The sequence below is a fragment of the Nelumbo lutea genome, chromosome 8, assembly GCF_056320005.1.
Source record: "Nelumbo lutea isolate HS-2025 chromosome 8, American lotus-T2T, whole genome shotgun sequence".
Taxonomy (NCBI): domain Eukaryota; kingdom Viridiplantae; phylum Streptophyta; class Magnoliopsida; order Proteales; family Nelumbonaceae; genus Nelumbo; species Nelumbo lutea.
In genome coordinates, this window is record NC_142691.1 from 24,301,325 (window position 1) to 24,445,503 (window position 144,179).

Here is a 144,179-nt window from a genome sequence, read left to right on the forward strand (position 1 = left end):
CCTAGATTTTTGAATTGGACCGGTCCAATTCAATGTCTAGACCGTCCTATCAGTTTAAATTCATTTTGGTTTAGATTGGTTTCAACCCAAACCTGATACATTAGCACATATATTCTTATTTTATATCAATGGGTCAGATATTGGTTTAATCCAACCCAATCCAATATAAATTTATTACGAACGGGTCAGGTCCAATTCAATCTAATGAATATTTTGGATCGGATTGGTCCAATCTAATACGTCTTGTTAGTCTATTCAATCCATCCAAATTGATTTTAGGCTATACAGGGTCCAATCCAAAACCGGTCCATTGATACCCTTACTTGCAATATTAACAAATTGACAATAGATCATTGAAGAATTCAAAGTGGCCCACAAGGGTTAAACAAACTGTCGGTATATTTTTGAAAATGAACTAGTCTCTCCGGTTTCATGTTTTAACTGAATCAATCGATTTACCAGTTGATTAGTTTGGTTTTTGGTTTTTTAGTTTTTTATATTTATAAAAAGTATTATAAAATAAAATATAAATATATACTATATTATGGTTATATTGATTAATTAATTGGTTCAATTTTTCGATTTTTATGAATACCTGCTGTGGCCAGTAATATTTTGGTTATGGGGAAGGACAATAGAATCTGGAAGTAGGTTCATAATTCTTTCAGCCAACATAAAAGATAAAAAGATTCTAAGCCAAGATACATAAATGCTGACAAATTTGTTGAATTGCATGGCATCAAGATAAATGCAGAGTGCTGACAAATATTTTTAAATCGAATTCACTGAATATGCTTTCTTATGACAAGAAGCTCATGACAAAAGGGTATTGAAGTCATTTACAAGAACTTTATGAGCAGATAAAGGAGTATTGACCCATTAAAACCCTACATAAGTTTTTGATAAATCAAAGCAGAGAAGATCAAGAGTCGTACAAGAACTTCCTATGTATTAGTCAAACCAAGATGGTTTAATTAATTACATGCATACCCATAATTCCATGCCTAATCTTTACTTTGCCAAACAAAGTGGTGGGTTTGGAGTTAGAATTTTGAAACTTTGAGATTTAATCTCACTTTTATTGCTCCATTTGAGCATGTTCCAGGTCTGAATTCCTTAAACCCAATATTAAAATAAGGCATAAGGTTGAGAATTTAGAGTTTTGGAGGTAGAAGGAAAGCCTAATATATAGTTTTCATTCTCAACCGGGATTTTTTATTCACATCAAATAAAAATAAAGAGATGTGTGACTGCAATTCACGGCGGATAAAAAAAAGTGAATAGAAAATCTGGGTTCTCTCATTCCAGGCACCCTCTCTTGCGCAAAATGTGGGATATGACACACAAATGTGTAGTAAGGATTTCTCAGTTCTTTCTTTCTCCAATCAAACAGCACATATATCTGGAAATGTACTTTGGCTTTCATTCCTGCTTGTGCAGTTGCTTACCACCCAACCCTCACATGGAGGTTGAGAGGATGCCTCAGAGCTATGATAGAGATGATGAGGTTGTCATCACTCATCACTTCCTTTTGCAAGTATTCCAACAACCAGCAAACAAGCATGGAAGATGAGCCTGCCAGCTTGGGCAGTTGGGGTGTCACCCAACAATCTTCCTTACTAAATTATTATTAATAGAGAGAGTTAACCTAACCTTAGAGCTTAGGCCCCAAACAACACTAGAGATCATGTCTAAAACATCACCATATATATATAGCCACCAAATACTAACCTTTCTATTTTAGCTCACATTAACAACAATTCTATATTAAACAAAGATATATTTTTCCGTGTCGATCGAGATACTCCAAGGCAATGTTTGGTACCGTGACCGTTTTTTAGACAATGTTACTTAAAATGATTCAACCAAATAAGAAAAAAGTTTGAGTAGAACAATCACACATACATGGCATTAATGCGATGTATTTATTTTGATAAAGGGAAAATCTATGTCACTGGAAAGAGGAAAGATATAGTATAAAAAAAAGCTTTGGCCAATCAAAACACTCCCCGCGAGTTTGATGAATACCATCTGATTAATCATCTGTTTTATGATGCCAGTTAATTGATTATAAGTTTTTTCAATATCATGTCTTTGAATATTATAGTCAAGACAATGGTATCAAATATACATATGGACCTGTAATTAATTACATCATCAATTTCACAATAAGATAAGAACTGCCTGTAATAAAAATGTCAAAACTTAGGATTGCATCTGCTCTATCCCTCTCAAGACCTTATATAATTGAGACCAACATTGAGTAATGGCATAAAAAAATGTTTCTATACCATAGAATTTACATTTATTACTTACTTAATAAGAAAGTTACCTACCCTAAATCACCGCGATCCTTCATAAACATCTACATCTAGTGAAATGTACTATCATTGAATCTTCCATGTGCTTAACATGATACTTCGTGCCGACACTTTGTCTTTGTTTTGTATTGTTTCTTATTGGCAAATACATCTGAAGGACCATATATTCGAACCTTTTATTGTACTCTTTTTGATAATGACTGAATTGCTGATCAGTTTGTCTTTCGATGAATGAGCAATTCACCAGGGTACACACGCTCTTACCCACTAAGAGACAGACAAGTAAGCCTTCCAATTCAGCCAATTCAGCATTTATCAAACAACCTTTCAGTTAATTGACCATTTTCTGCTGACGAGACCCTGATCTCATCAGATTGAACAATTTGGGCTGTGTTTGGTTGTAATGCAAATTTATTTGCACTAGTATAAATGAAAAAAAAATACAAATTATTGTTTAATTTTGTTTTGGATTTTACTTTATTCTTCTTCATGCCTTAATTTACTTCATTTGTACTGCAATCAAACAAAAGCTAAAATTGATCAGAATTTGTATTCAAATCATTTGCACTATTTGCATTGCAACCAAACACAACCTTAAGAACAAGTCCACATTACACCCAAAGAATATGAATGGATGGACAGAAGATTTTATTAGTGGATCGCAGTCATAACCTTGTTGTTGGGCTTGGGTCCACGGCACTAGTCCGGATCATGATTGTGTTAAATTCTGGTCCATATAGTATTTAAGAATCGATAAATGCCATCAAGCAGTTGATCCCGCCGACGGTGTCCAAAGAACATTCTGAGTCTGACTAGAGGAAGTGTGTTTTAAGCTACATTAAATTTACAACAAGGATTGTAAGAGTAGTCGGCTCCACCGGATGATTGAATCAGTAATCCGGTGTTTCACACTCACAGTTTGAACGGACTATATCTTTTCCCCAACACTATGAAAAGATGGCAGAATCAATTAAAGTACTATAATATAATAAAGCAACGTATATAGTCTCAAATAAGGGGCCAAAGGGGTGAAATCTCGGAATGATAAATCTGATAATGCAAGTTTGAGTTTGAGAGTGACTATTTCATAAAAGAAAAAAATGTTAAAAGTTAGGAAAGGGTTGATCATTCAGTTTATTCAGTTAAAAATTGAATCGAATAAATTGAATTTTTAATAACTGGATTTACAAAATATAAAATCAAAAAGTTGAAACCAAATTTTATTAATATTATACTAATACATATTATATACATTATATATACATATTATATAATATTATACTGATTTTTTTAAACCAAACTAACCGAACCAAACCAAAAACTAGAAAAAAGTACTGAATCAAATAAACTGAAACCGAAAATTTCAGTTCAGTTTTTTTATTTTAACCTAACAATGCTCACCCCTAGTTAGGATCATAACTAGTCTACCCCTCCCAAAACCCCAGATATCCAGAACAACATTGGGCAACGACCTATTAATGAAATGTGAGGTGGTTAATTGCAAAGGATAAAAATTGGTGGGTGGAGCTCCTTTTCTTGTAAATTTGAGAAAGATAGGAATTAATGCATGATGAAATTTAGCTTTGTTCAGGAAAATTGAGGGTATAAACAAGTAGAAGCCTTTTTGTGAAAAAAACATGATGAAAGCTACTGTTTGAAGCCTTATTGTTACAGTGAACAAATTGCTTTCTGATTGTAGTTATGGTTTGTCATAGCAACGTTATTGGGAAGATGGTTCATATATGAGACAGAAATTCAAGCTATAATCAGTGACAAATACAGGGAAGATAATCAAGCTGCAGATTTTATTGCATTCCAGCATAATTCCTGCAATTAACTAGTAGGGTCATATGGGAGGATGATTGGGGCCGAATTACTACCTATTTAGTCTAAATTATCTTCCTTATATTACCAAAAAGAAATTTAAACCTCTCTAAAACGAATATGGTTTAATTATTATCATCACCCAAAACTCATCCCAATTATATGGGCTTGGCTCTATAAATTAATCCTGTTTCATCATTCTGTTTTATTTAATGTTATATCCATTGTCAAATTATTATTAGCGTGCACTTAAATCATTTTTTACTACATCTTCCCATATCCTTCAAATTGAAATAGATCACTTCTTATTATACACTCAATGGCCTTCATTATGTGTTCAGTTCCAATAATTATTTATACTATACCTAAAATTATACATCTTCTTCTTCTTTTAAGTCTTGTCCTGTCCCAACTATATCATCTAAGCTGTGTTACCTTCACAAGTATATATGATCTCCAACTGCCTATTTCATACATAGCTAGATAGAGTCCAAACAAAACATGGAACACCAATGTATATTAATAAAATTTGGGTTAAGAGAACATGGACCCATGCTAAACCTACCCATGTAGACCCCTAATTGATATAACTTGATATTGGTATTAAATGTCAACCCTCAAAGCCTCTACAAGGACATGTGAGAACCATTATTTCATTAGTTCATTCCCAACTCATTTTGAGAATGGTGCAATTGTCAATGGGGCCAAATAATAGTGCAATTGTCAATGAGAGCTATCTCCCTTGTCGAGAGATAGTGAAAAGGTTATCATTGGTCCACCCTAGAATTCTCTCTTCTTTAGGTTGCAAAAGAATATAAAGACTCTAATTCAAGTATTCAACTAAGTAACCTCCATGTGAAGCTAATTGATTTCTATATGTTTTCCTATTTCTTTAACCCCAAACCACACCTTGAATTTGACTTTCAACTAATCCAACGGCTAAAAAGAATTTCTACATGCATGAGAAACAACCCAATAAAAAGTGACATACACCCACCAGTTTGAATGGTGACCGCTGTTGAAATCAAGTTTTTAGACCTACCATTAATAGGGATGTCATCTGGTCGGGTTTGGCATGGCTTTTGGCCAACCCGAACCTGACAACAATCCCACCAACCAGAAACTAAACCCGACGATATGGGCACCTGACCTATAAATAGTACCTCCGTGGCCTGTACTCAACTCAAACCCGACCCGAAATCAAATTCAGGCTCACCTGACACAACCCGATAGGATAGGGTCAAGGTGGGGTTTACCAATCAACCCGACCCACTTGCATCCCTACCCACCAATTTTACTTGTTCACTTATTCCAATCCAGTGGTCATAGGGTGAGGTTTCACATGAGGTCCACTTCAATCTTATTGATTTCTTCTGTACCTTTTTCCCCCTTCTCAACGGCAAGGCTGCAAGGCTGGCCTACTCCTTTCCATCTAGTAGATGCTAATGTGAGGGGTACTAAAGTAGGGGAAAAGTTGAACACGCTAGAAAAGAGTGAACCCTTTAGAAGAAAATAATAAACATCTGTACTTTAGTGTTTCTTTTCTCTTTTATCTCTTTATTTCTAGTTCAAGAAGTCGAATAATGCCAACCCATACTCCCTCTTCATCATGCCATTTGCTATAAATCTATGTATTTTAGGGTTATGGTTCAATGCACATGTAGGGTGTTATTGTTGAATCAAGAATATAATAATGTGTTAGGATAAGTCTAACAGACATCCTTGATGAAGGTTCAAAGGTGAATTGATGGCCAAGATCGTTTGATCCATCATCCTCTTTTAGCAGTTTTGGAAAAGTCGATTTGAATATATATTTAAATCTGTGGTCCTGTGGATTGATTATTTGGTACTTTGAGTACTAGGCCGGGTTAACTTTTGATCTTGGAGAGGGTCTTTTTCTATCATTATTTCGGATAAAGAAGACTGAGAGACGAGATGAGACTGTGAATCGTTTACTTGGAATAGTAATGGGTGAAATTCCAACAAATTGTGTCTCATTGCAAAAGCTAGCCCAAGCCCAATTTTGGAAACAAATTCTATAAAATCTTTACTCATCGTTTGATTGCCCCAAGAACCCCACGGCAACATGACTGTCAATGGGTCGGGTTAAGTTCGCATCAGGGCAGACCTGGATGTGCATAACTAGTTACGAACCAGACTTTGGGTGTGACCCAAAAATACCCGATTATAATTGATAGCTATAATTTTAACGTATACTTTGATCAAGGTTCAAACTATTTCTTTGTATAAATTTTTGAACCACTTATATGCTACTTTTTAAGTAGCCCTTTAATTAATATATTTAAAAAAGTTAAAATATTAATATTCAGGTTATTATTCATGTGTAAATGTAATAAACTAAAAAATTATAAAAAGAAAAAGTAGTATATGCTGGAAACTCCAAACATGCAATTTTAGTATATGTTTGTCATCAATGCTACAATGCTATTGATGTGTGGCTTAGAAGCACCGTTTTTTAAGAAAATAGTTTTTTTATGATTTTTTTTTTCTGTTTGGAAACATTACTGTCAGGTAGGACATTTTCTGGAGCAACAATAACACTTTTTATTTGGTACGAGTGCTCCATGTTTGTTTTCAGCACTGGTATCCATTATATGAAGTCCACGTCATTACTACATCACGTCCTCATTAATAGCAATGATCTATAATCTAGAAAACGCCAAATTCGGCATTGCTCCATATCATGCCTTCCCGATTTCTAAAGTGTGACTTAGAGTACCGTTTTTTATGAAAAAACAATTATAAACAAACAAACGTTTCTTGAAGCACTTTTTTCCATCATAACTAATGTGTCACCATTTTCTGAGGCAACAACATTGAAATTGATAGTAAATCTACTTATTTGTTAAATTCAAGAGTTCGGATTTCAGACTAAGATATTCGTGCCATGTACAGGCTGGTGTTAAAAAAGTTGCCCATGTTAGATTCAGTTTTTTATTTTTTTAATTGTTGTGGATGAGCTTAAATAACCCAATATTTAATTTTTTGTTATTTTTAAAATTTCAAAAAAAAAGTATAAAATATGTAAAAAAGTTGGGAAGTAATACGAGAAGTCTGATGCCGACAACTGCAATTTAATTAGAATATAGTATAGATTACAAGTATATCATGAAAAGAATGTATTAATAATATGTTAATACATAATATACATACATATATACTTTAGAAGATTCTAAATTCTTTTTCTTTCAGATGACCCATTTTACACTATAATTTCAACCACTCATCTTAATTAGAATCAAACACATAATTAATAGGGTTTTATAGCTGCTTTATCCAAACAAAGAACTTGCAGACTTGGGCTAGGTTGGCCAGCAATTTGGAAGATATTATTAAATGATCTTAAAGCAATATAAAGTTCACAATCACTTTTATATATACATGTGGATATACACCATCAATGTTGGTTAAAGTTGGTTGATTCTTCAACTATACATTTGTTTAGGGATTCAAGCCCAAGCCCAACTTGAGAGTTGAGATTGTATCATGCCAGGCTGCCAACTTCAAGCAAACTGCTGAATTCTCATCATTCATTTCTTTTTTTTTTTTTTTTTTCTCCTCCTATGCGCTCTCTTTTTATTGGTGAACAAGATAGACCTGAGCATGTGACTGCTTTATTGCTATGTGGGCCTCAAAGGAGTTACTGAACTTGGTTACATCACTTGGCCTTTTCTACATGTGCAACCACTTGGGTGCAACCATTGCACCAACTTATCAGGTACATTAATTAATTAGAGCAAATATAGCGAAACCATGCACGGATGCACCCTCCCTTTAGATTTTTATGAGACTACATCAACAACTACTACTGAGATCTCAGAGATATAACTGGGAGCCTTCTTGGATTTGGTTGTGAGGGTTATGAGCTCCCCTTGAAGCTTGTCAATTTCAAGCCTGAACCTAAATAATAAAAAAGTTGGGAACCATGCATGGGAGAGTCATGCATCCATTCACTCACCTAGACAAGTGGTAAATGGTGAAGCTGTTTCAACTGGTCCCAACAAGACTGGATCACTACAATCACCCCACCATGAATGCTATACTTTTCCTTCTTGGCAATAACATTATCACATTTGACTCCTCCCATTAGAGGTGTAAATTGGATTGGATTTGGTCCAATCAGATCCGCTTACAAATGGACTGGGCCCAATCTAATATAAATCAAATCCAATTCAATCCATTAAAATGTAAATGAATTATACTGGATCCAATCCAAACCGAATGAAATATCAAAAACTATATATAAAAAACAGAACATATAAAAATTACAAACAAATATATTAAAATGAAGAAATCTGAAAATTACAAGTATATATACCCTTTGGTAAAAGTGCTTTCATAAAAGTGCTTTTGTATAAAACTACTCTAATGAAAGTATTTTCACAAAAATGCTTCCGTAAAAGTACTTTTTGCTTCCATAAAAGTGCTTTTATAAAACTACTTTTGTATAAGTGCTTTTGTAAAAGTACTTAAGTACTTTCATAGAAGTTCTTTTGTAAAAATGCTTCCGTAAAAGTACTTTTGTATAAGTGTTTTTATAAAAATATTTTTGTTTAAGTGCTTTTATAAAAGTACTTTCATAAAAATTCTTTCGTAAAAGTGTTTTTATAAAAGTACTTCCATAAAAGTTCTTTTGTGAAAATGCTTTCGTGTAAGTATTTTTGTAAAAGTGCTTTTGTAAAAGTACTTTTCATAAAATTACTTTATAAAAGTTCTTTTGTAAAAGTACTTTCATAAAAGTAATTTTATGCCGTTTCAGTTTTGATTGATTTTAACTTGGACAAAGGTTTGGCCTCATGATCAGATTATTAGAAATTTGGTTTATGTCCAATTCAGACCGATAAAAATATGAACCAATTTATTTTGGATTGACCCAATCTAATAATTATACAAATCATCCAAATCCGATTTGATGAGGTTTGGAACGGATTGGATCCAACCCAAAACCGGCCGATTGACACCCCTACCCCTCATGGTAGATATTCTGTTGTTCTCCACAAAGAAAGCCTTTTTGGATGGTTCTCTTTGATTTAGGAAGAAAGCAATGGTGGCTATATATACAAGGCTATGAATTCCCCAAGGCTCAGTTTGGAAGGAATACAAATACTGTATTCCTTGTATTTTGTATTATTTTGTATGTCTTTATACTGTATATATTTTCATTTATACTCCTTCAAAACTGAGCCCTGAGAACAAAATGACAAAAATCTGATATGAGCTAATTAATGTATTTCAACTAATTGAGGGTTGTTTCTCTAATGTGAATTTTTTTTCTCTTGTTTCAAGTTCCAAATTAAAATCAAATAAAAAACCATACGGTTCCAAAACAAAAAGATAGAAAAATGTTCTTAGAGATTTCATTTGCAATTTATTATTCCAAAACTGAAACCAAATATATATGTTCTTTAGGCTCAACTTGGAAGGGGTACAAATATAAATATGTACAGTACAAATACATGTAAAATAATACAAAAATACAGGATTTTATGCTCTACATATTTGTATTTGTACTCCTTCCAAATGGAGGCTTAGGTTCAACTTGGAAGGAGTACGAATACAAATATATACAGTAAAAATACATAAAAAAAAATACAAAATACAAGGTTTTGCCCCCTACAAATGTGCATTTGTACTCCTAAACTGAGCCTAATAACTATACATATTTGTATGTGTACTATTTCCGAACTGAGCCTTCATTTCTGGTTTAAATAGTATGTTTCCATCTGGTTATTAATTTTATATTAATCTGTACTACAACATTTGTTTTGATATTTTTATTTCATATGTAAAATATGATTTGTTTCTTTAAATAAAACCAACTTATATTTTTACTTTTCAAAACAAAAAACATAGTTAAAGAACACATGCATTTTAGAATATTGAATCAATTCATGAAACTCAACTCCACGTACTTTGAAAGTCAAGTTCTTAGGTTTTAAAAGGTATGGTTATTCATGGTTGTTGGTTTTGGGGCTTTTGGCACGAGACGGGAAGCTTTAACCTGAAAGCAAAATGGAAAACATGAATATATATATATATATATATGAGACAGCTCCAAAGTACATTTATTATTGTGAACTGCGTAGTGTCTGTTCAGGGCTTGTTTGAGCGAGACAAAGCTAAATATGCCGTACTTTATTGATGAAAGTATGAAGAGATGAACTGTGGAATTTGAGGCTAGAAGTGTTTCTTTGAGTTCTGCTTTGATGGTTGGCAAATGACATGATTGAGACATCTAGCGTGCAATTCAACCAAGCAGCTCTAAAATGTCAATGCAGATGGGTGATTTCATCAGTTGCCATCACAAGTTATAGCTGGCTCTTTTAAGAGGTGTCTAAAAAGAGAAGGGACCGTTTGATAATGGTTGAAATGGTTAAAACTGAATCATTTATTTAGTGAATAAGGAAATTCATCATTATCATCATCTAAGCTTTTCTTTTATTTGTCTCAAGTATATAGAGTCCTCTATATGAATCATGTTTTACCATTCATTGTTAATTTATAAGCATTTAAATCATTTGCTATTATTTCCACGGGTCTGAGTCCTTTTCTTTTTTGGTCTCTCTTTAGTTCTACTGTCTCATTCAAGTTTTAACTTATGATAGATCATTTTTTTAACAGGTGTTATAGATGATATTCTATGCACGTGATCAAACCATCTTCATCTATTTTCTCTCATTTTATAGCAAATAAAGTAATTTAATAATAAAATATTCGAGAGCATGGCAATCAACCACAAATTTCAGTTTCAGCCTATAAAAAGCTCATCACTACTTGTTTAATGAGTTATTGACTAAAAGAAAAAATAACGAGTCATTCAATTCAGCCACTTCAGCTCTTAGGACAGTTTCATAAGGGTCAAAGTAGTGGCTGAACTTAAAAGTTTATTGATTTACTTTTAGCAAATAAGTTTATAAGATGGGTGTGCCTTTCTTTATTGGGTGAAGCTGAAGTTGGGTCGTTTTTAATTGCCAAAAAGAAATACCCTTGCATATGTTATTTTAATTATTTTATCTCCATTAAAAGAAAATGCAACTTCAACCATTATCAATCTGCCGCTAGACTTTCTATGAGTCATAATGTAAGTTCTGTTGTAATGCTAGACGAAAACTCCAAGCTAAGGTTATGGTGATTGTCATGGGATATGGGACGGAACTATTGAAATAGACGCAGCAGCATGGTTTCGATCGGTGGCATCTGTTCTCAATGGCAGACTGAATCTATCATATGTTAATGTCACACGGTGACCATCATCGTAGCAAAGTCCAATTCTAGTCTATGTTTGGATTGATTAAGGGGAAAATTCTCGATTAGTATCCTGTGTTTTGGGCCTAGTGCTGTTTTGGTCTCTAAACTTTAAAATGCGACAAATCAATATCCAAACTTTTAAAACGTGTCAATCAACCAATTCCTATTGTTAACCATCTGTTAATCAACCATTAAGTGGCATTTGAAAAAAACACACAAATGCCTTTTAAATGTTATCTAAATTTCTTTATCAATCACCCAAATGTTGACAAAAAATTAACAATCTTAAATCCTTTCTTCTTCTATTCAAGAAAGTTGGGGTCACGACTCAGTGGACATTCTGGACCCCAACTTTTTTGAATAAAAGAGGCAAGGATTTAGGACTATGGATTTTTTATCAACATTTGGATGTTTGATAAAGAAAATTAGATGACACTCGAAGGGCATTTGTACCTTTTTCAAATGACATTTAACACTTGGTTAACAACTGGTTAACGATAGATACTAGATTGACACATTTTAAAGTTCGGGTATTAAATTGTCGCATTTTAAAGTTTGGGGACCAAAGTGGCACTAGACCCAAAGTATAGGATACTAATCAGGAATTTTCCCTTGATAAAAAAATAAGAAAGATAAAATTGAAAAAAGTTAACAAATTTTGTGAAATGTCTTAATAACTTTCCCTCAATTTTTATTTTATTTTTCTCTATATTTTTATTCAAAACAAACACAGCCTAACTGATATGTCCGGCAGTTGTAATAATTGGGAGCCAATTGGGTCTTAATTTGCCACTTTGTATTTCCATGAAGGGGGGCAAAGTGATATTTTCCCATAGGCTGCTACTGCCTACCTTGGTCTGAAACACACCCATCGTCAATTCTAGAAACTGAATCGGGTCAAAAAAAGGTATAATTTGATGAGAGTTAGAAATGGTCTGAAAACGAACTCTAATAAGTCATCATCATCATCTCTTTGTCTTGTTGGGATTGATAGAAGATTAAGTTGTAAGTGACAGTTGATAACATTTTTCAGACATCTAACATCTTAAAAACTTGCTTTTTAGGGAGATTACTTTTATTTCTAATGTCTTATAAAGAGAAAAGGCGTATGAAATGGTATCGTGTCTTGTGACTTTTACCAGAAATCAGATGTATATGCTGAAATGATGTTAATGCTTTCATTATTAACACCTATTTGTTAATAAAAAATAATAATATTATTATATACTATATAATATTATTTAGTAATACTAAAAATATGATTTAATAATATTAGTAAATATTATTGTGAAATCTTTATTTAATAATAATAGTATTATTTTTATTATTATTAGTTAATAATATCAAATCATTATTGTTATTTAATTAAAAACTATTTTTGCATCTTTATTTAAATAAATAATATTATTAATTAAATAATAAATAATTCTGTATTTAAAAATCATAATATTTGTTTTTAATATAACTATGCCTTTATTTAATATTAATTTTATTGTTTGTAATATTATCAAACAATCTATTTCCAAGTGTAAAATAATAAACTTCACAATTTCAAATATTGGAGAATTGCTCCAATTCAAACAATCTTATTTTTTCAAAGCCTCTAAATAGTAGAAAAACATTTCGACTTCTTTTTAGATTTTAGACTTGAATAATAGCTTTTTAAACCTTCTAGACTTTTAGACTTCAGACTTCAAATTTATCAAACGCCACCATAGATTTAGTTTAAGAAATATAGACTCACATGATACTCTAGAATGTTGGTTACCTGTAAGGCCCCGTCATTTTTTGATAAGTCATTTACCTAGGTAAATTTATTTTCCAAGGTAAGCATTTCTTTGGATTATAAAATTTTAGAGAAATGTTGGAGTTCAATAATCTTTTATTAGTTTTTCATTTTTATTTGCCCACACCTCCACCTATGATTCACTATCCCTCGTGAACTTTGATTCATTCCCCCACCTATCATTGTTCCAATTGTACAAACTGTACTAAAGTTTATGGGGGTGGACTGAATTATAAAAAACACTAAATTTTATCCAAGTTAAATAATTAATCATTTTATCCATAAATTTTATTTTTAGAGGGGCAACTTTGTCCAATAATATTTAGGCAACTTCCCCCATGTGGTAAAATTACTTTCATACTTGGGAAATTAAATCCATGGGAAAATCGATTTATTGTGGGAAAATTACTTAAGTGGAATTGTTATTGGATGATGCCCTATAGAAATTCACCTTTGAGCATGTAAGTACAAACTGCCACATAAATACAATATGCAAACTTATACGCTCAAAGGTGCATTCCAGCGAAGGATCCTATTAATTAGGGGTGAGCATTATTTGATCAAAATTGAAAAATCGAGCCAAAAATTTTACTTTTGGTTTTTTGTTTCAGTTATTTTGGTTTTCGATCAAAATTGGCTTTATTATATTGGTTTTTAGATAATTTGGTTTTGGTTTTTGCTTTGTGTTTTGCTAATGCTAATTCGATTAATGGAAAAAATAATCTAATTTAATTATATATAATATATTTTATATTATATAACTCTTCTTTTTTGGTTTTAACAGAAATAACAAGAAAAACCGAACAAAAAGTTTTCGATCAGATATTTCAGTTTTTTGTTAAAAACTTTGATTTATTTGATTAGATTTCTAACAGAAGAAACCAAATACGCACCCCTAGTGCTAATAGGCAACCGGCAGATGATCCCAAGATTCCCAAAAGAAAAGAGGGCCATTCAACCAAATTAAAATAGTTGTTCCAAAAAACAGTGATACATCAGTGTCATATTAGAAAAATCGGTGTTTCAGAAAATGCTAATATGTTTGGAATTGTTTTTCTATAAAAACGGTGCCCCAAACCATGCCTTGGAAATCAAGAAGGCATGGCCTGAAAAAACGTTGAATTCGACGTTTTCTCAATTTGGGACTCGTTGCTGCCAACGGGGACATAATGTGGCAATGGCATGGCCTGGAAAAACGTTGAATTTGACGTTTTCTCAATTTGGGACTCGTTGCTGCCAACGGGGACATAATGTGGCAATGGCATGGACTGGAAAAACGTTGAATTTGACGTTTTCTCAATTTGGGACTCGTTGCTGCCAACGGGGACATAATGTGGCAATGGCATGGACTGGAAAAACGTTGAATTCGACGTTTTCTCAATTTGGGACTCGTTGCTGCCAACGGGGACATAATGTGGCAATGGCATGGACTTCCTACAATGAGTATCAGTGCTGAAAACATATATAAAGCACTAGTACCAAATAAAAGGTATTGTTATTGCCCTAGAAAACGTCCTACTTGCCAGTAATGTTTCCAAACAGAAAATATATATATATATATATAGATATATTTTAAAAACGGTGCTTCCAACCCACATATATATATACAGCACCGTTGCAGCATCGTGCCAAACACATACAAAATGTGTGATATAGCCACAAAACATACGCGACCATTAACAATGAAGGGACAACCCATCCACCAAATCCATAACTCCCAGCCCTAGTGAATGAAGGAAGGATTCAACCCAAGCCTCCACTACAACCAAATGGAGACCTTACGAATTGAACCAGTTGGGAGTGGGGACCTTCTACATGGCCATTAGTAGCTTTGGCCTACCCATAAGACCATAACCCCCAACCCTTACCAATTGAGCCAATTGGCACCATGCCACCATCCTACCTTACAACTGCATTTGGACGGACTTGTGGCCCATCCAAATCGCCATCAGATAGGAGGCCCACTGGATTGACATTTAAAATGTTGGGTCCTATTGTCCATGTCATCCTATTACCCTACCTCTGTAGTTTTTAACCACTAATATCAGCTATTCCGAATATTAATTCATAATATAAAAATTACCAATCAAAGTAGGCTCATGTGACAGACATGGCAAAGTATTTTGGCCCAACTTTTGTTTTTCATGAAAACAAGATTCCTTGGTTGCTGAGGAAATAATTTACTCACAACCTGACTAGCAGAACTACTCTATACAACATTAATGTTTAATAATAATAAACATATAGGAAATGATAGAAAATGACATTGTTTTAAATCAAGGTCATGGATCTTGGTTGAAATAGGTACCGACCAAAACTGGGTTCACGTTCCGATAAACAGTTGCTGCAACACACGTTCAGAGTATCTTTCAAAGTTATTGTTCCCCAGATGGGACTGATTTGATCCATGTTCAGGTATTTTGTATTTTTGCCTCTCCTCCAGATCTTGTTTCTGACTTCATTAGCGGAATCTCTGACTACTTTGATCACAAGTTCACAACAAGACATCAATTAGAAAAGCTGAAATTCAGAAGACCAATTCATGTAAACAGGACGGTCGATACTCAGATCCCAAAGAACAAGAAGGGAAGCAACGTTAATCTGATTTCAATACATTTGCAAGTGTGGAGTCTGAATTTGTTAATTTGTACTGAGATTCATTAGGAATGAAAAAAAAAAAAAAACAGTTCACAAAGCATTGTATTGTGACAATGTAATTAGCGGTGGAAGTGGGCCGGATTAAGTTGGGCTTAGGTCAATTCTAGCCCAACCTGAGATTTTGGACCTTCAACCCTAATCCTAACATGACTCGATTGGGAAGTCCACTTTATTCAAATTATTTCTTTTGTTTTAAAAGTATTCTCACTTCTTAAACCGTTTTGGTCTTAAAATAAGCCAATTAAGGTTGATCATATATCAAGCCAAAGTTGTAATGAATGTTAAAAGGAATACCAAATCTATGCCATACTAAAAATCAAATGTATTTTTAGTTGAAAGTTAAGGTTTTTAAAGTTAGGATTTATATATTTAGGGATTTACAATTAACGTTTAAGATTAGGGTTTAAGGTTTAAAATTTAGGATTTTCGTATAAAAATCTAGACAGACAAAAGCATTCGACCATGGTAGGAGTGAATATGCGGTCTATACATACATATTAGTATGTCTTTTATACATGCAAATATGAAGAAATGTGGGTTGGGTTAGGTCGCTGAAGGCCTCAACCATGATCCAACCTGATATTTTTAAGGTTTGATTTGGGCTGACCTGGCCCAAGAAATTATACCCCTAAATGTAACCCAAAAATCCGTGCTTAAAAAGGAAAAAAAAAATCACATACTTTTAGGTTGTATTTGGAATCAATATAAATACATTGGTGACATTTTACATTGAACCATGAAAGTGACCGTTGCGTTTTGAAAATAACAATGGGTGGAAGAGTGTAAAACTTTAGAACTGATATGATTTTACATTGATTATCGGCGTAAAACCCCACTCCATCCAAATGCATGCAAAACTGAATTGAAGTGGAGTTTTATGTCGATAATAATTACACCCTCTTTCCGAATTCCTACAAACCTAACCAATGTAAATTTTACATCAATTCTTGATTTACATCATATCCAAATGCAGCCTTAAGAACTTGAGCTGATTTTTTTCTCAATTAATCTTCAAGGAATGACCCAATAGATGACCGGTCCTGATCATCTATTATAGGATAGATGGCAAGTTATGGAGCACCTACCAATAATGGGTTCTGTCTCCAAAGCCAACCTTTTCATACAACTTGTATCTTGGATTGCAATTAATTTCTATTTTCATTGAGTAATAGGGTATGTAGTGGGTATTACTAATTCCTTCTATTGGAAGATTAAATTTTTTAATACACAATCTACCTTTTTGGGCACATTACTTGTAAAATCAAAAGATTTTAATCGTTATCAATATCTGAACATGATTCCAATACACTCACAAGGATTTTAATTACTTAGGGTACATTTGGTTTGGTTTTAGGGAATAGAGATTTAGAATTTAAATATTCTAATTGTTTAGTTGGGTGGAATTGGAATCCTATTGCCATTCTTAGTAGAATGGCATTCCCCATTTGAGAGAATGGCCATTCCTTCCTCTTGAGAATGAAAATTCATTTCAATTGTATCCGATTCTGATTCTATTGTATCCAATTCTGATTCTGATTCCTTTTATGAATCAAACAAATAAGGTAAAAGACCATTCATATTCCAACTCCAATAGATTTTGATATAGAACATTGAGAGCCTATTTAGGAGGGCTTAGCTTTTATAAGTAGCTTCCCTATGTCCAGATAGGGGTGTCAATGGACCGGTTTTGGGTTGGAGTCCATCCAAATCAAAATCCATTTGAACGGATTGGACAGACCAATAAGACATTGAATTTGGACGGACTGAACAGACCAATATGACATATTGGATTGGACCTGGCTCATCCATAATGAATTTATATTGGATTGAGCCAATATCTGGTCCATTGATAGAAGATTAGAACAAGGTGTCAATGGACCAGGTTTGAGTTGAAACCAATCTAAATTAACAGGAATTTGAACAGATTGAACAGTCTCTGGACCGGTCCAAAATAATCCAAAATATTCATTGGACTGGATTGGACCAGGTCCATTTGTAATGGACTCACATTGGACTGGACCGGATTGGATCAAATCCCGTCCAATTGACACCCCTAGGTCCAGATGCAAAGAAGCTACTGAAAGAGATTTATCAGAGAGCTGTCTAAAATTAAATGGCTGTACAACGACTGTAGGTTGCATTTGGACAAGTTCTATTATTTGTATTTTTAAAAATTACAAAGCCCTAATTTTAGACTTTATGTCTTAGGGATTAAAAGAATTTTGGCTTTAAATTGTTATGTTTCTGAAAACAATTCGTATCAAACATACAAAACACATTTTTACTCATTTTTACTTTAACACACCTCACCCCAAAGCTCAAAACAAATACGGTTTATTCAAACAGAGCCATATGACCGGTTTTCTTGGCTGGGACTTCAAGAGTGTAGCATTTCAGTTATAGTTTAATTTCCTTCTCCATTCAAAAGTCGTCAAGAAGGAAGTCGCAGCAGCAAAGTTTCAAATCAATTGGAGGCATGATGAGGTCATTGGAAGTTCTCCAAGAGGTCTACTTGAGCACTGTAGAAGCTAATTGTGCAAATAGCTGACTAGGTCGTGATATTCACCTCCACAAGTGATTCCAGCATCTAATATTGATTTTAGTTTGATCTTTTGGGGTGTCCTTGTTTGGGATTTTAAGAGGGGAAATTTGGTCAATGAGATTTTGATTTCCATTGATCAAAAATTTCATGTTCTTTTTTCAGATTTATGTGGGAAGCAGGAAAACTTTATTTTCCTATGTATCACTTATCATCCTAAGTGGGTAAATAACTTTTCCACTTATGGGGCATTCATTAAATTTTTTGGATTTTGAAAGGAGGGAAAATTGGTAAATAGGATTCTGGTTCCTACTGACCAAGAATCTCATGTTCTTTTTTCAGATTTATCTAGGGACTAGGGAAAGTTTATTTTCCTAGATGGATAAATAATTTTTCCACTTAGGGAGAAAGTTGCTAACACTTTAATGGGACAAAAATGACCCTTTTAATAATGGAATTTTATGGATAAAATGGTCATTGCCTTATTTACATGAGAAATAAAAGAACACAGGTAAATGCAGTTACCTAAATAAATTTTTCCTGGGAAACACTTACTCGCGTAAATGCATTTACCCGAATAAGTAATTTATTAGATCTTAGGGGAAAAGTCACTAGTACTTGAATGGGACAAAAATGCCCTTTTTGACAATGAATTTTTATAGCTAAAACGGTAATTGCCTTATTTAGTTAGGAAATAAAAGAACATGAATAAATGCACTTACCTGGGTAAATCTTTCCTAAGAAATACTTACCCAAGTAAGTACATTTACCCATGTTTACTGAAAAGCGAACAAAGCCTTTGATCTTCATATTTTACTCTAAAATAGGTATTGGGAGAAGCTTCTCATTACCTCATGCCCATTCTAAGGATTAGCATGACTTAGTGAGTAGAGGAATTCAATTCCCATAGTTAATTTGCTCATAAGGCTGTGTTTGGTTGCAATGCAAATAAATTTGTATTGATGTAAAACCATGACAGTGCAAATGATTTGAGTCTAAATTTTGACTTATTTTTGTTTTGGATTATAGTAAAAATGAAATAAATTAAGACATGAAGCAGCATAGTTTATTTTAAATTGTCTGGATGATCGCGGTATCATCTCGTGCATCATGTAATTCTATTCATGCATCATTTTTTTTTCAATAAAATCTTTTATTATTCACTTCTTTATCTCTTATTTCTTTTCCAAAACATGTCATGTAGCTTGCATTATTTAGGTTTGTAGGTTGGAAAATTAGCTATGGGATACAACGAGTAATCTCTTCCTACCCTTTTATCCTTACCCAAAGGATGGGTTGAAGAGAGCTAAGGAATCTCCCATTATTGCTATAATATATTAGGCGAAAAGATTTGCAATTTTATTCACTTTGAAAGTCCAAAAGGCAAACAAACAATAAAAAAAAAAAAAAGTGAACTAGATATTGGTATTGGAGTTAAGGATGTCAATGGATTCCTGTCCAGTCCAAAATCAATTTGGATGGATTGGATGGATCAACAAGATATATTGGATTAGATCAATTTGGTCCAAAATATTTATTACATTGGATTAGACCTGGTCCGTCTAATAAATTTATATTAGATTGGGTTGGATTAAGCCAATATATGGTTCACTGATATAAGATAAGAATATATGTGTTAATGGATCGGGTTTGGGTTGAAACCAATCTAAATCAAAATGAATTTGAACAGATTGGACGGTCCAGTCATTAAATTGGTCCAAAACATTCATTGGATTGGATTAGACCTGGTCCATTTATAATGGATTCACATTGGATTGGACCGTATTGGACCAAACCCAGCCCAATTGACACCCCTAATTGGAGTCATTTAAATGATTTTAGATCAACATTGCTTTATCTTAAACCAAAATATTATTCAAAATCATTCCCTCTATGTTTCTTCTCTTTCTCCTAATTTTTGTTATGAAAAAATAGGTAATGACTCTTATAGGATCTGATCCAATACGAGTCCATTATGGATGGACCAGGTCCAATTCAATCCGATGAATACTTTGGACCATTTTGGACAAGTCCAATTTAATGTCTGGACCATCCAATCTGGTCAAATTGGTTTTAAATCATATTAGTTCCAACCAAAACCTGATTCATTGACACCTGTATTCTTATCTTCTATCAATAGACTACATAGGTTCAATCTTACCCAATCCAAGATAAATCCACTACAGATGGACTAAGTCCAATCCAATCCAATAAATACTTTGGACCATTAAGTCTAGAATGGTCCAATTCAATATGTTTTAGTGGCCCGTCCAAATTGATTTTCATATGAAGGGGGTTCAACCCAAAACCAGTCCATTGACACCCGTAGTTGGCAGCACTCCCACCACCCGGCCCAGATCCCCATGCACAGAACAATGTGTACATGTTGAACATGCATCATAGTATACTATTCTACGAACTCTTGAGACACTTCCACATAACATTTCCTTCTAGTTCCTGGCTTATCTGATATAAATTAAATGAATGTTCATTAACGCATAAAATGGAAAAAATGTAATATAATCCCTTTTTATATGCATATAATGTTTGAATTCAAAACAGATATGAACTATATAATTTTGGTGTATGCATTCATATCCGTTCAACACTGTCTACTGATCCAACGGGAAACCTTCTCTCTTCCCCAAGTTTGCAAAATTAAAAGTTCAGTTCAACGACGAGCTGTTCTAAAACTTCAATAATTTATTTGGTTCAACATACAATTTTTATGTATGTCCAGTGATAGAAGAATATAACACAGGAATACAGAGAAATTCTTAAATCTAAGGTAACAACACATTTAATTTAGCTTGGTTTCTTTGCTACTGCCTTATTCTTCCTTGACCAATACTTGAATCACATACTAGCATTCAACCTTGAGTTGAGTGTTCAGTAATAATTCCAGGCTCCAGCATATTCCCAACTCCCAAGTTAATTCACTCTATATTTTCAGCATTTGTTCAGAGACATGCAGCTCCAGCTAGCCACTTTTTTTTTCCTTGCACCATCAGACATCACCATGAGTCTTGTATATTTTAATGGCTTCTTTTTTTCTCTGCAGAGCTAAAGCATACCCAGTGTTTCCATAATTAATCCTTTTCCAAGTCTTCTCGAGCTCCTCCTCCCAAGAGTTCGTAGTGGTGATAAATCAGATTGGATCCATATCTGTCAATCAGATTGATCACCACAACGAACTCTTTGCAGGAGGAGCTCGAGAAGACTTGGAAAAGGATTGATGATGACTACAATTAATGGGTACGATTTAGCTATGAGGAGCAAAAAAGATGCCAAACCAATTGATAATGCTCTAGCAATGATGACAGCAACGACACAGGACCATATACAGTCATGAATGAAAATTCTGTGAAGGAAAGACTGTGCAGTCTGTATATAGCAGCATGAGGTAAGGATTGAGCATCTTTTGCTTCATAGTCTTCACTTAAACTCGTTTCTATAAACTGTGTGGATGGGATTCCAGTTTGGATTCCATACAGAGAGAGGTCTTCCATAATTCCATTCCTGCAAATCTGAACAATAAGAAGACCTGTCAGCTGGAGAGAATAAAAGACAGACAACTAAAAAAAAACAAGTTCCTACTTTGAGATTGATCTGGTAAACTAGAAACTCAAAAAACTCTTCAAATAACAACTCAAGTAAAAAACAGATGAAAGAATGGAATTAACAATTTAAATACTAGCTCAGTATTGCATAAAGCACCATTTCAAAGATTCCACTAATTGAAGCTCCCAACTCGAGCAGTTTTTTTTTTTTTTGTCGATGGCGTTGAGTGGCATGGAAACCAGTTGCAGAATAGCGGTTGGTATAATTGGACTTGCAGAGAAGCCATCAATGTAAACCTTAGATGGGTTAATTTATAAAGGGTGTACGGGAAGAGATTGGGGAAATTCTGAAAAGATGAGAAGGGACTAGGGAGATCTTAATTGGTCATATTCCGAGTTCAGGGATCGCTTTTGATGTCTAATTAATATGTTGCACTGTAGAATTAAATGTTTCATACCTTCCTAGAGCTAAGAATCAAGGTTCAACGTATCGTATCGGGGGCTTAACGAGACGTCCCTATAGGGGTTGTATCAGGGTGTGACCTGGTTCATGGGGTAGACCAGCCTGACACCGGCCTCTTTCAATTAGTTTCAAGGAAAAAAACGGGTGGGTGAGTTTTGATACGACGTACCAATTTGTATAATGAACTGATCATTCTGTTGCTATCAGAGGAAATAATGCGAAATGCCTGAAGAACCTTGTTCAGCTGTATGCGAAAGAAACTGGGAGGAAATGGTCTCCTTAAAACTATGGACCTCAAATAATTCCTAGGCATTGGCATCCACTAATTTTAATTTGAGATGACACTTGCGGAAATTAAGTGGTGACACAACTATACTACACAGAAGGCCATTGGTCTTCGTATATTTTCCAATGTTGGTTCGAGTTATTCGGTGGTCATGGGAGGCTACAGACTTAACCTGATCACAAATGAATTCGCATAATGCCTCATATAACGCATCCCACAGCACCGGTCAGGGGTCTGGTTATCGGATTTAACGGTACAAATGCTATTGATTTTTGAAGGCTAACATGCTTAATTGGCATATAACTTTATTTGCTTGAGTGAACTGTTATATGTATGGTTTTTAAAATCGACCCAGAGATCGAATCGGTCAGGAATCCGGTTATCGGGTTGAATGGTCTGATCGTTTGATCCGAACGGTTGGCCCTTTCTAACAAAAAAATAAAAAAAAAATTTAAAAACTTAAAAGAATAAAAATTGGTCAAAACAGTTCAAACGGTTAACCGCCCGGATCAACAGTTTGCTGACCAAAATCAATGATTTTTATGGAAAATTCGGCTTTGGGGAAAATCGGAACCGGTCACCTAACCTAGTGCTGGTTTTGGGGGAAACCGAAACCGGTCACCTGACCGGTTCCCAGTTTTCCGATCTGATCCAGTTTTGAAAACCATGGTTATATGATTCATGATGACCCATTTTACCATCCATTAAATGATCGTTACAAAACATGCTTTTTCAATGCATAGTTTAAGAGCATTGGATGTTTTAACAGTGATAGAGAGACATGCATGGAACAAACAAGGATTTCTTTGACAATTAAGATCATGGATGGACACTTGTACCGCACTAGAACCGACACTTGCAATAAAATGTAAAAGATACATGTAGGGAAGTTGTTCCCCATGTGGGAATGAACTCTGCTATTAGAGTTTTTTCTCTCAAGAAATCTAGGTTAAGTGATGATATAGGATCTCCTGAAAAAGAACCTTACACACATTATTGAAAACATTTCCTTGAAAATTTAAGATATATGTACGGGAGATGTTCCCTATATGGGGCTGAATTCCATATTCTTAGAGATTTTGCTTTCAAGACTCAAGAGATCCAGGCTCATAAAAGTCATTTGGTTGGAAACTCATCAACCCTCGAGTGCAATTCGAGTACTCAATGTGAAGAATTTACTAAGCATTAATTGGGCCTGCTGGTTCATTCAAATTTTTGCAGATACTGAACCCGAGCCTGCCCGATTGCACCCATGCTCAACCTAAAGAATGACAAGCAGTTAAATATGACTGACAAAAGCCTAAATATCACGCTAACAAAATTTTATTGTTGCATTTGTACTATATGACAATCACATTAACAAACTTGTATTATCGATTTATTTCTTTTTCTACTTTTTTTTTGTCGTGGATAAATTAGAGTGCAAATGTAAAATATGCAAAATTTTGTTTAATTTTGTTTTGGATTTTATTTCATTGTTCTTTATATCTTAATTTATTTCATTTGTACTGCAACCAAACAAAATAAGCTAAAATTTCAAGCAAAAAATATGTTAGAATTTACACTCAAAACATTTGCACTGTCATGATTTTGCATCAGTACAAATTTATTTGCATTACAATCAAATACAGCCAAAGACTCAGTTTAGAAGGAATACAAATACAAATATATACTGTGCAAAATCTTACATTAATTTTACATTATTTTATATGTATTTGCATTTATACTTTTTTCCAAACCAAGCCAAAAGTTTCAAATTAAGAGACGTTTAATTTGGTTGGATCTCACCCACTAAAACATTAGGAATCTCTGGATGCTTTACAAACAGAAATTAAATCATAAGAGATGTCAAAACTACAAAAATAAATGGGAGAGTCAGGGTTAACTCTGGCTTGGCTGTTGGGGCCCAACAGTATAGGCTGTTGAGACAAATTTTGGGCTGAACACTGCCTAGGTAGGCAGTTCACCTATTCACGCTCATACTTTGGTATTTAGCCAAAATAAATTGAAATGTAATTACTAATTTACCCATTCTGATGGTAACATTGCATTTCCAGAAACTGTCTCAACCGCCTATGCTGTTGGCCCCCAAACAGCAAAAGATTTTCCAGAGAGTCACGTGCGAGGAGAGGTTGACAAACAGCCCAGTCAGCCGCTTTTGATTGGCATCTCGATGGAAAGACGTGACTGTAAGTGATGCTGCCATCGATTGCCCCGATCAACTTGCTACATTCTTCCATATAATGATTTTCCTGTTCAGAAACAAAATTATCAATATAGAATCGCCCTCGATGACTATAGGAGTGTTAGCAAAACTGAGCGCCACATTATGGGCTTCCCAGCTGCCCATGCTTCTGCAAGGTTGATGCCTTAATGGTTGGTTGCTGAACTCGACAAGGTTTTAAAAAATGTGGTTGAGCTTAGCGTACGTCTCAATGCAACATTCATTTTCAATCAAGTAATTGAGTTAGATTGGGCTTTTATACAGTCACAGAGCTCCATTGAACCATGTCTGTTATACAGTCACAGAGCTCCATTGAACCATGTCAAATGTAGTATTGGAGAGTTGTCGTCATGACAAACTCAAGCGTCTTGACTGGGAAAAATTTTGGCTTCATGCTACTCCCCATTCCTTGTAGTTTTATTTTTATTTTATAAAACTAGGAAAGAAAATCTTATCTTTAATATCCGGAGAATTACTTCTAATGTGGAGGAGCATCTTACTTCAGAAGATCGTTTGTTCAAACAAACAAACAACAAATTCAAGGAGAGAATGTTGGCTCCTCACAACCTATCCTATTCATGCATTAGAAACATCTTCACATGACATGTTCTTAATCCACGGACAACGGTTAGAAGTGCTGTGAGGTCAGTGTGAGACCCAATTTTGTCAGGATCAAATCCAGATTCCATGTCACAAATCCCATGTGGCAAATCCTAGTGCAAACATGAACTGAAACTTATTAAAATAAATAGATAAATATAGATCATGATACACCCTATCTCTTATTAAATCGTTTAATGCACCGAATGCTAGTTTGTTTGGTTTATCTATCAGATTCTCTTTAGCTTACATTGGATATCCATGGCAACATGAAACTACTGAATTATTAAATAGTTAAAGAGAGAGTGAGAAAGAGATCTACAAGCTTTTATAGATTCAAGTCAATCCGACCACACTGAGTGCACTGATCCAGGTGCAGTTGCTAGAACACACAAAGCTATTTGTTGTCCCTCAAGTGACCTGGCTTTGATTTGCTTGGAATCTTAATTTAGATATTTTGGAAGTTTTGTCTCTTTTCGCTCTTGTTTCTCACCTAGTTGATTCACTGACTGTATGACCATGAAAGGCAAAATTTTAAAAGATTAATTTGCAAGATTCAAAAGGAAAAACTGTAAGAACAAAATATGCCCTCCAACTTTCAAAAGGTTTTGTTTGAATTCATTCATGTCAAAGATTTGAAGGAGAGATTTAATAATATTATTCTATTATCTATTACTATATAAAATAGATATTTATCTTGATTTTGATGCATGCCATATATTTTTGTACATAATACATGCTCTTACACTAGGTAATATTAAGATAAATTGCTGAAACCTCCCCTAAAGTTTATGGTTGTTGTTACAACTTTTTCCGAAGTTTGATAATTCGAATTACCCCCCTAAATTTTCTGACTTAGCTGCAACTAGACTTAAAATACTCTAGAAAGAGACATGAAAATGTACAAAATACCCATACAATTACTTTTGACCAAAATATTTATTCTCCAAATTTATTGGATCTTGAATTAATATTAATTAAGTCATGCTTGTTCGGTTTTCGGTCACTGGATTTAATATGACTCGCAACAAATCAATTTATTGACATAGTGGAACTGAAATTTTTCTAAAATAGCTAGCTATGCTGAGTATAGGGATATTAGTTGTTGGCAACGTTCAAAGTATCCATGATCTTGGTATGTAAAAATTGCATTGCATATAACAAACAGTGTTACTTGATTTTTAATTGTTTTGCAATTCAGTATTTCAAAAATAAAGGTATCACAAGGGGTTTTAATATTGGGTTCGACTATGATATGAAAAACATATGATACCTTAAGAACATCTGACCAGTCAATTAGAATCATAAATATGATAGTCACACGTATTATTTATCAAAAATCATGGGTGGATTTTAATTGGTCAAAAACTCTTCCGTTACTATGTCTTTCCCACATCATAGATTTTCCCCTTAATATTTAAAATTATAGAATCCTCCTAAATCCTAGTATTTATTAAGGCTTAAAATAGAGGTGCAAATTGGGTTGGTCCGAGTTAACAGTTTTTACTTTTTTGGCTCGGGCTTCAGGTTATGTCTATAGAAATTTTGACAGAATTACAACCTTAACCCACAAAAGTTGCACCCTATTTTAAAGTATGAAAAATGTAAAATGTATTATAAAGGCAATTCTAAGAGATACATTAGAATACGTTTTAGATAAACATAAATATGAATGAAAAATTAAGATACCCATTAGCACACTATAAATTTAAATAAATTCCCAAAAAATATATTAAAAATAAAAATAAATATAAGCTACATTAATATATTTATGACCATGAAAACTGATATTCATCAATACTTTGAGCCATAATTGTGGGCTGCGTTGGACCAGATTCGAGAAATAGGTGGGTTGGCCCACCTATGGAAGTCTTTTCCCTAGAATTCATCCTGAGCCTTCAAGCTGTTTGGTCAATAAATGAATGCCTCTCAAAAATTTTCAGGACAACAGTTTCATTCATGAGACTGCCCATCTGGGAACCACCGATCTGTTTGGTTATTGTCATTGAATAAACATTAATCTGGCGACACTCGCCGACAAACTTGTTCACTCATTCCATTACAGTGATGTCAATACCCCTGACCCCTGAGGTGAGTCTCTTTCTCATTGATTTCCTTTGTTTTTTCTCCTAGCCAAAATTGCTAAGGCTGGCTCCTTCGTCCTTTCAGGCTTTTACCCCAAAGTAGAACCATAAGATACCAAAGCAACATTTTGGTTTAACACTGGGAAAAATGGTGAACCATTCAGAAGGTAAATATGAACAAAACTTTTCAGAAATAAAGAGGCGTGGTTTATCATTCACCCTCAATGTCCAATAATGCTAAACCATGATCTGTTATAATAAAGCTAGTTAGAATATGGGTGAAGTTCAGTGTATAATGGGGTTATATATCTCTGAGAAGTACTATAACTTAAGGGCAATCCATAGGGATGCTTTTCCTTGAATTATGACCCAATTAGTTTTGAAGATCATGGTTGAAGAATGAAGACTACTAAGGTTCAATGAGGGAAATATTAAAAATCAAGAATTGTCAGATGAGATGAAAGCATTCAACCATGATAGGAATTAAGTAAGGGCAATTATTGGAAGAGCACATCTACCCCCCCCCCCCCTTTGTGTGTAACTCTTCTTTTGCTATAAAAAAAAAAAAAAAAAGAATTTATTTCCATTACTAACCTGTCATAGGAGCTTGGTTCTGAAGAATGGGCCAGAAAACGAATAGAAATGCCTCTCTGAATAAACATTGTTTTGCCTTTCGGTGGATCAAATAATTAAATAATAAAATATTAAGGATATTGTAATCAATCCAACTTCAACTTAATCACTTCATCTGTACAATTATAATTGCTTCATTCTACTCTTTTTAGTGATTGATTTTGTTTTCAAAACAGAAAATAATTGCCACATCAGCAAGACATAAGTAATTGCTTTTTATTTATAAAACAAAATTATCATGAATTTCAAAACCGAACTGGAAAAACCAGGAATGGGTTATCTGACCGGTTCTGTTTTCTCCCAAAAACTGTTGATTTTGTCAGTGAACCGTTGAACCGGATAATTAACCGTTTAAACGGTTTAAAACATTTTTATTTTTTCTATTTTCTTTAATCTTTTTACCTTTTTGTTAGAATGAGCCGAGCATTCAGTTCGAACGATCGAATCATTTGACCCGGTAACCGGACCCTGACCGGTTCAATCACCGGGTCAGTTTTAAAAACCATGTAAATTATACACGTTGGCCAACACCCCTTTAGTGGCTAGACACCGGTGGATAATTGGTCAAATGTATTACAGAATAGAAGATTAGATGAGATGAGTTAATGAACCCTCTACTGACATCAAATGGGCAGAAATACAACTAATTAGATCGGAGATTATATAGACTATGACAATCCTGTGGCCTTGAAGGTTGTAGGCAATAGGAATCTTTCTACCAAGATAAAACTCGGGCTTTTGCAACTGAATGCAAGTCATACCCAATTGGAAAACTTAATATGTGGTCATATTTCGGACCAATTCAATTATTAAGTTAGCTTAGATTGTTTTAGATTTGGCTGGATTCTAAGTACAACCTCGGGTTGAGATGGTAAAACCGGGTTGGATTAGAAAGTGCAGAACAATGAGTTCCTGTTTTAAGTAAGGGACTTTAGATTGGGTTGAGATGGTGACATTGTGTATTATGTATTACCGGTAGGGCAGGCTATATTTTCCCCTCTTTTAATCTATTTCTCTTTTGATAATGGTTAATTAGTGATAGTTAAAAAAATCTATACAAGAACCCCACTTAACATTTTAAGTTTTTAGGTTGAATGGTTTGTTGAGATGATATTAGAGCCGGCTTAACCAAGTGATTAAATATTCAACCATTGTTGCTTTATTATAATTAATTAAGGCCCTATTGTTTCTAGGAAAATATACATGGGAAAGTTGGTCAATGAATAACTTTTTTTTATTGACCAACTTCCCCATGTTCTTTTTGCATTAAGCAATGGGTCTCATGGCTAAGCTACCCATACTTTCCTTACCCATGGTAAAGTTGTTTACCCACATGAGAGAAACTTTTACAAAACATGATGGACCATTTTATCCATTTTAATAATTACTTTTTGTAGATAAAAATGTCATTTTATTATTTACTTGCGAATCTAAAAATCAAAAACATGGGCAAGTATATTTACCTTAATAAATATTACAAGAAACATTTAGGTGTTACAAACAAATAAGGCCTAAATTTCAGCACAAAGTATGGATGGGCCTATGCTTATTCAGGCTTCAAGCTCAATGGACTTTCACAGGAAGGGGCATATTAGAGAATAAAAAATATTGAGGGACTCCTAGGTTGAAAGGTCCCTTGGAGTTAATTAATAAAATTTAAAGCGACTGCCCCTTCGTAGAAAAACCCATCGGGTTTGAGCTTGAATAAGCACAATACTTGTATAGAATTTAATTAATTATAATTGTACAATCATCCTCCTAAAATAAATTCAAAGATCTTAAAAAAGTGAAAATTATATTCTACGCCGCCTTATAAATATTATTTATTTTTCTATTTTATTTTACAACCCCATTTATCACCCACTATCTTCCTTGAATTGTAACCGATTCCCCCACATATCACTATTACAAACAGTGAAAATTTGGGAGGTGGGGGAATCAATAATTTTCTCTAAAAAGTGATATAAAACCAAATGATAGAGCTAGGAACATAGCTTAAGTCACACGTGATAACACAAATTGCTATGGGTTTGATTGGATCAACTAGTTTACCTCTAAAGATTGTTTTGGGTCTGCACGGATCGAACAGTTTACCTCTAAAATTAGAGAATGAGCCCCTATAGTAAGTATGGGGCTAGAGTAAGTATATATTTTTTATTTACATATTCTAATAAATTTTGTTTGACACTCATTTTCTATTGTAAACTTAGACTATTATTTTATTTGATATTTTATAATTTTATATATAGATTTATTAATTAATTTAAGAGATTAAATTAAGTTTTATTTCTCAGTGATATCCCACTTTATCGGTCCTATATCATTTGAAATGCATTTTTATTTTTTTTTCTTTTTAGTGAAGGTAACCATTTCTATCATTTCTTTTCTGAGAGTGGAATTAACTACCATGTATAAATACATGTCTAAAAAAGGAATCACCACTTTTGAGATACTTACATTGCTTATAACCAAATTGGAATCTCCCTCAAACATCTGGATCTACTCCACCCGCTATCAAACTCTAAAACTGTTGGTATGGAAATGGAGACCGGATCTCTTGCCCACATCTACCCATATATCAATGCAGTTATGAGAATATCTCATCTCCTATATAGTATCAGTCTCAATATTGGGATAATGTGTTGTGGGCAAGGTTCAAAGTATTGACAAATATCGATTAATATGTATTGTATTGGGAGCACCTCAATACATTTCTATTAAAAATGTATCGGAGTTTTAACGAATTCAAGAGTAGAGGAACCTTAAATCAGCCCCTGAACCAATTTAAAAAACAAAATAGAAAAAAAAAAAAAAAAAAAAACAATACCGATACTCTCCGACACACCTCTACCGATATTTAAAACCTTGCATATGGGTAGACGAGGGCAGACTAATCCGGAGTCATAGAAATGGCCAATGAGATTCACGCTGACTGCTTGTACGGAAGAGAACAGGTGGGCCAAGTGACGGGCCTTACATGTGCTTGAACAATGTCAACCCAATCATGATGGTAGTACATAACACGCATCCCCATATGCTGCACGTCCCACTGCTGTTCATTGACATTTTTAAGGAGCTAACCGTTTGTCTTACTTGTCACTAGTAGTCTCGTTAGATCAACGAGGGCGTGTTTGGATCGAGTGGGGAAGCAGAGAGAGAGAGAGAGAGGGGGGGGGGGGGTAACATGGGATGGAAAAGACATCCATCCGTGTTCATATGGATTAAATTAAGATTATGGGCCTTGTTTTGAGAAACTATAAAATTCAGTGGATGCCGACCAAAACTGAATACATGTTTCTGCTTTTGCTTCGGACGTATTTGATTAGAAAATTAAAAAGTTCTTAAGACCAATTTACAACGTTTGGTTCGTGGAAATAGGGTTCTGTAATCGGAATCATAATGGGTTAGTGTGATTCCAACTATTATGTTGGGTGAAATTGTAATTCATTTTTATTATTGCTGACATTCTCTCAATGAGGGAATGGTCCTTTTCTATATCTCTCTTGGAAATAAAATCTTATTCCTGCTTATTCTAATTTTCATTTCCATTCCTATCTGATTCAAACAGTTTATAGGAATAGATAATTCCAATTCCGACTGCAAATCAAACAGACCCTAACTATTTCTTTGATAGTTAATGGTTGTGAGTTCTGACTCTCTGAGGAGGGATCCAAGATGGAATTGAAGTTTACATGTGAAGAGTCTCAACATGTAAAGCATTGTTTCATCTAGAAACATACTAGTTAACTATTTATTTAGGCTGAGTTTGAAAGGAGTATAAATGCAAATATGTAGAGTGCGAAAACTTATATTTTGTATGTATTTACACTGTATATATTCACATTTGTACTTTTTCCAAACTAAGACTTAGGGTAATTCAATTTTTAAGAATGTATTGATGCGGTTGAGGCCCATTCTCAATGTAAGAATTGATGCAAGCCCAGACCATTTAAATTCTACAGAAGCCCATGGGATTTTCTTAGCAGTATTGTCTAAAAAAGAAGGAGAAGCAGAAAAAAAATAATTCAGCCGCCACAATTTTAGCCAAGAAAATGTGGTTGAGAATTATATTTTGGGCCCAATTAGGGTCGCAATCGCGCCAGGTCGAGTTGAGTATTATGTTACTTGAGTTTGACTCGATTCAAAAAACTTGGACCCTAAAACTCAACTCAAGCTTGCTTGAGTTTCAAGTTTCCTACATGATGATACTTGCAAATTCTTCACTTAAGCCAATTATAAATAAATTAACATTAAAATATTAAAAATAAAAATTTATTTGGAAGCTTGCTTATATATTAAAGAATATAAAAAATAATATTTAATTATATTATGAATAAATATATTAAAAAACATATTTTATTATAAAGCTCCATTAGGCTTGATCGAGCTGGAACTGAGTATTGTAAAACTTGAACCTAGTATTTCGAGAGCCGATTTCAAGTAACTCATGAATGGTTTGGCTCGCTTACACCCTTAGGTCCAAAAAGGATGACTTTTAAGCTAAAAAATTATTCTTTTTTAAGCTAAATTTCTTTTAATTCCAAGGCATAATGAATTTTGAGCCAGAAAACCGAATTGATCTGAATTAATTCCCTAATATGTGTAGATTGCATGTGCATTCTTCTTTCTGTGATGTAAATATTAATTTTATCCCTAAGAAGTACAATATCATAGTGCATATATATATATATATATATATATATATATATATATTATATATATATATATATCATATACATATACTAGACCTAGGTCTATCCCATAAATAATAGACATGGAGTTTATGGCCCAGGCCCAGCCTAATGGGTGAAAGTCCATGCCCAAGTAGTAAAAGAATTCTAGTCCAGTTTGGGCTTGAATTGGGGTTAGGGGTGTCAACTGACCGGGTTTGACTTGGATTCATCTAAATTAAAATCAATTTGAATGGATTAGACAGACCAATAAAATATATTGAATCGGAGCAGTCCAGATTTAATGGTCCAAAGTATTTATTGGATTGGATTGGACTCGATCCATTAATGAATTTATATTAGGCTGGGTCATATTGAACCGATATCTGATCCATTAACATAAAATAAGAATACAAGTTCAATGGACTAGGTTTGGATTGCACCAAACTAAATTGAAACCATTTTGGACAGTCCATTTATCAAATTGGATCAGTCAAGAATGGTCCAAAATATTTATTAAATTGGATTGGACCTGGTCCATCTATAATGGACACATACTGGACCAAATCATATTGGACCAATATCCAGTCCATTGGCAATTAGGGGGCATCCAATCCAAACTGCACCCTAGTTGTATACGAAAACGCCACTCAGAAACATCCTTAGGTTTCAAAATATACATTGACCATCCAGGGTGTTGATGTTCATTTCATTTCTTGTCAGTGTCCTCCCCTTAAACATAGCTTACAATTTGTAGTCCAAAGAAGAAAAATATGTAAAGATAGAGAAAATGGGATTAGGACTGTCAACAGTACCCAATTACCCTAGTCCAAGTTACAAGATACAATTTGTTAAAGCCAGATTTGGATGATTTTGCCCTTGTACCCGAATTGGGCAATGGACTGGTTACATGTATTAAGTATCAAAATTGGGCAAAATTGTTTTTTTTTTATTCAAATGGACAAAACAATCCTTTCATCCAAAAGGGTTACTTGTACCTAGTTCTAATTAATTGAGTTGGGCCGGTAATTTCGAATATGAATTTGGGCTATTAAGTACTTAAAAGAAAAGAACTGAGCTAGTCTCAATTCTAAGCATTATTAGATTGGGTTGGGCCAGTATTTAGACTTGGCAAACCGACCCAAAACCTAGCCTGTCTTTTTCTTTTTTTTTTTTTTTTTGACAAATATGGGTGGATCACGCAAAAAAAAAATTTAAAAAAAAAAGGGAAAAAATGAAGCTCTTCCATGAAAAAATAAATAAGAATATAAGACGACAAAGCTTCATAGTTGTTTTATACATCCAGGAATCATTTGATCAACCTTATAAAGACAAGTGCTGGGCCAATCCAGTCGGACTGGGAAATGGTCAGAAAGGTCCGAGAGAGCTCAGCTGTGGTCCTATCAATTATGGGTTTGGCAACACTTCTCAAAATGCTCAGTCATCGCAACCAACCGTGTAATGTGTATTGATTGACTAGCTGGTGATGATGTCCCTCAATCAACTAAAACGTTCAATAAACTGAAATTACAAAATTCGAACTAGGGATACACATGATGCAGAATTCTGAATTCCAGCAGCCCCCCAACCCACTTTTAGTCCTTCACCTGTCTTTTTTTTTTTTTTTGACAAATATGGGTGGATCACGCAAAAAAAAATAAAAAAAATAAGGGAAAAAATGAAGCTCTTCCATGAAAAAATAAATAAGAATATAAGACGACAAAGCTTCATAGTTGTTTTATACATCCAGGAATCATGGGTTGATCAAGTCTACCTTATATAGACAAGTGCTGGGCCAATCCAGTCGGACTGGGAAATGGTCAGAAAGGTCCGAGAGAGCTCATCTGTGGTCCTATCAATTATGGGTTTGGCAACACTTCTCAAAATGCTCAGTCATCGCAACCAACCGTGTAATGTGTATTGATTGACTAGCTGGTGATGATGTCCCTCAATCAACTAAAACGTTCAATAAACTGAAATTACAAAGATACACATGATACAGAATTCTGAATTCCAGCAGCCCCCCAACCCACTTTTAGTCCTTCACCTCCTAAAACCACATTTTGCCCGTGAATTTTGGCATTAACTCACACTCAGGATATAAAATTCTGACCTGGGTTGATTGGTCATTCTCCCTACAAAATTCTACCATCGTCTTGTGTAATTCCTCGTGTCATAAAAAAAAAAAAAAATCAGTAACATTTCTAAAACCTATGATGGTGGAGACTGGATCTGCTCCTCACACAGGGCGCCTTACATCAATTTTACAGGCATATCTCTCACCATGCATTAGGAAGATTTCCCTTATTTATATATTATTTTTTATAAGAAATATTCTCAATACATGGTGAGATGTACATGTAAGATTGGTGTGAGATACCCTGTGTGAGGAACAGATCCCGATTCAAGATGGTAAAACCAATCAGATGACTCAAAGCCAGGATCCAAGGTTTTGACTTGAGTATTCCTACTGACACAGTGGCGGAGTAGTCATAAGAGCCCGTTTAGGAAATAGGAATTAGGAGGGTTTCAGTGCATTGAATTAGGGGTGCAACTTGGGTTGGCCCGAGTAAGAAATTTATATTGTCTTGGGTTTTTAATTAACAAAAATCATATCGAATAAAATAAATTAATAATTAATATATAATTAATTAAATGAAATGACCTTATCAAATGTAAACACAAGGTTTCCAATGGACTTATAAATCAACAACTAACCATTAGCTTGTATGACTCATTCCCACTCCTTCTTAAAAGTCCTAGATTGGACGTGTTGCATTTTCACTTTCAATCATCACTCGTTTTATATGTAGCTTAATATCTCTAAGTAGATTTTTAACATAATCATAAATTTTATTAATTAAAATAAGTTCATTATTATAATACGTTCTACTTAGACCTTTGGGCTATGTTTGGTTTGAAGGAAAAGGTAGGGAAAGGAAGGAAAATATAGGGAAACCTATACAACGTAAGGCTCCATTTGGTTTGTGCGATGGGGATGAGAAAAATGGAATATTTTGAAAATATTCCTTTTTTTCTCATTTGTTTTGAGGGAAAGAGAGAGATATGATGAGAAAAATGTGGAATATCAGATCCCAAAATCGTGAATTTGGGGTTGCACCAAAACCGTGCGGCCCTGGTGGAAAGTTTTGGGAAAGCACTGTTACAATTGAAAGAACCACCATTATTGGTCTTCTTCTTCACCTGGCAAGGAACTAGTGCAAGGGGCAACGGCAATCTGTGGTGATCTCCCTCCATCTTCCTCTTCTCTCTTCTCCCTCACCTTCTTTTCGTCTTCACCAAATCTGCGGTGATCTACAAGGGGCACTCCTATTCTTCCCATCTTCACCAGATCTGCGGTGAACCAGGCAGCGGCAAAGAGAACCAGGCAATGGCAAAGAACCAGGCAGCGGCAAAGAACCAATACTCTTTTATGGCGGTGAACCAACAACGCTTCCCTATTCCCTGTTCTTCCTGTCTTCTTCCCTCACCTTCTTCTTCTTCTTCTTCTTCTTCTTCTTCTTCTTCCAGCAAATAACCAATAGTGTTTTTCCTTTATTTTCCATATATTAAACCAAACACTAGAAAATTAAATTTTTACACTTTCCCATCCATCCCATCTTTTCCCATCCCACCCAAATCTTCCCACAAGCCAAACGGAGCCTAAAGGTTTCCTTCCCTTTTCGTTCATTTCCCTACCTTTTCCTACAAACCAAACATAGCCTTGGTGAAACCTCCTTCCTTCTCTAGTCATTTCACTTTCAACCGCTACCTATTAGGATGACATATAAACTTGCCTCGAGGAAATCTTTTTTTTTCAAGTAAACTAAAAATTCATTAAAAATAAAAAGAAGGTACATAAGAAAGGAGATAAGACACCATCTAAGACAAGAAAGAAAACTCCTACTAAAATAATTGTTCGGGTAGTGTTTGAGCTATTTTAAGATGCCACGTGTCAATCTCTATAGTCGAACTCCTTGGACCATGTTAGCACCGTACAACATGGCCACATTGCAGATGGGTGGACCAAGGAAAAGAGTTTCACACGAACAAGGAAACATATTCTACCAATGAAATTAAAGGGGAGCCCTCTGAGCACATCGGTGAGTAACCTCATCCCGATAACCCCGCAGGCCTAATCTGACTACAAATGGGTGTTCGACTATATATAGGCATATCATTCTCAAGGTAAAGGACTTTTGACCCTCAACTCACTTTAGCATCCCTTGCATTCACCTCAATTTAAACAAACCTACTCTCTTCAGCTCGTCCCAATTTCCTATCTTTCTATTGACTTGAGAGTTAGAATGCCTATCTGGGGAACAACTCCTCAGGCTCTGACCCTCCTTGTACTTGTAGATAGCATCGATATACAACTTCATCCTTCTACCTCGACCTCGTCCAATTAGCAAGATTATCTACAGCATCCTCAATTTGGCACACCTTGGATTGGACAATATCAATAAAAATAGCCGAACTACATCCTTACTACAAGTATTTGAAAAGAAAAAAACGGCCTCAACTTGCAATGTCCTATCCTCCCTTACAATAAAAATAAAGTAATTACAAAACATATTAGTTTATGGCTCTAGCTGTTTTAAATGCTCATTCACTAAGAAACCAAAAACACCTAGATCTTCAATTGTAAACAAAACTAACTTCATTGTTTATGGACCAATTTCTAAGCGTATGCAAAAATTGGTATTATGATAGTTGTGAAATAATTAATTAAAGAAAATAAAAATAATAACACATCTAACATTCATAGTACATCTTTCAAACAAATAGTTAGTTGTAGACCCATCAAAGAAAGAAGTTATTCGGTTAAGTTACTTTTACAGGGTTGTTTGGCCATTCATATTGAAAAAATAAGTGATGAAAGCCGGTTTTCCAAACCACCACTTAAAATTAAAAATTGAGGCTCCTGTATTCCTTCTATGAAATTTAAATAAATTAATTGGTTTACACAATGAAACTTGCTTAATAACTGAAAAGATGGGAAATAGAGTCATCGATGTGTAGGGACTAATGCATGGAATAGTATATTTATTTCAAGAATTGTTCTGTCACTCATTAATAAAAAATGATTATTCATGTTAAAAAGATTGCAATTTTCTTTATGATTAGTTTTTATTATGAGCATTAATAAGAGCCAAGGTTAGATAATGTAGCATGTAGATGTTTATTTATCAAAACATATTTTTTTCATGGACAACTATATGTTGCTATATCCCTTGTGACTTTCTCTATTTGGACTGGAAATTTTAATACAAAATAAAGAAAATGAATCAAATGGTTCCACATAAAATGTTGTTTATAAGGAGGTATTTTAGGATATCTTATAAAAACATGCATTTTAATTATAATTGCTAACAAAGTCTATGGTCTTTTTAAGATATGCAATTTGTATATTTACTTTATTATTTCTTTTATTGATTATTAATTATGTCTTTTTTGAAAAATTGGAACGAGGTCTTCTACAATTTACCAATAAATTAAAGAAGTCATTGATTGGTGATTAAAAGGCTAAAGAGGGAATTTAATGAAAAAAATGTTGGTTTAAGGTAAGTTAGTTAAGTTTAGTTGCTTTAAAAAAAGGGAAAATTCCCGATTAATACCCTGTACTTTGGGCCTAATGCCATTTTGGTCTTTGAACTTTAAAATGCGATAATTTAGTACCTGAACTTTCAAAACATGACAATCCAATACCTACTGTTAACTATCTGTTAACCAACCGTTAAGTGACATTTGAAAAAGACTCAAATGCCCTTTTCCATTCAAGAAAGTTGGGGTCATGCTTGAGTTGGCATTTTGGTGACCCCAACTTTCTTGAATGGAAAAGGCAAGGATTTGGGACTGTTAATTTTTTGTCAATGTTTAGATGGTTGATAAAGAAATTTAGATGACACTTGAAGGGCATTTATGTCTTTTTCAAATGCTGCTTAATGACTGGTTAACAGCTAGTTAATAGCAACAGATACTGGATTGTCATGTTTTGAAAGTTCAGCTATTGGATTATCGCATTTTAAAGTTTGGGGACCAAAATGGCACTAGGCCCAAAGTACAAGGTATTAATCGGAAAATTTCCCTTAAAAAATTAGCTTACATCACGTTTAAGGAAATATAGTTTCTACATATCTCCATCCTATAATTGATGTCATTGCCAATACTCTACTCTTGAATCAGAATGGGAGAGCGTAATTATAAATAGGGCAAATTTCTTAAACTATCCCTACTACCTTACTATTTAACTATTGTCTTGCACCACCCCTATTGTTTATGACAATTGCCTAAACCATTCATATGTGACATTTTATGACTGTTATATTTTTCAAAATTCCCTAACTTACCCTTTTATGGTCGAAAATGCCCTTTTCGGTTTAGGCAAGATGATTTTGCCATAAGATGCCTTTTTATTGGTTGTTATCCAAAGAGAGGACCTACAAACTAGGAAAGCTGACAAAGTTGGAAGGGATCGTATCAAATTCATTATTACCCAAGTAAGCATACTCCAATTGAGACAATTCGCTAAATGTTGGTAGCTTCTCTTTAAAGTCGATCCTTAGAAGCCCCAAATTTAAAGAACATTTTAACTAGAAAGGCCCCTTCAACCCCAGCCTTGAACCTAAATCTACGAAACCTTGTATTATTGGATATTAAAATATTGTTATTTATTAGAGATTGACTATTAGTTTAGTTGAAATTAAGAGTGTTCACGGGTTGGTTTTGTTTAATTGTCGGGTTGGAAAGGTCACCCGCAATCAATCGACCATTAGTGAAACCAACTGACTCGGGTTATATCGGTTTGGTTGGTTGGTTCAAAAAATAAATTAAAAATTTTAAATTTACAAAATAAAATATTTTAGACTAAGAAATATAGGAATTTCTCACTTTTTTTATATTAAAAAATTTATATTTAATATATATATATATATAATGGCCAAAACGAAATTGACCTGACTTGGTCAAGTTAAGAAATTGTTAAATCAAAATCCACCAAAAATACTAAAAAATTAACCAACTTAGGTCAAGTTGAGTCAAGTTGGTTAGTTTGGTCGGTTTTATCGAACGGGTCCCTACTAGGGTTGTTCATTGGTTTAAAATTAATTATTGTTATTTTTGTAAAACAAATATTAAAAATAATATATAAAATATACATAATTATTAATTATTTAAAAATTTAAATTCTAAAACAATTAATTATTTTTAATAACTATTTAAAAATAATTATTAATTATCTAATTATTCCCTTAGTTTGCTATTTAAAATCTTAAATCTCGAGTTACCTCACCATCTTCATTTTGTTGTTTTGGTAAGACCCTCATTCTGTTCTACTTTGACCAACTTCTCGCTTCAATAGCGTCTTCACTTCTATACATCCTGCCAAGATCAGCCACTGGTCTTATTCCACTCTTGAACAGAAAGAAGCCATAAAAGGAGATTCTAGCTTTGGTTTGCCTCGGCGTCTCCGGAAATAAAGTAAAAAGGAAGATCCGAGGAGCAATCTCCCGTACATTCAACTTCTAGTCACCTTTGTGCCATTCGAAACATTCTCTTCGGATTCAAGCATACAATAGAGGTGATTCACCTCTCCCATTCCCAAAAGTTGATTTTTTATTGTTTTCTTTCCTTTTTTGTTGAGCACAAAAATCATTAACTATAATCTGAACCTTCTGGATTTTTAGGTATTCGATAGCTTGAACTTTTCTGGATATGTCTTTTCAAATTATATTAGGATGTCATATTCCGGAGGCTCTGGATTGGTAAGTGTGCCCACCCATGGTATTTGTACCCCTATCTGTTGTACTTTTGGCATTTTGATTCATCTTCTTTAGCTCTATATTACAATTGTTTTGGTATGTGTTTCTTCATATTTGACTTTTTGTGTTTTATATGCTGTTGACATTCTTTTTCCTGCTTCTTACTACTTTGCATGTCCTAGTTAAATCTTGATTACCTTCTCTTCTAGTCAGTCTTCTATTTGAGTAATTTTCAACAGCTTTAAGGTTTTTATTTTGATACATCTGGATCTGATTCTTTGAGGTTTTGGATCCCTGAACTTTAGGTTTTTCCCTTTATTATTCTGTTCAATCATATAAAATGGTTATCCCAGAAAGAAGGGAGGAGGTTAAGAGCTTTTGCCACCTCTGAGAATTTCCAATCTAACAGTTCATAATGGACTCCATGACATAATGGTTTACTTTTTTGGTGTCTTATTAATTTCTCCATTTATTCCTGACCTTTTCTTTTTCTTGAGTCTGCAACGTTTATCTATTTGTGTTTTAGAGCTCTTGCCATTCTATTCTTTTATATCTGTGGCTTTTCATCTTCATTTATGTGATCTTGAGCTGGAGAGTAGGAGATTCCTCTTCCTTCTCCCTTGCCTTTGATAATCACCATGATACAAAACTTCCTCCCGGTTATTATGTTGCACCAAAGCCAGTGAATCTGTATTTCTGCTCTTGCCGAGTCCTCTACTCCTATTGGCCCTGAAAACAGGGTTATCACTTCCCTTCATGGCTTCATCATCGCTGAACACTCCAATTCCTTATAGTTCAGGATTTCCTATGCCAATCACTCCTTTAAATGGCCTAAACTACTTGGAGTGGGTTAAGGTGTAAAACTTTATGTAATAGCAAGGGGAAGGTTACATAAATGAAGAGTGAAAGAACCCAAGAGTGGGATTGCTGAACATGATTGGTGGGACCAAGAAAACAGTATGGTGATGTCTTGGCTTGTTGTAGCCATGGAACCTGATGTGAAGATGAACTTTATGTGTGCTGACAATGCGAGTGAGATATGGGTACAGGCTAAAACCACCTATTCTGAGCCAATGCACTATGCCAAGATCTACCAGTTACAAGCTGAATCCTTAACTTGTAAACAGGGGAACCATAACTTGTTAGCCTACTATTCATCCCTTATCTCAGTATGGGAGGAATTGGACCACTATCATGCTATAGAATGGAAACATGATGATAATACCAGAGCCTATAAGAAGCTGGTTTTTCAGTAGTGGGTTTTTGCCTTTTTATTGGGATTAAACCTTGTATATGAACCTCTTAGAGTACAGGTTTTAGGAAGTCACATGATCAGTAAGCCAAACTTGTTTCAGTCTTATAACCTTTTGTTAGGAAGGGATAAGGTGGGACTTGTAGATGGATCATTCTCCTCTATTGTAGGTCAATGATCAATATCCCTTCCTCATGGACTTAACTTGAATAATGTTTTGCATATCCTTCAGCTTCCCATCAATCTTCTTTCTAATAGTAGTATCTCAAACTCTTTAAACTGCAATGTAAACTTTTCTTGATTCATGTGTTTCTCAGGATCTAACTTATGGGAGGACGATTGGTAGAGGAAGCTTAGTGGATGCTCTCTACACTCTTGACAATGAGGCTGGTTTCTTGGTGTCATCCTTAGAGTTGCATAGTCAGTCAACTAAGAGTTAATTTTTTTTGTGGCATAATTGGTTAGGTCATGTGTGTTTTGAAATAGTGAAGTCTTTGTTTCCTTATTTATTTAAGTCATGTTCAGTGTTAGATTTCCATTGTCAAACATGTCAGTTGATCAAGTAATGTAGAACAGTATTTCATTCAATTAATAAAAGATCAAGTTTTGCTTTCCATATTGTGTATTCTGATGTGTGGGGGTATTACCATAACTTCGGAGGGTGGGTATAAGTACTTTATCACATTGATTGATGATTTCTCTTGCTATATGTGGGTATTTCTCATGCATAGCAGCGATGAAATTCCAAAGATCGTCAGAGATTTCCAGAGGATGGTGTTTATACAGTTTCATGTTGAAATTCAGATTTTTGAATCGGACAATGCGAAGGAATATTTCCATGGTGAACTTAATGAGTTCTTTGCCTCTCATGGATCTATTCATAGGAGCTCATGTACAAGAACACCACAACAAAATGGTGTTGCAAAAAGAAAGAACAGACAGCTCGTTGAGGTAGCCTGAGGGATGATGTTACATATGAATGTTTGTTCCCAAATGTTTTTGGGTTGATGTTGTACTTGCTGCTGCTAATGTCATAAATCACATGCCCTTCAGAGTGTTGAACTATAAGGCCCCCATCAGTTATTGTTCCCTTAGTCTCCTTATTTTCTATTCCCATGAGGGTGTTTGGTTATCGTGCTTTTGTCCATGATTTATATCCGTTTCGTGTTAAGTTGGACCCTTGATTTTTTCCTTGTATCTTTCTGGGGTATCCCTCCTCACAAAAAGGGTTACCGATGCTTTGATCCCGTTATTCATAAGTTCTTTGTCTCAATGGATGCTTGTTTTTTAAGGCTAAATTGTTCTTCCCTGCTTCTCCTCACGGGGAGAGTAACGTGAAAGAGGGGAAGTAGGTCCAGATCCATCAAGTCTCTCTTCCTTCTACTTCGGACCTTGCTCCTTTTCGTGTCTTTTAACGTACAAACCGTAGAGATTAGCAAGGTGACAAAGATGTGGAGTCACCAAACATTGAGTAACCAACACCTTCAGATTTCCAGGAGGTAAGTCCAACACTTTCTATTACACCAATTGATGCCTTGGCTCCTACTTCGGTTGTGGATGATCTTGTCGTTCATATTGCTCATAAAAAGGGAGTCAGGTCATGCACTACCAAACACCCCATTACCTAGTATGTTTCCTGTGATCACATTTCTCCCTTTCATTGTGCCTTCCTATCTGTAGTTGGTAGCACCCCCATACCTTGAAATGTTGCAAAGCCTTTAAAATTTCATGAATGGATGGATGCTATGAAAGAGGAGATTTATGCCCTTCATAAGAATCAAACATGGGAGTTGGTGGATCATCCAAAAGGAGAAGACCTAGTGAGGTGTAAGTGGGTGTTTACAGTGAAACACTAGGCGGATAGGACAATTAAAAGATACAAAACAAGGTTGGTAGCTAAAGGGTACACTCAAGTCTATGGTGTTGACTATGATGAGACGTTTGCTCCAATAACTAAGATGAACTCAATTTGGGTTATTCTATCATTGGTTGCAAACTTTGACTAGGAATTGCATCAACTGGATATAAAGAATGCCTTTTTTAAACATTGGTGATCTACTCCAATGGCATCTTTTCTTGTGCTTCTTTCTTCAAAGTCTTAAGTTAATCCAGCAGTCCTACTTTCCTCCCCCTTTCCCTGCTGATGAGGTTTGATGCAGAGCAATACCTCCTAGGGTTGGTAGTTTTTGTTGGGAAGCCTATCTGGAAAGAATCAACACTGGTGATCTACTCCAAAAAAAGAGACCCAATACTTGCTTGTCACTTTAGTGGTGTGTTCTTTGTAAAGCGAATGGGGAGACTAGTTTTCACTTACTGGTGCCTTGCCATTTTGCAAGGTTAATTTGGGATTGAGCTTTCTGCCTATTTGGATGTAGCTGGAATCCTCCACCAGACTTGTAGGGCCTTTTTTCCCCTTCTTTTTTCGGGTGGCGGATAAAAAGGGGAAGGACTATGTGGAGAGGACTAAGGGCTGCAGTATGTTGGACACTTTGGGAAAAAAGAAACTCCAGGATATTCTCAGAAGTTGAGAGAGGAGCAGCAGATCTGAGGGCTATCATACATATTAGGGCTGTTCAGTGGCTGAAATCTTTGGAGCTATTCACTGATTACATTGTGGATGACATGTTGAGGAAGTGGGGTGAAATTGCAAATTGCACACAGACCAAGTCAGTAATGAGTGTGGCTTGGACCCCTCCACCTAGTGGAATCTTGAAATTAAACTTTGATGGGTGTAGTAGGGGAAATCCGGGACAATCGGGGATTGGGGGTGTTTTTAGGGATGAAAATGGGGTCATTTCTGCCATGTTCTCAGGCCCAATTGGAGTAAGTGACTCCCTTAGAGCTGAGATCTTTGTAGTTATGGAAGGAGTCTGGAAAGCTAAGGAGTTGAACATCAGGAAACTCATAATTGGAGGGGATTCAGAGGTGGTGATAGGGTGGCTGATTAAAGATCACAATGGCTTATGGAAGTACAACAATGAGAGGAGGAAATTCAAGTGGCTGGTGTGGGAGATGGAAGTTAAGACATGTTGGATTAAAAGATCGGCTAATTCCCTAGCTGACGGTTTAGCTAAACAAGGGGCAGAAAGGGATTCACTGTTTTGGGCTAAGCTATAACTTTAGTGTTTTTTCCTTTTTTTTCATTTTCTTGAGGTTCTTTGTTGCTCTTGGAAGATAAGTGTGTTTTTCTTCCTCTTGTAAATCTTCTATTGATGATTTAATGAAAGTGTTATTGATAAAAAAAAAAGAATGCATTTTTTAAACGGTGATCTAGAGGAGGAGGTGCACATGGTTTAACCCCTAGGTTTCTGGTGAGTTTCCGCTCACCTCGGAAACCTCTTTAAGGGAGGCTTGACCTCCTGAAACAGAAGATGGAGAGAAAAGAGAGAAGGGATGGAAGGAAGAAACTGGAATCGGGGAGAGGAAAATTAAGGGAGAATCATTCATTGCTTTCATTATGTGATGATGGCCTTATATAGCTGGCCTACAGGTGTAGTATCATAGGGAATATTCTCTGATTTCTGAATAACTAACTCTGGCAGATAACATGGGTGGAAAATCTTTAGGTGGCAGAGTAACCAACTTTGAGTGTAACTAATTTTGGGGTTTTGCCGCCTGGCTCCTCTGTCTTCTTGTGAATGGCTTATAGGCGGCCTGCTCCACTCCCCTAGTGGGTTCTGGAGGGGGTGTTTGGGTCTCAACAGTTCCTCCCCCCTTAGCACTAACCTTGCCCTCAAGGTCTAGGTTGGGAAACCTCTCATTCAGCCTTAGATAAGGTTCCCATGTGGCCTCTTCTAGAGGCAGACCGGCCCATTCAACCTTGGCTTCTGGCACCACCTGCCCTCCTCGCCGAACCCATCGGAAATCCACAATCTTGACAGGCTCCATGTAAATGTCCCCTTCATCTATAAATTGGGGTAAGTTCGGTGAGATAGGAGTATGATTCCCCACAGCTTTCTTGAGAAGTGAAATGTGAAACACCGGGTGTAGCTTCGAGGTAGCAGGGAGGTCTAATCTGTAAGCAATAAGGCCCACTCTCTCCAGCAACTTATAGGGCCCATAATATCTGGGAGCTAGCTTGTGCCAAGCCCGTCTCATCACTGAGACCTGGCGGTAAGGTTGGAGCTTAAGGTAGACAAAATTACCTACCTAAAACTCTAGTGGGTGGTGGTGAGAGTCATAGTAGGCTTTCATCTTTTGCTGGGCTTTAGTCAAGTTGGCCTTGAGTAGTCTAAGGATCTCATCTCTAGCCAGTAGGCGAGTCTCTACTTCTGCCATCTTAGCCGACCCAAATTCATAAGGTAATATGGGAGGAGGTTCTCTACCATATAGTGCCTTGAAGGGTGTCGTTCCTGCTGTTGACTGATAAGTTGTGTTGTACCAGTATTCTGCCCACAGAAGCCAATGAGCCCACTATTTGGGCTTCTCCCCTATGAAGCACCTCAGGTAGGCTTCTAAGCACCGATTAAGAACTTCAGTCTGTCCATCCGTCTAGGGGTGGTAACTTGTGGATGGGTGCAGTTGGGTTTCTTGCAATCGGAAGTATTCCTTCCAGAATGAACTTAGGAAGGCAGGGTCACGGTCCGATACAATGGATCTTGGTGTCCCATGCAATTTGGCGACGTCCCGTATTAAGATGTCAGCTACCGTTGCTACGGTGTAAGGGTGAGGCAGGGCAGAGAAATGGCTATACTTGGTGAGACGGTCAACTACTACCATGATAACTTCCTTCCCTAAAGAACGGGGAAGTCCGATGATGAAGTCCATGGAGAGGTCTTCCCATACTTGCTCTGGAATCTTGAGGGGCTGTAGGAGGCCCGCGGGAGACTGTGAGGAGTATTTTTTCCGTTGACAGGTCTGGCATTCAGATACATAGTGTAACACATCCTTGCGCATATCTACCCAATGGTAGTGGCTGCTGAGCTTCTTTAGAGTCCTTAGGACTCTTGAATGTCCTCCCAAGGAGGAATCATGAAACAACTTCAATAGTTCAGTTTCGTCGTTGGAATTTGGAGCAATCACGAACCGTCCCTTGAAGAAGAGGCCTGGTCCCACAATTTGGTACCCTGCAACCTGGGAAGGGTTCTGCCTTAATTTTTCCCTAATGTCTTGCAGCTGTGGACCAGTCCTTGCTTCTTGCCTTATGGTTTCAAACAAGGGAAAACTGGGCTGAGAGTAGGTTAGTTGGGCCTGCTCTTCTACCCATGATAAGGCATCAACTACCCTGTTAGCAGGCCCAGGTTTGTACTCTATTCGGTAGTCGAAGCCCATCAGTTTACTCAGCCACTTTTGCTGCTCTGGAGTGTGCACTCTTTGTTCTGCTATATATTTCAGACTTCGTTGGTCTGACCTTATGATAAATTGGCGTCCCAATAGATAGGTACGCCATTTATGAACTGCCATTACCACTGCCATCATCTCCTTGACATAAGTGGACTGGTTCTGGTGGGCGGCTGATAAGGCCTTGCTGAAGTAAGCAATGGGCTGTCCCTTCTGCATCAGGACGACCCCCACCCTTGCACCTGAGGCATCACACTCAATCTCAAAGGGCTGAGTGAAATCTGGAAGAATAAGGACTGGAGGGCTCGAAATTGCTGTCTTCAAGTCTTCAAAGGCCCGTTGGGCTTCATCAGCCGATCTGAAAGAATCCTTCTTCAACAGACGCGTTAGAGGGGCAGCCATGAGCCCATACCCCTTAATGAAACGCCTATAATACCCTGTAAGCCCAAGGAAACCCCCGAGAGCCTTAACAGTAGTGGGCTTGGGCCATTTTTGGATGGCCTCTATCTTTTCTGGGTCTGCCATGACCCGCCCTGCTACAACCACATGGCCTAAGTATTGTATCTGTTTTTGTCCAAAAGAACACTTGGTCATTTTGGCATATAATTGATGTTCCTTTAGAGTGGTGAGAGTAAGTCTCAGATGTTCCATATGGGTGCCCCAGTCCCTGCTGTAAACCAGAATGTCATCGAAGAATACTAAAACAAATTGCCTTAAGAAAGGCCTGAAAATGTCATACATAAGGGCCCGGAAGGTGGAGGGGGTGTTGGTGAGCCCAAACGACATAACCGGGAACTCATAATTGCCATCATGGGTTCGGAAAGCGGTCTTGTGGATGTCGACCTGGTGAACCCGGATCTAATGGTACCCGGATCGCAGATCCAGTTTGGAGAACACCTGTGCTTCTCCTAACTCATCCAGCAGTTCATCAACGAGGGGTATCGTGAACTTGTCCTTCACTGTAATCTGATTCAGGGCCCGGTAATCTACACAAAACTGCCAACTACCATCCTTCTTTTTTACTAGGAGTACAGGGGATGAAAATGGACTGGTGCTGGTTTGTATATGCCCTTTGTTCATTAGCTCTCTTACCGCCTTCTCAATTTCTAGCTTCTGGAAATAGGGGTATCTATATGGCCTGACATTGGCTGTTTTAGAATTTTGTAATTGGCTTGGTTCCTTGAACACATCAACAAATTGATCGAGTATTGATCGTAGTGCCTCGTGTTGGGCTTCTGTGGGTTGGTCACAGCCTTGATTGTTTAAAGTTGGAGCTGTGGGCTGCATGCCTAAGTGCATAAATAAGGGCTGTCCAATATCCTTGGAGGCCCGTAATATGGAAGTTACAGTATCACCTTGGGGACTCGGAGGTCGCACCCCTTGGAGATGGCAAGTTTGACCATCTTGACAAAAGTCCATTGTCATTTTGGCCCAATCACATAGTGCCGGCCCTAGGCCACGTAACCAATGATTTCCCAGAATAATATCAGCCCCTTAGAAATCCAATGGGTGGAGATCCACCACGAAATAGTGGCCTTGTATAAGGATCCTTTCCTTCTTGCACACACCATCACATGTCAACTGACTTCCATTAGCCACATAGATTGAAAAGAGTGGAGTGGGTTGTATAGACATACCTAGTTGCCTTGGTAATCGGCAAGTGATGAAATTCAGGGTTGAACCACTATCAATCAAGATCATCACAAATCGGCCCACCAACCTTCTACTCGCATGGACTGAAGAGGGTTGAGGCCCATGAGGGCGTGTAAGGAGATCTTGGCTCCCCCCGGTTCTGGTTCAACTGAGATCAGTTCACAGTCTTCTACGTTTTCTTTCGGTTCTTCCTCTGTCTGAAGGAGAAACACTCGCTGGACTCGGCACTTATGGCCCGGTCCAAACTTGTCATCACAATTGTAGCAGAGGCCCTTCTTGCATCGGGCCTGCATCTCAGCCCATGAGAGGCGCTTGAAGGGCACAGTGGGCCTGGTTAGAATGGGCTTCTGAGAATCCCCAATTTGTTTCATGGGTTGTTGTTCGGTCCGCTGGGGAGCCCTCACATTCGGGTTGGAAGGCTTGCTGGTTCTGCGCATGCTATCCATCTTCTCTTCTTGCAGGCGAGCCATTCCCATCGCCGCCATGACTGTCGCTGGTCGAAGAGCTCTCACTTCCAGGCGGATGTCTTCTCTGAGACCTCCCACGAAACACCCTACCAGAGCCTTCTCCGGCCATCCATGTACCTGGTCGCCATTCTTTCGAACTTGAGCTGGTAGTCTGCTACTGTCCCAGTCTGTTTTAGTCGAGTGAGGAGTTCGTCGTAATCCACAAACGCCGTCGACCCAAAACGGATGCACAGGGCTTCTGTGAACTCCGCCCAAGTTACCTGAGGATGGGTTTGTTGATACCACTGAAGCCAGAGAATAGCATCTCCTTCTAGGTGAATGGAAGCGATGGCGACGCGTTGGTGTGCAGGGGTTTCATGATACTCGAAGAATCTCTCTGCTCTGAAAATCCAAGGAATGGGATCTCCACTGGAATAGTTGGAAAATTGATTTTAGTAACCTTTCCGGCGGGGTAACCCCCAGTTCTTTGGCTACCGGAAACAGAGGCATCGGCCCCTATTGGATGATTGGTCTCGGCGGATTGTTGTTGGGAGGCAAGGTTAGAGATGACCACCTTGAGATCCCTGAGTTCGTTCAGTACCTGATGGAACCCAATCTTAAGTTGGTCGACTCTATCTTTCATGGTAGAGGATCTTGTCAGTGGCGTAGCTGGTCTGCAACCTTGCTCTGATACCAACTTGGTGAGTTTCCGCTCACCTCGAAAACCTCTTCGAGGGAGGCTTGACCTCCTGAAACAGAAGATGGAGAGAAAAGAGAGAAGGGAGGGAAGGAAGAAATTGGAATCAGGGAGAGGAAAATTAAGGGAGAATCATTCATTGCTTTCATTATGTGATGATGGCCTTATATAGCTGGCCTACTGGTGTAATATCATAGGGAATATTCTCTGATTTCTGAATAACTAACTCTGGCAGATAACATGGGTGGAAAATCTTCAAGTGGCAGAGTAACCAACTCTGAGTGTAACTAATTTTGGGGCTCTGTCGCCTGGCTCCTCTGTTTTCTTGTGAATGGCTGATAGGTGGCGGCCTGCTCCACTCCCCTAGTGGGTTCTGGAGGAGGTGTTTGGGTCTCAACAGTTTCTATGCCAAAGGAAGTGAAAATAAGGTTTGCAAGCTAAGGAAGTCTTTCTATGGTTTAAAACAATCTCCTAGAGCATGGTTTAGCAAATTTCATATGGCAGTTCAGCAAGTAGGTTTCAAACAATGTTAATCTGATCACACTCTTTATGAAGAGATGTTAGGAACACGCTGTTGTGTTGATAGTGTATGTGGATGATATCATCATTATAGGAAATTGGAGCATAGAAATACAAAAGTTGAAGGAGTTCCTAGTCTCTTAATTTGAAGTGAAAGATCTGGGTCCCCTAAAGTACTTTATTGGAATTGAAGTTGCCCGCTCAAAAAGGGGAATCTAAATTTCTTAGAGAAAGTATATCCTAGATCTGTTATAGGACACAAGCAAGTTAGGTGCAAAACCAACAAATACTCCTATGGATGTCGATCATAAATTGAGAGATTGTGATGATAAACCACTAAAAGATGTGAAACAGTTTCAAAGGTTAGTGGGAAGGTTGCTTTATTTGTCCATGATACATTAGATATTGCTTATTCAGTTGGGGTCCTAGGCTAATTCATGCATTCCCCTAAGAGACCGAATATGGAGGCAACTGAGAGGATTCTTAGGTATTTGAAGAAGTATCTAGGAACAAGGTTGCTATTCAACAAATATAATCATTTGAAAGTGGAAGTCTATATAGATGCTGATTGGGCAGGTGCTGTGGATGATAGAAAGTCCACAAGTGGGTAGTATGCATTTGTAGGAGGAAATCTAGTGACATGGAGAAGTAAAAAACACAGTGTAGTTGCAAGGTCAAGTGCTGAAGTGGAGTATTGGGCTATGGCACATGGGGTAGCTGAAGTTCTTTGGCTGAAGAACCTTTTAGGGGAACTTGAGGTTATTGTTCACAACCCTTATGTCCCTTTACTGTGACAATAAGGCAGTTATTAAAATTGCTAGCAATCCTGTCCTACATGATAGGACCAAGCACATTGAAGTGGACAAGCACTTCATAAGAGAAAAATTGGAAAAGGGAGAAATCTATAATCCTTATGTCAAATCCAAGGAGCAATTTGCTGATATTCTCACAAAAGGGCTTCCATGCTTGTGGCACAATGAGCTCTGTGACAAGTTGGGCATGATAGATATATTCAGCCCAACTTGAGGGGGAGTATCGTTGGATTTAATTCTTTTATTTCTACTGTTAGAATGTTGTCGGCCTAGGCTGCTGTCAGCATGATCTTTTCTCTTGTTTAAGTTTTATTTTTAGGGTGTGCCGCTAGGACATACCTGTAATTTCTTTATCTTTTATTTTTTACATCATGCTATTATAAATGAGAAGCTGGGCACTGCCAACCCAACCTTTTGACTCTCACACATCTTTCTCCCTTGTTTTGACTGCTACTACAGTAACCCGAACCAACAAGAGGAAGAAGAAGAAGAAGAGAAGAAGAAGGAAAATGAAGGGACTGTCGAATCTGATGGATTAACCCTATCAGTCGACCCCTTAATAGTAATTAGTCTCTAATTACTTATACAAAGACTAAACTGCCCTTATTCGGCTCACTCTAACACTCCCCCTTGAGCTGGATAATATATGTCATATAATCCCAGCTTGTTACATAGATAGTTCACTTTCCTTGAGCTTAGAGCTTTTGTAAACAAATCTGCCCACTGATCACTCGAGCCCACATGTTCTGTGCTTATCTCTCTAGCAAGAACCTTCTCCCTCACAAAGTGGCAATCAACCTCTATGTGCTTTGTTCTCTCAATGAAAACAGGGTTGGATGAGATATGGAGTGCAGCTTGATTGTCACAGTACAATTTCATAGGTTTATCCATGTGGAACCCGATTTCTTGTAGGAGATTCCTCAACCACACTAATTCACAGGTAGTGTGTGCCATGGCCCTATACTCGGCTTCAACACTGCTTCTAGCCACAACCGTCTGCTTTTTACTCTTCCACGTCACAAGATTTCCTCCAAGAAATGTGCAATAGCCTGTATTAGATCTTCTGTCATTCACTGAGCCTGTCTAGTCTGCATCTGTGTACCCAACTACTTCAAGTTTTCCTCCTGGTTTATACATTAGCCCACGGCCCGGAGCTCCCTTCAAATACTTTACAATTCTAAGAACTACATCCCAATGAGGTATATGAGGGTTTTGCATGAATTGGCTCACCACACTGATTGCAAAGGAGATGTTTGTTCTCGTGATAGTTAGATAGTTCAGCTTTCCCACTATTCGTCTATACCTTTCAGGATCTTCAAATACTTCCCCTGTATCACTGCTCAACTTAACATTTGGTTTCATAGGGGTTTCAGCCGGTTTTGCACCTAACAGTCCCGTTTCTTCCAGTAGATCAAGAACGTATTTTCTTTGGCACAAATTTACACCTTGTTTTGACCTGGCAATTTCTATGCCCAAAAAATACTTCAATGTCCCAAGGTCTTTTGTTTGAAAATGATTTTGCAGAAATACCTTGAGTTTGTCAATCCCCAATTTGTCACTGCCAGTAATGACAATATCATCCACATAGACCACTAATAAAATCTTTCCAGCTTTTGAGTCATAGTTGAACACTGAGTGATCAACCTGGCATTGCTTCATTCCAAAACTCTTCAGCACTTCACTAAACTTCCCGAACCAAGCACGCGACGATTGTTTCAACCCATAAATTGCCTTCTTCAGTCTGCACACCTTACCATCCTCCCCCTGAGCAACAAACCCAGGTGGTTGCTCCATATATACTTCCTCCATAAGGTCACCATGAAGGAAGACATTTTTGATGTCAAGCTGAAATAGAGGCCAATCATACATAACTGCCAGGGAAATTAGCACACGAACAGAGCCAATCTTAGCAATCGGAGAGTGCCTCCATATAGTCCATTCCATACAACTGTGAATAACCTTTAGCAACGAGTCTGGCCTTCAGACGCTCCACACTACCATCTGGCAAGTATTTAACAATATACACCCATTTACAGCTCACGACATGCTTACTAGGTGGGAGAGTAGTGAGCTTCCACGTTTGAGTATGTTGAAGAGCAGAGAGTTCCTCCATTGCCTGCCGCCACCCAGGTGAAGTAAGAGCTTCTTGGATATTGTTAGGTATGAAAATAGATGACAAAAGTGAAACAAACTGATGATGTGAGGCGGAAAGGCAAGATAATGAAACAAAATTAAAAATGGGATGGAGAGTAGAACTGCGTTTACCTTTCCGTAAGGCAATGGGTAGGTCAAGTTCTGAGGGTTTAGCAACAGGAGCCATGACAGGATCCGCAGATAAGGTAGAAGCTGGAGGAGGGGCCGGTGTCGTTCGACGTGTATACACTTTTCGGATCGGTCGTCGTTCAGTAGTGATCTGCACTAGATGAGGAGATGAGTCTACTCCAACAGGAACATCCGGAACTGGATCACTGACAGGAAGAGGAAGAGGAGGAGGAGGTAAGGGTGGAGATGAAGGTGCTTCAGGTCCTGAGAAGAAGGGGACAAACTCAAAAAATGTGACATCAGGACAGACATAGCAGTTCCGAGTAATGAGATTATAACACTTGTATCATTTTTGAGTCCGAGAGTAGCCAAGAAAGACACATTTAATGGAGCGTGCATCTAGTTTGTCTATTCCAGGACTCAGATTGTGAACAAAGCACACACTGCCAAAGACACAAAGAGTTAATGGAAATGGAGATAAAGTGGGGAACAAGATAGAGAAGGGGGACCGACCATGAAGAATGAAGGAGGGCATCTGATTAATGAAGAAACATGCAATGAGTACAATATCACTCCAAAACCGTTTAGGAACACTCATATGATGAAGAATAGACCGAGCAGTTTCAAGGAGCTGACGGTTCTTTCGTTCACCCACCCCATTTTGTTGAGGAGTGGATGCACATGAGGTTTGATGAATAATGTCATGCTGTTCTAAATACTGTTGAAACGAAGTAAGAAAGTATTCACGACCATTATCTGAATGAAGAACTTTGATTGGAACACCAAATTGTGTACGTATTTCAACATGGAATTTTTGAAAAATGGAGAATAATTCACTTCTTTCTTTCATTAAGTAAATCCATATCATTCTTGAACAATCATCAATAAAAGAGACGAAATACTTGTACCCATTATAAGACTCTATCTTGATCGGGCCCCAAACATCTGAATGAACCAAAGAAAACGGACTCAACATATGACTTTCAACTCTAGGACTGAAAGAAACACGATGATGTTTCCCAAACTGACATGACTCACACTGTAAAACTGACAAATGACTCAAAGACGGTAACATAACAGTTACCGTCAAGATAATACAATTCACCAGCTTCATGCCCCCCACCAATTTTCTTCCCCGTCTTGAGATTCTGAAAAACACAAGAGGAAGGAAAGAAGGTAACATAACAGTTAAGAGTCTTGGTTAATTTACTATCAGACATAAGATTGAAGGGAAATTTAGGTACACATAGAACAAATGAAAAAGAAAGAGAAGCCATGTCAACATTACCAACACCACAGATGGGAGATGAAGAACCATTGGCAAGTTTAACAATTTGTGATGTGGAAGTTTCAGAAAGAGAAGAGAACACACCTGGAGTCTCGGTCATGTGATCAAAGGCTCCAGAGTCAATAATCCAGGGAGAGGTTTTAGATGACATGCAAGCAATACCTGAGTGGGCTAGAGTAGCAGTGGTATGCTGTGAAGTGGTTTGAAGGAATCGTTCATACTCATCACGCGGTACATTTACCATCTCTCTCCTAGAAGCAGATGTAGATGTGGAGGGAGTTAGGTCTGCCGGTTTACTATCACTGATATAAACCTCACCAGCTACAACATGATTAGCCCATTTAGAGGGAGGGCCATGTAGATCATAACAGAAATTCACCGAGTGTCCTTCCCTACCACAATGGGTACATTTCCTTGCAGAGTTACTCTTTCCTTTGCCACGGCCTCCCCCTGAGTCACGACCACCACCCCAGCCAAACATGGAACTACCACGGCCTCCTCTGGAGGCATGTCCTCCCCCTCTTGTACCACGTCCACCTCCTCTGGCTGTCACAAGTGCTGATTTATCAAACTGTGTGGGATTCTCTATCTGTCCCAAAGAAATCCTACGAAGCCGTGCAAATACTTCCTCAAGTGTAGGAAGAGTAAAGCTCCCTAATATTTGGGCTCTAACTGGTTCATACTCCGATTTCAACCCCACTAAGAATCTTGTAACATCTAGTTGTTCCCTTTGTTGTTGTTGAACCTTAACATCTGGAGTGAGGGGATGATAGACATTGAGTTCATTTCTAAGATTCTTCATGCAGGCATAATACTCTTCTAGGGTTTTGTTTCCTTGTTGCAAATCAAAGTATTCCTGATAAAGTTGAAATACCCTTATAGTATTATGTTGTCCAGAATACAGCTTCTTAGCATGTTCCCATATATCCTTAGCCGTATCTAGGAACATAAAGTTGGCACTAATTTTTGGTTCCATACTATTCCATAGCCAGGTCATGATTTGAGCATCCACTTGTTCCCAATCATGTAAAGTGAAGCACTAATTTTTGATTCCATACTATTCCATAGCCAGGTCAGCTGATGGTTTATCTTCTTTTATATGCTTCACTTTCCTCTTTGCCTTGAGGAAAACTTCCACCGATTTGGCCCATGGAACATAGTTCTCACCATTCAGTTTAATTGAGGTCATCTATACACCTAGATAGTCAGAGGGAACTACCACACTAGGTTTTTGATCATTATACCCATCTCCCATTGCTGCCATGATACTCTTTCACCGCTGCTTCTAACCTGAATTCCCAGCAACCAACTGAGTGCTGTTATTAGGAGTTTGATGTTCCAGCACCTATAGCAGTCCCTAAGCACAATAATAGGTACACAAGCCTTGTTCTTGTTCACACCACTACTGATTTCACAACACCACGAACCACATAAACATCAATTCAACACTTAACTAATCACATGCAAGTCCTCTTACAACCACTCAACAAGAATTGTGCATCACAAGCACCACCACATGGTCATATCTGTTACACCCGGTACAGACCTGTTTAACACCTTTAAGAGGGCAATACACGACCACAAAGAACTCAGCTAGGTCACTGCATTACACTTTGCACAATTCGGCCACTTACAGCAGCCCTTACACCATTCGGCTACTGTAAACAAAGCCCGTTCTTGGGATTTTCTCCAAGAACTAGGGCAACAATAAACCTAGTTCTCTAGGTTCTGATCAGTACTTACAGGTTTTTGAAGGTTTTCTACCCAGAAATACCAGCAGCACAAGGAGAAGGAATAACTGACCTTCTTTAGAGAGTTTCAACCAACCTTTCACTGCTGAAGTCATTTTCTTAATGAAGAAGGTTATGCACAGCAGAGAGAGACGAGCTGAGATGTTTCAGACCTTGGACGAACTAGTTTTCTCCATTGACAGCCCAGAAACGAAGATAGAGAGGTCACGGACACTGCTGAGATGTTCACGAACTGAAGTAGGTCAGGAACCTTGCTCTGATACCATGTTTCGACTGCTGCTACAGTAACCCGAACCAGCAAGAAGAAGAAGAAGAAGAAGAAGAAGAAGAAGAAGAAGAAAAGGAAAATGAAAATGAAGGGACTGTCGAATCTGATGGATTAACCCTATCAGTCGACCCCTTAATAGTAATTAGTCTCTAATTACTTGTACAAAGACTAAACTGCCCTTATTCAGCTCACTCTAACATCCCTCTTCTCTCTTCTCTCTTCTCTCCTCTCTCTTCTTGGAAGAAAACAATACCAAGCTCTGATAACATCATCCACTGCCACCAATTTGAAGGCTTCCAATGTTTTTATCCAGTTTTCCGTTTTGATCTTTATGCTTTCAATGGTGTCCTCCATGCTCCTTGACTTTTCTTTGAACAATCCTTCATTTCTTTCCTCCCAGAGAGTCCAGATAGTTGCTGCCCTAGCTGTTTTCCATAGTAATCTTCCTCTCTTCTTCGCTTGCCTGAAAAATTTCGGCTGAACAAAGTAGTAAAGTCCTCTGGTGCACTTGCATTGGGCAGTTGCACACACACACAGATAGAAGAGTAACTGATTTAGCAGAATCATGTTTTTCTTTTTTAATGGGACTATTGGGCTTTTTACTAGATTGTCTAATAGAAGTTATGTGATGCTTAATTGAAATTACTTTCTCACTGTAATTCTTGAAAACTATGAGGTCTCCACTGAATTTTCTGCTTGGCATTTCTTTTTCCCAAAACAGTTGAAGAGGAAGTAATGTTAATCCTCTATTTTATTAATTTGTACCTGTCATTTCAAGTTTGTTTTGAATCAGAAAGCTTCTAGGAATCAAACGCCTATCAGTACATCCTTTTTTCAGAAATTAATATATTTTTTCTTCATCCATTAATATTTCCCCTTGATGCACAGAATTGACAATTGGAGAACTAATATTTGGTTTGGCCTGATTTCCTTTTGTTTCTTTGCTCTTCCAAGTGCAGGCTCATGTTGAATCTCCTGTGTCATACTCTTTGAGCTTCAATACAGCTCTAGAGTTTTTTTCCTCTTATTCTTTTTTTTTTTCTTGTGAATTTGGGGTGGGGGTGGGGGTGGTTTGAAATTACATTTTGTGTTATCTCAACCTTTTCCTTCAGGTGTGTACTGCTTGTTTTCTTTTCTACATGGATGTGTTTCAATTAACCTCAAGTTTCTAATATGTTTTTTCATGATCTACCTCAGTCTATGGTGCATGTGCCAGTAGCCTAGAAATTTGTGTTTCTGTATTTCTAGCTAAATGCAAATTGTTTTTATTTTCCAGTTCATTGCCTGCTTGCATGTAGCTGTCTAGTTTGGTGCTCTTTTATAACTTACAAGGCATAGACTGCATAGTTTTGTCCTTTGCATATGTGGCTGTGTTTCTGTTTTTTTTTTTGTCCTATAATCAAAATGAGGTTTAACTGAAGGTTCTAAGGGCTAATTTAAACCTCCTACATGTTCTATTTCCTTCCTATACTCTGAGAGAGAAGGTTGTATGCAAGCCTAATTGGTTTAATAGTCTTCTGTTTTTCTGGAAACACAGATGATCTGAGGTGGAACTTGTTGGGTACCAGCAGTTTTTGAACCAACTTTCCAGTGGCTCAACTAGTTCAACAACAAAGAGCCTATCTAAGTCATAGATCCTTCTTCTCCAAGTTCCAAAACTACTACACAAGCCCTGCCTCGTTCTTTTGAATCCATAGACATGGCTGTGAGCTTTTGCACTCTTCTAGTTCTCATCACTTTATTTGCTTGTGTTTCTCACTTGGTTCTTCTTCATAAGAGTGAGAGATCATCACAGAATCGAGTCATGGATACATTCTTCATATCTCATGGATCGCCAATGCTATCAATTGATGATTCACTACCAGCACGGCATTTTTTGAAATCATGGCAGAAGAAGATATTCACACCAAGACCGAAGTCAATTCTGGTAATCTCTGGTCATTGGGAAACCTCTGTACCTACTGTTAATGTCATCTCTGGGCCCCATAATACCATCTATGATTTCTATGGCTTTCCTAAGCCCATGTATCAGGTATCCCCCCATTCATGTTCTAGGTGTCAAAATATGGGAAGTTGGTGTCTCTCTCATACTTGTTGGAACTATTGTAATTTACTTTCCTGATATGCCCCTTCAAATTTTATTCAGTTGTCAAGAGTTGTTGAAGGGTGTTGTGAATGCTTCTTGGGGGCTGATTAGAGGTGTAAATCGGGCCATGCTGGTTCGGCCCGCATGTGGCCCATGTCGGTCCATGCTCCCCTCCCCTGGGATAATTTTGGGGGTCAATTTGGCACAACCCACGTCACGAGCCTGTGCGGGCCCATGTCATGTCATGTAGTGGGTCTGGGTAGGGTGGGATTATGGATTGGGCCGGATCGGGCTAGAAAGGCCCAGACTGTTTTTTTGATATTTAAATTTTTTGTTTAGTAAAACTAAAATACTTAACTTTCTTTTGGAACAAATTGAAAAAAAATCTAACAAAGAAATGAAAAAAATACTTGCCAAAATACAAAATGGACAACAAATTGGAAAAAATAGGATTTTTTTTTTCATTTAAAATATAAAAAATTACAAATTGAAAATAAAAATACATTGTTGAAATAATTTAAATAAAATTGAAAAAATTACTCCATCTCCTTGACTTTAATCATCTACTTCATCAGGTGTAGTAAGTGTTTATGCCCTCCTTTATCTTGTAATTTTTATCCTCAGCATCAAGCATACCTTTAAAGTAGATGTCTTTTTCTTGTTTCTCATGGAATAGCGAATGTCCGCCCAAGTGGCCAGTACCACCCTTACTACTGAAGCTAAAGCCAATCCTACTCTTTTGGCAAATGAATCTTTTTCCCTTTCCCTCAGCCTACTCTAATTTAAATATTTTCCAAATCGGGCTAGTGAAGTAGTGAACTTAATGTTGGGGAATTGGTTTTGAGGAGAGGAGTCGGCCATTTTTTTTAATTCTAAAAATTAAAAATTAACCTAATTGCACTTACCCAGATGGTTGGATTATCAGTTCAAAATCTCAACTTGATTTCAACGGTTGAAGCCTCAAAACCTCCTCCTAAATTACGAAGTTTGTGATAGTATGAGACTATATGGGATGAGAGACTGAGAGAGTGAGAATTGAGAAGAGAATTTCTGAATTGGTGTGATGAGAATGGTGGAGGATATGACTATTTATAGGAATTGAAAATAATTCAATTGCCCAAAATACCTTAAAAACTAGTCGTTTTTTAGTTGTTGAGATTTGGAGGGTATTTTGGTCATTATAAAGTCATTTATCACTTTACTCAAATGCCCCCAAAGTCCCAAACTAACTGCTATATAAGATATAATTATTAGAGGGGCATTATTGTCTTTCCTAAAGCCAAAATACATAAATACCCTCCATATAGTTGTTTATAGGCTTATAGCTATTGATTGAGGGGGTATTTCTGTAAAAAACCCTAAAAAAGCTGAAACTAGCTGTTTGGGGGGGTGCCTCAAGGGCCCCAATGGCTAGTTTCTTGAACGGGCTGCACTTGGCCTGTTGCGGGCTGTACCACGTGCTGGGCCATGCCGACACACAGGCGGCATGGTATGCACAATTATGCCATGCTGGTCCATGGACCTGAAACCCCTGGTCTAGCACGGCTCATGTGCTATTTGTGCTGGGCTAGTCCAAAATCGTGCCAGGCCACAGGTAGCATGACCCGATTTACACCTCTAGGTCTGATACAGGTATCTGTCAAAGAACGTGTTAGTGGGATCCTCTTCATTTTCCCTTGCTATTGCGTTTGGTATTCTCCCTATTACAGAGCGCCCATGACAGATGGTTCCCATTTTGGAAACTTTCTTTAGAAATAATCGTAAACAATGTGATATTTTTGAATTCTGATAATCTGATCCGTCCGTTAGCATGGGACCTTTTGGCTGTGCAGCTTGTAGTAAATTCAGTATCATAATTGTTTGTAAAAACAGGGCAGTTGGGTCATCCACTGATGGCTTCATGGGCAGGTAGGTAACTGAGTTCTCTCAAGCAAAACCGATCAGAGGGCAACAAAATTGGATGTTGAATGTATAGTTGTACAACCGAAAGTCAAAGGCACCATAACTTGCCAATTAAGCTTACATTTTGTTTGGTAAAACATTTGATACATTTAATGGGTCGTGGTTGTAATGGTCTTGATATGCAATAAATGGACAATTAGTAAAAGTAAAGAATTCATGTTCTGTGATTGAGCAATCTTATGAATTTATTACACTTTATAAACAAACTCTAACTCCCATCATGACTACCAGCTGAAGTACCCGGCACCAGGCGCACCTCACTTGGCAAAGAGAGTGAAGGAATTGCTTACAGAGGCTGGCTTCAAACATGTAATGGAAGACAATGCTCGTGGGCTTGACCATGGTGCTTGGGTCCCGCTCATGCTCATGTACCCAGAAGCTGATATCCCAATATGTCAGCTTTCCATCCAAACAAATCAGGATGGAACCTATCACTACAAAATGGGCAAGGCATTGGCCCCTTTGAGAGACGAAGGGGTCCTGATAATTGGTTCTGGAAGTGCCACACATAACTTGAGGGCCCTTCAATTTAATGATGTCTCGGCTGTTCCTTGGGCACTGAACTTCGATACATGGCTCAAAGAATCTCTCATAAACGGAAGGTAATTTGCATTCATCAAAAATTACCATTGTTAAGTAGTAACTAACCAGATTTAGTCATGGCATTTATAATGTCTTTTCTTTAAGAATGGTTTCGTTCTGGTTTTCCCTGACGAACTGTTTGCAGACATGAAGACGTGAATCACTACATGGTGAAAGCACCCAGGGCGGAAATGGCTCATCCACGGCCAGACCATTTGTACCCTTTGCATGTGGCTCTAGGAGCCACAGGTGAAAATGCCGATGCAGAACTTATCCACCATAGCTGGAGTATGGGTTCTCTTTCTTACGCCTCTTATCGGTTCTCAACAGCTTGGTGATGTTCGTTGGTTGCTAATGTTATTCAGTGCCTTTATGTTCTTGTATGATAAATAGATAAAATTTGAAATCTGTTAAGTGCCCATTTTGGACGAAGCGCCCACCTGAAAAGCAATGTTTAGGCTCTGTTTGCAGTTTTTATCTGAACCGGATGGAATTCAACTTTGCATCCATTATTTGTGATTATGATTTGCGGTTCAACCTTCTAAAAGATTTGCATTTTTTTTTCTCATTTGCACCTGTTGGTATTGCAAATTTTTCATCTACAAAGCTGATGCAAAATTTGAGCCGCCTTCCTCCTACGTTGATTCTCTATCATTAGTGGAGATCACATCATTTCACATCCTACTTTTGTCTCCATTCTCTTTTACATAAAGTGATGATTGCATCATTTTACTTCATATTTTATTTAGGGTAATTAAAAAACTTAGTTTTTATAAATTGACTTAAAACATATCTTGGGTTTTTCAGACTTGAAATGTTCCTTGTGGGATGATCCAGTCACCTATAAATTCATTTTAAATTTTTAAAATTCTTTTTTGTCCTTTCTATTCCTTTTCAACATGAGACCTAATTGGGAAATTTCTAGCTCATTTAATGAAGAATGATCGCTGCTTCCTCAGTTTTATATTGTTCCAATCAATTGGAGATACCACATTGAATTAATCAGGATGTGTAACATAATCAAAAGCTAAACTGCCATTAGACATCCTCTTCCCCCAAATGAATGAGGAATAACCATGATTCAGGAAGCTTTGGTTTCCTCTTTGGTACAGAGCTTTCCACCGTTTCTTTCATCCTCTGGTGATATTGGAGTTCAGGCCCATTTCTGTGTAACTGAATCATGCTCCAAGTAATAAAGAAGTAAATAATTGGTTTGAACATAATTATGTGTCCTTTGCATTTTAGGGGGTAATTGAAGTTTAAATCTTTCAAAAGTTCAACTTGATGAGCTTTTCAATTCACACGAGTTAAAACTTAAACATAAATGGGTTGCAAGATTGAAACAAATGTTTAATAGGCTTTAAAGCGTTAAGATTGAAACGTGGAGTTTACAAGCTTGCAGTAAACTCCAACCACCACCCACATGAAAGGAGAGAGAGGGGGATCCCCATATGCCTGCCATCCACATGAGTTTGAAAAGCGGAGAATATATTTAAAAAATTTAAAAGAAAATGAAAGGTAAAAGTCACAAGATATATTTAAGTTTATTTGAAAAACTGTGGGCACGTATAAGTCAATTTATGGAAACTTATGGTATATTTAAGTCTTTTACCCTTTTATTTATCATAAACAAACAATACAAAATCAACTTTGAAGAATTTGCACTCATCCCTCTTGCACTCCCCTATATTTACATTAGTGCAAATAAAACTTGCATTTTAAACAAACTAAGCCTAAGCCTTAGGCTATGTTTGTTTGCGGTTCAATTTTATTTGCATTAATACAAATGCATGGGAACACAAATCAAACAAGTGTAAATTTTGGTTCATTTTTGCTTTGGGTAGGAAGGATGTAGAAGAAGAGGAGAGAGAAAAACAAGAAAATATGAGTTTGGCTATACTTCTCAAAATACTCAATCATCCCAAGCAATCAGATCATGACTATCGATAAAAGGTGTAAGCGAGCCTAGGGTTGGGCTCCTATTCGTGAGCTACTCAAGCTTGGTTCACTAAATCCTCAAACTCAATTTGTAGATAATCAAGTTTGAGTTGGATTCAAGCTTTGTAATACCTAGCATTAGATGATAAATTATTATTTTTTAATATATTTTTATTTATAATTAAAACAAATTCGTTTAGGAAACTTATAACTTGATCGAGCTTGAGTCAAATTTTGAGTTCTGAACTTTTGAATCAAAACCAGCTTGAGTAACCTAATACTCAACTCAGCATAACTCAATTACACCCCTAATATTGATTGACTAGATAGTGATGCAGTTGATGTGGTCCTCGGTTGCTTAATCAATTAACTGCGGGAGAATGATTGATCAGTTCAGTTCAGGTAAGAATTTTTTAGCCCCACTGTATGGAGGATGAATCCAGACCGTGGATTAATGCCAAATCTACGGGCAGAATGAGATTTATAGGGGGGCTATTAATAGACTATGGGGGATTATAATTCAGAATTCTGCATTTAACTGCATTATAATTAACCCATTAAGTAATTGGCCATTAGTTGAAACTTGGATAACATTAGATTGAATCAGGAGGCCAACTTTCTAAGTTTGAATAAACAGCTATAAAGTGAATATGTCATTTGTTATTCCATTTTATTGAGAATAAAAAGTAGTACATCAGGCCATCAGGGGAGTCCGACAATGTCGTTCAATTGTGTATTAGTCAGGAATCTTTATAAGTCACGAAAAATTGTTACTTGTTGTATTATTACTCATGAACAAGACAATTCGGATTAATAAAGATTCATGAGTAAAGAATTACAATAACGGCTCAAAGAATTACAAATGAATAACATGAAGAAATAGAAATGTCGACTCAACAACTCGGTTGAGTTGAATCCGAGTTTTCATCCAGTGGTTCGGATCGAAGACAGTGCCTGTTTGTTTCGTGGTCGTTGGTTAGTTAAGTGCTCTCCATGGCCACTGCTCCGGTTCCAAAAGTATGGCGCTTGAAAGCATTCTTCCATGGAACACATCTTCCTTCCCATCGTTACCACCGCCGCTTCTTCCACTTCTCCACCGCTGCACCACCGTTAAAGAAGTCCAACAGTTTCACGCCCAAACGATCAAAACCGGTCTCTTCCAATACGACCCGACCGTGGCGACAAAACTTGTTGAGTCGTGTTGTTCCTCATTTCAATCTTCTTCTCCCAGATCAGGAGATGTCGATTACACTCTCTCCGTCTTTGATTACACTATCGAACCCTCTTCTTTCCTCTATAACACTCTCATCAGAGCATGCACCCAGGTTGATCAACCCGAGCAAGCCTTCTTACTGTTTTACGAAATGCTTCACGACCTTGCTCCCGATAAGTTCACTTTTCCTTTTGTACTCAAATCTTGTGCTCAATTGGCCTCTATTGAAGAATGCGAGCAGGTGCATTGCTTCGTGTTGAAAACTAACTTTGCATCAGACCTCTTTGTGCAGAATTCTCTGATTCATATGTATGCTCGATGTAGGAAGATTAGAAGTGCTCGTGGAGTGTTTGAAGGGATTTCGGGTCGGAATATTGTCTCTTGGAATTCCATGATTGGTGGGTTTCTGAAGTCAGGTGACATTGAATCTGCATGCAAGTTGTTTGACGAGATGCCTCAGAGAAACCTTGTTTCCTGGAATTCAATGATTTCAGGGTACGCACGAGAGTCATTACCCTATGAGGCCCTTAGCCTCGTTGTAGAGTTGCAAGTTTCAGGGCTGAGGCCAGATGAATCAACCCTGGTCAGCGCCATTTCTGCAATATCCGATCTGGGTATCCTCAGCTTGGGCAAGCGGGTCCATGGATATATAATCCGTCATGAATTATCACTTAATGGTGTTCTCGGTGCATCATTAATTGATATGTATTCGAAATGTGGGAGCATCCACCATGCCTTGAAAGTCTTTGTTGGCATTCAAAATAGAAATGTGGGACATTGGACTTCAATTATTGTAGGCTTTGCTGTCCATGGATTTGCTGAGGCTGCTTTACAGTTGTTCTCCCAAATGCAGGTATCTGGCGTGAAGCCCAATTACATAACCTTCATAGGTGTTTTGAATGCCTGTAGCCACAGGGGTCTAGTGGAAGAAGGCTTGAAGCATTTCAATCTTATGAGAAGTACTTATAATATAGAGCCCAGGATACAGCACTATGGGTGCTTAGTAGACCTCCTCAGTCGTTCGGGGTTTCTTGAAGAAGCAAAAGCATTTATTGAGAATATGCCTATGGAACCAGGGTCTGTGATTTGGGGCACATTGCTATCTGCTTGTAGGAACCATGGAAATATTGAGATTGGGGAGATTGCAGCACAAAAACTAATTCAGCTTATGCCAGATTATGGAAGTGGTTATGTTCTTCTTTCTAATTTATATGCCAGCTCTGGCAGATGGGAAGACTTCAGTGCAATGAGGAGAGTGATGGGGGATAGGGGAGTTGGGAAGGTCCCTGGCGTAAGTTGGATAGAGGTAGATGGTGAAATCCATGAGTTTGTTGTGGGTGATAAGATTCACCCACGAAGGAAAGAGATATATAAAATGTTGAATAAGATAGAAAGTGAAATGAGAGGGCACATCTCCTATGAGCCTGAACAGTAGCTCATATACATGCCTGCCGCAAAGTGAGTTGTACAGAACAAATTGATGAATAAAAATATATTTATTTGAGTGACCACAAGTTCAGAAATTAGCTGCCATTCATTTAGCTTCAACAACTTCCTCCTTTGTACATGAATATGGGAACACAGATTTGGGCACAAGGTCATTGAATTGATAAAAGAACGTGTTCATATATCAGTTCTTAGCATTCCTAATTCACCACTTGATGGTCAGAAACATTATTATCATCATCATCTGAGCCTTATGCCAACCATATAGGGTTGGCTACATGAATCCTGTTTCACCATCCCTTATTATTTGATTGTAAGCATGACGTAAAAAGCCAATCTAGAATTCTTCTTATTATATGTTTTGTCGATTTGAATTGTAAATTTAGTTGATACATAAAATTGTGGTATGTGCATGACAATAAGCGACCATGTAAGTAAGTGCACCTATATATTGTTGTGTTTTCACCATTGGTCACTCTAAAGTTGAACTGCTGCAAGTGTTGTCTGATATGGATGTGAACAAGTGACAAACTCTTCTCACGAAGAGCCACTCAGTATTACTCATTACTCATGTGTCATAAAGACTTTCTTGTAACCATCTGGAACTTTTCTTATATTGTTTTTGACTATTGAAGTTTGGAAACCTAAAAACTAATACAGCTGGTCTTATTCATATCACTTATGTACTCAGTTTGAAATATTGTTCTTTGACTATCCAAGGAATTGATCGACCTGGTTGCCAGGATCACCCGTATGAGCAGACAGCAGAGAACTAGGTCAATTTTAGTGTATAAAATCTTAATAGGGTTCATTTCTGAACGTTGGTCCTGGCTCTGTGGTCTTGGGCCAATTTTTAATGTATAATCCAATAAACGTAAATAAAGTAGTTTTTGTACGTAGTTGGTTGGGGTTGATTTGAAAAGGTTGAGCAGATGCAAATATTGTGACAGCTCAGGCCTGAATTAAGTTACTAGCATCCTCCAAAGACATGGATGAAGAAAAGTTTTATGGGGCAGTGAAAGAATGAATGGCATATGGAGCAGAGATGTCAAAGACAAGTAGGAGAACAGCTGAGTGAGGTATATCCGTACAGGAATTTATTGTTCATTATTTTCTTGTAACAGGTTTGATCCATGTTGATTTGGAACAGGCTGAGCAGATGTGTAACCACCTATGTGATTCGTGAACAACACAGGACTGCCTGTGTACAATGGGCTACTAAACCCAATCAGTAGCAAAAGCGTCAGTTGCTGTTACATCTTCCAAGTTCCAACAGTACAAATGGCTGATGTATTTACTTCTGGTTGGGCTTCCTAGCCTATTGTACATAGACATTGTTTATAGCGGATGCAACTCCATTTATGTACCTGATAAAGATCATCTCAAAAGCCCTTGCATGGCCAAGAAGAATTAGATAATGTGCAACAAATTTCATTTTATATTAGTTTAAAATTACACCTACAGTAATTTAGATAATGAAAGAAAAGAAGAAAAGAGAGAAAGAGAAAGAAGAAGAAAAGAAGTTTCAGCAATAGGTTGTGGAAGAAGAAAAGAATAATTTGAACCTCTCTCTTACTCCCTTTAATCACTTTTATTAATAATTCTAAGTTTGAGTACAATTACTTGGATGCCCTTAATGGGGTGACTAGCACTAAACAGATAATTAAAAAAAATAAAAGAAGGCCCATAAGACCTATAACTAAGAAACATAACTTTTAAACACTACTTTAAAGAAATAAAGAACACTAGGGCCCATTCGGCCCATTCTCACTACACTCCCAGCATAGATGTCAATCATGCTCAGCTTGCTTGCATAATGTTGAAGCTTTGCCTTTGGGACTCCCTTAATTAGAAAATCTGCTAGTTGCTCTTCTGATACAATGAAAGGTAGGCACACCTCTCCTAAAGCCACTCCCTCCCATATAAAGTGTCTGTCTACCTCAATGTGCTTAGTTCTATCATGCTGAACTGCGTTGTGAGCAATGTTAATAGCAGCTTGGTTATTACAATACAACATTAGTGGCTCACCACATGAAACACCCATCTCATTAAGGAGAGATTTAAGCCATAACAACTCGGAAACACCATGGGCCATAGCTCTATACTTTGCCTTAGATGAAGATCTAGCAACCACTAACTGCTTTTTGCTTCTCCAAGAAACAATATCTCCGGCTACCATAGCACAATATCCTAATGTGGATCTCCTGCCATCCACATTTCCTACCCAATTAGCATCTGTATATACTTCTACCTTCATGTGTCTATGTTTAGCAAATAATATACCCTTTACAGGGGTTCCCTTAAGGTAGCATAACACCTTTTTTGTAGTAGTCATATGTGTCTCTCTAGGAGCATGCATGAACTGGCTGATGACACTCATAGCATATGAAATGTCTAGATGAGTCATACATGGATAAAGGAGTTTCCCCAGTAATCTTTGAAACACTCCCTTGTCAGCTAAAAGTTCTCCATCATTAGCTGAGAGTTTATGATTCACATCAATAGGGGTAGAGGCAGGTTTAATACCAAGTTTTCCAGTCTCAGTAAGAAGGTCTAGCACATACTTTCGTTGAGAAATAAAGATACCTTCCTTGGACCTAGCAACCTCAATGCCCAGAAAATACCACAATTCCCCTAAATCTTTAATTTCAAATTTAGAACTGAGAAACTTCTTAAGAGCACTAACTTCTTCTATATCATTGCTAGTAACCACAATATCATCTACATAAACTATAAGGAATGTCACCAGAGTGTCTTTTTTCTTAACAAAGAGAGTATGATCTGATTGAGTCTGAGTGTAACCAAACTAAATAAGAGCAACCCTAAACTTGTCAAACCAAACACGTAGAGATTGTTTTAGACCATAAAGTGATTTCTTCAATCTACACACCTTCCCCTGCATTTCCTTACCATATATACCAAGTGGAAGGGACATATATACCTCTTCAGTGAGATCACTATTTAGGAATGCATTCTTAACATCAAATTGATACAGAGGCTAATCATAGCTCACAACTAAGGATAAAAGAACTCTCACCGAAGTCATCTTAGCAACTGGAGAAAAGGTCTCAATGTAATCTTTCCCATATACCTGGGTATATCCCTTAGCAACAAGTCGAGCCTTATACCTCTCAATTAACCCATTTGCACAATACTTGATAGTGAAAGCCCACTTGCACCCAACAGGTTTCTTCCCAGCTAGCAAGTCAACAATATCATAAGTATTGTTTTTATGAAGGGATTTTATTTCAGTATTCATAGCATCCCTCCAATCTAGTGTGGCTAAGTCTTCTGAAATAGACTTTGGGATGGTTGGGAGGAAATGGATGTTAGAAAGGTGTACTAGGATGGGGACAACAAGTTGCAGGAAAGGTGTTTGGAAATACTATGAGTTGTATATTTCCTCTTACCTTTTCTCAAAGCAATGGGTAGGTCAAGGTCTAGAAACGAGGGTATTGGTGGAGGAGGTGATGGACATTGCCTCTCTTTAGTAATCGGGAGTGCTTGAGTCTCAACTGGAGGTGTGGGATCAACCTATGTTCGCTTTAGCCTTTGCCGCTGGTACCACTTCTAGAGAATAGGATGAGTGGAAACAACTAGAGGACTAGTAGGAGGAGGGGAGGAGCAGGAGTGAAAGACCTCAATTGAAAAGATCTCACTACGGGAACGGGGACAACTGTAGAGGGCTCAATGGAAGATTCAACTGGAGTTGGCGAAAGAAGGGATGAAGAAAACAACTCGATAGATCTCTCCCCCTCAAAAGGATGGCTATAAAAAGGAATTGACTCTACAAAGGTGACATCCATGGAAACAAACCGGGTGCCACTAATGGGATCAAAACAGTAATACCCTTTCTGTGTTGAGGGTATAACAAGTGCAACCAAAGACCTTTAGAGGAACAGATAAAATCTCAACATTAGGAAAGAGGACTCCGAAGGGAGATTTTAACCCTTAGACTCGAGAAGTTATGCGGGTAATAAGGTATATAGCTGTTAAAACTGCACCACCCTAAAACTTCACAGGAACATGGATAGCAAAAAGAATGCTCCTTGCAACTTCCACAATGTGTCTGTTTTTCCTCTCTGCTAATCCATTTTGTTGTGGAGTGTGGGCACAAGAATTCTGATGAATAACCCCAATCTTCTCAAGATAGGAGGTAAGGTCCTTCTCAAAATATTCCTTAGCATCGTCTGATCGGAAAATTTTGATGCGGGTATTAAACTGAGTGAGTGTATTCATGGAACTACTGCACAAGTTTAGTTACTTCAGCCCAAGAGCACATAAGGTAAATCCAAATATATTGTGAAAAATCATCAATAAATAGGATGGAATATTTATACCCACTCATACATGGTAAATGGTAAGGCCCCCACACATCAGAGTAATCAATATTAAAAGGAATAGTTGATCTTTTTAAAGGATAAATGCTCTTACAATGCTTTGAGAACTCAAAAGACTCACAAGAACCTGCCCTGGGCTTCAACTAAGGATGAAAAGCCTCCACAAAACTCTCAAAAACCTTCCTAACTGGGCTGCATAAGTAGCTGATTGATCAATCAATCAGTTCTCCATACACACTATGTATGGGCAAAGAAAGGAGAAAAAAGTTGAAAGTGAGAACCCACTCTGATACGAAGTTGAAAATTACACCTACGGTAATTCAGATAATACAAAAAAAGAAGAAAAGAGAGGAGAGAAAGAAGAAGAAAAGAAGTTTCAGCAATAGGTTGTGGAAGAAGAAAAGAAGGGAAGAGAGAAAAGAAGAATTCAAACCTTTCTCTAGCCCCCTTTCATCACTTTTATTAATAATTCTAAGTCTGAGACAATTACTTGGATGCCCTTAATGGGGCAGCCAGCACTAAAGAGATAATTAAAGAAAATAAAAGAAGGCTCATAAGGCCTACAACTAAGAAACATAACTTTTAAACACTACTTAAAAGAAATAAAGAACACTAGGGCCCATTCGGCCCATTCTCACTACAGTATTCTTCATAAACTTTTCCTCCTTAGCCTTGATAACGAGAGATCAATATGAGAAATGGTTGGGTTTTCTTAAACTCATACAGGAATTTGAGTAGAGAGAAGTGGAAGAGACTGTTTTAGAGAAAAGAGACAAGGAAAGAATTGCAGAAGGTTTCCTTAACGGTGTTTTTCAGCCCATGGTCTTATTATTTCTCAGCTTAGCCTTTTGGATTATGGAATAGCATCTCACTAATTTGATGAACCTAAAATTTGTAATACTTCATTTTACATGTTGTACAAAAGTAGTTGTAGTATGCATCATTAAATAATACCATGATAGGTTGAGATACTGGATTCTTGGTATAATTTAATTTGAAGTCCTATTTATGCAGAGATAGTTGTACCTTTACCAACTGTAGAGAACTCTCGTGCACAGCTTCTTTTGATGTCCAGTTTAAGTTGTGGCTATTACTACTACTCATAATCTTATTTGATTAAATTAAAGGTACATAGCAGGGGAAGGAACAAATTTTGTAAGCAAACTCTAGCACATTTATGCAAAATTAAATGGCTTTAGCTGTTTTCATACCCTGGGAGTTTCCTTGTGTATGAGTTTGTAATTTATATATTGTTTTGCCTTTCTATGAATTCTTTTCCATCATGCTACCAGATTTTTTTTTTGTTTTTGCTCATTATTTGTGGTTCTTCATGGTGGAATACTGCTGCAAAGATGTGTGAAGTGTTCCTCTGATATGAGTGTGGAAAAGAAATCATTTGAGATGCAGATTGTGGTGTTGAAATCAAAAGCCTGAAAAAGAAAAAAAAATAGTGTCACTTAATAGCCTTGTAATTTATTTTGGAGCTGGCCTTTGTTATCGGGTTTGTATAATTTATATGCCATTGAGAAGAAGGTTCAAATATTTGTTAGTTACAAAAGTTTTGGTGCTGTTCTATATTTCAAATATTTGTTAGTTAGAAAAGTATTGTGCAATGTATGATATATTTGGAGAACGTAGTAATGGTGTCTTAAACTGCCCTATGGTTCCCTTTCTGTGAAGGTATTTGTTGGCAGAATTTCTTATTTTCTGCACAGATCCGATGTGTTGAGGTGTGTTATTATTATTTTCAAAATTTATTTCTAAAACAACAGAGACAGTGGTTTCAATATGAAGTTCAATTTGTGGCTTTATTGCTTTTTCTTTCCTGAACATATCAGTTCTTTTACTTGTATTATAATGTAAATTATTGTTCTCAGATAGTCCGTTCATTTTGTCTGTTTCTAAACTTGTTTGCTCTCTGGTGGCAATAGATTCACCGTATTGCACATATTTAGCTTTTACTTATGTGACACGACTTCAATTTCTGGGTGGTTACCTTCAATGACATCATATAGAACTCATAGCTCTCTGTGTATATGATATAATGGAAATAACTCATTGTATCACCTAGCTGGAAACTAAGGAATAAGTATTTCAATTATTGATGAAAGCTATGTTTCTTAAGAATGAAAGAGAAAGGAAAGTAGATCTCTTGCAAGATGCTAAGAGAAACAACCTAATTTCGTAGAAGAAAAAAGGGACTCCCGAGATTGAGAAGTTGGTATTTCTAACTATAAAATTTACCTATTAAATTTGAGGTTGGTGTTTATTATGTATTTCTGGACTTTCCTCCAGATAGAGATTAATAAAAAAATACCTGTGATTTATATAACTTGGATTTGGTTGCTTAATCTTCTATAATGAGAAGTATTCAAAAGTTGGATCATTTTGTTACTCCTGCATCTTCTCTGCAATTCTTCCTACGAGTGGATAAGCTGCAAGTCTTGCTTCAGCTCTTTCACCATTAGTTGCCACATCTTCGATTACTGAACCCATTGGGAATCTTAGCAAGTGCTTATTGTTGAAGAAATGTTTGATCCAACCACTAATTAATAATAAAGTTGATTCTAGGTCTACATTTTCAGTCCAATTATAATAGATTGGGGTTGTGTTTACTATGCTCCTCTTCCAACCAGTGCTGTCAAACTAGGACAGGACCAGGTGGTTGAATTAGTGATTTGGTGATCTGCAGAGCTTTCTTGGTCCCAGTTATTGATTTCTTCCCAACATTGTCATTTTGATCCCAGATAATGTGAGGCTTTGATTTATTTGTGATTATTATTTTTTTGATAATAAAGAAAAAAGAGAATACAAGAGGAAGTTGATAAGAGATCACCTGAGAGAAGAGCAAGAGTCCCCAATAACAGAAACAACTCACCTTCAGCAAGAAATCCAACCCAAGTGAAACAACAAGAACTAACGAAAGAAGATGAACCTCTTTTCACAAAAAAGAACAAAGAAAGAAATACTCCAGAAAACTGTCATACGCCAAAATTATTCCTCCCCATTGAGTTCCTCTTCCCGGCCTTCTCCCTCAATCCATCTCTCTCGTGTCTTCTTTCAGCTGTCCACATTTCTTCTTTCGAATTCTTCAAAGGCTTTTCCGGCAAAAGCTTCTCCACCTAAGAAAAATAAGCCCAAGCCTTAGCAACCTGCACGTCCCTATCCGCAAGACTCTTAATTCCAGACTTCCACCCGAATCCTCCATCATAACAATTGGCTTATCACCTATTCCTGAGGAATCACAATCACCCTTTTTCCTTTTTTATTTTTTCCCCCAACGTATCAAACTTCTCCAACTCCCCTTCAATCGAAAGTGCCACAGGCTTGTTCAGGCTATCGGCCCTCACCAGGGATCTTCTTACTTGTAGTTTTCAAATTCGCCCCACAAGATCAACTGAAAATCAATCAATTTTGTATACAATCAGAGGATTACTTTCACAGTTGAGCAATGCTAGCAGCTCACATACATGTCATGACAGAATAAAGCAGGGGTCAGGGGCTTTGGTAACTAAGGGGTATATCAGACTTTAAAACTTGTGATTTGCTGATCAATAATTTTGAATGCTTGTATGGCTAGTATTTTGCTTTCACAAGTGGACAGATGACACAAACCATTAAATTTCATAATATTTTTGGCTCAAATTCTGAATGGCATAACTTTAGGTTTCATTGTCTGTCAATTTAATAATTGGTTTAATACTCATTTTGAGAAGTGAAATGTAACTTACTGAGGTGACATTAGCCTAAGTGAAGGATAACAAACCTTTTTTCTCAACTACAAATTGGAGTTCTTAAACTTTTCTTTTCTTTTTATTTTCTGAAGACATTTTCCTCTTTTCATTCTTTTATCTTTTTTCTAACCAAAGCTATGAGGTTGGGCTCTGGTAAAAAAATGCACTGATAATGTCTTTTGGTCAATTCTCTTTCATGCAAAGAGTACATGATTTTCTTTGCTTTATAAGTTGTAACTGTCGAGCCAAGAGAAAATGACTATATTTACATCCTACTTGCTAAGATAGGCTTCTGGATTTTCTTCAGTCTTTCTTCATAATTTCATTCTTGATTAAATGCAGCATACTCTTTGGATCAAGTCTAAAGGGTAAGAAATGCTGTAGAGGCTAAAATCCAAAGGATTTAAGTGACATGGACATTTCAATCCATATACATATATATACATACATTTATAACTATGATGTTTTGTTGATAGGAGCACTTACATTAAGGATGCCAACTTAATGCTACCTCGAACCCTTCCTCTGACCCAAATTGCCAATTTAGAATACTTATAGGGTAGTATAGCCCGTTTCTGTTTTGTATTCTTAGGTTGAAGTTGTTCTTTTTCAGCATTAATGTCTTTAGTTCTTCATCCCAGTTTCTCCGTTAACTGTACTGGTTCTTCTAAGTACTAATAGAATACTGTTTTTATTTTAAAAAAACAAGTTAATGACCTTAGGTGGATAATCAATACTTAAAATCTAATTGGGTACAAGTGATATTAGACACAAGTGAGCTTACTTTCACTACTGCATGCTACAAGGTTTGCTGCAGGAGGCCAATCAAAACATGTACACATTGCCTCTGGCAGAATACCCTGCAGCAGAAGTGAATTTTAAACTCTTTTTCTTTTAACAGTCTCAAAATTAAACTCATGGCTCCCTCTGTTTGCATTGCAAATTTAACTTGTATTGGTGCAAATGGGTTTTGGTTTACTTTTGTTTGAAACGAGTGAAGATGAGGTTGCTTATTTGGGAGAAGTTCAATAGGAACTAAAATGATGTAGTCCCCATTCCATAAGAGAGAGAATGAAGGTGATGTAAATTTTGCACCATTTTGAGATGCAAAATCTGCACTACCAATGAATTCGTACAAACAAAAATTGCCTATTTTGCATTAGGTACGGGTGCTGATTGAAGCTACGAACAAACATAAAATTCTGAAACTAGATACAGAATTTGCACCTGGTTTGTGTTTACACTGCATTGCTTTTGGTTAATGCCCAAGGGAATAGAAAAATGTTTTGTATGTGTAGAAACTAGAAAGCAGAACACTGATTGTTAGCATCTTCTCTTTCCCATTCTTCATATAGTTGGATTTGGAAGCACAAGTATTACTCAGATATAAAAGAAGGCTGAAAAATGCAATTGGTCAGTTGGTAATTTCCGAAAAAAGGCAGAGCTTGGGATGTTGCATACTCACATGAATGCTATTTCAAGATTTGATATTACTTCCAAAATGTTGAGTTAGAAGTCTGTATAAAAGTTTTTCCTCCCTTGTCAATTTCGATCGAACAATTGAAAACCATTTATTTGCTTAAACCCAATAAGATGCCAAAGTGATTAATGAACAGCGTTGGTAAATACAAGATTGAATGTCTAAATGGAATCATTATTAGAAATACACCATTAAGATGTTTAAATGGGAATTCGTATGACAAGATGGTTTCTCATTGTAAATAATACCGTTCTATATATACGAACTCTCTATTTTTGTGTTCAGTTAATAGCAAGGTTCTAAATATCGATACGCCTGATACGCTGGTAGGGGCGTATCGGGCAGTATCAGTATTTTTTTTCAAATCCGGTTCAGGGGGGCTGGTTTAAGGTTCTTCCACTCCCTGAACTGGTTAAAACCCTGATACACCCTCTGTAGGGGCATATCAGGGTGCTCCCGATACAATACGTATCTGCCGATACAGGCTGATACGCATTGATTTTTTGAACCTTGGTTAATAGATTGGGTAAGATACATTTTGCATTCTTTTAGATTAAATTTGTGAAACAGAGAAAATCTAACGAGTGTCACTAAGTTGCCATAAGGGATGTTTTGATTGGTCAAAGCTCTTCCGGTATCATGTCTTTCTAGTAACATAGATATTCCGTTTTAAATGATAAAAAAGTAATTTAACGTCAGCTGACAAATCATTAAATCAAAATAATAAAAAAAAGAGTTTCCACCTTTTAATACACAACTTTTTCGTATCAAAAGTATGGATACTTTGAACCTTGAGGTATGCTAAGAAAATCCATATATCCCACAAATGTATTAATGACACTAAGTTTAAAGTTCAAGGGACTATTAATAAAAACATTAGAAAAACATCTTAATTTTTGTCAACTGCAACTACTGGGAATACTTGTAAAATGTTAGAATAATTTCATGAGGGAGTCTTTTAGTCAAAACTTATATGAAATGTTCAGGTGTAGTGTGTGTATCATAGTGGTGAGGACCCTGACATATGGCAGAGATTACCATTTAATACCACATTAACAAAGGAAGTGCAATTTAACAAACTCTTTATCCGTGGATTTCTAAAGTCGACCAGAAAAAATCTGGATGTTGCATGTATAGATTTCCTGTTAGTTTATTAGGAACTTCACGTTAAAATGTTGAACGGCAGACTCAACAAAATATGCCATGAATTTGAGAATTCTGCATCATCAGAAACCGAACCTCGGACTGTAAGTTCACAAACCAAAAATGTTTTAAAATTCTCGGGTGCTTTTATAAATAATAACTAAACTTATCCATGGAACTGACCCTCAACGGCTCCTTATTCCAAATATGCTACGTCCGGACTACTGACAAATTAGGTTTTTTTTTTTTTTTTTTTGTTCAGTTCTTGAGGTGATTTCATCATGTAGCTCGACTCTCCTACGAATAATGAGAATGCGAAATGAATTAGTTGTGTATACACATAGAACCAAGAGGAGACTAATATATATCTGTGTTCTTTGCACATCCAATGTGAGAAGCAAATATATAATATGACAACATCCACATTGGGGGACAACCAAAAAGAAGATAAAAAAAAGGATCCCTCGTATTTCTCTTCTTTGGATTTCTTCTCTAATAAGTTGGTGATCAGTACATATACTGTCAAAATTGTGCCTGTTCTTCAAACTTTTTAGCCATGATCCTAGCTTCTAATCCTAATTAATCCTGTTTCAGCCGGGAAGAGAGAGAGAGAGAGAGAGGCTTTTAGTACTTAACAAAGCCCATGTTTCTCTGAGCTTCACCTAATATTGATTCTATACCTCCTTGATACAAATTTAAATCTTTTGCCACGGAAAAACCAGCATATAAGCCATCAACGGCAGCACTTACAATCCCACCAGCATAACCTGCACCTTCTCCAATTGGGTATAGTCCTTTCAATGACATACTCTCATAGGTGCTACCACTTCGGGGAATCTGAACAGGAGAGCTGGTCCTTGTCTGAAAGTACAAGGCATTCAAATTTTCACACAACCTCCAACAGATAAGTAGAAAAGGCCACCCCAAGGGCGAACCTTATGAATTAGATATGCAACAGTATAGGGTTAATGGATTCTAATAATACCCTACATGTCCATGCATGCCTCTTGAGTGCATAGCTATGATTTATTGTTAACTAATATTTTTGTTCTATAACAGAAGAGCAATTGGATCACAGAAAAAGCTTTGGAAATATATATATATATATGCATTATTTAAGCTGCAAGACTGCAAGATAACAAAAAGTAATGGAGGTCAGTATATTACCTCAACTCCATGAAGAAGTGCATCTCCACAGATGAAACCTGGCAGCTGGGAGTTCCAAAATGTTTGTCAAACAAAATTCCATGTAAATGAATACTTAATCCAACTAAAATTTGGTATATTCTTATACAAAAACCAAGTGAAAGAGACAACAGAGAATGGATAAGGCTACCTCTTTGTCAAACATTGAAATTGAATGCTGTAAAGCTTCTGTTATATAAGAAGGGAACAATTCATGGAGATTCGCTGCCTTAACTCCCAACCGGTAACTTGATGGTGGTAAAGATGTTACTAGGGAAATTGGGCAACTGATTAGTTGAAGATATTAAGTAAAGAATACATGGAATGTTTACTAAACTCTCTACCTGACAACTTGTTTTGCATAAATTCTGTAACTCTCTGTACAGGAACAACAAAATTGCCTCCTCCCATTGTGGCTGCCCTTCGTTCAAGTTCTCTCTGAATAACAATGTTTATGCCAAAAAAGTTTAGTTAGGATTGTGATATAAAAGATGCCAGTAACCAGTGCTTTAGGTTATCATCAACTGACCCATGAAGAACCTCAAACTAGTGGGCTTTAGATATCACTGATACCCAAGTTGACCAAACTGGGTGGGAAACCATCCAATTTAGCAATGCTATAGTTAGGAATCTTCGGTAAAGATCCACAAAGAACATATGGAATAGTTGGTTATACAAGTAGGAGAAGTTATGACCTCAAATTCTGCAAGTGTATCCAATCATATGGTGGATTTCAGCACCCTGCATAGTGTATCCAATCATAGTGTGTTTCCATGTTTTCTTTCTACCTTATGCACAGTTGAGTGTCACATGCTTTATGGAAAGTTTAATTTACTATTCTGCATGTTCTATCCATGTTATCAATACCAATTGTAAGGGTGCCCATGATGTCCCTTTTGAGAACCTTGTTCCAAAATGAAAGGGAGTATATAGGAACTTTGGAAAGCCAAACTGCATGCTAGAAATAGCTATAAAGTGAAAAATATTACACATTAGATAATATATATCATTTATGCCTTGCCACTTCTCCCTCTCCATTAAATTTCTTGTCCCCTATAGCCCAATCCAGATAAAAACAAAGATGAAGAACAAAATCAGAGATGAAAAAAATACCTGAAACTCAACCCCAGCTAAAGGTCCATGGCAGTCCAACGTCTCAAAATCCTTTTCTGAGACAGTAACAACCAAAGCAGCATTTGCCCATCTGGATGCACGTCGAGAAAATGACATGCCATTAATGCAGAGTTCTGAAGGATTCGTGCTAGTAAGAACAACCTGCGAGCAACTTACCCAGAAACTACATCAACTGGAAATATAATACAGTGACATAATTTAAGACAGGTTAATGGTTCTTATCTTTCTTTCTACATAGAAAACTAATAACCTCATCAATATTGATCATTTGATTAATATGGCACCTCTAGGATGAGAAGCTGATCAGAAATGCATTCATCCCAGAGCCCTTGATTTATAACTAATGAACTAACGCATTCATAAGGAAATTCTATAAAACAGTTATAAAGCCAACATTGTTGTATGAAGTAGAGTTTTGGGCTGTCAAGAAACAAAATGTCCAAAAAGTGAGTGTGGCAGAAATGCAAATGCAGAGATGGCTGAATGGATAAACTAGAAAGGACAGGGTCAGATGAAAATGAATCATTCAATGGAACCTCAGAGTAGCTCTATTACGTGATAAAATAAAATGAGAGAAAGTAGACTAAGATGGTCAGGTCATGTGAACAAAAGAACACTTACAACTCTCATAAGAAAAAAACAAATCTGTTGCAAGTTGAAGGGTAGGGACGGTAATTTCTACCCTACCTAGTGGTAGTGGACAAGGTTTAAAGTATCAGAAATGTAAGGTGTATTGGAAAGATAACTTTAAGAGATGTATCGGGATACGTTTTGGATATGGATGAAAAATCAAGATATGCATAAATATGCTAAAAAACTCAAATAAATCCTAAAAAATATATTAATAACGATAGTTACAAGTTTTAGATGATTAATAAGTTATTTAAAAGAAAAAAAAACTGTAATTTAATGGTCTATATAAAATTAGAGATATCGAGACACACTTAGTAATTATTGACAAATGATGGAATAACTAAAATGTGAAAAAAAAACTAAAATGTATATTGATATACATTAGTTTTAAAATAATCAATATAATTTATCTTAATATTTATTAATTCATAAATTTTAATAATTAATTCTAACATTTATCGATAAGCATACACTAAGAAAAAGAGAAAATTTACTTAAAAATAAAAATGCTTAAAAATGCATAAAATTATAGCAAGCAAATGGGTGTGGCTTAGTGGTGAACCCCTAGTTCTTAAATCCTAGTGGTTAGGGTTCGAATCTTGCTATTGCTAATTTTTAGTTTTAAGTTTAAAATTATGCATTAATTATAGGAGTAATTAACTAATTAATGAGGGAGAAAGTGCACTTAAATATAGGAGTAAATATAAAAAATTAATGAGGTAATTCGGCCCTAAATATAATTTAATGAAATTAATGAGAGAGAAGGGGACTTGTATCGGACTATTTCGGAACCGTATTGGCCGATACAGACCCAAAACAGTCCGATACAAACCCGAAACAGTTCGATACAGGGCCTAAAACAGTCCGATACAGACCGATACATACGAAAAGGAACACTACAGATAATGAGGGAGAAAGTGCACTTAAATATAGGAGTAAATATAAAAAATTAATGAGAGGTAATTCGGCCCTAAATATAATTTAATGAAATTAATGAGAGAGAAGGGGACTTGTATCGGACTATTTTGGAACTGTATTGGCCGATACAAACCCAAAACAGTCCGATACAAACCCGAAACAGTTCGATACAGGGCCTAAAACAGTTCGATACAACTGATACATACGAAAAGGAACGCTACAGATAATTTCTATGTGTTCCGTGTATCGGACCTGTACCGGAATGATACGTATTGGCCGATACGGTCCGATACGTTGTGAAATTTTGAACCTTGGTAGTGGGTACCCACCCCTACCCTCCCCAATGGGGCAGGTTTTTTTGCTTGAACGGATTTGGGGATTTTACAACCTGTACGGTTACAGGTAGGGTACAGCATTAGGCTAAACCTGACCCGCAGATTGTTGGAAGGCATATAAACTTATGTGAAGGATATTAAGTGTTGAAGTTAATAATATTTTGAACTTCATGTGAAGGATAATTGATGGTTTATGTGTCCTCTACATGTTTTAATCAAATAATTGGAAATTTTGATGTCTTTCCTGCTATTTACTTGTTTAGTGCTTACATATAATGGAAAATAATAAGAACCTAATGCAAATTTTGGACCTGACTCGCCAAACTGTCCCACATACCCTCAAATGTGGGGAGGGTAGGATCAAGGAGGGTTTTGCATTTTTATGTGCAGGGAGGGTTTGGATTCTAAAAATCCAACCTGCTATGGGTTTTAGGGAGGATATGGGTTGGGAGGTTTAGGAAGACAGGTAGGGCCTAGAATTACAAAACCCTCCCTGAACCTGCCCTGTTGCCATCCCTATTGAAGGGACTAGAAGGACTAAGGCCAGATCAAAAAGAACATCAGTTGAAGTAGTAAGAAATGGTTTAAGTGCTCATAATTTAACAATGGATAATTGGATATGGCACTGAACAGTAACAGAATAGCAGAACAGGATTCATGTAACTGACCCCAACTAGTTGGCACAGGGCTAAATGATGATTATGTGGTTGCAACAAGATGGCATAGTTGATATTTTTATTTATTTATTTATTATTATTATTATTTTTTTTTTTTTTTGGGGGGGGGGAGGGGGGTGGATCCAGGAGGTACTCCATCAATTTGGTGATATTAACAAATCAGAGCCTGCACCATTTCCTGTCATCAATTGTTAAGAACATCACTGATGATCAAGTGATGCCTGAAAAGATTTCCTTTTTGGTACACTGCTAAATAATGGCACATCTGTGTGTGGCTCTATGGGTGGATGAGTATGCAAAAAGACTGATAAATGTATAAATGTTACATAATTGAGAAACGTAAAAACAAACAAACATGATATACCTGCCCTCCTGGACACATGCAGAAGGAATAACAACTACGACTTGTCTCCCCTGAAATGCTGGAAGTTTCCACATCCTCTTCATTTATATACTTGACTACTCTGTAGTCTGCAACTGGCACCTTTCCACGTCCATTGCGAACTTCAGTAGCCAAGGCAGAGTACTACAAATTTACATAATCAGGTCTTAGAAATGTCTCAAGTCTATCACAAGAGCTTTCATTAGTAATGCCTTAATTTATATAGGATTTACCAGATTTGGTCATATATATAGGACCTATTCAAGTCCATTCAGAACTGTAAGATATATGGGTGTCAGGTAGGTTCACCAATCAATATGAATATATCACCCAAATGTTCTTGGACAATAAAAAATTGACATCAAGACAAGGATTAAAATATCAATACAATACGTCCCATATCGTATCCGTATTGGTGCATCCAGATATGCATAGATACACCAATACAAAGATTTTTTAAAATATTTAAAACTTTAAAATGATGGGTGGGACTCTCTAATACCTATAAAATTAAATTAAAATAAAAATATATAAAAAACAACCCAAATTTTAATAACATCAGTTAATAATGGGTGGGACTCTCTAATACCTATTCAGCGTCTAATTGCAATATCCTTTTAATAACATCAGTTAATAATTTATGCTATTGCCTGATCAAGTGGATAAGTGCCCAATCCATCAGATCTTAATTGAAAAGCAGATACAGATTCAGGTTTCAACCCAAATTTTATATCCATATGCATCTAAGCAGAACTTAGTTGTTTATTGTTAGTATTACTTTCTCAGTTGAACATAGATACTTTACAATTACCTTTCAGTTGAAGTGAATTAAAAACCAATAGATTGGGATGCAAAACTAACCTGTATGTTGTTTATTAATTCTTGAGGATGCTCAATACGCAAACCAACCTGCTTAACCATGCAAAAGAGTTAAAAAGGAAAACAATAACCAATTTGACAGCGTTATCACTACAGTAGATCCAAAATCCAAATGAGCAGAAACTGAAAGCACACAAAAAATTATATCCTTCTGAGAGTCCCTTATGGTGGATTTGACATCAAATGGATGCAACGCCCAATTTACAGCAGATAAGTCACAGCATTAAATCCAATTGATCAAAAAGATGAAAGCTAATACAATTTCCTGACAGGATGATATGGTAGTAACCCCCTGCCTTCTTCCCTGAAGAGATCCCTAGAAGACTTAAGAAGCACTATGGGTGTTTAGCCATAACTTTTCTAGCACATAAAGTGCCAAGTCCTAAGATAGTCAGGACCAGCAATGGGTAATGGACTTTTTCCTAACTAGCATTCAGAGATGCAAGTCATTGAACCATAAATGGCTATCGGGGTGTGTGTGTGTGTGTATTTGAAATAAAAGTGTAGAGGGAATGGAATGTGCTGAATATTCCAAATTTTCAGTTGTTTAATTTGAAAGAAATTGTATGGTAAAAGAGAAAAATGGACAGGTTTTGCTTCTCAAAAACGAGGAAGCAGGGTTCCAATAAAAAGGTGCAGCCCTGCTTGCCTTCCCTTCTTTTTTTTTCTCTACTCCATCTTTGTTCAAACCAAATACAACCTTAAATAATCAGGCATTAAAAGTATCATAGTACATTCTAAGTTTCAACCTTATCTTTATATACCTTCTAAGGGTTAGACCTTTTTAAAGAATGATTGATAAAGGCTCATAAACTATTGCTTGATCTGAAAATGTTAAAACAAGTAAAAAGAAGACAACAAAATCAAGAACTATACTTCTACAGTTCCTAACAGCACAACCAAAATTAGTTTGTGTCCAGAAGAATGAAGTAAAGGATCAGCATATACTTTTGTTTCACTTGTATCATGAGAAACTCACAGAAAAGTCTTTTGGGACCAAATGTACGTCATGAGAAAGAAGCATTTGATATATATCACGTGCAGAGTGTCCAACTGCTAGAACAACTGCATCACATCCCAGGTTCTTGCTACCATGATGCAATTCATGTCTTGTATCAGAAAATTTGACACCGATAACTCGTCCACTATCTACAAGGAGATCATCAACCCTTGTCCCAAATTTGATGGTAACCTGGAAAAGGAAAATCAAATTGAGAATTAATTAATATTGTTAGGACATAATGGAGTAAATTGACCAAATGGAAAATAAAATGTCCATTTTGTCTAATTAGATAAGCTAAAATATATCACTCACACCAAGCTCTTCTAGATGTCTGCGGAAGTTGCGCAGTAACGGAACCAACTTATCTGTTCCCAAGTGAGGCTTCCCATCAACCAAGATATTTTCTGGAGCTCCAAAACGAACTAGGGTTTTCATAACCTAAAATGACAAAAGCAAAAAGGTAAGGACCATTGCTCATTTAAGGGATTGCAACCAATAAATGAATGCAGATACAATAATGAAACGTAAGAAGGGTAAAAAAGTTCCTTCTACCCCTCTCCTTATTTACTAAATTGTATTTGATGGAATATATAAAAATAATTTATATATCTTTAGCCAACAACACCAGTGTTACAAAGTCAATTTATTTGCATTTTCTATCATAGGTAGAAAAATTAAAATCACAAGGATGAGGAGAAGATTAAACTAAAAGCAGGATTCGTAATTACCACTCAGGCCAAGATGAGAGGATTTTAAAGTGGGAGCCAAATATTCTATCTTATATTGGATAAAAGGATCTAATAACTATGATACCTGGATACATGTGCAATGGCGTCATACCATGTTAGATGCATCAATTTTTTAGTGTAAAATTCATATCCTATAGTGTACCCAGCCATGTCTTTGTTGTATCCAAAACATAGTTTAGTAGTGATGAGTTATGGGAACAACCAACATGTTAGGACCAAGCTGAAGATTGAGTTTCCCTTAAGTTGTTTGTTTGTAATGAATGAATGGGCAATCAATCTGTTCTGAAAAAGGAATGGCCCAGTTGGATACTAGTTATGACCAAATAGATAGGGTGGCAACAAAGACAATGAAGTTTATAGTGGCTTATTCAATAATACAAACACATGACACACACGTACATGCATGTGAGAATGATAATTACATGTAGAACATAATAGTTAATATAACTACATCCAAAACATGGTTAAGAATGTAGTGAGGAAACTCCGGGTTAATGAAGCCTGAAATAACTTATTTCCTCAAATAAGCCATGCAAGTGAAAATTCCTATTTATGATTCCACTGGAGTTAAGACTATGCTCACTCTAGATGGAGATAAAGCAACTATTGTATGCCTAAATAATTGACCCGAAAAGGAAATACAAGAAAATTAGATAATGAGCATTCATGAACTTGGAATAGAAACTTCAGATATATAATACCAACATATAAGAAAGGCCATTACCCAATGTTGGTCCCAGCTAATATGGGGTCTTGGGAGGGGTAGAGTGGATATGGTCCTAACCTTTGGCATTTTTATGCACAAAGTAGCCACTCTCAGACTTGAACCCATGTTTTCATGCTTTCCAGCCTGAGATTTTACCATTACATCAAGCAATGGGCCCTAGAATAATACCAACATATGCCATACTAAAATATAGGGAAATGCCAGCTCCAACTTTAAAATGAACAGAACAACATCATTTGTTTATGAAAAAATATAGCATTACTGTGTGCACAGCCATAATTAAAATGAAAACCACTAGGATAGTAATATAGTATCATGATTCTCACAGCCAGAACACTGTTGCTGTTCCTTCCAATCCTAGTTATCAGCTTTCCATCACTCCAAGTACCTGCACCACCCTGCCAATGCATAAGTACTTAACAAATGATTTCGGAAATACATATAAATAGATCCAAAAAACTAATCATCTCTAAGAATAAATACAAAAATGAAGACAAATTGAGAAAAAAAGAACCACAGAAATGTCTCAAGTTTCAGTGCTACTTTGGCAAGGAAATGCACATAGAGTGTCTGCATTGAGGGAGGGGTGTAGAAACTTCTATTAGTGTGTATTATATGAGGAGTTCTCAAATGCAAAATTATATCAGATATAACAAATGAAAAACCCTGAAGAACCATTAAACATAGATACTTCCATCATGACATGACCCCATACCATTTTCATAATACTATATGTCAATCATCTATGCCCAAAAACTTAATTCACGTATAAATCCTAGTAACATAACAGGGTTTTCCACAAAGATCAAGAGAATACAAGGAAGTAATCTGGGTCTTTTGATTGAGAACGGAAACAAGTACAGTGTTTTAAAATGTATGCCTAAGCTCACAGGTGAGACTAATTTTGTGGGGTGTGCCTCAACTGGCTTGCATTGAATAGGTAATTTTTTCTATTGTAGAGTGTGCATACAATGTTTAGGGTTAAACAGTTTAACATATCTATGACTTATATACAAGGATGCAACCTCTGTGTTAACAATGCAATGCTCTATCCAATTGAACTAATAGACCTTTTGAAACATGCTATTTCTTTCAGATTCAATTTGCATATTCTTGCATATTAAGTTTATTCCTTTGTTTTTCTTGGAATTGGCATCTCGCTTTATTCAAGCGTGTACCTTACCTTGCACCTTGTGACTCAGGATTTAGGAAACTCTTGCACTTTAGTTGCAGTTCTCACTTTAAACAATGGGCGTGTAAACCTGATAAGGCAGAAGTTGTGAATCTATCTTATTGGTCTATCAATCTAAGGGGGAGCTACAAAGTACACATACAGTATATGAGAACAACAAGAAGTCAGACAGTACTTTTAAATAATTGGTAAAAAAGATAAAATCATAAGTTGTTCAGAATTTGATCAGAACATTATTATATTTTTTTTTTGTAGTATTAATCCCACTTTATTGCCTCTATTTCCTATTTAGATCCAACTTCAGGAAACTAATACCACTTTTTTGTGTTATTTTTCCTCCTCATATATGGTTTTCACATCAATGAAGCAAACTGGAAATTCCTAAGTTGCCAGCTTTTTCCCGCATCTCATTTCTTTTTTCCTTTTATCCTTTTGTCGTTTTTTTTTTTCCTTTTAATAAGTCGCTAAGAGAAAAAAGACCAAGAACCACTACTAGCATAACTTTAACCTTAACCAATTTATTGGACCTGGATATCCATAAAAACAAAAAAAGCAAATGAAAAGAATATATTACCCTCCTAAGTAATAGCCAATTGTCAACTGGATAAATTGCCAAGTTGGCCAGGTGGAAAAACCTATGTCATGAACATCAATAAAGTAATAGTAATTAAACCAAAACATTGAGGAACAATCATGTGCAAGATAGCGAAGACCAGCAAAGCAGGAAGTTTGCAATACCAAAACATCCATTAAAGAGAATAAGGTGAATCAGGAGATAACCTCTCCAAAGCAGAAGTTGCTTTCCGATTGCAAAACCCGACGAACTACTAGAGCCCCAATGTCACGTCCTCTTTGTTCAACAGCTTGGCCTCTCTCTATTAGTGTAACATCTGCCCCAAGTTCTGCAAGCACAAGAGATGCAAATAACCCTGATGGCCCGCTACCCACAACTGCAACTTTTGGTTTTTTCCTAGTTTCTATCCTAGAAGACCCTTTGGAAAGAACTCCATCTCCTCCTTCTGTTGATCCAATTTTTTCGTGCCTTTCACAGTTGCGTATCATACTGATCAAATCATCAGGGACTCTTTCATGAGGCATATATTCCACAAGCCCAACTTTAGGTTCTAACCGAGAAATGAAGTCCCATGTACGGGGCTCCAAATTCAGAAGTTTCTTTGCATCCATGTCCACAGTGTATACAAAATTGGGTTCCTTTACCAACTGAAAAGCATCAGGAAAGCAACTTAAGTCAAAACGCAGTCAATCTAGTCTGAACACCACTAAGTGTACATGCTCATGTAATTACTAGTACTTGGTCTCTAACATTATGAATCAATTCTCACTTTCAAATAGAATACTACCAAGGGTAATGACTGGTTTATTGAATATGTAAAGTTGTCATATTTCAATTAGAAATTCCCACATTTGAAGCTGCAAGTCTTGTCTCCGCAATGCTAAAGTTCAATTATTATACATTATATACTGAATTTTGCTATCCAGAATCTTCAAGACATGCTGAACAAAAGTTGCACAAGACAATTTTTAGTTATCTGTAATTCCTTGGGAATTATAGCTCCATTCCACCTTAGGGCAATGAATGATAATTTCCTTTTCCTTTTAACCATATCCTCACAACAAACACAAGTATTCGACACAACTGACCTTCCTTGCATCAAAGGATTTGCGAACGACAGTAAAGGCTTCAGGCGGCAACATGGAAGAAACCTATGACAAGATATTCACTCAGATGAGTCAAAAAATGGAGGAATAACCAGAAATCAAAGAACTTTAGCAATGGCTTCAAGCAGAACATCGGGAATAAGTTCACAGAATGGAGGACTAAGTTTCTCAGTGTCCAACAAAATCAAATTCATAACAACTAGAAAAGCAATTTAAGCGAGATATAAAATGTGGGTTCAGAGAGTTCAAGAAAAATCCGGTCTTGAATAAGTTCACATAATGGAGGACTAACCGGGAATTCAAGAACTTTAGCAATGGCTTCAAGCAGAGCATCGGAAACACCAAAATAATCTTTTCCCGGGTCCTTGTGAACAGGAACTCCCAGCTTAGATAACCTCCAGAAACCTTCATCTCTGTTCTTGATATCAACTAGGGTTTTTTTCTTCAGCTTAAGCTTCTTTTTCTCTGACGGGTATCTCTGCTTTCCAGTCCGTTCCGACCTCTTAGCACAACGAATTTGTAGGATTTTGAGTGAAAGGAAGGAGGGTTTAAGCTCCGGGAATCTCAATCTCGGATAAGAGTCTAAAGAGTAGAGATGAATTGGCAAGACCTTGCTCGTCATGGCTACTGGAGGAGTTGCAGAGTTCGGGATAAGCCTTCTGAAAGCTGAAGGTTGAAACCGTGGGGAACGCGGTATGATTATCATTTTTCAGTGTCGCAGTCTGGCGGACAGGAACCTGGGCCTGGGATACAGGGCCCATGAAAGGTTTTGGGCCGTAATTATGGATACTGGATAGCAACCTGCAACTACTATGAAGTATTATCGAATGAGTCCCGAATTGAAAATTTACCCCTGCCCAGAAATAACCAAGAGTGTTTGTCAGGTCCGAAATTTTAGGCGTACAAAGATAGGAAGCTTCAAATTTCAGCCACTTCAGGCTTCCATGAGCTTTTTGGGATACGGGTCTTTTCAGCTTCCTATATTTTATATTTTATTGTCAAATGGGAAAAAACCATTTTTTGATTTAACGGTCTTTAAAATGCCTAAAAGATATTTCAACAAGACTTGTCAAACAGGTCTTAATATTTTAAAAAGTTAGGGGTCATTTTATAACAGTTGAAGTGGCTAAATTTAATGACTTATTTGCAAAAAGAAGTTATTCAGGAGGCTGGCTGAAGCTGAAGTTGGGTTGATTATCACACTCAAATATGCTATTTATTTATATAAGTTTGGGAATTGCCCACTTACACCAAAATAATAATAATAATAATAATAAAACGTACCTAAGAAAGCTGTTGGATATTTGTATGACGGGTGATTATGACAAATGTAGGGGGGAGGATTGCAGCAATAGTATTTTGTGTGAGATCAGTTTCAATCAGGGCAAGTTCATGCTCATACCGTCTCAACAGCCTCTTGCAATCTTGTATTGGAAATATCTCCCCATGAAATAAAATACATCAGTACAGAGATATTCTCAATGCAATCTGTAAAAGTTGTTTGAACTGGCATTGCGCTGACCTAAGCCAAATTCATTTTGTGTGGGTAGGGATCTTCTACCAATAAAATGCTTCCAGCACTTTTGCAGCTGCACAATGGAACATCTCCCTTGGGAGAATATCTAAACTCATTTTGTGTATAGATCTAATCCATATAAGTGCTTATTGGAATTTATTGGGACAAGAATGTCTCCAATGCTTTGCAATATTTCTCTCCAAACTCACCTCCATTTGTAGCAGCGGTGACTTGGTTATTTCTCCCCGATACAGGTTTGATCTCAGCTCATCTTCTTTCCTTTCTTTCCTTTCTTTTTTGTTTTACCATATTTTTTACCTCATCCAATCAGTTTGTCATTTCTTTCAATTACTTGCATTTTTGGTAGGACAATTTCTCCCTTTTTTTTTCCCATTCTTCTCAGTATACGAGAATGAAATTGTTCCATTTCTATGTTAAGTTAGGGTTATAATTGTCATTTTTGTAAAAATAAAGACTTAATTATAGGATAATCAGTTCACCAAATACTTCAGTACAAATAAATACTTAATAACAAACAGTTTATAAAAAAAAAAAAAAACTCCCAAACACTAATAAATATTTATTTGAATAAGTACTTAAAAAGCACTTATTGAACCAATACTTGATCCAACAACTTATTTCCAAAACATAGTCTAAATATTTTGGCACATAAGTTGGCTCAGTTTGGTAAACAATGTAATTCTGATATTTGTTTTGGTGGGCCTCTTATATGGTTGGAGGAACATCTCTACACTTTTTTTTTCCGGATAATCTAAAGTATTAGTCAAAGAACTCCTCCATTGTGGCAAATTGATAATTGAAGGACCAGAAAATTTTTTAGAACCTAATTTCTATGATATCGAAAGGTACAGGATAACCGAAAAACTAAACCATTCAGAAGAGCCTAAATCTCCTAAAAGCAAAATTCATGCAAACACTCCCAGAACATGGCATTAATCCATCAAGAATATCATCCATACTTCTATGTTAAATTCATGGGGATATTCCTAATGCACTGCTGGATATCATGTTCTCAAGGTGTGTGCAATTGTCCATGATGTTTGCTTTTTGTTTAATTACGTTTTGGATGATAGTAGTTGATTGGTTATTAGTTTTTAGGTACCATATATTTCCTGTACCATAATCATACTCTATTTTGATTTGTTCACACCCAAATTGCAGCAATTTTTTCAATAAAAAACAACCCAACATGGTATCCTAGATCAATGTTTTAAAACTTGACTTAGAGGCCGACCCTTTTTGCCTCTGGGTCGCAAGTCACTAGTTTGACTGTTCAGGTCGAACAGGGCAGACCGTTATACACACAAAAAAAATATCACCTTAGTTGGACATTGGTGTGCAAAGTTATGGCCTTCGAAAGTTTATATATAAATTAAATACGCAACCTGCAACCCAATGATCAGGTTGAATGGGTCAATGGTTGAATTACTTGGACTGGACTTTTTTTAACAAAGTCAACATTTTTTACAAAAGGGCAGATTTCAATAGAACTGAATCCAAAATTAAGGTCAGATGAATATTCAAACGATTTATTGGATAATGGGTTGAAAACACTATCCTAGATTCCCTTAAGCCAATTATAGAATCATCAATTTTACATTTCTACCATGAAGGATGAAGGATATGGATCTCCTAAACTTCATTTTTATCTATGAAAAGCATCTCACATTTGTATTCTCATATATGTTCTTCATTTAAGTCATATTTTCATGTGTATGGGTAATTACACACATACAAGGGGACACTTGTCATAGTTTGAACAGAAGTGCAAAAAAGAATTTGAGAAAAATAGTGTAGGAGATATGGAGGGAGGATGACGAGGCAAATGAAAAAAATGGAGAAGAACATTAACTTTTTCTTCTTAGTTCTCCTATTTTGGTTACACTAAAACTTTTTTATCTAGGCAAAATCTATAGTATAGAAACTATATGATAAAGCAGAAAATGGACCTGGACCATTCATAAAGTGAGACATCAAAATTGACATCTTTAACATTGTTAAAGTCTTTAGTGCAATTGGTAAATACACCCTATGGGACATGAACAATGAAAGGGTAAGTAAACATATAACATTTCTAATGTGATTGGTTGATATTGAGATTTAATCTATTGCAAGTATTCATTTTTGCATTATGTTACAGCTCAACTTTTTAACAAAGCATAAAACTTTAAATGTCTTATCAATATGTATTTTTCTATCAAACATGTTTGAAAAAAAAAATGTTGAAGCATCATTGTCATTTTATTGGTGATCACACTTCAAGTGAAGCAATATATATAAGAAACAAAGTGGAGTAAGGAATTGGTTCAAATTTGGGAATGTAGGAGCAATCATACTAATTTGACAATGCCAACTAACTCAATTGGTAAAGTCTCTAGTTGGTTGTAGTGGAGATTTGGGATCATATCCTAATGCCACTAAGGTTGGAGTTATGGAAACGCTTGGATACAGTAATGTATACAAATTCCATAAATATATTATTAACAATAAGTTTAATGTTAAAATAACTATAAATAATGTATAAATATATAGTAATTGTATATTTTAATGGTATATATGAAGAGACTATATTACAATTAATATAGTGGGGTGCATAGATAATATACAATTTTATTGATAATGCATCAATCAAGAGTCCAAGACACATATTATATGATTTTACAAATTAATACATGTACAAAACCATTATCATTTCATTTTCTATTAAAGTCCAAGGCACAAAACATATGCAACTATTATATTTGAATTATTATATCATTTTTTCTATTTTGTTAGTTTTAATTTTAACATTAACAAAAAATCAACTAAAAAATTAATTCTCAAATATTTGGTAAACAATATTTTTATTATTTTAAGCAATAAATATGTTATTATAAAATGTAAATTAAAATATCAAATAATAATTTATAAAAATAAATAATCTTAACTTAAAATATCAAACCTATTAAAATTTTGAAGATGCATATCATATGGAAATTCATAAATTTAAATTACTAAAATAATTATTCCATTATTAATATTTTTATTTTTATAAATGTTCTAAAATAAAAAATATTTTTATACAAATGTAGATTAGTGGATTTGATAGATTCAATTTCTATTATATTCTCAAATATTTTGTAAATGATATTTTTATCTTTCTAAATAATAAATACAATGTTATTTAATGCAAATGAAATATTAATTAATAATTTATAAAAATTTTAAGATACATATCATGTGCAAATTTATAAATTTTAAGTATTAAAATATTTTTTTTATTATAAATATTTTTTAAATTAAAAATCAATTTTTGATATATATGTGAATTAGATAAATTATTTATTCCATCGATTTATAAAATACTAATTTTAAATATTATTTTTTTAATTTATAGTTGGAGTTGTTGAATATAATTGTATGTTTGATTGCATGAAGACATTAATGTTAATAATTTCTATACTTGAAAATTTGTTTTCTTTTTTAAAAACCATTAATTTGATGGTTCTAAAAAAACAAATATTGTTTTTTGAAATAAAATCAACTTATTTTTCCCTTTGAAAACAAAAACAAAGTTCAAGAATATGTTTTTTTTTTCTTGATGTGGCAGTTCCAAAACAAATGAAAACGAAAACATTCATGTTTTTCTTGTTGTTGGTTTCAAAAACAAATTTAAACAATCTGGTTTGGGAAGAGATTATTTCTCAAAACAAAAAGCACAAAAAACATGTTATTGGTTGTCTATGTATTTTTTGTTTTCAAAATTGTAACCAAAAACATGTTCTTGAATGTTTGGTTTCAAAAACATGTTTTCATGTGGCCATTTAATATCATCTTCCATAAATCATACAACTTCTTCACTATAAAGTTTGTTTTATTTTAAAAACCACTACACTATAAAGTTTTTATTTTGAAAATCGTACAACTTCCATAAATCATCCAGTAATTTGAATTCGATTCACTCCTCACAAAACGTTGCAACCGTCTGTGTGAGGCATGTTCTGTGAGAATCAAATCCTAATTCTAATTCTAGTATTTCATGAAAATCTTACCATAAATTACAAAGAAAAGCAGGTTAAATCTAACAAATACCTGCATTCCTTTTATCACCTTATCATGTTCGTTCACATGCCCAACATAGGGGAGTTCAGATCTGCACCCCACATGGGGGCGCCCCACAACGTCCCACAGCACATCCCGCTGTGTATTAGGAGTATCTCCCGATGATAATAGCAGAACCGATGATGCCATCATTGGGAGATATTCCCAATACACGGCGGAGATGTACTGTGGGACATTGTGTGGGCAACCCCTTGTGGGGTACTGGTGTGAACTTAACATAGGGAGTCATCCAAGACAAGTGGACTACAATGTGGTCCAAATTCCAAAGGCTAACAAATAGACGAAACCAGATCTGGTTCTAACAAGAAACCTACACATCTCACAATGAGACTAGATGCACCCAAGGTTCAAAATTTTGATACCATACGAAGCCTATCATTGTATCATTGGGGTCCTGATACACTTGTTTATAGGTGTTCTGGGAGAGTCTGGATTTCCTATTAACCACATTCTATTGCCCTTTCCTACTAAATGACACGGTACGGTTGTCCTATCTTCGTGTGACCTCCTATTAACCACATTCACTTTCATCGCCTTCCACCTTGAGATGAGAACATAGCGGTGGCGACTAGAGCTCATTTCCCTGCAGAGTCCCTCCCTTCTTTCATCCTCTCTGTCTTTCTCTCTCTCCCTCCCACTTCACTCCTGCTCTACCTTTTTTTCTTTCTCTTTAGCTATTGTTCATCATCTTCTTGACAAGAATAGAGAACTCACAACAATGGTATTCTCTTGTCGTGCTTACTTATTTTTAGCATACACTTTTCCATTTTTTGACCCTTGTGCCTTCCCTCATAGTTGTTGCTTTTTTCTTTATTGTTTTAAAGTTCCCGCAGTTATCCTCCAATGCTTTGCTGCCCTACTTCTTCTATTGGTTGAGTAGCACTGGCACTAGCTTTTTCCGACTGAAATCACACTCTGCTCAACTTTGAACGATGAATATTGTCATCCCATCTATCTCTCGATTGCAAGGCATTATGTATTCAGCATTGGAATGTGCACCTTGGAGAACAATCAAGTCTCCTCTGTTGCAGCATCTAACATCGGGTACAGCATAACTTAAGTAAATCCCGAGCCAACTTGCAACATTTTTTTCTTTTTTTGCTTATTTTTCACTTATCTTCTCTCGTTTCTTTACGTCTCTTTTGTCATTATCCTCTGCATTTCTTTGGTATGGCATGCGGGTTGTGAAGAAAAAAGACTAAAAGGGTCAACTACATCATCTACATGACGAGTTCTAGATATTCTCCTCAGTCTGATTTTGTTCATATCCTTCCCAAATCTCTGAACTTTCAATTTTAACGAGCGTTCTTAGACGTGTCACCAATCTCAGTTTGGATCTCCTATGCCGAGAGAATACCATTGCTGTGAGTTCTCTGTTCTCATCGAAAAAACGATGAACAATAGGTAAAGAGAAAGAAAAAGGAAGAACGGGAGGAAAGAGGGAAAGAGAAAACAAGAAAGGGGATGAGAAAAGGGGGGAGTCTGGAGGGATATGAGCTCTAATTACTGCCACCATATTCTTGTCTCGAGGTGAAAGGCGATGAAAGTGAATTCTCACATGGAAATTGTTGCACGTAATAAGAGGTCACACAGAACTGTCATTGAATTAGTAGAAAAGGCAGCAAAATGTGGTTAATAGGAAATCCGAGCAGGTTTTGAAAACCCTGTTCTTTTTAATAAAAATTATAATTATAAATAAGCCTAAAAACTAAATTTTGAAAAAAAAAAAACGCAAACGTGCGTGGTTAATTACGATACATCTCTGCCGATACACAATATCAATACTTTGAACCTAGGACCCACCACGTCTGAAATTAAGTATAACAAAAATTCATCACACTTGAAAATTACAATTAATCAAAAGTAGGAATCAATCAGATAGGGTTTTCACCAAAATTCAGTGGCAGGTTGTTGATCACAGAGCACCTTTCCAATATTTTGAATTTCCGGCATCATAAATTTTCCCATGGAAATGTGTGGTATTAGGAGATACGCATTTCCTGCAACCACCACATGTTCCAACTTGCAAGGTGATTTAACACTGCACATCTCACCCTTAGACCAGGATCCACCATGTCTAAAATGTGTGGTGTCAACAAGTCACATTGCACAGTTGTATAATCTCAAGAGTCAAGACCCATTTTTTGTTTTTGTTTTTGTTTATTTTTATTTTCAAATGGGAAGGATAGATTGGCACGACAGACTGTTTTTGGTTTGGTGTAGAAAATTTTATGCGCCAGCGCCATTAGTGCAAAAGGTGTGAGTTTCACATCAATATTTGTCGCATGCGACTAACGATTGCAGAAAATCTTTTTCTTTAGTATCGGATCATGTTGGAATGCGTTGGAAGCGTTTTTAATTGGTAGAAGATCCAGTCTCTAGGAGCCTAGTTGGCCCGTTCAGAGTTTGACTTGGGTTGGTTAGAACCACACGCTCTAGATTCTGGTTGGCTCGGTCTGACACAGACTGGCCGGCCAGCTTGACCCAACAAGATTCAAGGCAACCAGGGCAAATTGCAGTTTTTATGATTCTATCCGGTCAAACCACCTGAGTCATGTATGTGGTCCGACCGGCTCTCTCCAACGAGTTCGGATCTCCCAACACGGAAACACCAAAGAGAAGTGTAAATGTGGCTGTGCAATTGCCAAAGTTGCACATTGGCACACTACAGTTCTCAACATGACCACGTGGATCCATGGCTTCCACTCCCAAATCCATCCTCTAGAGACACTGAGAACCCTAATATAATCTCTCTGATTCTCTGCAATTCCTCAATTCCAATTCCAAAGAAATGGCTTCTATGGGCTTGTCCACCATTTTCTCTGTCACAGCACCTTTACAGGGTTTCAGTCAGACCAACGCAAACCCGTCATGGGCATCCTCCCCGGCTATGGTTTTCGTCAACCTCTCCAGCAGAACCCCAACTGGGTTCTCTAAATCAACCCTTTTACACCACGGGCTCCCCGTTCAATCCTCAGAATTTCCTGGTACGCTCTTGAAATCTTCGAGAAAGGCAAGTATTGTGTATGCAAGAGCGACGACGGAAAAGAGCATCCATGATTTTACTGTGAAGGTGAACTCCGCTTTTTTTATAGCATTTCTTTTTATTTTTTTCTAAATTCTTGTTTAAAAAATTATAAATTACGTGTTCTTAAATGGGTCTGATTGGTCTGAAAGAATATCTGCGATTAAATAATTTGTTATTACAGGCAGTTTAGTCATCCTTTGCATCTTTTGTGGGTTTATTAATTTTGATTGTCAGAATTATTATTCGATAATACAGGTAAAGATTCTGATTCTGCGACCAAATATAAGAATGCTTTGGCCATTCGTCCATTGTAATTTGCTAATTAGATTTCTTAGAGCATTTATTACTGAAACCCAATTTAATTTTGTTATCAACTGGTAAATTAACTTAGTTCTTGAAAATAAGAAAAAGGAGCTGTTTCTTTTTGATTGGTAAGAAAAAGAGAAGTTTACTATAGCAGTGTAGTACTTTTGTTTTTTTCGCTCCAAGGGGCTACACAACGGGGGATATCAAAGAAGTTGTTTCATGTTGAAATATCAACTATTTTGGTGCAGGATATTGAAGGGAAGGATTTTTCTCTGAACAAATTCAAAGGGAAGGTTCTTTTGATTGTTAATGTTGCTTCAAAATGGTAATCCCTCCTTTACATTTGTTTTGCCCATAGAATTCTTATTTTTATTTAAGTAGTTTTATTCATCTTTTCTGTTCATTTTTCTTCATAATAAGTTCATTTGTGAATTGAAGAGGGTTGATATCCATACTGAAGGTTTTCATTTTGAATCTCAGTGGTCTAACTTCATCAAATTACACTGAGCTGTCCCACATTTATGAGAAGTACAAAACCCAAGGTAATCTGAACTGTTAAATTTTGAGAATGTCTAACCATGATTTTTCTTTGTATGTTTGCCTCAATTAGTGCATTGGTGCTTAAAGGATTGTGTAGTGTTCTGCCTGTGCTTTGGGTATTTACATTACTTCCAAAGGAATTATAGAATATGGGCATATAATTATATTGACATGGAATGTGGTGAATAGGACGCAAATTGAAGCAACCAAGTGCATACTCTACCAAAACTCCAAAATAGGTAAATTGTGGGATCAAGACTTATGGTTGAATGTGAACATCCCATTACTTTCTCATGACCAAGTTTTGGCATTCTGAAGGTGTCACTGCCTTTTCTTCTTTTTTTCCCAATTTCTTTAGGCTGTGTTTGTTTGCAATGCAAATCTGAACTGGATAAAAATTTTGCATCTGTTCATTTGTGGCTATGATTTGCACTCTTACCTGATGCAAAAATTTCACTTTTGTCTCATTTACATCCATTTGCAGTGCAAATTTTTGCATGTGAAGAACTGATAAAAATTTTCCCCATTTCCTCCTACCTTAATTCTTTCTGATCTAAAGTGGGGACCACATCAATTTACTCCCTACCTTACTCGCTTCAAATGAATAACCCTTCTCCCACCTCATTTCTCTTTCATATAAATTGGGGACTAGATTTTGCTTCATATTTTACTTCTTAGGCTCAGTTTGGAATGAGTACAAATACAAATATGTAGAATGAAAAATCTTGTATTTTGTATTATTTTGTATGTATATGTACTGTACATATTTGTATTTGTACTCCTTCAAACTGAGCCTTACAAACAAACAAAACAAGGTCAAATCTGATGTAAAAGTAAACCAGGATTTACAATTAGTGCATTTGCACTCCTATGCATTTATACAACTGCAAGTAAAATTTGCACTGCAACTAAATGGAGCCTTATTTGTAAAGTGTTTAGGTGTTTTGAGTCTATTGATTAGAGACTGAATAACTGAAAAGTTACTTGCCAACTCCAATTCAAGGTCTGATGCTTTTCCTCTCTCTACAAGTGCTATTTAAGCTCTCCATTGTGAAGCTGGGTTCTTTCTTCTTCTAGATGTGATGCTCAAGGTCCAACCTTAAAATATACTTTGTCCTATCTTTATCTGATTTAACCCCCTTTTCTAATGGATGATTTCATTATGTGAACTTTGCTTCTTCATGTGGTTTTGGAACCATTTTCACAAATAAATAATACAGACACATCGTTACTGCCCAAAAAATCTATGGTGTAGTATCACAGCCTCAGTTGCTGTTTAGACATTTGTATTAGTGATTATTGCCTAACATATTTATTTTTTTCTTGGATAACAAGCAGCTTCATTGGAAGAAGGAAAGAAAATGCTCTATACCCTGAACAAGGAAAAGAAAAATGGAAGGGGAAGCCAAGGCTAGCAAATAATGAAAATTTGAATTGGCCAAAACATACAGGAAAAGACCCATATCTACAATGTTTACAGGAAACAGAGTACTGTATAAGGAAATTCACCCAACACAACTCCCTGAGAATAGTGCCTGTAGCAAGCACCCCAGAACTTTAGTGAGCTTTTTAACAACTAATTCAAATTAGACGTTTAAGAAAAGGTATTTAAATTTAAATATTTAATGCCAAAGATATGGTCTCTCTAATAAAATTAATCAGTATCTATGACCTGCTACAATGCCCCCCCCCCCCCCCCCCCCCCCCATCTCATCCATTCATGAATTTATCGAATGTAGATAAAAGGTATTAAATATGAAGTGTTATAATCCAATCATCTTTCCTTATTTTTCTAATAATCTAAAGGCTTGCTGTAAGAAAAGATATGACCCATAATTTACATTGAGTTTATCATGACATGGATGTTAGTAAGTAGGAGAATAAGAATATTTATAAGTGTCTGCACTCTAAGCCAGTAAATATTTGGATATTACATTTGTTTAATGCCAGAACTTTATGTATCTAGTGAAGTTGATGCAGCATGGTTTCCTAGAGTGTGGATTACTAGGGCCGGGATTCGACTTGAAATTTTCTTGTGTAAATGTATTCTTGGAGAAGGAAAGAAGCAAGGAAGGCTTGATTGAAAGAATAATGATTAGGGTGGCTCATGGTTCAAGTCTCTAGAAATCTTTTATAATGTTGCTATAGTTGATATTCTTGGAAAGTGGAAAGAAGTGGTGAATTCTGTCCCATACAAGTCTGTTACAACTCATCCTTGGTCTCCACCAGAAACAAGATTTGTCAAACTTTAACTTTGATGGTAGTGGCATAGGGAAACCCAGGACATCAGGAATTAGAGGTGTATTTAGGGATGAGGAGGGAAGAATAATTGCTTTATATTCAGACCCGGTGGGTGGGGGTGGGGGGAGATTCTCTCAGAGCAGAGGTTTTGGCAATGATGGAAGGAGTTCGAAGGGAAAGAGGTCTTTGAACATTAGGAAGCTAAGAGTTGAAGGGGATTCACAATTGGTTGTAAATTGGCTTCATAGTGATGAGATGAAGATGTGGATCTACAACAATGAAAAGAAAAATTTCAGATGGTTACCTAGGGACATTGAAGTACCCTTGAGCTGGTGTAAGTGTAGGGTTAATTCCTTTGCTGATACACTAGCCAAACAAGGGGTGGGACAACAAGTTCTTTTCTGGGCACAATTGTAAGGGAAGGGTGCTATTAAGGGTAGAAATAAGTTTCTCAATGAAATTGTTGTTGTTAATCATCAAAAAGAAAAACATTATTACTACTAGCATGCACACTTGCAAACACAGACACAGACACAGACATACACACACAAACATCTTTTCACCTGTTACTAGATGTATTCAGTAGTTACTATCTTCCATTTTTTCTTTAGTTGACTCTTAATATTGACTATGAATGAAAAATAAAGGGATAATAGCATATGAGGGCAACTTTTGGGCCCTAATATCAATAAAAGTAATAGTTTTAAAAAAATTTCAAAAATAGATTAACTTTTTAAAAATAATATCAACTAAGGGCAAAATCACTGTTTATCTTCTTCTTCTTGCAATCTGTTCACCAACGCCGCTGGCCACCACTGTTCACTGCAGTCCGGTGCCGCTCGTCACCGCCTCTGGTAACACCTCCGCCTCCGGCGGCGGCGGCCTGGTGGCCATTCCTCTGCCCAATGCTGCCACTTTCGCCGTCCGATGCCACCTGTCTTCACCTACCTCTGGCACCATTACCGGAGGCGGAGGTGGCGGCGTTAGGTAGAGGAATGACCACCAACGCCGCTGCCGCCTCTGCCTCCTCCCACTTCCGGCAATGTTGCTGGAGGCGGAGGTGGGCGGAGATAGGCGGAGGCGTTGCTGGAGGCGGCAGCAGACGGTGGCGGGCGGCGGCGCTGGTGAACAGATTGCAAGAAGAAGAAGAACAGTGATTTTGCCCTTAATTGATATTATTTTTAAAAAGTTAACGTATTTTTGATTTTTTTTTTTAAATTATTACTTTTATTGATATTAGGGCCCAAAAATTTCCCTTATATGCTATTATCCCAAAGCAAGTTAAAAAGGACAAATATTTTATAAAATGGTTCTTTACATTTCATATAAAAAAGATAAATGAAATAGGTCTAGAAACTTTTAAGCTAAATGAACATCGTTTATTTGATTACAGGTTTTGAGATTCTAGCTTTCCCCTGCAATCAATTTGGTGGTCAAGAGCCTGGGTCAAATGCAGATATAAAGCAATTTGCTTGTTCAAGGTTTAAAGCTGAATTTCCTATTTTTGATAAGGTGAGTCAGTTTTCTTTCCCCCTCACGCATATATGTACATGCATATGCACCTACAATACACTCACACTACATGAACAGACAAATTGCCTGCCACTCTGTGCACAAGGATAAATCAAGTACTGAAGGCTATTCATGACAGATTGATGTGAATGGACCAAATACAGCTCCAGTATACCAGTTTCTCAAGTCAAGTGCAGGAGGATTCTTAGGTGACCTAATTAAGTGGAACTTTGAGAAGTTCTTGGTGGATGGAAATGGAAAGGTTGTAGAGAGATACCCACCAACAACCTCACCTTTCCAGATTGAGGTATGCTTTGTTCATCGTCATCCTTGTTGAATTTTATGATTTCTTGGTCATTAGCTGTTTCCTGAAGTTTTCTTCAAATCTAAATGAAATATGGGAGATGGTTGACGGTACCCATGGATTATTAGAGCTCTTACTCAGTATAGATAGAAATGAACCAAATAGGACACTTGTATTGTCATGGTTACCGGGATGAACCAAGGCTTCTAGTGTCATATAAGCTATTATATTTTCCTAAAGAATTTTCTGCTGTTCTCATTTCTATATCTGATCATATTTTGTTGCAGAAGGACATTCAGAAACTCTTTGCAGCATAAATCTCAAGCAACTGCAGACAAAAATTGCAGGATTTTCATTGTACATGTGAAATAAAACATGTAAATTTCCAGATGAGTTTTGCAATTAGTTTATGTTAATGCATCATAGTTACTGTAAGTTGTTTTTGACATTGTTAACGCATCATAGTTCTTGTAAGTTGTTTTTAAAATCTAAGCTTGAAATTGCTTCATCTGTTTTAAACCTGATGATTGAATGTAGCTGCTATATTGGGTGAAGAGCACTTTTTCTTCCCTTTTCGGGGAAAAAAAGAAAAAAAAAAAAATCAAGTGTGAGGCAAGGTTCAAAGTATTAGTATTGCTAAGAGTATCCCAATATTTGGGGACTGGTACTATTATTGGGAGATGTTTTTAATACACGGCAAGGATGTGTTGTAACGCGTTGTTGGGTGGAGATGTAAACTCTGGTTTCTGCGTGTATCAGAGGTTTCTTAACCAATCACGATTGAACACACCAGTGTTTGTTACATTGGTAAACTAATCCTATGTGTAGGGGCATGTTCAGCAGTGGATCGTACGCGTAGCAATTTTCTCTAAAAGTGATTTGAGAACTCAGTTTGCCAAGCCACACGCTCAGCCACTCTTGTTTTAGTATTATATTTTTAGGTTAAGTATACTGCAGCCCAATTAAGAATTCTGAATTACAGCCTCCCATAGTCTCTATTAGTAACCCCCTTATAAATTGCATCCTACCTATGAATTTGACATTAATTCATGGTCAGGATTCATCCTCCGGCGGGGTTAAAGAATTTTGAACTGGACTAACCAGTCATTTTCCCTATATTTTTTCAAGTTTTTTATTAATTTTTTTCTCGGTTTCATTACACAAGTGGCGCTAATTCATCCCCATCTTCTTAACTCTTGTTGAGATTTGATCCAAGGTCTCAACAAGTCAGAAGTCCTACCAACTGAGCCACCATCAGTTGTTCTTTTTTTTTTTTTCAAGTTTGATTTGATTGGCTTTAAAATCTCAAAAAATGCCACTGTGGTGTTTCAATTTATGAAATTATTTAATATTTCATTAAGACTTTAAAGCATTTCTTTTAAAACCACCATAATTTGGCATTAAAAAAGAAGAATTAGAGTAGGAAGATAAACAGTTTTTAATCAAATTTTCATACTACAAATATTTTTTGTTCACTGTTCTTTCTCCACCTTTCTCTTCTCTGTGGTATCAAGACACGGAAGAGTCATTTGATACTATGATGAAATGCTCTTTCATCCAAGCATTTTTTTTTCTCAATTTGAAAAAGTTGTTCTCTGCAAGCTGCTCTCTTCAAGCATTTTTTTTCGGTAGATATTTTTATTATAATTTTGAAAATGGGATCAGATCAGACAATTGAACTGATTGACTTGAGAATCAATCATGGCTCTGGATCTGACTTTGGACTTCAAAACCGTCTAAACTACAGTTTGGACTGAATGATTGGACCATTTGATCTAAGAACCGGTGGCCAAAGTAGTTTAATTTCCATCAAGCATTTCATCAAGCATTTTGCCCATGGCAGTGGAATCAAATCTTTTATTTTTGAGGATATTGTTAGGTCAAGCTCAATCAACTTCCGATCTTAAAAGCTTCATATTTTTTATAACCAGTTTATCCTCCAATGACCTAATACTGTGAAACGTCTCGAATGGAGATTGCCCACTTTGTTGTACCCATTGGACGTAGACTAAAAAACTGGCTTTTCTACTTCATTTTAGCATTGAAAACCACCTGTGTAAAATAAGGGAGAGTTAGCTTATCCAAGGTTAAAAGTGGAGTGGGACTTCTTATTTCAAGTTCTCTCTGATATTGGCTTCTGACAACATTTTTGCTCATTAATGTACAAATCTCTACTTCTAATATGGCTATACTAGTGAACTGGTGTTCCCGGAAAGTCATTCTCAAAGTTACCTATTATCTCCTTACAGAAGTACTTTTTCACTGATTCACCTTTTTTATACGTGGACATTTCACTTTTATCACTGGTTCACTTTTAACCTTTTTTATTCACAGTGAAGTCATAGCACTAGTTCACCCTTGGGTCCACTTTTACATCGACCCTCCAATAAAAAATTGCCACATCAAGAGGCCTAGCAAGCTCCTCGCTCCATCAATCTCTCTCTCTCTCTTCTCATATTCTTAGGCTGCGTTTGTTTGTGATACAAACGTCGAACCGGGGTATTTATGTACTCCAGTTTGCGTTTGTTTGCGATACATATATGTATCGAAAATGAGTGCAAAATTGTATTTTCTGACATGAATGTATTGATCGAAGAGTGCATTACTGCATCGATTTTTTTGATGCAATCTTGTTCTCTTCGCTCGACAATGTAATTAGGGTATGCATTTGCTTTCAACTATGTGAGAAAAATAGCCGTTTCGGGTGAGAGGAGATCTGTTGCGCCACCCCCCCCTCCCCACTGCCTTCTAATGGTACTTTCTCACCTCCATCTCCGACCAAGGCATGGTTGTCGGTGGTCGGCGATCAGTATCTTGTGTTTTTTTTTTTTTTTTTTTTTGACTTGTGTTTTGCTGTGTTCATGTTTTCATGTCGTTTGGTTGCGGGGTTCCTGCCGATCTGATAGGAGGTTGAAGATCTTCACTTTAATCTACACAAGGTAATGTTAGATCTGTCTTGAGCTTCACGGATCAGGTATTTTGCTTCGACTAATAAAGGTTTTCATCATTTTTTGTTGATTTTTTCTCAGACCTAGCCAAGTTTACACATCTTTCGCTCTATCTTCAATAATCAAGTACGTGCATGGTGAAATTCTTCTTCTTTGTTACTCTGCTTCTTAATTAATCAATTTTTATGTTATCATTCTTGTTTGATGAAAATATCTTCTTGAATATGTGATATTTTCCTTTGAAGGTATATGTATGATATTTGCCTTTGAATATGTGATATCTTCATTAACAAAGCTATGAATTATAAATTGCATATATATAGCACAAAAAGAAACCAAATATGGATAGATAAGAGGATGCTCTGTGAAGAAATGAAGACTAGAGAGAGACTCTAGTTGGGTTTCTTTTAGTAGGATTGTTCAATATGTTTATGATCCTGATTTTTCTTTCTTTTTGTTTTGCTTTCATAGTTAGTTGAATTTTTGTTTTTTGAAGCAAGTTAGTTTTATTTTCGTTGGTGGTGGATTTATTGCTGTCTTGCATTGGATGATGCAATGTAACTTCTCTCTTTGTTTATTTTATTTTATTCAATCAGTTCAAGTGTTCAACAGTTTTCATCTTTTCTCTTATTTTCTGAAAATATTTTTTTTATGTTTGTATTTATTTATTTATTTGGTTTCATGAGGATACACAATAGGGGTAACCTATCTCCCATACCCACAACATCCAACCTGGTGGCAATGGGATTTGATCAAGTCTCTGCTACAACTAGTCAAAGACCCTTGTGGGGCCTTTCTTTTTCCTTGTTCTAATTTTTGTGACATAAAAGATTACGAAGCTAAGTACAAACCATGAACCTGACAATTAGGATCTACATCTCCAAACTGATGGCTTCATTTGGTGGACAAGCCAGGGTATTAGGCTCTAATGCCATGCATCCTTTGAAGGATTGAAGGGAGAGATTGAATGTTCAAAGTAATGCAATATTAAATTGACTTATCATGAAAATAATGCAATATTTAATTGGTTCATGTAGCTTTACTCATGGTTCCCTGCACCCAATTATTTCCAAATTAAATTGAAAAGTTTGGGCCAATGATAAATTAGATATTTGGGATGACAATGCATCAAGTTTTATCTAAGCACATTAGCAACAATGGGTTATTGAGAAATTGTTCAAGTTTTATCTAAGCATATTAGCAATACTGGGTTATTGAGAATTTGTTCAAATTTTATCTAAGCACATTGACAAAACTACAACCCATGAGTTACTTTAGAAAGGTAATTAAGAATTTGTTCAATGTTTTGTTTCACTACAACCTAAAGAATAGTTTTTTCCTCATTGAATACAAACATTAACACTTGAGTGCTTAAACAATTTCTTCAAACTTTGACCTGGCAAAAAATGTCTAAAGGAAGTTTAAATATTTTTACCTATGCAAATACTTTGTCATATGATTTGCTTGATTCACTCAAATTGTGAAATATACATATATGGACCTACCTATTTGTACTGCCTCTTAATCCTTGGTGCAAGTTATTCTAACTTTCAATTATAACCTATATTAAGATGAATTAATGGCTTGTTCAACCATATTCCTAAAATCACAACTTTCCTACTATCGATATATAAGAAAAATATTTTTTATTAGGGCCTTGTAAATCCACAAAGTTGCTCATCATAATGATTATTGTAATTAAATCTTTACTTGGTTAACCTATGGTGATAGGGTTATTGGAAAAAATGTTTAGGCAACACAACAATTACTTTAAACCACAAAGTACACCAATATTTGAAGATAACATTAATAGTCATTGGATACACTAAGTACAGTAACTTGTGTAAAAACCTCAAATTTTTAAGAAACAAAATTACTACAGAACTCAAACTCTTTGAAAGCTCAACATCTTTTCAACAATATCATTAATTCCTCTCATGAGAAACAATTGTTCCATTTAAGATGAGCCTATCTTGGGGTGTAAAAGATTATATTCTCTATTAACATTGCAGTCATACAAATAAATTATATTATTTTAATTTCATGATACTTTCCTATAAAGCCATATGTCTTGATTCTTTAGGTTATGCATTAGATAATGAAGAAAAAAATTCTAGGAACTCCAATAATGCTCTTCATCAACATTGTATGAATCAAGAATCTTTTCATCGAAATGTAAATGCCAATATAGGGAAATTCAAGTTAAACGTCATTGAGGTAGAATAAAATGCACAATCTCTATATAATGAAATGCATAAAAGAATACTTCTTGGTTTTCTCAAAATTACCTCTTAGATGAAAGGGGAAATCGACATATTCACAACTTGTGTATTAAGATTAGACCTTATCAATAAATTTTCTTACATAAAAATATAAAAAATAATAAACCATTAATTAGTAAACTTCTAAATTGCATTTTCAACTCAAAATCTTCATTGGATATTCCAATGGAAGTTATTTCTAATTCATTTATTCAAGGCATGGTTTTCAAAAGTGGACCAGACCGAACGGTCGAACCGGGAAAACCAAGAACCGGTCAGGTGACCGGTTTCGTTCCCCCCCAAACCGGATTTTCTCAAAAAACCGTTGATTTTGGTCAGCAGATCGCTGAACCGGGTGGTTAACCATTCGAATCATTTGAACAGTTTTGACCATTTTTTTATTTTTATTTTTACTTTTTTGTTAGAATGGGCCAATCGTTCGGTTTGAATGATCAGACCGTTCGACCTAGTAATTGGACCCCTGACCAGTTCGGTCTCCAAGTCAGTTTTAAAAACCATTATTCAAGGTTCAGGATCTGCTTGTATTACAATCAATATTAGAATTGGAGTCAAAACTGGAATTGTTTATTTCCATAGTATATTTGGTTCATATGGGAATTAGAATGAGAATTGAAATCAAATGGAATGAGATTTCATTCTTACTAGAAATGGGGAATGCGATTCCACAAAGAATGGGAATAAGATTCCAATTCTGTCCAATCAAATAGTTTGAATCAGAAGGGTCCATTTCAATTCCAATTCCAAACCCTTCTTCCCATGAACCAAATGGGCTCTTATAGTGTTTGAATTTTCATCCCAAGGTTGATTTTCATGAATTTTTGAATAGAATCCAGATTTATTAAATATGTGATCAAACAAAATCTATATCAATAGATATATTCAATCAAATCTAACTCATTGGGCCCTTTGTTTGTTTCTTTCCAACTACTCATGAAATGGGCACAAATAAATTGACATTAAATATGCCATGTAAAGAAGTTTTTCTGCTTAAATACCAGTCTACTTCTCTAGTATATATGGATACAGAGATGAGAACATAAAAAAACTATAAAGAATATGTACTAGAAAAAAAAAAGATGTATACTTTTATCAATGGAGAAGAATATTGTCTTGGGTTAGGGCTTGAAACCAGGCCAACCACAATATAAAAACAAGGTGAGAGAGGAACCAATCGCTAGAAGCACTGAGAGAGAAAAAAAGTCGAACAATAGTCTGAAAACATACGAGAGAGGGGAGAGAGAGGTGGTTCTAATTATTTGAGAGATTCAACAAGTTAAAAGAGAGAAAGTTGCAATCTTGGGAGATATTAATGGAAAAAAGAGGGGGTGCTAATTAATGGAAAGGGTAATTCTGTCATAAATACAATGTGTATTTCATACAAATTGCAATGGATACACCTTGTATATTAGTGCTCCTATATAATATTTCTTTCAAAAAGTTGATTTAAAGTTGTTATTCTGAAAGGAACATTCCTTTTGATGATATTATGAGTAAAAATACATAAATCACCGAACAAATGAACAGTGACTGATGCCAAAAAGAAACCAACCAACAAATATACCACCGAATGCTAGCCAAAGCAATAGATCATTAAGACCTCCAAACAAGAAAAAATGACAAAGTAGACACCATAGAGGAGGGGGAAATCAATATGGATGGAAATTGGGGGGCCAACCGTGGAGTGGGGAGTAGAAGGGGAAAATATACATGGTATGTGGAATTTTGGGCAATAGGCTTGGGGTGGCTCCCCTGGCCCTAGTTCCCCTGGCTCTACCCTTGGCCAAGACTATTTCTTAGCTGTTTTTTTTACTATTTTTGTTGATTGTTATTTTTATAATTGTAATCTGAGCATTTTATGAATGAAATTTGCCTATTTGTTTTAAAAATAATGAAAATTTGCTTCAATTATAGATGATGTAATTCTAATTTACGTATTCATACATATGAACATGACATGTATGTTGTTAATTAATTGGGTATGCCTACGATTTGTTTTCATCTCATATGATGAAAACGAGTATGTGGTATGCACATATGCGCTTTATGTATAATTTATGTGTTTCCATTGATTGTGATTCTTAATGTTAATTTATAGGCATTGATTTGGTACCTTTAGAAATTTTTCCAGATATGTTGGATGAAGATGTCATGGAGTTATATTTGTAATTAAGTCATTTCTGGTAGGCAATAGAAAGATGTGTCACTAAATTGAGGCAGTGGTAAGAGGGCAACATAATTGCAAATTTTAGATAGATCAACTTGTCACTTTGGATAATGTCACATGTATCACTGGATCTGCGGGCATTTCTAAACTTTTATTGATCTTACTTTATCTACATGGTGATGACTTTTTTCTTTTTTATACATTATATTAGTGTGAACCTCAAATTTCTATATGTACTTCTAAAAAACATATTTTATTTTCAAATGAAACAAGGGAAAGTATAATCCTCTTTAAAAAGTCTAGCATGTGGAACAATATGTAGTGATAAAAGTAAAAAAAACTTTTCGCGTTACAAGGACAACCCTTAAAAGGTTTTGTCTTTTGTGAAGGCAAGGTCATTAAAGGTTATTGATGTGTCAATAGGTTTATAGTCAGATATATGGTGTTATCTTATTTTATATATATACTTAATACAAAAGGGTACAAAAAAAGGGGAAGATGTAACAATATGAGGAATTAGTAAAAGTAGGGGGTGAGAAATGAGTGATTTCGGTAACGGTTGAATACCAACCCACCCATATTGACCCACCAACCCATCATGACCCATCATAAATCCTTGTTAAAGGGTCATAATCCACCCTAACTTTAATCCTAACCCATCCATATTGACCCACTTGACCCATCCACATTGACTCTTACCCATCATCATTCATACTGACCCACCTAGCCTCACCTATTGATACGAAAATTGGTCGGGATAGCTCATATAACCGAAATAACAATTTTTAAGAGGAACATTTCTCTCAAGGTTGTCATGCGGAAGAAATTGGGTCGACCCATATACCCGAAAAAAAATTGAGATGAACATTTCTCAAGGTTTCCACGTGACAAATATGGGTCAAGGCAACCATATACCAAAAAATAACATTTTTGAGAGAATCATCTTTCTCAAGCCTGCCATGTGACAGAATTGGGTTGGGTTGATTCGTATATTCAACAAAAACAAAAATGAAAAACATTTTTGAGAGAATCATCTCTCTCAAGACTGCCATGTGACAAAAACAGGTTAGGTTAACCCGCTTATCCAAAAATGCAAAAATTTTAGATAAATTAGGAAATAGAAGAAAAATTGCAGAAAATGAACAAATAAAAAAAATGCAAAAAAAAAGACAATACCAGAAAATTATGAAAAATGTAGAAATTTTGCAGAAAATGCAAAAAATAACAAAAAAGATCAGAAATTTTGCAGAAAATATAAAAAATACAAAAAATGCAAACCTTTTGTAGAAAAATTAGAAAAATGCAAAAATACTAGAAAATTATTGGAAATGCATGAAAACACAAAAAAAATGCAAAACTTATGCAGAAAAACACAAAAAAATGTAGAAAATGTGGAAACATACTAGAAAACTTTAGAAAATGCTGAAAAATAAAAATTGCAAAAAGCATTGAAAAATACTAAAAATATAGGAAATAGCAAAAAATGCAAACCAAATGCATAACATTTTTTTTATAAAAATTAAAAAAATAAAAAAGTAATAAAAATTTGTAGAAATGCTTGAAAACACCAAAAAACATGAAAATATATCATAAAGCATAGTAGAAAATGGTAGGAGGAAGTCTCAACCTTTATTGAGAAACCCTTGACCTGAACAGATATTTTTGAATTACTAAAACCAAGGTTTAAAATATCAGTATTGGGCATCATATCAAATAAAATAGATATGGATATGCTTTGGAAATGCATGGATATAGACAAAAAATATGGAAACATTTGGATACGCTAGGGAAATACATACAAATTTTATAAATACAATAATAACACTAAATTTAATATCAAAATAATCACAAAATAATATATAAATACATAGAAAATGTAAATTTTAATGATATATATGAAGAATTGTATTATAATTAATATATTGGGATGCATAGATATCATAAATTTTATTTATAATGGATCAATCAAGAGTCCAAGACGCTAAACATATACACCTATTATACTTTAATTATTATATCAATTACTATTGTTATATTTTACTATTTTAATTTTTCTAAATAAACAAAAAATAATTCAAATTAAAATACCAATTAATAATTTATAAATATATAATCTTAAGTTAGATTATACCATTTTTTTTTAAATTTCTAAGATGCATATCATATAGAAATTCATAGTTTTTAATTACTAAAATAATTATTCCATTATTAATATTTTATTTCTATAAATTTTATGAATAAAAATCATTTTTTTGAAATAAATGAAGATTAGTGGATTTGATAGACTCAATTTAATATTATATTATTCAATACTTTGTCCATAATAGTTTTAGTTTTTGTAAATAATAATTTTTTTGTTATTTCTTATTAATGTAAATTAAAATATTAGTTAATAATTTATAAAATATAAAAATTTTAAGATTTATATCATGTGAAAATTTATAAATTTTAAGTATTAAAATATTTATTATATTATTAATATTCTATTTGTATAATCTTTTTATATTAAAAATCATAATTTTATATAAATGTGGATTTGATAGATTATTTATTCTATTAGTTTATAAAATACTATTTTTTAATATTATTTTTAATTTTTGTTAAAGTTGTTAAATATAAATGTGTTTTTTGTTTAAATTGCATGTGAGCATAAAATTTAATAAAATCTATTTTATTTCATTTATAATCACAAAATGAAATGTGGCATGGTGGTTTAGAATGGCAACGAGATGTGGACATGCTAGGTGGCTTGAGTTTAATTCACCTCAAGTGCCTTTCTATAAAACTTTGGGGGTGTTCTATAGCGTGGATGGGAAATTGGTAGTTTTGGATTAGTCCACACTACACAACATTTCTTAACTATTTTGGATTATAGACAAATTGTATGGATTAGACCAGTCGACACCCACAATGGCATTATATAAAGTGGTGTGGACCACTCTACACCACTCCACAAATGCATCAATGAATTAATATTTACCAATAAATATTAATTTTTTATAAAAAATATTAAAAAAATTAAAAAATTATTTTAAATATTTAAAAATATTATTTTATTGATAAAAACATTAAAATTTTATAAAAATTAAAAAGCTAAGTAAAATAATTAATATTTTACATCATATAGCCAAAATGAAACTGTAAGAATTTTAGAGATAAAATTGAATGTGTATCTCTGTGTATCTATATTCTGTCTTAAATAAAAAATAAACTGTTGAAAGAATGTATCAACGAGTTTTTCCCATTGATGATTAATTAGAGTATGGACGGGACCGGTCCTATCCATACCTAATTGAATGGGTATTCATCTTATGGATGGAACTGAAACCGTCCACGAGATGAATGTAGTGTCGAACACCACTTTAGTGAATATAGATAGATGATTGAAAAAGACATCTAATCCAATCCATATTGACTCTTTCGACTCAATCCACCTTTGGCCCTTTTCTATTGTCCCTAATGGGTCGCTCGACCCATATTAACCCGCCAATAAAATGGGTGAGTATGGATGGGTTCCAAGGTAGGTGGGTTGGGATCAAAATTGCCAACTCTAGGTAAAAGACATTTATAGGTGTGGAATTTTTTATAATGCTGTAATTGAAATGTAAAGCAATATGTAATAACAAAATCATGTGTTGTTTATAATTAGATAAACTTTCCACATTACAAGAACGATGCTTAAAAGGTTTAATATTTTATAAAATTAAAGTCATTAAAGGTTATTGCTGTGTCAATAGGCTTATTGTTGGATATATAATATCATCTTCTCTTATATATATTTAATACAAAATGGTGCAAAAAAATGGGAGATGTGGCAGTATGAGAAATGTGTAAAAGACACCTACATGTGTGGATAGAATTGTAAAATAAAAAAAAATGAATACAAATAGGCAAGAACGTTTACATTTTTTTACATGTCTGATATTACGTAAGAAAGTCTGCAAATGATCATGTCCTTTCAAGTTAAAAGATGTTCTCTTGGTTCGCTTTGACCTTTTTGGAGATTTCCCACCTGTTTGCTCTTCCACATTTGCCTGTGACTCTTCCAGAATGTGGGGGGAGTGAATAGCAAGAGAGCTCCCATCTACTTGTTCCTCCACATTTTCCTGCAATTCTTTCTGAATGTAAATATGTGAAATCAATTAAACATTTACCATTAAAGATTTAACTCTTTATAATAATAACATTAAAATATAGAACAATAAGTAGTGGCAAAAGAAAGTATCATTTATAATCATATAAAACTTTTTATATTACAAGAAAAGCCCTTAAAAGGTTTTGTTTTTTTTTTTAAGGCAAGGTTATTGATTTATCAATAAATTTATGGAATATATGGTATTATCTTATATCTATATAAATACATTAAGTTGGAATGTATACGAAAGAAGGTCTAAGAATGCAAGAAATATAATCTAATAATAAATATTACTTCTTTTTCTTATAAATTATATGAATGCCACTCTCTCCTACCAATTCACTCTCATTTTTTCCTTAGAAATTACAAGACGGTCACTCTCACTCCTACTAATACTCTCTCTTTTTTGTTACAAATTACAAGAATGTAATACTCGTATTATGATTCACACGTGGGAATACCATTTTTTAAGACAATGTTCTTAAAGGTTATTGCTTTATCAACAAACTTATTATCGAATATATGGTATTATTTTATATCTATATAAATACATTAAGTTGGAATGCATACGAAAGAATGCCTGATAAGGCAATAAATATAATCTAATAATAAATTTTGCTTCTTTTTCTTATAAATTACACGAATGCCACTATTTCCTACCAATTCGCTCACTCTTTCAATAGAAATTACAAGAATGTCACTCTCACTACTACCAATACTATATCTTTTTTCTTACAAATTACAAGAATGTAATATTCGTATTATGATTCGTATGTGAGAATACCATTTTTAAGGCAATGTTCTTAAAAGTTATTGTTTTATCAGCAAGCTTATTATCGAATATATGGTACAATATGAAAGGGTATAAAAAATGGGAGATGTGGTTATATGAGAAATCAATAAAAGACATCTTCACGTGTGAATTTGAAAGAAAGCATTAGTGCTTTATCAAATGTGGAGCAATATGTAGTGACAAAATGAAGGTCTTTAAAAGAAAGTGTTATTGTTTTATCATTCACCATTGAAATGTGAAATAATATGTAATAACAAAAGAAAGTATTATTTATAATCAGATAAAATTTTTTGCATAAAAAAGAGGGTCATCAAAAGGTTTTACTTTTTTTCAAGACAAGGTCCTTAAATGTTATTGCTTTATCAAAAGGCTTATCATTGGATATATGGTAGTATTTATAATCAGATAAAGTTAGAGCATGTGAAATGAGTTTCATATTTATTATTAAGGGGGTATTTTTTTTTTTTGGATTTAGAGGGGAAAAATTGGTCAATAGGATTTTGGTTCTCATTAACCAATAATCCCATATTCTTTTTTCAGCTTTATGTGGAGACCAGAGAAAGTTTATTTTCTTAGGTATCACTTACCCAAGAAAGTGATACACATCTCCTTGGTGGGTAAATAACTTTTTCACATATGGAGAAAGTTGCCAATACTTGAATGGAACAAAAATTCCCCTTTAATAATGAATTTCTATGAAAAAATTGTCATTACCTTATATATCTGAGAAATAAAAGGTGAATGCAATTACTTAGGTAAGTGTTTTTTAGGAAAAACTTACCCAAATAATTTACCGAAAAGCAAATGGGGACTAAAGATTTAATTATTTACAATGCTTCCATTGAATGAAACAAAAAGTAATGATAACTTGTCATTTGTCATCTTCTTCTTTCATGCTTAATGCTAAGCATCTAATTATTTATAATGATGCCACTAAACTTCTACCTCTTATATATTTGTTAAAAATCATCTTTTCTTTTTCATTTTATCTATTTGAATTTTATTGAATTTAATTAGTTAAACCACTTGAACTATTTGTATAAATTCAGGAAGTAAAAAATTGTTAACTTAGTAAACAACCATCTAACTTATATGGTCGAACTGTTAACCTGTTTGACTTGATGATTGGGTCACAGGTTGTACACTAAATGTGTATACAAACTTCAGGAGCCCATAACTTTGCACTCAAAGGTTCAATTGATGTGATTTTTTTTTTGTGCAATTTTTCAAGATCTATTTGTCCCAAGGAGCCCTAGGCACCTTACCTTGCTATTTTATTTTTCCAAAACCCTCTTTTTTTGCCTCAAGTTACATTTTTTAATACTTTTAACAAACAATTGGTCCATTGACTCATTCGACTCAATGACTAGGTCATGGGTTGCATATTAAATGTGTATTAGGGGTGTTCACGGGTTGGGGTTGGGTTGGCTTGATTCATTTTCTTCAACCGACTTGACCTAGTGGGTTTATTTATTGACTAAACCAAAACTGACCGACCTTAAAGCAAAACCGATCCAAACATGAAGGATCAGGTTGGGTCGGTTCATTGGTTTAGTCAGTTTATTTAACTTCTCTCTTTTTTTTATCTTTTCAAAAGTAAAGAGTGAAGACTCCAACCATTGTCTCTCCATTCTAATTTCCATGAGTCATTGACAGCAATGTTTGACAAACCCAAAAGGGTAATAAATAACTTTGTTTAACCTCTCTTTTTTTCTCTTTCCAAAATTGAAGAGTAATGACTCCAACAATCCAAAATGTATGTCCATTCCAATTTCCATGACTCATTCACATTAATGCTTGCTAAACCCAAAAAGGTAATAAATAACTTTACTTAAATTTATACTTAACTATGACAGGGAGTAGGGTTGAGTAGGGAGTAGGGCCGATTCCGTTCTGTTCAATTTCATCTTTCATGTATAAAACCCGAAAACTGAACCAAGTTGTGAGTTTATTTTCTCACACAAACTAAAACTGATCGATGGTTTTGAAAAGCTGATCAACTCGGGTTGGATCAAGCCGGTTTGGTCGGTTTGACATTTAATGTGAACACCCCTAATGTGTATGCAAAACCTGAGAGGCCATAACTTTACATTCCAATGCCTAATTGAGGTGATTTTTTTTTTAATTTTGGGTAATGTTTTTGTGATCCATGCATCCGAAGGAGTTGTAGGCGCCTTGCCCTGCTATTTTCACCCAAAACCCCTTTTTTGGCCTTAAATTAGATTTTTAATATATTTAAAAATAAAAAATAAAACTAAATTAAAATATATTTAGGGTTGCTAATAGTTTGGGTTTGGTTGAACCTTTCGAACCATCACCCGATCAAGATTCCAGGTCCAGTTTGAGTAAAACCCAAAGGGAGGTAAAAACAATGTTGACTTGGTCAAAAACCATTTGACTCAGATGGTTGGAGTGTTGACCTTTCAGACCCAATGACTAAGTCACAGGTTACACAGTAAATGTGCATGCAAACTTCAGGAAGCCATAACTTTGCACACTAAATGTGTATGCAAATCCAGTGATCCAATGCCTTGTCGTTTTCACAAAAAAAAAAAAAAAAAAAACACTTTTTGGCCTCAAATTGCAATTTTGGATATTTTTTACAAATAAAAAATTTAAAATTGAATTAAAAACATAAATCAAATGTAAAATAATTCATATATTACATGTAAAACATAATTATACATTATTTATAAAAAAATATATGTTTATGCATACCTACACACATATGTTTGAATTTCCAAATGGCTAACCCATTCAACCTAGACAATTGAACAGATGACCCGTAACCCCACAAAAATTATTTGGCCTTTGGGTCGTTTTTTAAAACATTGGCTTGGATCCCCATAAGAAATGAAATTTTGTTTATTGATTTATTTTACTAAATTAAATTATTCATTTTTTTATTTTAAGAAATTTAATAAATTATTATCCATAAGTTTTTATTTATTAAATTCAAGCTGAGCCCAATGTTTAGGATTGTCAATGGGTTGGGTATGGTTTTGGATAGCTTGGACTAGTCCAGTCCCAATTATTTATTTGTTTATTTTACTATATTATCCATAGGTTTTAATTAATTAATTAATTAATTAGTAATTTACTTTACTAACAAATTATTTCTCTCTCCTTGAGCCTAATATATAGGGTTGCCAATAGGTTAAACTTGTTTACAAGCTGGATTGATCGAGTTTGGGCTAGGCTTTGCCTTTATATCAATAGAACATATTTAGGCCCAAGCCCAACTCAACTATTGGGCCTAGATCTTGAACCCAAGCCTGAATCCTGGCCTAGCTCGTTGATAGCCCCAAACCATACCCAACCCATTAATAACCCTAAATATTAGGCTCAAGGAGATAGAGAAATAATTCATTAGTAAAATAAATTGTTAATTAATTTAACAGTTTAGTAAATTAAAAATTGATGGATTATATTTTACTAAACTTATTAAAATAAATAAATGAGTGTTTTAATTTAGAAAAAATGAATAAATAAAAGATCATTTATTATTAGGATTGGATGGGTACAGGCTATCCCAACTAGACTTATTCATAGGCTAGCTAGCCTGTTGATAGCCCTAAATTAATTAATTAAATAATTTGAGATAGCCTTTAATGAAATTTTATTTGTTTACTTTATCAAATTAAAATATTCATTTATTTATTTTAATAAATTAAATAACTTTTTATCCATGAATTTTTATTTATTTAATTCAACTCGAGCCCAATATTTAGGGTTGTCAATGGGTCAGGTTTAGTTCTGGATAGCTCCGACCAATCCTGTCCCAATTATTTATTTATTTTACTATATTATCCATAGATTTTATTATTTAATTTACTCAATTATTCAATTAATTAATTAATAATTTATTTTACTAATAAATTATTTCTCTCTCTATCCCTTTCTCTTCGAGCCTTATATATACTCTCTTGCTTGATTGTCTCTTTATCTCATTTATTTTACTAAATTAATTATTAATTAATTATTTACTGTTATGCCACTATATAAAACAAAAGTACAATGACAAAATTCATCTCTCCCTCTTTCACTCTCTCGCCTATTTATTTATTTATTATTTTATTAAATTAAATATATTACTATCCATAACTTTTTATTTATTTTAAATAAATCTTTTTTCCAATAAACTTTTAATTAAAAGACTTACCCTTCGCAAATTCTTTTTTTTTCCTATACAATTACTTTGGCAAGCCCCTGCAACGCAAGGGCCCCTCCAGTATTTTTCTTCCAATTTACCAAGCAGCCCCCTCGCTAGTATGCATTCTATTATGGAGCAAAAACAATGGAAGGACATATTGGAGGAATAACAAAATACTACTTCATTCTATGTTGATATGGGAAGATATTAAAGGGCTGGATTGTGCTTTGGACTCTTTTATCTTTTTCACTCAAATCTAAATTTTGAGTTTCACTACTTATAAAAGCAGATCCATCTCTGTTTCTTTCTTGAACCGATGATGGCTGAACTGGGAGAACCACTTATATCAGCCTTTTTTAAGGTGTTGTTCGACAAGTTGGACTGGGGAATTGAGGGAGATCTTGCAGAACTAGAAGAAACACTGCTGGTGATCGAGATTGTGCTCATGGATGCCGAGCAACAGCAGATAAACAAGCAGACACCACAGAGAATAAAGGTGGAAGTGAAGAAATGATTAAAGGAACTCAATGATAAGACCAAGTTAATTACCAAACTATTGACTTGGTATGGTCCAGGTGTTGAAAAATCTCATGGAGTGGTTCCCATAGTTGGTATGGGTGGGCTGGGCAAAACTACGCTTGCTCAGTGTGTATGGTGAGGAGGTAGAGGGGAATTTCAACCTCAAAGCGTGGGTCTGTGTCTCTGAATAAGTTGATACAGCCAAGATAAACAAAAGCTATGAAAAAAGAAAGTAGAGTGATTGTAACCACCCCAAGTAAAAAAGTTTCAATAATCGTGAGTACTAGGAAAGGCAATGGGGCGGGGATCATATATTCTCCTTCTCCGGCCCTGATTTTGAAATTAATCTCATCCCCGTCTCCGATTCCCTGTGGTGATTTGAATCTCTGAATTTTTTTAGATAATAGTGTTTTTTTTTGAAAAATAAATTTATTTAAAATAAATAAAAAATTTAAATTATAAATAATGTTTTAAACATGTTTTGAATATATATAACATACATTTAATATAAATAACACACACATATATATAATCGGGATTAGTGCGGGGCAGGGACCTCAATCCCTATTCCCAGGCCCCGATTAGGGATTCCTATTAATCCTTGTCCCCATCCCTTCCTGCCCATTGTCTAGGTGGTTTAGAAGACGATTGGTGTTCCTCAATATTAAGGCACCAGGCATCTGTTGATGATGATAATATCTTGGAAGCAAATCCAAATCGATGTAGAATAGATTGGTAGGAAAATTGTGGAAAAATGTAAGGGTGATCCTCTTGCGGTAAAAACATTGGAAAGGCCTCGAGAAGAAATGGGATCGAAAATGTGTTAACAAGTAAAATAAGGGAACTGGAAGATATGGATGGTATATATAATGCCAGCTCTAAGATTGAATTACCTACGCCTCCCAGCAGAGCAGATCTGAAGCTTTTCTTTGCTTATTGTTCCATTATCCCCAAAGATTATGAATTTAGTAAGGAGCAGTAAGTTCTTTTATGGATGGGGGAGGGATTTATACATCCTGAGGGAAATAGAGAAATTGAAGATATAGGTAATGAATATATTGAAGAGCTATGTTTCAGGTCATTTTTCAACCGATATGATCAATACGGTGGATTTGTGATGCATGACTTAATTCATGATTTAGCACAATTTATTTTAAAGGGTATATGCTTTGTATTAACAGAAGGGCATATGAATCAAGATGATAAGTCGTCCAGGAATACAAATTATATAAAGGCTCGTCATTTATAGATTACTTCATAGCTGGACGAAGTTTAAGATACCTCGATCTCTCCTTTGTAGCCTTTACCATTTGCAAACGTTGCTACTTGAGGGCTTCAGTGATCATGGAACAAAGGAATTACCTGAAAACATAGGCACCAGTCTTGTTAACCTTCGACTTATGAAGATTAATAGGTACAGAATTCATATTGGGAAGGAGGAGAGTGGTCATCAGCCTCGACCTCAGACATAGGTGGAGCAAACATAGACCAAGATGAAGTTAATGATCGTGACATACGAAAATTATGTTATCAGCCACTATTTCCTCATCTATCGAGTCTTCGTATAGACAAATGCCCCAAGCTAAGATCATTGTCAATTCCCTATCACCTTCCTTTCTTGACGTCTTTGTGGATAGAAAATTGTGAAGGACAGGAATCCCTACCCGAAGGGATTCCCCGCTTATTCATATCTCTTGACTGGTTAAGAATCGTAGGATGTCCTCGCCTAACGGCCTTCCCGAAGGCGGGGTTGCCAATCAAACTAAACACCTTTGAGATCAGTGAATGCGGTGAGGGCAAAAGGGGACTCCTACCGAACGGTGTTGCTTTGCACAGATTTCTCTTCAACGATTGATCATCATGGATTGTTCAGGTCTCAAGTCCTTTCCAAAAGATGATGACTGGCAACTACCTACATCTCTTCAAATATTGGAGATATATTACCTTGCCGGAAGGAGGACTCCCCTCCCAACTTCAGGATTTAGAAATCAGAGCGTGTCCTCTTCTACGACAATCTTGCGAAAAGAATAAAGGTAGAGATTGGAACAAGATAGCCCACATCCCCAATATAAAGATTGATTACGAATCAATCCAAGGGAGATTTTGAAGACCACCCTTTTAGTGGAGTGGTGATAACATCATACTGGCCAACCTTGGAGGTGTTGGCATCAAGAAGTGACCCTTATTCACGCGCATTTGCTGCCCACGTCTCTGCAATCCCACCTTGTGACAACTTCTATGCCAATATCCATCTTGTTACATCATACAAAGGATGATTAGTCACGCATTCAGCTGAGAATCCTCCTTCACAAATATGAGAGCTGTAAATACCAAGCAAGCCTTCATCTTTATGACTTCTCAACTTCTACGGTGACTGCAAAACAGAGGAGTCTCTCATTGGCTGACACCAAAGCAGCAAATCAGGTGTCTGTTTTCATTTTTATTTTTTGAGTAAGAAATTTTTAAAAGTTGAATGGATTATTCTAGATTGGTACGTTTTTTCATTTAAACAGAAGCATTCATTTGAAGGTTTGAAATTTATTTTTTGTTAATTTTTATCTCAGCAAAACTTCATTTATTCTTTCATTTGTTGGTAATTAAATTACCTGGTCAAACCACAAATTTTATTTTGTCTGGTTATTGCATGTGCACTGAAGAGAAATATTAAATATTTTTCATTAAAAATCATGGGGCTTTTCTTCTTCTTTTAATACCAATCAATGAGGATAACATATCCAGTATCTTGGTAGACCATCGTGGAGGAGTGTCAAGTAGAGGCTTTTATAGGGCATAACAATCACTGTAAGGATTTTAAACCATGGCCACTTGTCTGTTCATTCTGTGTTTTGAAAGCTCTGCTACATCATATTTGCCCTTTTAGATTTTTTCTATAATACATCCAATTCACAATTCTCACTTAGATGAGAATTTTCTTTTCTTTTCTCTTTAATTTGTTTTTCTTTTGAGAAAATGTAAAATAAGATTCTGTTAATATCAGCAAAACGCACCCATACAGAGATTCGCAAAACACACCGATACATGGTAAGGGACTGTTCATTGGGGAATATATAGAGATTCTCAAAAAAACTAGTTACATAATCTGTCAAAAACAAGTATTGGAATGCCTTCCTTTAAGTAAAAGATTAAGGGCAAGCCAAGAAATCAGCATCCCTTTATTTTTTCCCCTTCCATAGCCTCCTCACAAATTTTATTTTCCATGAGTCTGGCTGTTTCTTTACCTCCACAGGCCAGAAATCCGCTGCAGGATCATCTCCCATAACAACGTCCCCTCTTACTCAAACATGAAACCTGCCATCCTTCTAGAAACTGTGACACCAATTGAGGGAAACCTATATGAATCCAAAATCCCAAAGATACCAAACACTCTTCTCCACAAAGAGGAGGCAAAATTACAATGGAGGAAGAGATGACCAGCTGACCCCAAACATATGTATGCATGGAAAGCTATCTACTGCCATGCCCTTTAACAGATTTTCATAGGCTATTTTCAAGGAGCTATTCAACCTAAAAGCTTAAGCTGTGAAGTGAGGTACCTGATTAGGTATTTATTCTCTAACACACTCCCTCACCCATACCCTGTGCTAAAATTTATTTATTTATAATTGAGGTGATGAGGATCGACACTAGACCACTTCGTCAAACAGGCTCTGATACTATCCCAAGGAGCCATTTGTTAGACAGTTGTATGCCCTTAGCTCCAATCAGAATGATGTACATTGTGAATTCATTGTAAATAAATAAAGTACATATTTGATTCATGTTCCTGTGGTGTGTTTCTGTGTAATACCCTTAAACTGGACACTTATGAGACTCGTGTTAGTTTAGAATGTTCACAACCATTGGATAAGTTTGGGGAGATTTATCCTACCAAGGCTGACACTGGTGTGCTGCTAAATGTTGGGGTGGCCCGTCTCAACCGCCAAGGTGAGACCCAAGGCACATGCAGTGTAGGATTAATTGAACCTTTGAACCGGACCAGATTTATAGTATTGCCCTGGACCTTGGAGATTGATGGGCAAAACTGGAAAGTTACACCTGACCCCTAGAATCAATTATGATACTACACTAGATGTCGGATTGGGCTGTCTTTGATATGCCAATCAGTGAGATCCTTAGCGGGGTTCAAAACCTGGGTATATTGGGACAGTCCGAGAATTCATCTGAGTGGGTGATCATAGTGACAGGATCAGCCCCTTTGTCGGATAAAGGTAATGATCGGGATGCACTCTCTGATGGAAACCAAGACTGCCGACATCCAATTTCAATTGTTGAGATTTGTTTTGCAAAATATATTTTATATGAGATATAAAAGTATATATGTATATATATGTTACGGTTTCAAACATTTGCAAAAGTTTTTAATTCCCAGGATCCATGTGAGTAGAGAGTGTAGCACTGTTCCTTGCAGCCGAGGGAGAGGTACTCTCTTGTCGGACAGTGTTTGATAATTATGGGCTGAGAGGTTAAGTGTAAGACCATTGAGGGTAATACCTGATGAGATAATCTTGCATCTGCCCACACTCCCTAGGTGTTACAAGATGGCTTGGCCCAGGGACCACTTAGAGTAATTGTTGAGCCCATTAGGAGCCCATGTGATGGGCTTCAGGGGGTGCACTATCCATAACAGTGTATTCGGCCAGGCCTTGTAACAAAGGCTGGACTGAACCCATGCGGCTGATGTGTAGATCAATGTTTGGGTCCCACGTTATACAAGGAAGTTCAATTGGACAACAGTTTGGAAGGCTAAGTGAGCACATGTCCTTAATGGGCTTAAAGCCCATTTCGAACTGGGCTGATTTGATCAAAAGAGGGGCGACTTTTGAGACTAGATTAGATAATCTTCTAATGGGATTAGGAAGAGGCTGATCTAATCTGTAGATAAGATAAGGGTTTACCCTTATCACTTAAAGGGACTTCTGATCTAAATATGATTTGGATCAGCAACTCCTAATGGGATTAGAGCTGATCCCTTTGAGCTTATAAAAGGAGGAGGGGGCGGCAACCTTTAAAGAGAGATACATATTCTCATTCTCTTCAGAGCTGAAATTATAGAAGAAAGAATTTAGCAGCCCTGTGAAATTCTTTCTTGCCACCTCCTTCTTGCCACCGCCACACCTGCCAGTTCAATCTCCAGTTAGGTGGGAGAAATCAAGATTGGATCTTGATATCAATTTCTTGTGAAGGGACTGATAGGAAGCTGTGCTCACGTGCCGTCCTACTGATTCTTGTGAAGGATCTGGTCTTGGGAAGAACACTGCTGACTCTGCTCCATCCTACACTGTGCCATCTTCAGTGGGAACAGTTTTTGGTTCCTTCCTTGAGCGTGAACACCTCCATTGGGAGATACTGTTTCTCCGTATCAGGTATATCCCTCTCCTGCTGCTTTTGTTCAAATTTGGTTCAGTTCTTGGTTCAAGATTGATCATTGAAAAATATGATTTTTTCTAAAATAGGGAATTCGATTCCCAGTGGAGATCGGGGAATTTTTTTTTTGAAATTTGCCCATTCTGTTCCGCAAGATCCGGGCGTCCATACGATGGATCTCCCATCCCCTTCACCATTCAACCTAAAAGCTTAAGCTATTAGGTGAGGTACCTGAATAGGTATTTATTCTTTAATAGCCATATATTTAACTAAAGCTGCCTCTCCCATAACAGAAAAGAAATCATTGATGGGATCGTCCTGTACCAAACTTTTGAGAAAACAAAGTTACTTCAGAAGAAAATAGATAATTGTACATTGATTTCTCTGAAAACTACTTGTATTATAAATAGTTGATAGTAGTTCAACGATAGAGTTGACTTCCTAATCATTAAAGTTCCTTATTAACTAAGGGTTCCACACTATAGAGCCATTGCATATGTCATAGTTATCCCTAACAGAAGCTTCCTTTTTTAGAGCTATGTTAAGTAGAGGAAAGTACTCCTTTCTGAGAGGTCTTTCTACAATCCAAGCATCCTCCTAGAAACCTACCCTAACTCCATAACCCATCTCATATCTCACTACTTTTGATGAAATGACTGAAAGATTTTTCTATACCCTTGCACAAAGCACAACCATAAGAGGTCCATCTCACTTTGTATTCCATGAGCCATATTTATCAAAGGTAATTCTTCTCCATAAAGAAGAGACCTCATTGTACCTCTAGAACCACTTCCCCAATGAGACCAAGTTCATCTCCTTTAACCTTTTGCACAGAAGTCTCCCAAACCTTTTGGTGAACTCACTCTCCTGGGCTTCCTCCAATTAGCAAGATGGAATTTAAACTCATCTCTGCAGTGCTTCCATAAAAACTCCCTCATCTTCCTCTTAATTTTATTTTCCATACACACTGACATTGGGAAAAGTGCCATCGTAATAAGTAGCTAGGGAGACTAGACAGAACACTTTTAGTAAGAACCAGCTTGCCACCTTTAGATAAGAACTTTCTTCGAATCTGTTGTATCATCTTTTTGAGGTTTACATTAGTATGACCAGTGTTTACCTCATTCCAACAGCAATTTGCTAGCACATGACTTAAGGTGATTTTTCTACAAGTATCAAAGTTTTGTCTAGAAACTAGGAGCTTATTTATTTGTTTACTTTTTTTTTACCACTATAATTTTCCCATCTTAAGGTAATCTAACATTCTAGAAAAGCACAATTTCACTGCAAAGCTATGAATGTTCTTTAACTTTGGCAAACTCCTTGAAGATGTAGCACAACAAAATGGTTTAAATAAGAGTAGAAAATTTTGTTGATCTTGGGTACAGAAAGGGGTCTTTGTATTGATACAACGACAAGGATTTTCTTCCCCCAACTCGGGAAAACAGAGTGCTCTAATTTCTCAAAAGAGGAAGTGACTACCACTCCTTCGCCTATGCTCTCTCCTCACATCTCTGCCTCAGGTAAATCCCTCAACTCTGTCAATTCAGTTTTGGCTACTGATGAGTGCTATGTGTCCCTTGTTCCAGATTCTCCTCCCAACCAAGAGTTGGAATCCCTTGGTCTGAAAGCCATAGTGCATCCACAAGGGGGGGAAGTGGGTGAGAAAACTTGTAGAGACAAAAATATGGAAAATCATAGAGAGCCTTTTGGGTGAAGTGGAGAGGAAGGAAATGTAGAGAGGGATCATGGAGGGGACAAAAAGGGTTGTTGTTGGAGGTAATGTGAGAAGGAACGAGAAGTTTCCTAGGAGTGAGGAGAGTGCAACTTTAGAAAAAGAGGAAACTAGTGGGGAAGAGTTAGTTGCAGAGTTTGTGAAAAAGTTCGGGTGCAAGTTGAAGAACCCGAATGATCTAAAAGCCTACTTGCAAAAAAAAGAGGACAGCAAGATGAAGAAGAGAAAGCTGAGTGAAGTTGAGAGATTGAAAAAAGATATTGAGGGGGACAAAAAGTTTGAGTTGAAAGGGGATAGAAGAAAAGGGTCTAAATAGATCTTGGAGGAGTTAGGGTTAAGGCTAAGAGTTTTCAATGTGACAATTAAAGACGTAATTAAGAAGTTTAATCCGGATGTGGTAATGCTTCAGGAGTCCAAAAGAGTGGATTTTGATTGCAGATGGGCAAGGAGTGTGTGGAGTTCTAGGGGTATAAAGTGGGTGGCTGCTCTCTCGTGGGGTTCCTCAAGAGGGATTATGACCTTGTGGAAAGAATATTTACTCATAGGTGTGGAGGAGCTAATTGGAGATCATTCTGTCTCTCTAAAGTTCAAACAGGTGGACGATGGGTATGAATGGGTACTAACAAATGTATATGGCCCCAATGACTATAGGCAGAGGGAGAAATTATGGGAAGAATCCCAAACGGAATGTAGTGAGATTTACAGAGGGGATTTTAATGTACCTTGGTGTGTGGGAGGGGATTTTAATGTAGTGAGATTTACAGAGGAAACCAACAACCCCAAACAGAGAGTGACAACAAGTATGAGGAAGTTCAACCAATTTGTGGAATATTTTGAACTTAAAGAACTTCCTTTCCTAAATAATAACTTCACTTGGTTCAACCTTCAATCAATGCCAATTTGCTCAAAGTTGGATAGATTTTTGTTCTCAACAGATTGGGAAGAACACTGGGGCAATATTACTTCTAAGGCTCTCCCAAGACTTACATTAGACCACTGGCCTAAAGTGTTGGTCAAGGAGAAAATAAGAGGAGTTGGGCCTACCCCTTTCAGGTTTGAAAACATGTGGTTGACTCATCTGAGTTTCATTTAGAATATCAGAGAGTGGTGGGAGCAATCTAATCTGGTAGATGATTGGGAGGGAATGAGGTTCCACAAGAAACTCCAATACTTAAAATCACAATTAAAGGAGTGGAATAGGCTGGAGTTTGGAAGATTAGAAGAGAGAAAACAAGTTCTGGTGGAGCAAATCGAGGATTTGGACTTGAAGGAAGAGAGAGGTTCCATTGGAGAGGAAGAAAGGAAGTTGCAATGGGTTTTGAGGAGGTAGATGGAGGACATCTTGGTTAAATAGAAAATCAGTTGGAGGCAAAAGTCCAGGTGTAAGTGGCTAAAGGAGGGAGACAGAAATACAAGGTTTTTCCATTCAGTGGCAAATGGGAGGATAAAGAAGAATTTCATCTCTAATTTGTAAGTTGATGGAGCAATGTTGTCCCACCCGGTAGAAATTGCAGATGCTCTAGTAAACCACTTCAAATCTATTTTTAGAAGGCCTATGAATGAGAGAGTGTGGTTGGAGGGATTGGATTGGCCGACTCTAAGCGCAAAGAAGAGAGAGTGGCTAGAAAAAAGTTTTGATATGGAGAAAATAAAGGAAACAATATTCTCAATGGATAGGACAAAAGCTCCAGGTCCAGATGGTTTCACAATGGCCTTCTACTAGGACTGTTGGGATATTTTGGAGAATGATCTTAGATCAGTTTTTGTGGAATTCTATAGAAGGGGAGTAATAAATCTGGACTTGAACTCAATTTTCATTGCTTTGGTCCCAAAAAAGAAAGATGCTTCATAACCAAAGGATTTTAGACCTATTAGTTTAGTGACTAGCTTGTACAAAATCATTGCAAATGTGCTGTCTCTCAAGATAAAAAATGTGCTTCCCTCTATTATTGCACCCAACCAAGGTGCTTTTGTGGAGGGAAGACAGATCACTGATCAGATTCTCATTGCAAATGAGAGCTTGGAGAGCTTTAGGAAGTCAAAGAAGAAGGGAGTGGTTTGTAAATTGGATTTGGAGAAGGCTTATGACTTGGTTGATTGGTCTTTCTTGATGGAGGTGTTGAGGAGTTTTGGTTTTGAAGACAAGTGGTGTAAGTGGATTTGGGGCTGTGTTAGGACTTGTCATTATTCTATCCTGGTGAACGAGACTGTGGTTGACTTCTTTCCTGCGTTGAGAGGTCTAAGACAAGGAGATCCTCTTTCCCCTTTTCTTTTCACCCTGATTGTTGATGTGCTTGGGAGATTGATCCATAGAGCAGACTTGAGGAATTTGATAAGAGGGTGGAGAGTAGGAAGGGAGGAGGTTCCCTTAACGCTTCTACAATTTGCAGATGATACTATCCTGTTTTGTGAAGGAGGGAACTTCAATTGGATCCAGAATCTAAAGTTGACAGTACAACTCTTTGAGTAGATATCTAACCTCAAGGTGAACTTTGATAAAAGTTGTGTGGCGGGAGTGAATGTGAATGAAAGGGACCTAAGGGAATTTGCAGGTGAGCTAGGTTGTGCAATTTCGGACTAGTCCCTGACATACTTGGGCTTCCCTTTAGGAGATAATCCTAAGAGTGTTAGCTTTTGGACTCCAGTAGCGGAGAGGTTTGAGAAGAGACTGGCGGCTTGGAAGAGAAATTATCTTTCTTTAGGTGGGAGAGTCACTCTCATTAGGTCTACCCTAGCTAACCTTCCTGTCTACTATTTATTAGTGTTTAAGATCCCCTCAAAGGTTTCCAATCTTTTGTAAAAATTAATAAGGAACTTTCTGTGGGAGCCTGGAGAGGAGGAGAAAGATCATAGGGTGAGTTGGGAGGTGGTCACTGGGTGTAAAAAACTAGGAGGTCTTGGGATTGGTAATTTCAAGAAAAGGAATATGGCTCTACTGGGGAAATGGTTGTGGAGGTTTTCATTGGAAATGGGTAAATTGTGGAATAAAGTTGTGACTAGCATACATGGGCTGGAAGACAATGGTTGGGATCCTGGAATCTTGGCAAGGGCCTCAGTTGTTTCTCCTTGGAAATCCATCACAATCTGCTTCCAGTTTTCTCCCCTTGGATCAGGTATGGTCTAAACTTTAGTAACCGAATAAGATTCTAGGAACAACTTTGGGTCGGGGATTCTCCTCTGAAGGACCAGTTTCCTTCCTTGTATGCTCTGACAGACTTGAACAATGAATCCATATCTTCTTTCTTGGTCCCTTCAGCTTCCATTTCTGGCACTGGGTGGAACCTAGGCTTGCGTAGGGCAATTAGGGATACAGACATGGATAGATTGGTAACTTTGGTAGCCTCCTTTGAGATTGTCTTCCTAAACCCTACTAAGGAAGACACCAGATTTTGGACCCCTTCTAGCTCTGGTACATTTTCTTGTGCTTCATTCTTTGAAACCTCAATTCAGCCTCCTATCCCCTTTGGGTTGTCCTTTCCAGTTAAGGAAATTTGGAGTAGGCCTATTCCTCCTCGGGTTGTTTTTTTTTGTTGGGAAATTTTCCTGGAAAGAATCAACACTTTAGACTTACTTCAGGGAAAGAGACCCAACTATTGTCTACTTCCTAATAGATGTGCTATTTGTAAAGCTGATGGGGAATCTGGCTACCACCTCATGGTCTCTTGTAAGGCTGCTAAAATTGTATGGGAGTGGGTTTTCTCCCGCTTTGGGTGTTCTTGGTATCCTCCGGAGACTGTCCAAGGTTTGTTTTCCGACGAGGAAAGAAGCGAGGGAAGACTATGTGGAGGTGTATTAGGGCAGCGGTATGCTAGTCATTGTGGGAAGAAAGAAACTCACGTATTTTTTCTGACAAGGAAAGAACATTGGAAGAATTGTTAGATCGAATCCTTTTAAGGGTTGTCCACTAGCTAAAATCTTTGGAGTTGTTTTTAGATTTTCCTGTGGATGACTTACTATGAAACTGAAAAGAGATTGCTTCCATTGCTAGATGCAAGAGAACTCTTTGTCCCTTTTGGTCCCCTCCCCCCTCGGGCTTTATAAATCTGAACTTTGATGGCAGCAGTGTAAGGAATCCAAGGCCCTCTGGGATTGGAGGAGTTTTCAGGAATGAGGAAGGGATTGTTATTGCTTTATTCTCTGGCCCTATTAGAGAAGGTGACTCTCTTAGGGCTGAAATCCTTGTAGTGCTTGAAGGAATTCGAAGAGCAAAGGAATTAAATATCAGCCATTTGATCTTGGAAGGTGATTCGAAGGTGGTGGTTAGTTGGTTGAAGACAGAGGACAGTGGTTTGTGGAACTTTAACAATGAATAAAACAATTCTTATGGCTGGGTAGGGACATTGAGATTCAGTACAGCTGGGTGAAGAAGAGTGCCAACTCATTTGCGGATGGGTTTGCCAAGCAATGAGTGAATAGGGAGTCTGTATTTTGGGCTAGTTTTTAATCTTTTCTCTTTGTACTCCCTTTGTTTTCTGTTTCTGGGAAGCTAAGATATTTTATCTCCCCTCTTGTATCCATATTCCCTCTTTTCTTTTAATTTAATGAAGCTGGTGCTGTCAATAAAAAAAAAAATGTTGTTGATCTTGGTGGAAGATAGCTCTCTGCACTTTTTAGGATATCTCATTTAAAGGCATGTCTAGTGAATCATCTACATATAGTAACTGTTATAACTTAAATTTTTTATTTTCTATTTTAATTTGAAACTTCTTTTTTTTTTTTTTAACTCTCTATGTTCTCGTATATTTTAAATAGTATAGATGTTTGGAAATATAGGCAATTAAAATCTGAGTTTTCCACTGCTGCCCTATCAGATCATCCAAGGAGATACTTTTGTATTTAAGCTTGTGGAGAGCCAGCTGTATGCATATTTCCAAATATGTAAAGCTATGCATATTGTATGAATCAGATTAAATTGTAGAGCTATTGCATAGAAAAAATAATGATTATTGAGAACTGACTAGAAGTTGATTCAAGTGGATTTTTCTTAACACATAACTCGGTTATGGATATCAGGTTAAAGAAAAGAGATTCTAGTGCTGCAAAAGGGTTTGGACCTTGACCCTAAGGAAGGAGTAGTGTCATTTGTTGGCAAATGACAAGATTGCAAAACCTGAGCCCTAGTAGCTCACTTTAAGGACATGCTAAAGCCAAAATGGTCACATCTCATGGATTGCAAGCCAGTCCTCAACTTCCTAAACCATGAAATACTGTGAGTCTTATTTTACTTTTATTTTATATATTTAAATGCTTTAGAACACTAAACAGAACGGAATGGCAGAATAGGATTTATGTACCCAATCCCATGTAGTTGATGCAAGGCTTAGATGATGATGATGATGATGATATTTAAATGCTTTAGAATCATAAAAGCAAAGATAAGCCAGTTGTATATGGAATAAATTTTTTTGTAATAAGTAAAAAATTAGTTATTTATTAGTTAATGAAAGGATTTAAATTGAAGAAGCTACCATTGGACTGTTTTCCAACGTCTATGCCTTTCTCCTAGTATTTGAACCTCCATGCATGTATTATTCGATTCCACCTCATATTGATTTTCTTCCATGTATGACTTGATGCAAAAATCAAGCTCTGTTTTGCTTTTGAATGTTAAGCACAAAATCCTCCAAGATTCTGTTAATTATAGCCATAAATTATATTGTCAATCTGATGACAGCATCAAGATTTCACTTTGGTAGGATTTCATCATGTTGCTCCTATGCATTTTGTGTTAGTATTCAGATTTTTGTTGATATACGGTATTGAGATATAATTCTTATCTTGATTTTCTTTCATATTTTCTTCATGTAATTCGATATCCTGGTATTCATAGTATTGTGTCAACAATAAAATTTTAGATTGTTGTTTGTTAATCATGTACGTGGCCTTTAATGTTAATTTCATTTTAATAGTTGTAGCAGGTTCATATTTTTTTTAACTTAAATATTTCTATTGGAAAATCTTATAAACTGAAATACACAGATATTTACATATTGGGCAATATAGTACCAGTTGATTACTTGAGTACATAAGTTTTAACTTAAAAATTGTAAGTAATAGATTGTGATCCTTTGTAGCTTGTTTCATCATTGTCCCTAAGGCTGGGTTTGTTTCTACACTGGTACAGAAGTATGGGGAAACAACTCTGTTTTGTTTTTGTTTCAGTTTTTTACCTCATTTTGCTTTTTAGATGAAGTAAAATAAACCCTGAAGCAAAATAAAAGCCAAAACAAAGGTGAACCAAAATTTCCATTCTTGTTATTTGCACTCTCATGCATTTGTACTAATGTAAATGAAATTGCATTGCAAACAAACAGAACTTTAGGGTTACTGAGCCTAGTGGATGTATCTTTGACAACAATTAGATGGCATCAAAAACTAAGATGACTTGAGATCACATTCTTTAATCAATTGACTTCTTCAGATTAGTGAGGAAGATCTTTGTACCTAATATGGTAACGGTACAATTCAGTTTCCTTTTTACACATGTGACTGAGTTTTTATAATCAGCATCCCTTGAAACAGGATAGGTTTGTATAGAACAAAGTTGCAAGTTCAGAGTAAAAAGGAGTTAGAATCAAGCAAGCTGATGGAAGCAAATTCCCCTACCATAATTTGGACCCAAATGCCTCAGCCTACCAAGATTAAACAACAGTTTTCAAGTTCAATGACCAAAAAAAAAATTCAAGTTCAGGGATTTACTTCAACATAGCTGGGCCCCACATGGAATTCATAAACATTGTTGTGTTTAGTGAAAATCCGAAATTCATAAAAGATGTGCTTGATCTCAATCCTTACATTTGTCATTTGTTTAACATTAGGCTTGGAAAGTAGGCAAGAGTTTATATTCCATATATACTTAATCAAATTTTCATATATGATTGTATATCTCAAAAAATGTGATTTCTAACTTATTTTCTATTATTTTCTTATAGGTTGCACATAGTAAACGAGGACGTTTCACACTTTGGATGGAGACATTTGATCAAATTTTACATGCCATTTTTTTTAGCAAACACATGGATGTTAAAGCACTTTGAGATATAGTTCATGTATTCAAGAACCTTTAATGAAACTTTAAAATCAAGTTCCATCTTATATTATGAATTAGTTGTGCTTGTATTCAATATAGGAAAGCAGCTTTCGAATAAATACTGAAAAAAGTTTAGGATTCATCTAGGTTTTATGTTTTTTGCTACAGGCAATGAAAATCGTTGCTAAAGGTGTTTTAAATGCAGTCAAAGAAAACCGCTGCTAAATGGCTTTTTAGCTAGCTATAGATTGTTGTTGTTCTGCTACTGATAATGTCAACCGTAGCTATAGGTAATTTTTTCTAGCTACGGCCATTTAATATCCGTAGCTATAGATTCACGCCTTTTGCTACGAGCAACTTGGGTCCATAAGTATAAATGCTACGAATTACTTAAAAACCGTAGCTACGGTTTTTAAGTAATTCGTAGCTACAAATACGTATATATTTATTTAGTTTAGGCTTTATACAGGCAAAAACCGTAGCTATAGGTTAGTTGTAGCTATGGATGCAGTCAGCCGTAGCTATTGCTTATAGCTACCATTTCTTGACCGTAGCCAGTCCGTAGCTATAGACCTATTTCCTTGTAGTGTAAGTTAAAAAATTTGTGTGGTGGAACGAGATCACCGTATTCTCAACCACTAGGCTCATCGAGAATAAAAGTCAAAAACTTTTGATAAAACGGACGATTAATAGGAACACTTGGTGAAGAATACACTGATAAGTATTCAACAAATATATTTGATACTAATTTAAAATTTTACTTTCAAGTCATTTGGGTGAATTGATATGGGAGAGGTGTTATTATGTATACGTTTGGCATGGATTCCGTTTATTAAATAAAGTTTTGTATTTGATTTGTTTTCAAAACCGAGAAAAAGTAGTTGGTAAACATTTTTTTAGGATTTATTGATGACTAAATGCCACTAGGTGCCATTAGGCGCAATATCAATGGAATAGTAAATAAATACTTAACCATTGGGGGAAGCGTTAAAATGAAGCTTCCCCGACAGTTGGTGTGCATATAAATCAAGACCAACTTTGTCAATACCTATGCCTATGAATTGACATGATGGAATAACTGCTGATTTAGCAATAACGAGGCACAATTTATCAGAAACCATACCAAACACTGCCTATCTCTTTTGAGTTCTCACTGAATAGGGATGAACAAGAATTGAGGTTTTTATGAGTTACTTGAATTTGTTCGGTCCAAATAGTTTTAAACAAAATTGAAGTGAAGCTTTGCCCAACAAGAAACAAATAGAACCAACTCTTTCTTGGGAGTGAAGTCATCGCTGAGAAACCCACATCATGAACTCCATCACCGTAGTAGCTATTGGAGCTGCCTTCTTCACCTCCTCGGGGATTTACAAGGCTCGAAGTCATATCACTCATGATTTGCTGATGAATGAGAGTAGTCTTGAATAGATCCAACATTTGATTAGTAGATGTGAATAGGTTGAAAAGAAATCTCTAGAAAAATCTGAAATAGCTAAAGGGTCAGAGATCCATTAACCATTATTGTCTTACCTAGTTTGTTTATCCCCCTCTTTCAGCCAATCCACATGGGCCCACTACTTGCAATAGAGTTCCTCTAACTCTAGTAGTTTATCAAGTTCATATTGGAGCTTTGTCTCCTCAGCAACGTTATATTGGGCTTCATTTAGTTTCTTTTAATTTGCATTAATATCTCTACAAAAATTTGGTTACGTAGTTCACCTCCAATCAAATAGTTTGTTCATACAACATATGTATTTATCTTTGAAAGTACCTATGGACTTATTCAAGATCTTCTGTACCATAGACTTAAAATTACTCATCTTGGTCCAAATTGCTTAAAATATATTGTTTCTTTTCGTTCACCGTCTATGGATGACCCTAATGAAAAGAGATATTGGTTGATAGTCGATGAAGAAAAGAATAATGATACTTTAAAAAATGAGAGAAAAAAATCTATCGAGCACATAGGCCTAGGATACACTTAAGCAGAAGAAAAACTCAATCAATCTGTTAAGACCACTGCTCGTCCTCACCGTTGTCGCTGCCAACACCCTCATTGGCATCATTCTTGTTGCCCTCTTCATCATCCTCCCCCCCAGTCTCCAGCTCCGCATCGACCTCATTGGCTATCAGTTTGGAGACCGACCTAATGGACACCGTGCCAAAGTCAAAATGTGAATGGAGGAACTTGAGGAAGTGGTGGCACAACTTGAATCCCTTTTTCAGGGTGGGTGTAGCAAATTCCACTTCTCTCTAGAAATACTCGGGCAAGCAATGAAACTCCTCAATGGCTAAATCTTGAGCTCGATGGATGTCCTCAATTGCTTTCTCTGCCTCTCCTCAAGTTATCAAGTTTGTTGCTGCACCTCGCTAGTCAGGTTGGTGATGTACTAATCATAATGCTGCATCTTACCCTTAGCCTCCTCCAACACTCGAGTCAAGCTGGCGTTGGTGTTGCTGAGTTGCCAACAATCTTCCTCTACGCTGAGCTGAGCACCCTCCTACTGAGATTGGAGGGACTCTACATATTAACCTTCAACTTATCGGCGGTACTCCCTGAGGTAGCAACTCAATCCAATAGGATTTGGCCCATGGTGTTGGCTTAAGAACACTAGAAGTAGAGTAGTTAATACCGATAGTAGAAATGCATAAGTATCCCACAAAGAGATGCTTATCGAGAGGATATGCCAAATAATTCTCGTATCAAGTTCCATAGAGGCCTAGTCTCCATAGACCCAAACATCCTTCGAAAGGAGGATTCCCCCAGACTTCAGGGCGACCAAGGATCCCATATCCAGTCTATTGTAGAAATGCACCAATGAGGAATGAAAGTAGAACCATGTGAGCTAGAGGCTTCAATTGTAGGGTTGGGCATAGGCAAATGGGGCATCACCATACATCGTGTCTCTGCCCTCCTCCTCCAGGTTCACCATATCATGCTCCCTCTCAGTTGACCTCCTTTCTGTTGACCACTTCTCCATTGCCAACATATCTTCTCTTTCTCTTAGAGGGTCTCTTAGTAGCATTCAGGATAGATGAGGTGATGGACATATCTACCAAAGGAACAAGGAAAAGTCAACGAAAGCAATAAAGCATAGTAGACCAAGAAAAAGCTAAGTATAACAAGGGCAACCTATCCTAAGGGCTCAGACCAGTTCGGATAAACATCGCCTAGGTTAGAAACTCATTGACCAATGATTTTCTACTAAGAAGGAATTGTACCTCGTTCAGTAGTTCCTCATTGAATTTAACTTTCGAGACCTTTCTTAGGTCGGCCCTCTAGATCGTGCCCATACATCAGTTGTTCTCTTAAGACAATAAGAAAAACCTCCTCTTGCAATGCACCATCTTAACAAGGAAGCCACCCAAGAGTTTGAAGCTGGCTTAGTAGCATAAGTAAAAGCAGTAGCGCTCGCCATGCATCCTTTTTACTTGGAAAAGTCCTGAGAAGTTATCGACAAATTAGGGATAGTCAAAGTCATGGCAAAAGGAGATGGTACCAACAATGGAACTAATGGAGTTGGGATGGAGTTGACCTAAGTTGACGCTGTAAATCTAAGCACCTTGTAGATAAAAGGATGGAGAGGATAATGAAGTCCAGCCACCAAGTCCTCCTTAAAAATATAGACATCGATTCGTCTGTAACTCTAAGGGAACTAGTTCTTTCTGGGTTGTATATAGTTATAAGTATCCAATTTGTAGTAGGTGTTGATTAAATCTACTATCTCCTCACCACTCAACTCGATGGGTCCCAACTCTGACCTAGTCTTTGGTTGGCGTAGAGAGGTTGAAACCCCTTTCTAAGATCCTCGCCACTCTTGAGCCAAGGTTCCCTCCTCAGCTTGAGCAATCTAGTAGTATTCCCCCTCCGACTCATGGGAAGATATAAATGCTAGAAGTAAAAGAGAAAAAGGACTCACTTATAAGACTAAGAAAAAGCTAGACCAACCTCGTCAACCACACTTTTGTTTTCTGAGCTCTCAGACCTCTCTCACTTCTACTACTCCAAAACTCCAAGAGATTGTGCAAATGGGACCCCCCTAGAGGCCCCTATATATAAGTAGAGGACTTAAGCAAGCAATGATTGCGATATGTCCAATCCAACAGTTCACAAGGGCATACCACTTCAAGTTCCAAGAATAGTTTCAAATTTAAATATTACGCACCCTATTTGAAAATTGAATTTATCGCACAAAGTCTATGTTCCCCCTCAGTGTGGCCTATCAGACCGGTTTGGGTAAGCCAATTGGGGCGGCACCAAAAAACCTGCTAAACTAAGTTACTTTGAGCCAGAGACCTCCAAGAGCAAGCTACTCCTTTCATTGAGCTAACCTCGACTCAGGAGTGGAGTGCAATTGATAAGGGGTATGACTTCATGCCATGAGGCACTTCTAAACCATTGCATAACACCTTGGTACCACATAGGCAGTGACATGTCCTAATCATCAGGTCAGACAACTGAAACTACATCAAACAAACCTTGGATGCCTCAAGAGACTAGTATTAGCACCCAACATCACCTTAGTTGGAGTCAAAGATGGCATAGCCTTACATGACATACATACTTTGGTGGAGTAGACCAAAGACCTCGGTGGGAGAGCCGATCTCTTTCTGAGTGCACATGACTAGGTCCGAGGTGGTGACCTACATGATGCGGCAACCGATTTCTGCTACGTGTGACTAATCATCTCCGATTCCTTCAGGACCACATCGTTTGAGTGATAGAGTTGAGTTCCATGCCACTTGCTTCAGAGATAATCGGATAAGCCTTATTGCTATCCGCTAGAACCACCTCCAAGGATGGCGGGCCAATAAGCCACATTCTCTTGGAAATCTCAAACTCATTACATAAGACATATATAAAAGCACCTCCTTCACCTAAGAAGGTATGCGCAATTGTGCACTAATATTTCTCATTGTATTCTAAGCTCTCTTGCTCTCTTTTTTACTCTTGTCGCTGACTTAAGCATTGGAGTGCCCACCCCAAGTAAAACATCTTGGATATTTTGACTCTATCTTCTTACAACTCGGCCTGCCGGCCTCATCAGCCCGATGTCCAAACTGTTCTCCAGCAAGAAGCTACTAGATAGCACATATATATTATAAATATAAAATGCCAAAAAACCAAATTGATTGATTCGATTCAATTTACATTTGAAACAATGCAAAAACCATAAAATCAATTCGGATTCAAATATATGTCCACCACTGGGCCAAACCGTGAGCACCCCTGACAAACAAAGTGCACAAAGAAATTTAAAGAAGGATATTGTTTCAGTTTTTAATTAATTTCATGGTTTATTTCGTTGGAGATGATATTAATTAGTATGTGATGCATGTGTGATTTCAGTGTAATAGTGCCTATATTACAGTTGATAGTGAATGTAAATCTTAATTTTATGACATGGATTTGGTCCTTGATATCTTTTATGATATCTGATAGACCTTTTAATTTGGATGATGTTATATCGGCCCTTTCTTGTGATCAAAAGACAGATGAGAGAAACAGATGCTTACATATTTTAATCAACTAATAATTAAAAATATAAAGGTACGTAAGAGGTGATGCGAGTGGATAAATGGATAAGTGATCAACCATGCGTTTACTTTCATTATATATTAGTCAGCTCAATATGTAGTACATTGCATTTTCTGCATGAACAAGTTATTCCTATCATCAGGTTTAAAACTAATGTGCAGAAATTCAATTCAGAGAGGGAATTGAGTTAAAAAAATGAAACTTGTATTGTATAAATTGCAAGAAGTACAAATTTCATTCTTGTTTAATTTTCTTTTGGGTTTTACTTTATTCTTCTTTAAGTCTTTTCTTACTTAATTTGTACTGCAATTAAACGAAATAAGATAAATTTTAAAATGAAAATAAATCATAATTTATACGGAAATCATTTACACTGCCATGCTTTTGCATCAGCACAATCAAATTCGTATTGCAAGCAAACACATGGGCTAATATCAACATTTGGGTAGCGGAGGAGAGCCATGCCCCCCCCCCCCCCCCCCCCCTGTGCCTAAAAAATCCTCACAATCCCTATTAATGTTGTGGAGTGGAGTCAATCCATGTTCATCAGCACAAACCTGGCCTATTGACACACATATATTCTTATCAAGGCCGGGACCAGATATTGACTTAATCCAATATAAATTTGTTACGAACGGATTAAGTCTAATCCAATCTAATAAATATTTTGGATCAAATTGGTCTAATCTAATGTCTTGTTGGTCCGTCCAATTTAATTTTGGACTGGATGGAGTCCAATCCAAAACCAGTCCATTGACACCCTTACCTTCCCAAACACACAAAAACATATAATCCTAGCTTTGCCCCTAAAATCATACACAATTACCTATCAATTAATGAGTCCACATAGAAATGGTACATGCTGTTCAGATAAAAAGATAATGTGTAATGAGTCAAGGAAACGTTCATCTTCTCTTATCCAAGGATTAAAATATAATACGGGTCAATACGTCGGTAGGGGCGTATTGACCTGTATCAAAGCTCATTCTTCTGTTTTCTTTCTCTTTGAAACTAATTTAGAGGGGTTGGTTTAAGGCTGGATTACCCCTAGAACCAGGCCATCAGACCCCGATACGACCCTATAGGGGCATACCGTTAAGCTATCAGACGTATCATATCAAAATTTTGAACCTTGCTCTTATCTCGTATGGAAGATGGAATTGGTTGAAAAGCAGTAAGTATATTGATCTGTATCAAATTCATCCAAACCTTGCTAATTAGGTAATGAAACCCTTCAAATTTTCATTCAAAGTTGGAACACTTTAACGACACTTACCAGAATAATTGCTTGAACATACAAGACTACGATCCAAGACAATTTAGGGGGTGCTCCGTAACGTGGATGAAAAATTTATGGGTGCGGACTATCCCACACCACATTCTATGACAGGGACCAATTCACACCGCACTACTGTTTACACCTATTCTAAACTGTGGACAGAAACTATTTATACCAATAGTGGCATTTCTTGTGAGATAATTTACACAATCAATCATGTAGGGATGCAAACAGATTAGGTCACATTCAAATCAATGTATATTTGAAAACGATCTGATCCAAAGATCCGATTGGATCTCACAAATGGTGATTCAAATTCGAATCCACTAAGGATGTCAGATATTTGAATCTAATCCAATCCAATTCAAATTATGAATAAAATCAATAAATTATTAAAAGAAAAAACAAAAAAAAAAATTATATAATGAAAAACAAAAAATGTAATCACTTTTCAACTGTTTTTGTCATATATATTATATACATGTCTTTTATAAAATGTATACAAAAAATGCAATATAAACATATGTATAAATAAAATATTAATATATATAGATATGTATCTTGTAAGTAAATATGTTTATAAATATATACATGTATAGGTCGGATTGAATTGGATTCTATCGGATCGGATAAGGTCGGGTAATCCAAATTCCAATTGGATCTAATCCAAAAATCCTATAAAGGGTTATCCGAATCTGACAAAAATAGGATCGGATTTGGATTAGATGATCCGATCCATTTGCACCCATTCAATCATGAATGAAAAGAAAACACACAATTTAGGCCAAAAATAATTTAAAATAATAATAGATAAAATAAACGGAGAAGTACGGAAACATCTGATGCAGAATTCTGAATTCCAGCCCCCCCCCCCTACTACTAGCCCTCTCCCCCCTATAAACCACATCCTGCCCGTGAATTTGGCATCAATTCACGGTCAGGATGCATTCCCCCTGTACTATGGGACTATAAAATTCTAATGTGGGCTGATTGGTCATTCTCCCTAAAATAAAACACTAATACATAATTACTAATAAATATAAAAATAAATATATTTATCATTATAATATTATTTTCAGCAATAAACAATTTAAAAAATAATTTCAACACAAATTAAATATATTGAAAGATTAAATAAAATGAGGATAGTTGGAAAGAGTGCAATTGTACAAATAGATTGCAAATGGCCCATGCAGGTCTCGAACCTGCGACCTTCGCGTTATTAGCACGACGCTCTAACCAACTGAGCTAATAGGCCACGTTGCAAACATCACATTGGTTAGGTAAGAAAGAAATTTAAAAGATACACAGTTAGTTGTGTATATGGGACCAAAAATCCCAATGTTGTAATACCTTGCCAAATAAACAAAACCAGTCTCAATTACAAATGAAACAACTATCAATTCAAATCTCATTCAATTTAAAGCTTATTGAATTTGAATAAATTTACAAAGTTAAATGTAAAATAAAGAAGTATACATTTTTAATAGACAAAAATAAGTTAGTTTAAAATCTAAATCTCCATTTGATCCTAAAAGCTTTAAATTACAATTTTAATTAGGGACACATCATTAATTCAATTCAATTAATTCAATATCCAAATTAATTGGATTTGGGTAGCAGATTAGACTAAGCAATATCCGAATTCATTAATTCAATGCAATTAATTAGGGGTACAACATGGATGGCTATGCATGTCCGAGTCTGACTTAATACTAAATGGGACCCACTTTTACAGCCCTAGGTCTCTTGTCTGTATATAGACAACAATTTCATTGAAAAATTTATTCGGAAAATTTCGGGCTGAAAACAGATTTAATCGAATTGGATAATGCTAGATTCAAATTAGATTCTTTTACATTCAAATTTAAATTGGATTTTACCCATTTGATTTATATCATATTTGAATCAAATTTGGATTGCAATCATAAGTGTACAGATAAATTAAAATAAATTCCGTCTTGTTAATAAAAAGAAGTAAAATTTATTTTGATATTAACAAAATGAATTGAAAATTAATTGTGTAAAACTTGAACCTATGACAAGTTAATAAAAAATACAATAGTTGAATCAACTTTACTAATTGATACAATATAAATTTTAAGTATTATTGACTGTTTAAATTGAACTCTGATTTTTGTAGCGAAATTTAAGTAGTGCAGCGTGAGACCTAAATTTATCCATTCTGAATTTGCACCTACTGTCGCTAAAGGTAGGGTTGGTTATCCCACATTCCCACTTGAACAGAAAGCCTTAACTTCTTTCAGTTTATGCTACTATTGGCAGCAGAAAGCAGAGCTATAGCTAGGAAGAGAATTTCTAAAATTTTTCATAGAAGACAAAAATGTTATTGTCCCTTTTCTCTTAATTAAAATTTATTTAAACCTTTCTTAATGCAAACTAAATAAATAAGTATTCAACAAATGTTGTTTTCGACTTTTGAGTGTTTCTGGTGTAATTGTTTGACAGTTCAATTAAAAATAATAATAATTAAAATATAAAACAATTAAAAACTGTTGAATGAATCAACAGTTTTCACTGACATATATTGTGGGTTTGAAGTTGTTGCATTTGAACCTTTTCTTTCAACTGGGCAACCATGTAAAAGACAGAGTGAACTTTGTGATATGGAACTGTTAATTCCATCTACAAAACTATATTATATATTGGAATTTAGAATCTCCTATTTGTATAGGGCGCCCATACAAATTCACTAAATACAGCCTTAGTAGCAGCTAACAGGAAAGTGGATTTTCCTAGCCAATAGTCTCAATTTGCCACGCGACCAATACTTTGGCCACGTAGGATCACAGTTAACTCGTCCACAAAAAAATCTTTTATCGTTGTAAGTCATGATAGGACTGTCCTGGTCATCTCTGAGCTGGTTTGGCGTATATATAAACTATCACAACATGCTTAATGGGGAGTTTCCTTTTATCTATCTATTATCATTCTTTCTTTCTTTCTTTCTTTCTTTTTTTATAATTAGGGCTTTAAAATACGGTTTTTCCAATTCAACCATCAAAACTAAGGAGTCATTCTACTCAATAAGGTTCAAAGTAGCGATACTCGTACGTGCACTTCAAATGGATAATATATTATATATTATTTTATATTATTATATATGTATATATTCTGAATATTATTTATATAATTATATATTATATGTTATAATATATTATTTATGTCAAATCATTAAGTTTTTGTAGGATGTCTCTTTTGGAGAAGAAGATATAAAAAAGTTTTTATTTTTGGAGGGCAATTGATTTTGGAGTCATTAGTAAGCCAATTCTTCAAATCATTTTGCTCAACCAGGCAAGAGCATTTCAAAGAATATGCCTATTTGATGGTAAATTCACCATTGAATTGCAGCCCCAAATTAATTTGTTCTTCAAGTTTGAAGAGATGAAAATCAGCTTCATTATCTACCAAATCCAGTGACGAACTATCCTACCAACTTTATCTTCGACCCAACATCTTATCTCATGGTCAATGAAGTCCGAAGCCAACATATTGTCATTCTCATTATTGCCATTGCTTATTTCTTTGATAAGAGGTTTCCCAATCACCCAATTGTCTTGCCAAAATTTGATTGATCTTCCATTCCCAACTGACCAGCGGGATCCCTTTCTAATAAGATCCCAAGCAAAGTGAATGCCTCTGCATGCCCAGGAGACATTCTTTCTAATCTTGACGTCCCAAAAGTTTTCTTTCCTCAGGTATTTATCCTTGATGACCTTAACCTATAGGTTTTCCTCCTCACTTAAAATTTTCCATTCAAGTTTTGCTAGATTTGCCTCATTTACCCAAAGAAGTTTCTTAAGCCATAGGTTTTCTCTCACTTGAGTTTGATCATAAAAAATTTCTAAATGATTTCATAATAAAGTTTGACATTATATTTGTAGTAGAATTAATCAAAGTTAGCATTCCCACTTTAGATAATTTGTTCTTTTTTCCAATTTTCCGGTCTTTGAGCCGTTTTATCCTTTTATATGGACAAATGTATCCTTATTTACTCTTGCTGCAATTATGGGAGCACCCAAATAGCTTTTTAGGTTGGCATCCAAAGGAATCCTATGCATTTTATAGAGAAGTTTTTTGAATTTGAAGGCAACATTTTTTAAAGATAAAACTAAAGATTTCAAAAAATTTGAGCACTGAGGTTTTTGCAAAGTTGGTCAAGTTTTCTTTAATTTTCAAACTAACAGGAAATGTGGTTTTTTGCAAAAATCATGCAGTCATCTACAAATTGCAAAATGGTAATCTTTGGCCCTCCTCAAATAAATATTTAAGTTTCAGGAATTGATTCAGAACATCTCTATACA

The 144,179-nt window shown here is 36.0% G+C and overlaps 3 protein-coding genes, 2 long non-coding RNA genes, 1 other non-coding gene and 1 pseudogene across 13 annotated transcripts; 5 read left to right on the forward strand and 2 right to left on the reverse strand.

Annotated features, from left to right (window-relative positions):
* Positions 1-40,206: 40,206 nt before the first annotated feature.
* Positions 40,207-62,082, forward strand: LOC148843408 (extradiol ring-cleavage dioxygenase-like). Of its 7 annotated transcripts, none has more exons than XM_088958316.1 (6): positions 40,210-40,496; positions 40,603-40,680; positions 42,247-42,349; positions 58,443-58,937; positions 61,185-61,555; positions 61,681-62,082. In XM_088958316.1, exons 4-6 carry the CDS (start codon positions 58,605-58,607, stop codon positions 61,871-61,873), a joined length of 897 nt encoding a protein of 298 aa, XP_088814442.1. In that variant the 5' UTR covers positions 40,210-40,496; positions 40,603-40,680; positions 42,247-42,349; positions 58,443-58,604; the 3' UTR covers positions 61,874-62,082. The 7 variants fall into 7 exon arrangements, with proteins under 7 accessions (XP_088814445.1, XP_088814442.1, XP_088814446.1 ...); XM_088958320.1 differs by having other exon boundaries at positions 58,443-58,832; XM_088958319.1 differs by lacking the exon at positions 42,247-42,349 and having other exon boundaries at positions 40,207-40,496; positions 58,443-58,832.
* Positions 62,083-64,186: 2,104 nt separating this feature from the next.
* LOC148843409 (pentatricopeptide repeat-containing protein At5g66520 pseudogene) lies at positions 64,187-66,554 on the forward strand (annotated as a pseudogene). The gene has a single exon (XR_016103365.1). The product of XR_016103365.1 is annotated as a pentatricopeptide repeat-containing protein At5g66520 pseudogene (transcript).
* Positions 66,555-77,167: 10,613 nt separating this feature from the next.
* On the reverse strand, positions 77,168-89,157 carry PDE327 (FAD/NAD(P)-binding oxidoreductase family protein). The gene is made up of 13 exons (XM_088956601.1): positions 88,616-89,157; positions 88,306-88,368; positions 87,424-87,864; positions 85,778-85,849; positions 84,288-84,413; positions 83,952-84,164; positions 82,955-83,002; positions 82,076-82,237; positions 79,128-79,289; positions 78,359-78,452; positions 78,166-78,284; positions 77,997-78,041; positions 77,168-77,690 (listed from the first exon to the last, which is right to left on the reverse strand). Exons 1-13 carry the CDS (start codon positions 89,027-89,029, stop codon positions 77,454-77,456), a joined length of 2,196 nt encoding a protein of 731 aa, XP_088812727.1. The 5' UTR covers positions 89,030-89,157; the 3' UTR covers positions 77,168-77,453.
* Positions 89,158-96,202: 7,045 nt separating this feature from the next.
* On the forward strand, positions 96,203-102,411 carry LOC148843411 (putative phospholipid hydroperoxide glutathione peroxidase). Its single transcript, XM_088957737.1, has 6 exons — positions 96,203-97,034; positions 97,544-97,620; positions 97,776-97,837; positions 101,470-101,588; positions 101,728-101,895; positions 102,180-102,411. The coding sequence occupies exons 1-6, from the start codon at positions 96,753-96,755 to the stop codon at positions 102,207-102,209; spliced, it is 738 nt and encodes a 245-aa protein (XP_088813863.1). The 5' UTR covers positions 96,203-96,752; the 3' UTR covers positions 102,210-102,411.
* Positions 102,412-104,308: 1,897 nt separating this feature from the next.
* On the forward strand, positions 104,309-105,165 carry LOC148843412 (uncharacterized). The gene is made up of 3 exons (XR_016103150.1): positions 104,309-104,646; positions 104,799-104,831; positions 104,922-105,165. It is a non-coding gene; the product is annotated as an uncharacterized LOC148843412 (long non-coding RNA).
* A 15,146-nt stretch (positions 105,166-120,311) lies between these two features.
* LOC148843413 (uncharacterized) lies at positions 120,312-133,113 on the forward strand. The gene is made up of 3 exons (XR_016102902.1): positions 120,312-121,310; positions 131,020-131,215; positions 132,939-133,113. It is a non-coding gene; the product is annotated as an uncharacterized LOC148843413 (long non-coding RNA).
* A 7,925-nt stretch (positions 133,114-141,038) lies between these two features.
* Positions 141,039-141,112, reverse strand: TRNAI-AAU (transfer RNA isoleucine (anticodon AAU)). The gene has a single exon. It is a non-coding gene; the product is annotated as a tRNA-Ile (tRNA).
* Between the last annotated feature and the right edge of the window lie 3,067 nt (positions 141,113-144,179).

Excerpts from the sequence above, each read along its gene's own strand:
- PDE327 (XM_088956601.1), bottom strand. The coding sequence starts at position 89,029 with ATGATAATCATACCGCGTTCCCCACGGTTTCAACCTTCAGCTTTCAGA. Across the intron at positions 88,369-88,615 it reads CTAAAGTTCTTGAATTCCCG|GTTTCTTCCATGTTGCCGCC; the intron begins GTTAGTCCTCCA and ends ATCTTGTCATAG. Across the intron at positions 78,453-79,127 it reads TAGCTGGGGTTGAGTTTCAG|AGAGAACTTGAACGAAGGGC; the intron begins GTATTTTTTTCA and ends ATTGTTATTCAG.
- LOC148843408 (XM_088958316.1), top strand. The coding sequence starts at position 58,605 with ATGGCTGTGAGCTTTTGCACTCTTCTAGTTCTCATCACTTTATTTGCT. Across the intron at positions 58,938-61,184 it reads TTCCTAAGCCCATGTATCAG|CTGAAGTACCCGGCACCAGG; the intron begins GTATCCCCCCAT and ends CATGACTACCAG. Across the intron at positions 61,556-61,680 it reads GAATCTCTCATAAACGGAAG|ACATGAAGACGTGAATCACT; the intron begins GTAATTTGCATT and ends AACTGTTTGCAG.
- LOC148843411 (XM_088957737.1), top strand. The coding sequence starts at position 96,753 with ATGGCTTCTATGGGCTTGTCCACCATTTTCTCTGTCACAGCACCTTTA. Across the intron at positions 97,035-97,543 it reads TCCATGATTTTACTGTGAAG|GATATTGAAGGGAAGGATTT; the intron begins GTGAACTCCGCT and ends ATTTTGGTGCAG. Across the intron at positions 97,838-101,469 it reads TGAGAAGTACAAAACCCAAG|GTTTTGAGATTCTAGCTTTC; the intron begins GTAATCTGAACT and ends ATTTGATTACAG.